Below are 144,179 nucleotides of genomic sequence, written 5' to 3'. Positions count from 1 at the left end.
CCTCATCATCAATCTAGACGGTTGTTAGGTCTTCCCCCACTCACTATGGAGGATCCGCAGAGCTCCACTGAACCAGATTCCCCGTCTTCAGGAAATCAGGCTTCGAGATCTCACACAGAATCAGTTTGGACATCTAACGATTCAAGCTTACCAGAGGATTTCTTCCTCCATAAAATCCTCTGATCACGAATCCATTGGGCCCACTCTTGGTTCACGTTGCATTTGTACCTCCTTTTCCTTCAGTTGGAACACTTCCACCCATCTCGTCGATGACTAATGGGTCATGGGACTTTTTGTACACTTTTGGTCGCCCACCACTTCCCTAGTCGATAGTTAATACCACACCTTTGATGGTGAACCCTGCTATCCCATTTGTCCCGAGTTCAAACCCTATGGTGACATCCTCCACAAGTGGAACCCTGTTTATTCTGGGTTCTACCCCTTTTGTGTCAACCCCTATACCTTTGACAAGTGCTACATATAGCGCTCCTTATAATTCTCAATATAGCACAATTAGCATGGGTCCCTTCAACCAACAATATGATTGGCATCCATTGTATAGTTCTAACCCCTAGATTCAGGTATCTAGGGGCACTCCCAATATGCATATACCGGTCAGGAGCATAACAGTTCCCCCTCCATTTTCAGGCATGCATGGTCAGTCACTGATTGACATGAACCCTCCTTATGTTAGTCAAGGACCTATGGTTAGTTATGTGGCGAGCGGGAACCCGCAAGGAGGTCCCAATCAATCCATTGGTGCACCCTAATCACAACCTCAAATGAGTCAAGGGGGCACTACCTATCTTGGGGTCACTTCTATCCCCCCAACCTAACAATCCCTATGGAAACCCATAATACAATACCATACCCAAAGGTACCTACTATACCATGCAACATGTGTATAATATTAGGAACAACACGATGGGAGGACCGCAAGGATACTCAAGTCATATGTCATCACCTTGGTTCGATTGGGGGGTATCAAACACTTTTCCTTTCTTAGCAATGCTTGATATCTTGACTTGTACAAACTCACAAATGACCCCATCTATCATAACTTACTTTGGTTGTCAATCAAGCATAAAATATCGACAGACATGCCGAAGTTCGAAGGGAAACAAGGGGAGGATCTGGGTACACACATCACCACCTATCATCTATGGTGTGTTTCTAACTCCATGGTGTACGATAGTATCTGGTTGCATCTTTTTCCTTGCACCCTTACTGGCAATGCAACCAAGTGGTACATTGAGTTACCACGCGTGTCAGTCAATACCTTTGACTCTCTAGCGATGGAATTCTTAAAGCACTTCCAGCTACCCATCTACTATGAAACTAGGACAAAACTCTTTACTTCATTACGTCAGGATATCACCACCCACATATCTGATCACATACATGAATGGAGACATAGTTGGAGGTTATTCAAAACTCCCCTCCCAAACTATCTCTTAGCGGATTGGTTCTGCAACTCTCTACTCCCCCAAATCGCTAAGGATGTCACCTTAGGTGGTGCGGTCACAGAAGACCAATCCATTCATTGTGCCCAACACTTGGATATGATATATTCGCAGTCTGGCACTCTATATGATGTAATTCCCAATGCCCCTCGCAACTCCAATGCTCCCGCTACTCAGCAACCCGGAGTGCATGCTGATGGGATTATCGGTGCAACCTCCAGGGCTGTTGTAAAACAACTCAGCAGTCACATTGCCCAGATGTCAGTGGACCCCTCTACCAAATCGACTGCTCTTCCTACCACCGCAATCAATTTTGTGCAGTCTACACAAAAACCTAGTGGTAAGAACAAGAAGAATAAGAAAAATACCGCTCCTTCTGAAGAGCAGTCAACAAAGCAGCAAAACCCAAAGCAGAAGGTTGTTGCACCCTGTGATGATGGAAAGGATAAACCTGCCAAATCCCCTTGCAAAATCTGTGTTGAAGACCACTTGACCTATCGTTGTTTGCATCTTCAAGAATGCACAGATTTAATTTCTAAAAAGAACATTAGCAAGACCCTTGTTGTCCTGAATAATCCTTTCCCCACTCAACAACAGCAACACCTTATTGCAAACCAACTCCAACCCCCGCAAGGGGGCAATGGTGGTTCATAACATCCTTCAGTTGGTGAAGGACCCTCTACTGTTTACACCTCTGAAATGGTAGATCTACAAACCAGAACCAAATCTTATGGATCTCTTGTCACTCATGCAGAGGAACCATCCTCAAGTCAAAACCCACCACCGCCTAACGATCTTCATATCGAAAGGTTGGTTGTTGAGATAGTGATTCACCCCCCTAAAGGGGCACTTTGACGCACAATGCACAATACATCTCCATGTGCTGCCCAAAACTACAGCATTGTAGAAGACTTGGCGCAAGTGCCATCGGCTATGTCAGCACTCGAAGTATTAAAAACATGTCCAGCACAAAGGAAACCTCTGCTTTTGTCCATTGGTGGTATCGACCCTCAAGATTCCATGCTTGCAATTTTCGACATGGAAAAATGTAAACCTCCCCTTTCTCACCATCTTGCATTTCAGGTGAAAATATTTTTGAAAGGTAAAGGAATACATAGAAGTGTCATTGAAGAAGGTGCTTCTACCTACGTAATGTTGAATTCATGTTGGCTCACTTTGGGTTCTCCTAACCTATCCCCGCCATCGAATTCCCTTAAAGATTTTGACGGCCACACTTTCATCCCAAAACATTACCTAGCTAGCTACCCCATCACCTTGTATGGGAAAATGGTAACGATGGACATCAAAGTCGTCAAATAGAAAGCTTGACTATAATCTCTTGTTGGGCCATAGTTGGACTTACACCATGACTACCATTGTGTCTACTATCTTTTGGATCATCCTATTTCGATTAGATGTAAAGGTAGTCACAATGGACCAGCTTTCCTTTTCCACCCCTGATTATTCCCCATTACTAAGAAGCTTTTGTACCCTTAGTGGGTGGTGTACCTGACTCTTACATTAGTATCAGTACTAGTCTACTGAAGGGCTCTTCCCTGATGAGTTGTTTCCCTCTTCTGCCACCAAGAGTTCCACAGACAGTCAATATGGTTTCATCCATTCCTCACAAACCAATTGATCCTTGGATCCTACCGCCCCCTTCAGACATTGACACTTACAAAGAACAAATGTCCCTGTCACCAGCTGAATTGGCCTACTAGGCCATTCAATCTGCATCCGAGTCTCCAGTTGCTTTGGTCATAGCCAACGGTACCACTGCCCCTCCCATAATGGCTCCTTCTTTCAATCCCCTCAATCAAGTCCTACCTATGGACGAATCTATTACAAAGATCATGATTTTAGAAGAGAAACCTTGGGAGGACTCGCACCATCATGTTTCGATATCTGATTCGGACATGATGCCTCTTCAAATCCTGTCACCTGATGCACCTGAAATCATTTCCTCCAAACTTTGGACTTGGAAGGAAACATGGGAAATATTTCAAAGACATTACTCATTGATATTTTCGTCACGACGGGCATCGTGGAAAACATTCAGGTTGGAGTTGATTTCAATCCTGAGGAAATTGCAAGTTTCACCTGCCTTTTTAAGGAACTCCACAATGAATTCACTTGGTCTTATGAGGAAATGCCTAGCATAGATCCATCTATCATCGAGTATGAGATCAAGATATACGACAATGCTAAACCTGTCCACCAAAGGCTTCGACTAGTCAACCCCCACAAAATGGCATCCATCAAGACTGAGGTGGAAAAGTTGTTACGTGCTAGTTTTGTCTATCCCGTTCCCTTAACGGAATGGGTTTGCAATCTGGTTCCTATCAATAAGAAACAAGGAACCATCCATGCATGTGTCAACTGTCAAGATTTGAATGCCACGTGTCCAAAGGATAATTATCCGACATCGTTCATCGACCAAATCATCAACGACTGTGCCAGTTCTGAATCATTTTCATGCATGCATGGATTCCCAAGTTATAACCAAATTGCTATAAAACCTAAAGACCAACACAAAACCACCTTCGTTTGCCCATGGGGAATCTTTTCCTATCAAAAAAATCCCATTCAGTTTAAAGAATGCTGGAGCAACATTTCAAAGGGCCATGGACTACGCATTTCATGATATCAAGCATATCATTCAAGCTTACTTGGATGACCTTCTAGCCCATTCCAAGCAACGAGCGCAGCACCTAGATCATTTAAGAGCTATCTTTCTTAGGTGTCGGATTTATAGCATATGTCTGAATCCACATAAATTCATTTTCTTTGTCGAGTGTGGACATTTACCTGGATTCATTGCCTCCAAGTACGGGATTAGGGTTGATCCCAATAAGGTAAAGGAAATTACTCAATTGCCCAATCCACAATCCATTCTGCAACTCCAAAGTTTGCAAGGAAAAGAAAACTTTTTACAATGGTTCCTCGTAAACTATGCTGAGTTGACGAAAGGCTTTATGTGCCTACTTAAGAAGGGAGTGTCGTATCTGTTGGATGATAAAGCTCAACAATCATTTGATGCCTTGAAAAGGGTTCTTATATCAGCCCCACTCCTTAACGCTCCCAATTATGGGCACGACTTTCTTCTATACCTGACAGCTTCGCCATCCTCTCTAGGAATGGTCTTGGTTCAAACTCATGATGACCGGAGTGAACATGTGATATATTATCTGTCAAAAGGCCTGGCTGGGCCCGAACACAGATATTCACATGTGGAAAAGTTGTCCTTGGCAGTTGTCTTTTCTTTCAACCGCTTCCGACATTACATATTGTTGCGATAGAATACTGTCATTGCCTTGGAGAATCCCATGAGACACATTTTATCTCATCAAGTAATTGGAGGGAAATTTTCAAAATGGATAGTAATCCTCCAACAATTTGATTTGGTTTTCACTGCTGCCAAGGCGAAAAATTCCTTAGTCATCGCCGAACTTTTATCGAATCTTCCCATTGTCGATCCTAACGAGATAACCCAAGATCCTCTTCCAGATGAAGTAGTCTATCTTATCGACACTACTGACCCTTGGTATGGTGACATTATTGTCTACCTCCAAGTGCAACGTTTCCGACTTGAGCTATCATCAGGTGACCGTCGTCGCATCTACCACCAAGCACGAGACTATTTAGTGCTTAACAATACGTTATATCATCAGGGTGCAGATACATTTCTTCGATGTTGCCTCACTCATGAAGAGGAAGAACATGTTTTAAATGACTTCCATGCTGGGGCATGTGGTGGTCATCTTTCTGGCATATCTACTGCTTAGAAAATTTTGCGTGCAAGCTAATACTAGCCAACGTTATTCAAAGATTGTATCAAGGCTATCTGGCAACGCCATCCTTGTCAAGTGTTTACAAAGAAAATGTGCGCTCCTCCGGCCCTACTGCACCCGGTTATCTTCGTCGCCTCCTTTGCCAATGGGGGATAGACTTCATAACTTGCAACCCCATTTCTTCTATTGGACACAACTATATTATTGTACTTGTGGACTATTTCACGAAATGTATCGAAGCCCTTCCCACCTTCCGGGCCAATGGAGAAACCATGGCATTATTCCTGTTTAATCATGTCATTTGTTGCTTCGGTGTGCTCTGCACAATCGTTACAGACCATGGGTCTCATTTTCAGAATTACAAGATTTCTGACTTAACATCGCTGCTAGGTTTTCGCCAGGATCAATCATCCTCCTACTACCCCCAAACTAATGGTCAAGTAGAGGTCATTAATGGCATCTTAAAATCCATGATCCATAGGTTAGTGGGGAATCTTAAAACCCACTAGCATCAAATATTATATCCTGCACTATGGGAATACATAACTTAAGTTAAGAATGCTACAGGCTTCACAGCATTTCTACTGGCTTATGGCCTGTAAACAGTTTTACCAATCGAGTGTCATATTCCTTCCTTACAAATTGTCGTTGAACTCTTTCCCAACGCTACTACTGAACAAGAGTGCCTGTTGTACCTAAATCAACTGGATGAAACTCGTCGAGATGTTGGATTGGAACTTGAGGCCCACAGGTGTTGGGTCAAAACCCAGTACGACAAAAAGGTCAAGCCTCGTTCTTACCAAGAGGGAGATCTTGTTTTACTCTATGATAAGAAAACATGACCTCTTGGGGGTAGGAACACTTCAACCCTTATGGCTCGGTCCATATGTTGTCAAAAAAGCCCTCTCAAAAGGGGCATATGAACTTCAGGACTAGGGAGGAGTTCTTCTTGCTGAGCCCCAAAATGGGCTCTATCTGAAAAAGTATTATGCCTAGTACTGCACTAGGCATGTACTTTGTAATTTTATATATTTATGAGTTTTTCTTTTTTTTTTTATGTGAATATATTTTTGGTATTTATTGAAGTATTTGTCTCATACATCTTTCTTGTAATGCAAATGCCTTCATTACCCTTAGCATATGTAGGATACAGGGATGGTGCTAGTCATCACACACGACACATTGCATCAACTACTTGGGTCATTTACACACCTAAGTCGGAACTATTTTGTTCCAGGGAGTCTTTCTTGGTACTCCCACCAATAATATTGCTGAGTACATGTCTGTAATTTCACTTCTCATTGAAGCATCATTAAGGGACATCTCCAATCTAGTGGTCAGGTTAGATTCTCAGCTTGTTGTTATGCAATTGAAAAATCATTATCACGTTCGTAATCCAATCTTGTTATGTTATTATTTAAGGGTACGACTCTTGGAATGTCGATTTGAAATTATCACATATGAGCACATTCCTAGAGAATTTAATACAGTTGTTGATTCATTGGCAAACTATGTGTTAGATTGGAACTTGTCTCATTCACTATAGATACATGTATGAAATTAAATATTTACACAGTTAAACATTTACAAAAACACTTAAAAAACATTTACATCATAAAATACCAAAATATTTGTAGATATATATATATATATATATATATAGATATATATATAGATATATATATATATATATCTATATATATATATATATATATATATATATATATAGATATATATATATATATATATATATATATATATATATATATATATATATATATATAGATAGATAGATAGATAGATATAGATATAGATATATAGATATATCAAATCCAGTCTTTTACATCAAAATATTCCAAAACTTGGGTGTTTTAAGTACAAAATGGCTACTAAGCCTAGCTATAAACACCTATTGGCTATGCCAAAGCGCCTACTAAAAGAGCCTACTAATCATGAAAGGATAACACTGCTCTAGCTATCCTCCGAGGAGGAACCAGAAACCGCTAAGGTACACCGACTATGTGCCGCTGCATATGAGCGGGGATCTCCCTCATAGGAAGGGGGGCAGACCCATGCTTAGGCTCTCCAGGTTCCTCATAACCTCGCGAAGACTTTTAGCAACACCCCATCCCCCCACATTAAGGAGTAGGCCTCCTCGCCTCCCTTGGCGAGGTTCATCTGTGGGTCATACCGATGCCACATATGTTTCAAGCAAAAAGCTTCATGTCAGTACTTTTTCACCCATAAAATCAACAAAAACATAACATAAATATTCAAAAGCTTAAAAATACTTTAAGTACTCTCAAAAATAATTCTTACCTTGAGGATCGCAGTTGGTCCTGAGAGGCAGCATCAAGTTAGGGTCACCAGTGAAGTCCATTCCCTCATAGGCAAAGTCGTCAATCATCACAATCTGGCCACTAAGCCACTCGAAGAAATCTTCCTCGAACAAGTGTTGGATAGGTCCTCCTCCTGTGCGAGGTCAAGTGATGCCCATCATTCCTGTCTCAGCTCCCTCGAATCAAAGAGACCTAAGCTCATCCTCAGGCACATAACAAGTTCCCTCTCAAGTATGAATGAGACAATGAGAGTGCCATACTCAAAACTCTGTTTGGTTTGAGTCTTGCATGCAGTTAATTATGCCTTCAACTGGAGAAGCACTACTTCACACCAGTTGAACATCTGAGGCTGGACACAGTGAACTGCAAGCAATAATTGGGCCTTCATTGCAATGTGGGGACTCTTTGACCCCACCAAACGCACAATCAACCATAAAATGGCTCTCATATATCTGGACCTAATCCTCTCTATGGGGACTCTGTTGCTGACGAGTCCACTCTCAGGGATACAGTAAGCTTGAACCAGCTCTAGGGTGGATTGAGGATCAGGCCTACCCCTGATCAGGTTTTCTTGTGCTCCTCTGCACGACAAACCAGTCAAAGAGTATATATCATCGCGATCAATGTAAAACTCATGCTCTCCAATCCTGAACACCTACTCATGTTCATCCCAGTGCTAAATAATCCAGCTCAACAGGTCCTCCTGCCCTTTCATCAAGTTCAACTTGGCATACTTCATTAACCCACAATGCCACAATGCAAGTATGCAAGCAAGATCATTTTGCATCATCAATTCTTGTCGATCATGGGCCCGTTCTCTCCATAGACTAGTCATAATGGCTCAAAACTTGCACAAATCAACCCAAAAAATAGTGAAAACGAGGCAAAAATGCATATTAAATCACTGCCTAGGGTTTTAAGGTGCACCAAGCACTAAAACCCCCCCTTTTGAGGTACATGGAGTATTGATGCCCTCCAACAGGTTGTAAAGGGTGTTTAATGCCCCCTATGGGCCTGCTAGGGGGTGTTAGGTGAGTTTTAAGAACTAGGGCTCCCCAGATCTCCAAAAAATCACCCCAAATGCTGGTAAAAAAGGTTGAATAATGTAATATTAAGGTTTTATCTCCTACTTGGGACTGACGGCACATCGAATCATCGCCCAGATCTCCTGCAATCGTTCGTGGAAAATCGGCTCCTCTTTAGCTCCAAAACACTCTCACAACTCTCAAATGATGAAAATGGTGAAAGTAGAGGCTCAAGAACTCCCTTATAGTCACTTTGGAGACATAACTTATCTTAATTGAAGTCATTAAAGTAGAAGTAGTCCATTTCCAATGATAATTATCATGCACCATGACCCCATATTGACAGAAATTGCTCATGTTTTGATGAAAGAATTTTCAGGAATGAACGACAAAAATGACCATGTGCAATTATCTATGAGTGCTTTCTTTTATGGGATGTTTTCTCGCTCTAAAACAGAAAAATCCCTGATTTTTTCATCATTGGGCTAGTTAAACACATACGAAGATAGTCCAAGCAACTCTTTTTCCCTCTTTTTCTAGCTCATTAAATTGAAAAGGATCGATTGAGCATTCTTTTTTGGGACTTTTTTCTTGCTCATAAAACTGAAAAAAACTTGAGTTCCTTCTTTAAACACGTTAAACACTTATGAAGAAGCTCAGAGCATTCTTTTTAGGAACTTTTCTCGCTCGTTAAACTAAAAAAAAAACCCTAAGTTTTCGTCATTGGGCTCGTTAAACATTTACGACGACTGTATCAGTGCTTACTTTTTTGGGACTATTTCTTTCTCTTAAATTGAAAAATCCTTGAGTCTTTCCCTTCTTTGGGCTCATTAAATCTACGAAGAAGGAATGGGCAATTCTTTTACCTCTTTTTCCTTCCTCACTAAACTAAAAAAGATACCCTGAGTTTTCTTCATTTGACTCGTTAAAATTCGATGAAGATATTGAGTTTGTCATCGTGTGACACATTAAAATTTCACAAAGAAAATCAAGTTTACTCCGCCTCCTCATACTCATAAAAAAATGAGTCAAACATCTATTGAGCATAGGTTTCTCTTTATCCGGACTCAGTAGATTAACTCACGGAAAAGGAACCGTTCCAGGTATACTATTAAACTTTTGTCACACTCGGTTAAAAACTATGACAAAGGGACCACCCTGGATTCGTTCTTTACGATATTTTCAGAATCTCTAAATATGAAAATACCACTAAGTTGTCTCGTCTGGACTCATTAAATTACACAGATGAGGTATAGATTCGCTCTTTTTACGATCCTTTTTAGACTCTTAAAATATGAAAAAATTGACGAGTTTGCCTGTCTGGACTCATTAAACTAATCAGATAGGGTATAGAATCATTGTTTTTGCGGTCCTTTGTAGACTCTTAAAACATGAAAATATTGATGAGTTTATCCGTCTAGATTCACTAAACCAATCAGACGGGGAAAGTGGACAATAAAACTGCGTTATGTTCCGTATTTTGAAAGATTTTTTTGGCAGCAGTCGTTCCCTTGAATATGGTACTCCCTTAGATAAACCTTCCTTGTGACGAACTCTCAATATGAATCTTACTATATAATCTGATAATCAACCTATGAGTGACATCAGTTGAAGATCTATTAAACAAAGGTATTACAGACTCATGTGCCGGTGTGTGTGTCCATGTTATTTAAGCAACATATCGATCAGATTGCCAATACACAGACAATTAAATGGAAAGATAGCAGAGCAATACAATAAGAAAATACAAGAACACAAGAAGTTAATAAGGAGGTCACCCTATTCTCTAGGGCTACATCTTCGGTCCAGCTTCAGTGGTAGCCTTTTTTTATTGTATCTTTAAGCAGAGAAATTACAATGCAAGGACTCAATGTGAGTTCTCCTGAAGCAAGTTTGCTTGGCAGGGTGGTTCTTAGATTCCCCAGGCCACTGGAGTGCACAAACTCTATTTGCCTACCAGCTCTGTGGCCTTCTAGTCTACCGTGGAAAGAGCCCAATGTAGTGCTCAGTTTGAACAGATCCTCTATGGGATGGCTTGGATCTTCTCAAGCCTCTAGTGCTCGATGCTGCCTTTGGTCAGCTTGGCCCTCTGTCTTCTTCTACTTTTGCTTTACTATCTTCTTCTCTATGTACCGTCCTCCTCTCGGCGTTCTGGTCTTTCTCTATCTCTCGTCCTCCTCTCAGGATTATCTCTGACTGATTGTCCGACTGTGCATTCTGTCTCCGTTCATGGCTTTTAGCCATTCATTCCCATGCCTATTCGATTCCTCTTCCGCCTCTATCGATTCACCTTCTGCAGCTGCGCTTGGAGTTCCCTATTCGGTGTCATCATCATTGCTCAGGGAGTGGCCACATGTCATCCTCTAAATGGCGCCAGCCTACTTCATTGGTTCATTTCTTCGGTTACATCATGGAGTGAGTCTTTCTCCACCATGGTGGTCAAACGGACCTCAAATCTTTCTAAAACGTGGCTTAATCCTTCATCGATTCTGCTTCCCCCATCAAGTGCGATCTCAGCCATCTAATCTGGGACCTCCAGATCCAATGCCATACACACGTTTCGTGTGGTTGACTTGCTCGACCGTTAGCGCGCAATCAACAATAGTTTTCTCTCACCTCAGCTTGCCACACGTTGATCATTGAGTGGGATCGCTCCAATTTCTCTAAAATTGTTTACTATTTGAGGGCACCCCGATCAATACCGCTGGTTTCCAGAGCACGGTCCCACCTTTTTCATTTTAGCACTTTTTTCCTTTCACCCGCAGTTCTCCGGCTCCCCACGCGTCTGAGTGCTTTGGCTTCCTCCATTTCGTCCTGTTTCGCCCAGCGATGTGCGATTAGCGCTTCAAAAATCACCTCCTTTTCCTGATCTGGGGCTCCCAGGGGCTACTTTGATCTCCCGCGCAGTCTCCATGGACCTCGGTCAGTGCACTTTGACCAAGGTCCTCGTCATTCCACGTTGGCTGCCATTGCCACTGGTTCAAGGTGTTTTTTATCACTGTTTTGGAATTCTTTAAATTTCGTCCCGACCTGATACAGTCATGGTTCTTTGACAATTCTTTATGGATCCAATTCAAATCATGGCCTTCCCACTGAAAAAGCTTTTGGACCACCAAAAGTTGGTTTTCAAGCATCGACTAAGTGAGGGTATTGCTTTGTCACTTGTCCAATCTCAATCCACTTTACACTGCTTGGCTTTGAACCGTTGAGCCCAATTCTAAGGTACTCAACATCCCCCCTACGCATCATCCTCACCTTCCTAACCAGCACTGTGTCTTCCTACAATTCATTAAGATATTCAGGTAGCAGGTCATCAATAAAAGGCAATTGACTCTGCTCTTCAGGGTCCTCAATCATTGAAGGTTCAAATAAAATCATTGAAGGTTCAAACAATCTCAAGCAATCTGCATTTACGACTGAGTAGATGTGCATGTAAGCTGGCAGTTCAAGGCGAAAATCATTTTCACCAATCTTCTCAAGTATCCTAAAGGGTCCATACCTAATAGGCTTTAGCTTTTTACCTTCACCTTGCATCCTGTCCTTGCTGGTATACAGCTAGACTTGGTCTCCAACTTGAAAACTATGCTCCATCCGATGCTTATCATGCCTAGCCTTGTACTTGGCTTGGCTCTTTTCCAGTTGTTCCTGTACTGCCTGGTGGATCTCCTAGATCTATTCAATGAACCTAGTTTCCTTGTCCACATCACTATGTCCATCAACCATGGTATCTTTACCAAAGACAAAATCCAAAGGAGACCTTGGTGTGAAACCAAAGCAGGTCTCAAAAGGAGATCTCTATGTAGAAAAGTGTTTTGCTCTGTTGTAAGCATGTTGCACATAACACAAGTGTTCATCCCAAAGCTTAGGATGTTTGTTGTAATAACCTCTCAGTAACTGGATCACTGTCTTGTTTACTACTTCTATCTGGCCATGTGTTTGTGGATGAAAAGCTGTGCTTTTCTTCAATTTGGTGTCCATCAATTCCCACAGATTCAACCAAAACTTCCCCACAAGTCAGGTGTCTCGATCAGATACAATGGAAGCGGGTAATCCACAATGAACCCATACATGTTCAAAGAACAATTTTGCAATCTATTCAGTTGTAATCTATTTACTACAAGGTATCAAAATACACATTCTGTTGAACCTATCCACAACAACATATAAATAATCATGACCTTTCCTAGATTTAGATAGTCCTCCAACAAAATCCATGGAAACACTTTCCCAAGGGTGATAAGGAATTGGCATTGGAGTGTACAAGCCTAGTTTTCTATTGTTGGGCTTGATTTTAGCACACATAGCACACCCTCTTACATATCTAGAAATTTTCTCATTCATTTTCAGCCCATTTGCAGCTGTGCAACTGTTTTACTTACCCCAAAGTGACCTTATATCAGAGAAGTGTGTGCTTCCCTAATTATCTTTACTCTCTCAGTTTGTGGAATGCAGAGTTTCCCACAATGATATAAGAGTTGGTCCTTCACATGATAGTCCAATTCTTCTACTCTTTTGCCTTAACTCAAAGTTGCATATACATCTTTAAATTCCATATCCTGAGCATATTGTTCTATGTAGCTTTCATGTAGCACAGAATTATGCTTAAGCATGGTAGATGCATTTATAATGGGTCTAGATAACATGTCTGCAACCTTGTTATGTATGCCCTTTTTATATCTGATGACCAAATGAAATTGTTGTAGAAAACCCATCCATCTATAATGTCTTGATTGCTGCAGCTTAGTTTGGGAGTGTAGATGTTGAAGTGGTTGATGATCAGTATGTATTATTGTCTCTTTTCCCTTTAAGTAATGTTTCCACTTTTTCACACTTTGAACTAATGCATACAATTCTTTATCATATGTAGGATAGTTAACTACTATAGGATTAAAAGTCTCAGAATGATAACATATGGGTTTACTGTGTTGTGTCAACACTACTCCCATGGCATAGTCACTGGCATCAGTTTGGATCTCAAATGGTCTTTGTAGATCTGGCAGTGCCAGTACAGGTGTTGAACTAATTCTTTCTTTCAAGATGTCGAAGGCTTTCTGATGTTTTCCTCCCCACTGAAACACCTTATTCAGTCCTGTTAAAGCATGTAAGGGAGCTAAAATTGAGGAAAAGTTAGAAATGAACTTCCTCCAATATTGTGTTGATCCTAAGAAGCTTCTCACTTCTGTAGCAGACCTAGGTTTAGGCCAGTTCACAATGACTGCCACTTTAGAGGGATCTATTTTCAATTCACGTCCCCCTAATATATGACCCAACTAGTTTACAGATGTTTTGCCAAATTCACATTTTGAGAGTTTAACATAAAGTTTTTCTCTTTTCAAAACATCTAATGTCTGCTTAACATGCTTTAAATGTTCTTCCCACGTTTTACTAAAAATTAGAATGTCATCTAAGTACACAATAACAAAATCATCAAGAAAAGGTTTGAGTACATCATTCATTAATCTCATGAAAGTAGCAGGAACATTAGTTAAGCCAAAAGGCATAATTGGCCATTCATACAATCCCTGCTTTGTTTTGAAAGAAGTCTTCCATGCATCTTGCTCTGCATCTCTGACCTGATGGTATCCATTGTGCAAATCCAGCTTGGTGAAATAAATAGCTTCCTTTAATTGATCTAAAAGATCATCTATGCGAGGAAGGGGATAATGATTTTTTATTGTTATCTTATTCAGTGCTCGGTAATCAATGCACATTCTCCACAAGCCATCTTTCTTTCTCACCAAAATGATTGGTGACCCACATGGTGATGTGCTAGGCTTGATGAACCCTTTCTCGAGCAACTCCTGCACCTGCTTCTTTATTTCAGCATTCTCTAAAGCAGACAACCTGTACATCCCAATGTTAGGCAATGGAACATCTTGCTGAAAAATAATATCATGCACTATTCCCTTTTTGGGTGGCAGAGCTTTAGGCTCTTAAAATAAGACATCATACTCTGAAACAGCCTTTTCTATATCAGCTTATTGTTCAGCATTATAGCCCTCAAATAGATTGGTTTTATCAGGTTTCTTTTCTTTTACAACCATCAGTAAGAATTGTTTGCATGAATTTATCATTATTTCCATCTGCCCTGAGTTTATGAGAGTATAATTATTCTTGAGCTTATGAGTTCTTACAAAGTATTCGATTCCATCTTTAACAAGTAGATACTTGTTCTCAGATCTATAGAAAATAGCATTTCTATCATACAAGTAAGGACTTCCTAAAACAATTCCACATATATCCAAAGGAATTATGTCTAACTCAACCTCATCTACAAATGCTGACCCAAAAGAAAACTTGAGTTTTCACTATCTAGTCACTTGTAGTTGTGCTTTATCATTCAACCATCCTAATAGGTATGGTTTCTTGTGAGGTGTAGTTGCTAATCCCAATTTCTTTACAATTTCTTTAGAAATTAGATTTACTTGTGAGCCACTATCAAACAATGTATCAATCTTTTGATTTTTGGAAATAACTCGAATATGGAAAAGCTCATGTCATTTTCTCTCATTTTCTTCATCAATAACAGATTGAGCAGAATTACTAGTAGATGCTTCAGAATTCCTACCTTTTATACCTGTGGCTGCTATAGTTATTTCATCTCCTGAGTCTGATCCCAAATCTTTCTGAATAGCTGCAGCAGTCTTCTTCTTCTTTCCCTCAGACTTCTTAGGTCTCAGCTCTGGATGCAGAATCCAACAATGCTCATCATCATGCCCATCATTTTTATAGTGAGTGCATGAAGCTTTGCTTTTCTGTGCAGTGTTAGCCTTCCTTTCTTTCCACTTCTACTTTCTTTTCTCCTTGCTCTTGCTTACAGTGGGTTGGGATGGTCCCCCAACTTCTAGATTTCCATTCTTTCCTCTACCTTCTAGATGAGTAGCTTGTACAGATACCTCATCTATACTAGTGGGATTAAACATGAGGATGGTATGCCTCATGTAACTGTGTAGACCACCAATGTACTTCAAAAGAGTCTCTGGTGAGTCTAATGAGACACCCAACATCAATTCTCTCTTTCTAAATTCTTGAGTATACCCTTTCACACTTTGCCCTTTCAACTGTCAAAGAGTTTTCCAACTCATCATGGCTTGTTGCATGTAGGCCAATGGATAGAACTACTTTTTGATTGCAGCAACAAATTCACTCCAAACAGAGATGGTCTTACCATGTCTTTTCATATCAGCTTTGGTTCTACCTTCCCACCAAACCAAGGCAGTGCCTCCTAGGCATAAGTTTTCCAACTGAATCTTACTCTTGTCTGAGTCTATGATCTGTACCCTGCAATACACATCAATTTTTCTAATCCAATTTTCCAACTTTTCAGCATTTAACTCTCTATCATATATAGGCAAATCAAACTTCACATCTAACTTGATCAAAGATGCTTTCTTATTATGCACAGGGCTATTAGGAGGTGTGAGAAAGCTTTCCTCTTTCCCTTTTCCTTTGGAGTGGTCATGGAAGTGAGACTCATCTTCTTCTTTATCTTGTTTAGAACCTGAGGAGCCCTCAACCTTATGCTTTCTAAAGTCCCTATACATTTCTTCTACCATAGACTTTATAGTTAGGAAACTTTCTATGAATTGAGGGTTTGGCCCCAAAAAACCTTCCTCTAACATTGTCTTCCGAGGATAGACTCTCCCAATTTCAGGATTAGTTCCCACCAACTCTCCTTCTCCTAATTTGAGCTTTGATCTAGTGAGAATTCATAGCTAAACCAACACAAGCTTGTCTAACCTTACAGCCTAGAGCTCTAATACCACTTGATCTGATAATCACCCTATGAGTGACATTAGTTGAAGATTTATTAAACAAAGGTATTATAGACTCATGTGCTGGTGTGTGTGTCCATGTTATTTAAGCAACATATCGATCAGATTACCAATAAACAGACAATTAAATGGAAAGACAGTAGAGAAATACAATAAGAAAATGCAAGAACATAAGAAGTTAATAAGGAGTTCACCCTATTCTCTAGGGCTACATCTCTGGTCCAACTTCAGTGATGGCCTTGTTTTATTGTGTCTTTAAGTAGAGAAATTACAATGCAGGGACTCAATGTGAGTTCTCCTGAAGCAGGTTTTCTTGGCAGGGTGGTTCTTGGATTCCCCAAGCCACTGGAGTACATAGACTCTATTTGCCTACCAGCTCTGTGGCCTTCTGGTCTACAGTGGAAAGAGCCTAATGTGGTGCTCAGTCCGGACAAATTCTCTATGGGATGGCTTGGATCTTCTCAAGCCTCTGGTGCTCGATGTTGCATTTGTTCGGCTCGGCCCTCTGTCTTCTTCTGCTTTTACTTTATTGTCTTCTTCTTTATGTACCGTCCTCCTCTTGGGGTTCTGGTCTTTCTCTGTCTCTCATCCTCCTCTTGGGATTCTCTCTGACTGACTGTCCGACTATGTATTTTGTCTCTGTTCATGGCTTTTAGCCATTCGTTCCCACGCCTATTCGGTTCCTCTTTCGCCTCTATCGATTCACCGTCTGCAGCTGCGCTTGGAGTTCTCTATTCGGCATCATCATCAACACTCAGGGAGTGGCCACATGTCCTCCTCTAAATGGCGCCAGCCTGCTTCGTTGGTTCATTTCTTTGGTTACATCGTGGAGTGAGTCTTTCTCCACCGTGGTAGTCAAACGGACCTCAAATCTTTTTAAAACATGGCTTAATCCTTCGTCAATTCTGCTTCCCCCATCGGGCGCGATCTCAGCCATCCGATCTGGGACCTCCAGATCCAATGCCATACAAACATTTCACGCAGTTGACTCACTCAACCGTTAGTGCGCGATCAACAGCAGTTTTCTCTCACCTCCGCTTGCCACGCGTCGATCATTGAGTGGGATTGCTCCAATTTCTCCAAAACCGTTTACCGTTTGAGGGTGCCCTGATCAATACCACCCGTTTCCGGAGCACGGGTCTCACCTTTGTCCTTTTAGCACTTTTTCCCTTTCACCCATGGTTCTCCAGCTTCCCATGCGTCCGAGAGCTTGAGCTTCCTCCATTTCGGCCTATTTCACCCAACGATGCACGATTAGCGCTAAGCACTAAGCACTAATCACGCATCAAAGATCACCTCCTTTTCCTAATCCAGGGCTCCCAAGGGCTACTTTGACCTCCCGAGCAGTCTCCATGGGCCTCGGTCAGCGCACTTTGACCGAGGTCCTCGTCGTTCCATGCTAGCTGCCATTGGCACTGGTTCAAGGTGTTTTTGATCACTGTTTTGGAATTATTTAAAGTTTGTCCCGACCTAATATAGTCATGGTTCTTTGATAGTTCTTTATGGATCCAATTCGGATCACCATCCTATGAGTGTAGCCTATATACCCTGATGTTCTCACATCTCTGTATCCTAACACTCTTTGGTGTTCATGAGTCTAGTGCTGCATGGTTAAAACTGTTATCGTGCCTTCTATTGTTTAAGGGAAAACCTTTTTTCTTATGTTTCCTCCATCAACCCATCAAGCATATCCTACCATCATGCCCTCTGTTGCTTTGACCCAATGATCAAAAGATTCCTTAAAAAAAAATCATCCTTGTCCCGTTTCGTGTCGACTGATGTAGGACACCTTATTTCCTACCTTTTGACAGGTCTCTTCCTATCGAATTCAACACTCTATCTAGGAAGAAGACCCAGAAACACTTCAATGCCTTGGTACTTGCAGAAATTAGTGGTAGGTCACCTTGTGTTTGATAAGGGGTTCTCATTATTGGCTCCTGGTTAAAAGATTCTACAAGTGTTCAACGACAAAAACATTTTTCGCACTCTCTAGATTGTACTGTGCATCTTGGAGACCATCACCATTATTGGTGGCCTTCCTCACATCTGTTAACGGTCTCCATTACTGACTAGTAATCAGACGATTTCGCACATGTTCGACATCAATGCATATATTCACATCTATCGATCTATGTTGTTCGGTGAAGTGGAAATCAAGACTTTGGGTAGATGCTTGCATCACTCAGCCTTGTTTCCTCTCCCAAGCTGTGGTTATTTTTTTTTGGAGATAGCTCATCAGAATGATCCTATTATGACACCAGTTCTGCATTGCGCTTATTGGCGGCCAACATCATCATATCTCTTTTATGAGAAAAGCACTCTGTCATAACTATTGAGCATGGGAATGCCTGACTCGGGACATGATTTTAGTTGTTTTATATATATGTGTTGTATCAGGTTTCTCGTATTGCCTAAAGCTCTGATCATCTCTCTCTATTTTCCAAAGAAGAGGACAATTAAATATAAAATATTTTGGCCATCGTCAAAGCCTCTGATCTCACACTTCAAGGGGCATCTATTATACAGGAAAATGACCTCCTCATCAACTTAGAGGACAAAGACATGATGACTGAAGGACTGACCAAGTTCACAGGCCCAGTTGTCAAGCTAACATTGTCTAGACACTAGAAACCTACTTTATAAAGCTTCTCAGCAAGCTTAAGGGTGTGTTAGTGCCTAGGGTAACTCTAGTTGCTACCTCGGGAATAGCGTTAGTGAACCTACATCAAGTTCTATGGGTCAAAGGAGTGAATTGACTGAGAAAATATCCCTATATTCTCTCATATGTCGGCTCATAAAAGCAGGGAAACATTAGAACTCGACCTGTTTGGGGGAATTACTAATTCCTGATGGAGTATGAAAATAGGAAATAGCATTAAAGCAAGAAACATCACTGCTTTTTCCTAATGGAATGCATGAAGGACTTGGCAACCCTAAACCTAGATGCTATATATGCAAGGCTTGGACCATTGTGAAGGAGGTCAAAACATTTGAATAGATTGCCTATTTGACTGTCAAGTAGAGTCTTAGACTAAGGCATCAAAAGAGGTTAAGAAGGGAGAGAGAGAGAGGAGCTGGAGGGGTAAGGGAAGGCTGATGCAACTGATGGTTGTAATCACTCATTTTACATCAATATAGAACTGTAGTTGTGTTGTCCAATCTGTGATGTTGGTAGTATAAACTTGTTTATATGTCAATCTAATATCTTCTAGCATGAGTGGCTTAGTTATATGCAACTAGATATCGTTTATATGTTCATGCATTTTTTTATCAAGGTTTGATGTTGTGATATTATACTTGTCTTTGCTATGTGCAGGTTTTGATCTAGATCCGGCTCAGGGGTCTTCCGCCTAGCTGCATTGCACTCTCCAGCAACACCACACTAAGAATCGAGGTAATAATTCCTTCTTGCTTTGATATTCATTTGTTAAACAATGATATGCATGTATCTTTGTGACAGCTACAGCTAATCTGATTGTCTGTTGAGGATCTTGGGAAGATCCTTGAAGGTTTTCTACTTCTGAATATATTAGAATTTACTTTCTCGCCTTTTGAATTGATTTTCTCCTCAATTTTATAGCCTATTTCCATACATCATTCCTTTCGAAATTCTAGAGTAACATTTATCTTATCCCCACCACATTTTTCTTCAAATTCATTATGATTAAATCCAACCCTTTGGATGAAAGTAATAGACATCCTATATTCATTATCTGTATTATGATCCCATGCCAATAACTTTGCTTCTGTATATGATAAACCAGCATAAATGATACATTTCATTGTTTCAAAACATGGGTATTGGGATATTCCTCCATCAATTGCCTTTGAGCTTCTACAAAGTGGTTCCCCCCCAAGCGCATAATAATTGTATTCAAAACATTTTGACTTATCAAATGCTTCTTTTTTGGGAACTTGAACTGGATCAAAAAGAAGCACATAATTAACCACATGATCATATGGATTGTACCTCATCAATGTCTTCAAGTTGTGAACATGCAAGTGGTGTGGCTTTCTAATTTGATATTTAAATTGTCCTTCACTTGGCTTATAGATTTGTCTCACATTAAGCTGAAATGTACAACCACCCTAAATTAAGTTTGTCTTTGTCAAGTTATTTCGAATGGAATTTTGTTTTGTTTTAATAATGCCATCCTCTAAATCAACTCCTGGTGTAATGATTTCCCTGCTTTATTTTGAATTTTCACTGGGATCTTCACTGTTGGCATTGACTACTTGATAATGTTCAAATTTCATTTTCTTCCTCTTAACATTCTCATCATTAACTAGAACAAAGACATTCCTGAGCATTGTTACTTTTGGTCTTTTATGGCTCTTCTCCTTTCTAACATCAGTTCTAATGTCATCCTTAGTAATGGCAACATATTCTTCAGCGTCAGTTTCAACTTCCTCATCTTCAAAAGTAACCTGTCTACCTTTGTTATATTTATCCACTATAGACATTCTTTCCTGATCCCTTGGATGTAGTTTTGTAGCATCGTGAATTACTATTTTTTGCTTCTTTTTCATATCTTCTTCTGATCCTGAGTAGAAACTGCTAAGAACATTCATAATATCTTGCTCTATGAAATGAATGCCTCCCAACATAATTGAAATATTTTCAATAAAATTCTGTCAAACAAAATATCATATGTCAATAAAAACTAAGTTATAAAAATATAATGATACAGTTACAATAACGCAAAACACAAATATAAATAAAAATACCTACCATATCCTATGCAATGTCATTTATAATTTGTTTACACATCTTTGTAGATTCCTGTATCGTGCCATACAATGGAAATGATAACTGATATTTAATCTTGTCATGTGACTTGGGCGGTTTTGTAAGTACATAAAAAAAATCAGTGTTCAGTATCAAACATATGTCTATGACTTTTCCCAGCACCTCATAAAGTCCATAATCATTAGGGATATCAACATATAGATATATCTGAAGTTTTTTTTCGCCTTCTCTATCTTTCACATTCCATACATTTTTGTAAGCTTCACTTCTTTTGATTTCTTCTAGTATAAAATCGTCTTCTTATCATTTGAGGCACTTGATAGATTTGTATTTATTAGCTTAAGTTTGGTTCATTCAACAGTATTTTTTGAGGATCCACCTTTAATTTTAGCAGTTTTTGGTCAAAAAAGATTCACAAAAATCTTCTTTGATGTCATTTTACTGCAAAAAATATACACATATATATGAATTAGTAAATTCAAAAAAAGACAATCGCTTAAATAAACAAACAAAATGAAACAAAATCTAAAAACAATGAATAATCATAAATCATAAATAGTTTTGTAAAACATAACCTTCTAAAAAAAATTAAAAAAATGCAGCCCCCTCCTGCCCCACCTCGTGACCCAACGGGCCCGTGGGGGTGGGGCAAGAGGGGCTGGTGCAGCCCCATCCCGCCCCACCCCCGCGAACCCAATGGGCCATGGAGGTGGAGCAGAGGGGCTGCACCTACCCCTCCCACCCCACCTCCATGGCCCAATGGGCCCGTGGGGGTACCTGATTCTTAGAATTAGGCCTCCACCCCCACAGGTCCATTGGGCCACGGGGATGGGGTAGGAGGGGCTGCATGCAGTTCCCTCTCACCCCTCCCTCGTGGCCCAATGGGCCTGTGGGGGTGGAGACCCAATTTTAAGAATCAGCCCTCATCCTTGGCAGGTTGGGCCGCAAGGGTGGGTGCTGCCAGCGGGCACGACTGGGCCCACAATGCCCACAACGGACGTGGTGGCTTTTTGCCTACCATGGGGCTGTCGAGTAAGCTTATCTCATCTAAATTTTTAATTTGTAAAAAAAATCTAAATTTCATTAATAAAAAATTAAGTATTATTTTACTGGAATATGTTTTTGTTCAGTTATTTTACATGAAAATAACAACCCAACTGACACATAACTACTAGTAAACCTATTGAATTTTAAAACTTGCACACACCAAAAGGGAAACTAACCTTTCAAATGTGATAATATTTTGTTGAATATGTTATCGATAACAATGTAGGTGCCCCACAAAATCGCTTCAAGTCTTTTAATGAACCTCGAAAATCCTTGATGTGATGTGAGGAATAGAGATAATGAAATTTATGATATAGCCGAAATTACGGAATTGTTTTACTACACGGTTAATGTGGGATTAATTTGTTTTTATAAAAACTTTAACATATAAATTGTGTTATGGAAATATAGTGAACTATCATAAAACAAAGATTACAAAATTGTTTTACCGCGCGATGAATGTGGGATTAATTTGTTTTTATAAAAGCTTTAACATATAAATATTCTATATGGATTCATTATTTAATATAATCAGGTCCTACCATGGAAGGGACATGATGTACAACGCATCAGAATTTGAGAAATTAAGATTATCCAAAGCTAAACTGATATTTCTTATATTATTATAATCCATATATATACTCTCAAATTTAGCTCCTGGATACATCACTAATATCTTCTTAAATCTATTGACACATCCCCTCATGATGGACTCACTTGGTAGTCCGAAATGTTGGGTTCATAAAACTCTATAACAAGTCATTCGTCCTCTATCTAAATTTCTCCTCACCTGTAAGGATTCATTATTTAATAATATCAGGTCCTACCATGGAAGGGAAATAATGGACAGCACATCAGAATTTGAGAAATTAAGATTATCTAGAGCTAAACTAATATTTCTTATATTATTATAATCCATATATATACTCTCAAATTTAGCTCCTAGATGCATCATTAATATCTTCTTAAATCTATTGACGCATTCCCTGATGATGGACTCACTTGGTAGTCGGAAACGTTGGGTTCATAAAATTCTATAACAGGTCATTCCTCCTCTATCTAAATTTCTCCTCACCTGTATGGATTCATTATTTAATAATATCAGGTCCTACCATGGAAGGGACATGATGGACATCCCATCAGAGTTTGAGAAATTAAGACTATCCAGAGCTAAACTGATATTTCTTATATTATTATAATCTGTATATATACTCTCAAATTTAGCTCCTGGATACATCATTAATATCTTCTTAAATCTATTGACGCATCCCCTGTTGACGAACTCACTTCATAGTCTGAAACATTGGGTTCATAAAACTCTATAACAGGTCATTCCTCCTCTATGTAAATTTCTCCTCACCTGTATGGATTCATTATTTAATAATATCAGGTCCTACCATGGAAGGGACATGATGGAAAACGCATCAAAATTTGAGAAATTAAGATTATCGAGAGCTAAACTGATATTTCTTATATTATTATAATCCATATATATACTTTCAAATTTAGCTCCTGGATACATCATTAATATCTTCTTAAATCTATTGACGCATCCCTTGATGATGGACTCACTTGGTAGTTCGAAATGTTGGGTTCATGAAACTCTATAATAGGTCATTTCTCCTCTATCTAAATTTCTCCTCACCTGTATGGGTTTATTATTTAATAATATCAGGTCCTAACCTGAAAGGGACATGATCGACAGTGCACCAGAATTTGAGAAATTAAGATTTTCCAGAGCTAAACTGATATTTCTTATATTATTATAAACCACATATATACTCTCAAATTCATCTCCTGGATACATCATTAATATCTTCTTAAATCTTTTGGCGCATCCCCTCTTGATGGACTCACCTGGTAGTTCGAAACACTGGGTTCATAAAATTCTATAACAGGTCATTCCTCCTCTATATAAATTTCTCCTCACCTGTATGGATTCATTTTTTAATAATATTAGGTCCTACATGGAAGGGACATCATGGACAATGCATCAAAATTTGAGAAATTAAGATTATCCAGAGCTAAACTGATATTTCTTATATTATTATAATCCATATATACACTCTCAAATTTAGCTCCTAGATACATCATTAATATCTTCTTAAATCTATTGACTCATCCCCTGATGATGGACTCACCTGGTAGTCTAAAACATTGGGTTCATAAAACTCTATAACAGGTGATTCCTCCTCTATCTAAATTTCTCCTCACCTGTATGGATTCATTATTTAATAATATCAGGTCCTACCATGCAAGGGACATGATGGACAGTGCATCAGAATTTGAGAAATTAAGATTATCCAGAGCTAAACTAATATTTCTTATATTATTATAATCCATATATATAATCTCAAATTTAGCTCCTGGATACATCATCAATATCTTCTTAAATCTATTTACACATCCCCTGATGATGAACTCACTTGGTAGTCCAAAATGTTGGGTTCAGAAAACTCTATACCAGGCCATTCCTCCTCTATATAAATTTCTCCTCACCTATATGGATTCGTTATTTAATAATACCAGGTCCTACTATTGAAGGGACATGATGGAAAGTGCATCAGAAATTGAGAAACTAAGATTATGCAAAGCTAAACTTATATTTCTTATATTATTATAATCCATATATATACTCTCAAATTTAGCTCCTGGATACATCATTAATATCTTCTTAAATCTATTGATTCATCCCCTAATGATGGACTCACTTGGTAGTCCAAAACGTTGGGTTGATAAAACTCTATAACAGGTCATTCCTCCTCTCTCTAAATTTCTCCTCACTTGTATGGATTCATAATTTAATAATATCAGGTCCTACCATGGAAGGGACATGATGGAAATCGCATTGTAATTTGAAAAATTAAGATTATCCAGAGCTAAACTCATATTTCTTATATTATTATAATCCATATATATACTCTCAAATTTAGCTTCTAGATACATCATTAATATCTTTTTATATCTATTGATGCAGCCCCTAATGATGGACTCACTTGGTAGTCCGAAACGTTGGGTTCATAAAACTCTATAGCAGGTCATTCCTCCTATATCTAAATTTCTCCTCACCTGTATGGATTCATTATTTAATAATCTCAGGTCCTACCATGGAAGGGACATGATGGACAGTGCATCAGAATTTGTAAAATTAAGACTATCCAGAGCTAAACTAATATTTCTTATATTATTATAATCCATATATATACTCTCAAATTTAGCTCCTGGATACATCATTAATATCTTCTTAAATCTATTGACACATCCCCTGATGATGGACTTGCTTGGTAGTCTGATTGTTTGGGTTCATAAATCTCTATAACAGGTCATTCCTCCTCTATCTAAATTTCTCCTCACCTGTATGGATTCATTATTTAATAATATCAGGTCCTACCATGGAAGGGACATGATGGACAGCGCATCCGAATTTGAGAAATTAAGATTATCTAGAGCTAAATTGTTATTTCTTATATTATTATAATCCATATATAATCTCTCAAATTTAGCTCCTGGATACATCATTAATATCTTCTTAAATCTATTGACATATCCCCTAATGATGGACCCACTTAGTACTCGAAAATGTTGGGTTCATAAAACTCTATAACTTGTCATTCCTCCTCTATCTAAATTTCTCCTCACCTATATGGATTCACTAATTAATAATATCAGGTCCTACCATGGAAGGGACATGATGGACATCGCATCAGAATTTGAGAAATTAAGATTATCCAGAGCTAAACTGGTATTTCTTATATTATTATAATCCATATATATACTCTCAAATTTAGCTTCTAGATACATCAATAATATCTTCTTAAATATATTAATGTATCCCCTGATGGTGGACTCACTTGGTAGTCTGAAATGTTAGGTTCATAAAACTCTATTCTAAGCCATTCCTCCTATATCTAAATTTCTCCTCACCTATATGGATTCATTATTTAATAATATCAAGTCCTACCATGGAATGGACATGAAGGACAGCGCATCAAAATTTGAGAAATTAATATTGACCAGAGCTAAACTGATATTTCTTATATTATTATAATCCATATATATACTCTCAAATTTAGCTCCTGGATACATCATTAATATCTTCTTAAATCTATTGACGCATCCCCTGATGATGGAATCACTTGGTAGTCTGAAACGTTGGGTTCATAAAACTCTATAACAAGTCATTCCTCCTCTATCTAAATTTCTCCTTACCTGTATGGATTCATTATTTAATAATATCAGGTCCTACCATGGAAGGGACATGATGGACAGCGCATCAAAATTTGAGAAATTAAGATTATCCAGAGCTAAACTAGTATTTCTTATATTATTATAATCCATATATATACTCTCAAATTTAGCTCCTAGATACATCATTAATATCTTCTTAAATCTATTGACGCATCCCCTGATGATAGACTCACTTGGTAGTCTAAAAAGTTGGGTTCATAAAACTCTATAACAAGTCATTCCTCCACTATCTAAATTTCTCCTCACCTGTATGCATTCATTATTTAATAATATCAAGGCCTACCATGGAAGGGACATGATGGACAGCACATCAAAATTTGAGAAATTAATAGTATCCAGAGCTAAACTGATATTTCTTATATTATTATAATCCATATATATATATATATATATATATATATATATATATATATATATATATATATATATATAGATAGATAGATAGATAGATAGATAGATAGATAGATAGATACTCTCAAATTTATCTCCTGGATACATCATTAATATCTTCTTAAATCTATTGATGCATCCTATGATGATGGACTCACTTGGTAGTCTGAAACGTTGGGTTCATAAAACTCGATAACAGGTCATTCCTTCACTATCTAAATTTCTCCTCACCTGTATGGATTCATTATTTAATAATATCAGATCCTACCATGGAAGGGACATGATGGACAGCACATCAGAATTTGAGAAATTAAGATTATCCAGAGCTAAACTGATATTTCTTATATTACTATAATCCATATATATACTCTCAAATTTAGCTCCTGGATACATCATTAATATCTTCTTAAATCTATTAACACATCCCCTGATGATGGACTCACTTGGTAGTCCGAAACATTGGGTTCATAAAACTCTATAATAAGTCATTCCTCCTTTATCTAAATTTCTCCTCACCTGTATGGATTCATTATTTAATAATATCAGGTCCTACCATGGAAGGGACATGATGAACAATGCATAAGAATTTGAGAAATTAAGATTATCGAGAGATAAACTGATATTTCTTATATTATTATAATCCATATATATACTCTCAAATTTAGCTCCTGGATACATCATTAATATCTTCTTAAATATATTGACGCATCCCCCGATGATGGACTCACTTGGTAGTGTGAAATGTTGGGTTCATAAAACTCTATAATAAATCATTCCTCCTCTATCTAAATTTCTCCTCACCTGTATGGATTCATTATTTAATAATATTAGGTCCTACCATGGAAGGGACATGATGGACAATGCATCAAACTTTGAGAAATTAAGATTATCCAGAGATAAACTGATATTTCTTATATTATTATAATCCATATATATACTCTCAAATTTAGCTCATGGATACATCATTAATATCTTCTTAAATCTATTAACGCATCCCCTGATGATGGACTCACTTGGTAGTCCGAAATGTTGGGTTCATAAAACTATATAAAAAGGCATTCCTCTTCTATATAAATTTCTCCTCACGTGTATTGATTCATTATTTAATAATATCAGGTCCTACCATGGAAGGGACATGATGGAAAACGCATCAGAATTTGAGAAATTAAGATTATCCAGAGCTAAACTGATATTTCTTATATTATTATAATCCATATATACTCTCAAGTTTAGCTCTTGGATACATCATTAATATCTTCTTAAATCTATTGACGCATCCCCTGATGATGGACTCACTTGGTAGTCCAAAACGTTGGGTTCATAAAACTCTATAACAGGTCATTCCTCTTCTATCTAAATTTCTCCTCACGTGTATGGGTTCATTATTTAATAATATTTGGTCCTACCATGGAAGGGACATGATGGGCAATGCATCAAAATTTGAGAAATTAAGATTATCCAGAGCTAAACTGATATTTCTTATATTATTATAATCCATATATATACTCTCAAATTTAGCTCCTGGATACATCATTAATATCTTCTTAAATCTATTAACACATCCCCTGATGATGGACTCACTTAGTAGTTGTTGGGTCGTTAATATATCATTATTATTATCACTTTTGAATGCTTATTCCACCCATTTCTACCATTCTTTATCACGTCATTTATCATGATTTATCATATAATTCCATTTTATAATTATTTATGCTCTTATGGATAAATATTATTTATTCTCCTTTATTTTTAATAAATTGATGATTATGCATGATTTTACCAATGACGGCTTACTAATAAATTGGTTGAAACATTACTCACCATTTTTAGCCTCAAAGATATTTTCCAGATTGAAGATTTGATCATTAAATGTGCCAACTTATAAATTCGTTGGAATAAGAAGTGACAATTTTGTATTGAACGGATTAGGCAAATGGAGAAGAATCTGGAAAATCTGAAACATGGGTTTTGTTTAGAATGGACCAAATTAGTTTTATTTAACGTATTTTTCCCAAATTCGGCCTGTACTAAGAGAAACGGAAGGTTCTCTGAAGACGTTTTTCTCAGATTCGCTGTGTGGCCGTTTTCCAAATTATCTCAGCTGCAATGCGAAATTCGACCTATTCTTGTTGAATGATTGATAGAAGGATATTTCAGATATGATCTTGCTTATCAATTTGTTGAGAAAAATCCAATTTTGTAATAGAAATCACGTTGTAATCATCTCTGTTGTAACTACTCTCTGCTCTCTCTCTATTTAAATGAAAACAGAGATCAGAGAAGGGAATTCAGAAGGAAGGATTTAGAATTTAGGATTCATGATCAATGATGGAATAGATTATGAGAGATTAAGTCAAGGATTATTAGAGATAGGATAGGATATGATAGGAGGAAAGGGGGATTGTTGCATTACCATTGTAATTCTCAAGGCTTTTGTTGTTTTAATGATTTCACAGTTTGATGATGAATAAATAAACGGTTGTTGTTCATTCTCCTTATCTGAAGTAGCCCAGCAGCATCCGCTGGTGGCTAAGAGCCCAGCCTCTGATTGATTAAGCTGTTGTTCTGTATTATATCTTTACGATTTCTGCCATGTGATGGTTTGGTTTCATTTTTATTTATTGTAGTCGCATAGCTTTACTGATTTGTATTGCCTGACTTAATGAATTTCTCTATTTTCTATGCTATAATTGAATCGTGTTGCTATTCACTTCCATCATAACAAGATTATTATTTATTACAACTTAAATTGTTATGCTATTCATTAAAGCTCTTCTGTTCACTTCAGATTTTGTTGTTCATTACAAATTGCTGATTTAGTTTTTTTTCCGAAGAAAGAGAATTCGTAATTTTCATTAAGTCAGAAAATTACATGTTGTAGATGCTGAACGCATATGCTGTAGTATGGGTAAACCACTTACAAAAGCATGACTTCAAGAGAAGTATGCTAAAAAGCCCTCAGAGAGGGTAGCAAGTAAATGGGTGTGTAAACCCCAACAGGAGGATACCCCAACCCATCCCCAAACAAAAATAACAGAAAAAAAACACATAGCTCCTGAGTAATGAGCAGAAAATTCGAAATGGCCGCCATGATAAGGAGGAGAGGCACGAAATGGAGGAGACCTCCTCCACCCCCTCAAACTCTGCTCCTGAAACTGAAGAAACCAAGGGAAGATACCACCCATACAACCTCAGAAACCAGAAGAAAACATCCAGGTACAGCCATGATGAAAGCGGCACGAATCGATGCAGAGACAGACTCCACACCTCAGATCCCTCAACGCTCCATATAAACTGCAGAGGAAAACCAGCAAGCTGCCAAAAAAAGACCCAAATCCTCAGCAAGGGAACCCATCAGGTCCCAACAAAGTAGAGACGGGTCGAAACCGGGGGCAGAGGCGGCTAGGGCAGCCACCTCGCCCCCATGGAGAGTATCTAAAAACCCAACAAAACCCTGACACCCGCGCCGCGGCTCAGCTCAAGAAACGCCCAAGTCCTTCCCCGGTCCATCGCGCTGTCAAGAGCCCAAAGGAAACAGAGTAAATTCGCTCAGAAGAGCCGTCCGAAAAAAAGGACCGCCAAAACCTATAAGGTGCTTCGCAGCCACCCGATAGGTGCGATGGAGGACCCCGGATCACAGCTGATCAGTGCACAAGACAGTGGGCCGTCGAGACAGGTACCACAGAGCCGAAAGGAGGGAGCAGGTGCCGATTGAAGCGCCGCCACAGACGATTCTCCGCGCAAAAACCCCAACAGATAGCAGCACCTGCAGAAGGGTATGTCGACGATGTTGAAACGAGAGCGAAGGAAGGGTCACCAGACCAGGGGCGGCCCGGCCGCCACAACCCAAACGACGGAAGCAATGCAAGAAACCCTATCGCCGTGCAGCTCCGCCTCCTCTGAAGAGTTTTTGTTGTCTGACTCTGCAATTGCTGATTTAGTTACATTTATAGTTGTTTTGTATTTATAATTAATTAGCTTTGTTGTTCAGTTCTATTTAATATTGCTGTTTAATTCTAGTAATTTAGCATTATTGTTCATTTCCATTAATATTTCATTTCTGTTAGATGAAGCCTTGCTGTTCAGTTTTTCAATAGACTTAGTTGTTGTTCTTTTCTGCAATGATTTGATTTCACCTTTTAACTAATATTGCAGCAAGTGTGTTTTAGTAAGCATTTCCAATTGAATTGCCATTTCCAGTTATTTTCTTTAGTGTGGATTGAAAGATCAACAACTGTAAAGGACACTGACTACTGTTGTCTAAGTTCTCAGATTGGAGATCTTGCCTATGATTGATTTTCATTTGCATCAGTTTACAGGGGAGAGAGTTATCATTACTGAGTCCTCGACTGATGATTGTTTGAGTGAATCATTTAGTTCAGAACATTTTAGTTTCTTGTTGTTCCAATTAGATTTTGTTTCCAGCATTCATTTATCTTTGCATTTTGAAGCACTATACTGCAAAACATTACTCTTGAGTAAGTGACCGCCTAAGACTGAGTACACTCTTGAGATAAAAAGTCATCCCTGGGTCGATAATTAATGTGAAGATAATAGGAGTTAAAAAGACACCTTTTATCGCTCAACATTTTGGCACTGTTGCCGGGGAAAGTGTAGCCATTTCTAAAGAGTAGTGTGCATCTGATGAGTGCCTATTAGGAGAGAATTGAGTATTAAAAACGAAATGTAAGAACCTGTGTATGGAGCATGTAAAATCCCTGCTCCCCCACCCACTTTCCAATAGGACTGTTAAAGAACTTAGAGTAGAAATAAATGTTTGAATTTATATGTGAATGACTATATATATATATATATATATATATATATATATATATATATATATATATATATTGAAAGGCAAATCTCATGATTTCACTCAAGTGGTGATGTAAGCACCACCCATTTCGCTAACCGATTGACAGGAACATTTGAAGAAGGAGCCTCAAAGAAACACATGAAAAGCATCTTCTATTATGGTAAGAAATGGCTTACATTTCTACTTTTGAATTCCCTATCAAAGATCTAGGAGGAGTGACACAAATGCACATAATTCCCCCATATTCTCTACCAAATTTTCATGGTTTGACAAATGAAGATCCAGATACATTCTTATTTGAGTTTGAAATACTTTGTAGAGGATATGAATATTGTACTAATGTTCAAAGGTTGAAAGTGTTTCCTCTTAGTCTAAAAGGAGCAGCTCTCCGATGGTTCATGAGCCTAGGTGGGAACTGCATCCAAACATGGGAGGACATGAAGCACATATTCTTGAAAAAATACCAAGACTATTGCAAGTCCGATGAAAATATTTTCAATATGATACAAGGGGAATATGAAAGCTTGGAGGACTATGTAGAGCGATTTCATTACAACCTTCAAAAATCAAAGCATAAGTATTTGGAAAAAGAGATCTTAAAAACACTCCTACTCAAAGGAATCAAAGATGAATTTTTAGAACTCTTAAATTTTATAGAAAAAGGTGATGTTTTTCAGTTATGATATGATGATGTTTGTGAATTGTGCATAAGGTACTCAAGAGGAATCTCCAAGGCTGGTCAGAATTCTAGAGATGTTTTTTCTTTCTTTTCCAAATATGCTACAAGAAAAGGAGATATAAAAGCTGAAATCAGTGTTTTATTTGAAAATTTTAAAGTTGGTTTTATTAGCTCTCTAAGTTCAAAATTGGATGCTTTGCAGGTTCAAAAAAATTAAGAATTTGATGAAGTGTTTTGCCCTCATTACCAAAAGGAGCATCACATAGATAGTTGTTCTTCCTTATCTAGGATGGAAGTATCATTTCAAAGAGATGAGGAAGCTGTAACAAGGTCAAAACCATGGGAACCAAGGCCTACATGTATGGTACAAAACACTTCTTCTCCATTCTTTTACTTGCATAATCCATTATGGAATACTAATGTGTTAGGGCAGCCATGTCAATCTCAATATAACCACCACCAATCTTGTCTACAAATTTGGCATGGTTCATCTTATGATTGCATGATTACTCTCCCTCATCCTGTAGCACAAGCACATCCTCCATATTCTCCACCAACTCTTCCACAACATCTTGTTTGCCTATCAAAATCATCCACTCAACCCAATCATCTACGTCATCAAAATGCTCCATTCTGTACACAATTTCCTGCTCAACTCATTCCACACCCTCACCATAATAAACCAGTACAACATGCTTACAATGTTGAACTGCAAAATTTACGCACCCTTCCCACCCATTCTATCTCACATGCGCCATTAGAAAAAAACTTATATTGAGATTCAGAATGTTTCAAATTCAAAAATTGTAGAAGTTATGGAAGAAAATGAGGTTTCTTCTAGTTTGTATCAACAAGTCGTTTTAAAATCTCAAGAACTTCATTGTATGATGGCTATGGGAAATCAAGAAATTAAAAGATATATTGAAGATTGGTTTCACTCCATCACTTGTTTGCAGCATCACTCCATACTTCAACAATTTTTGACACCATCTTTTCAAGGGAAGTTGGCTTCTCATACCCTAATATTCATTAATATGCATTTTTCAAATTTGGGTATGTGCATACATGAAGCCCTATTTCAAAAATGGTTCCACTGGGAGTACTCTTATACGTAATCATATTCATTTTTCAAATCAAAGTAGGTTAGAGTAAAAAAATAAAATAAATAAGAACATAAATAAATACATTTTGTTTTTACGTAAAACTAGTTGGTTTTTTGTTGCAATATGCTGTGGAAATCAACATCGATGATAAATGTTTTAATTCATTTACGTATGTAGATTATTTATAATGGAAATAACAGTTCTACAAACACTCATATTTATTTTTATCACCAATTTGGAAAAATGCTTGAATATCATATTTTTTTGGCTTGTGGGCTTGACAAATTTCTGAAAACACAGTCGGGACAATCATGTTTTGAGGGACCAAAAGGGAATAATTTTAAAACTTATTTATATTCTAATTATCCTTTTCTATCTACTTTCCAACCCAATTTGAATCACTCAATTTGGATTTGAAACGAAAAAGTTAGAACCAAAACATTGACAGGGTGTCTAGTAGGCAACTCAGGAACACAGATGGGACAATCCATTTTTGGAGGCCTAAATGACTATATTTTTAAATACTGTTTCTATCACAGGTATACCTTGATGTCTAATTTCCAACCCAATTTGAATCACTCAATTTGGATTTGAAACAAAAAAGTTAGAACCAAAACATTGACAGGGTGTCTAGCAGGTAGCTCAGGAATAGAGTTGGGACAGTCAGTTTTTGGAGGACTAAATGACTGAATTTTTAAAACCTATTTTTATGGTAGATTCCCATATGAATCTAGTTTATAGGTCAATTGGAATCAATCATTTTTTATATCATATGAGGAAGTTATGATCAAAATATTGACTGTCTATCGTAAATCATCACTCTTAAAACTCTGTCTTTCCCGCTGTTCCTTAGAGTATTTGACCTATCAATTCTTCTTGTATTCAAAACCTATTTCTATTGGAGATAAATAAATGAATATACTTTCATTTCCAATTTGAATCATTTGAATCCGACATCAAACGAAGAATCTCTGCTTAAAATATCCACTATTGTTCTAAGTGGGGTAATAAAAAATGACTCTATTATGCAGGTTGTTCTAAGTAAAATTAACATATCATATTATTGAATTTTTAAAACCTGTTTCTATTGGAGATATACCTTTGAATTATATCTCATCTGGCTTTGGAATCACTCAATTTGAACAAAAAACAAAGAAGTTGTGATTAAAACACTGCAGGTTAGCATGTTTGGCCACTGCTCTCCCACAAGTGACAAATAAATTTTACTTTGTTATTTTCCCCGTGGATTTCTTATACAAAGTAACTACTTGTTGTTTTTTTACATAATTCTTGGATTAGGGGAGCCCAGTCACCTCTCTTTCTCCATGATTTAATCTTTTATTGCAGGTAGACACTCGTTTTTTGCAGGTCCAGGGAGAAAAAGAAGGTCAATTTATGGATGAGCGATTCTTGAAAGAAATTTTAATTAAACAAAGGAATTTCATCCAAATCATTACCCAATGGATTCATAATAGAAGAAATGAAGAATTGATTTCCATTTGAAGATTCATGTTATGTCTCTACCACCAAAACATATTTCAAAGAGATCATTTTTTTTACATAACATCATAGCTGTTGTAACTTAATTTATTTATTTACATACTATTTTTAAATAAAATGTTGTTTCTTTTCTGATTTCTCTTATATTTTGTGTTTTAGGTGTTGCTTCCTTCAAATTGTAACCCATCCTCAGCATCAATGCCGTGAACAGCTAATTCGTTTTTTGCGTGCTTGCATTTTATGATTGTGCATTTTGTTGTTCTTTTTCAAGGGAATAGCACTTCCGCATTTTGTTGTTCCTCTCCAAAGGAACAACACTTCCGCAGTTTGTTGTTCCTCTCCGAAGAAACAACACTTCCGCAGTTCGCTATTCCTTTCTGAAGGAATATCATTTCTGCATTTTTGTCGTTCCTTTTCAAAGGAACAACATTTTCGCAATTTGTTGTTCCTTTCAAAGGAACAGCACATTTTGGGTGTATTTTTTGTTGTTGTTCCTTTCAAGGAACAACACTTTTCCGCATGTATTTTTGATGTTCCTTTTAAGGGACAACATTTTTTCACATGCATTTTTTTTGTTGTTCCCTACAGGGAACAACACCTTTTCGTGTGTATTTTTGCTTTTTTGTGTGAATTTGTTGTTCCCTACACGGAACAACACTTTTTCGAGTGTTTTTGTTGTTCCTTTAAAGGAACAACACTTTTGATGTTCCTTATCAAAGGAATAGCACTTCCGCATTTTGTTGTTCCTCTCCAAAGGAACAACACTTCCACAATTTGTTGTTCCTCTCCAAAGGAACAACACTTCCGCAGTTTGTTGTTCTTCTCCGAAGGAACAGCATTTCCGCAGTTCATTGTTCCTTTCCGAAGGAACAACATTTCCACATTTTTGTTGTTCTTTTTCAAAGGAATAGCATTTTCGCATTTTTGTTGTTCCTTTCAAAGGAACAGTACATTTTGGGTGTATTTTTTTTGTTGTTCCTTTTAAGGAACAACACTTTCTGCATGTATTTTTGATGTTCATTTTAAGGAACAACACTTTGCTTTTTGGTGTGAATTTGTTGTTCCCTACACGGAACAACAATTTTTCAAGTGTTTTTGTTGTTACTTTAAAGGAACAACACTTTGGGAGTATTTTCAAGAACAACCCTTCCTTCCTCTTATGGGATTATTCCTAGTTCATCTCAAGCAAATTTTACTGATTCCCTTTCATGGCATGAAGTACACTACTTTTATGAGGATAAGAATTATGGATTCTATTGAAGCGAGTTAGTATCATTCACATTATGATCTTTAACAAGACAACTCCTTGATGATAAATTATTTTCAAAAGGGACACAATTATTTATATACTACTTTACTGCATTGTTTTCTACTGTACATGATATTGATTGATCATCTTAATACCATGCTAGTTCCACCCTTTCTGGTTATAATCTTCTCTATCTGTAATAAATGAGATTATGGGTATATTTTTTCTATTGACATGTCCAACTTCTTCCACCATCCCAGCTCTTAAAGAGTACTAAGCCTCCCTCTGTTTATCATAAAAATGTGTAATAACAACAAAATTTTGTTCGCAGATGGACGATAGGGGGTCTCATTATGAGCCAGCCTACCATATTCATAAGGCTGTAACAAAGTGACATTCCCATTATGACCACCACACTAGAGTTTTGATCCATTGGATAGCCAATTATCCTTGGAACAGTAGGTCTCATCACGAGCCGGCCTGATCACTTTTGCTGCATCCCAGTGAATGGCAGTGTGGTTATCTGGTTACCACGCTAGCACACTGATCTCTTCTGTAGAACAACACTGGAACTCTCCATTTCTAAATTGAGGATCATGGCTCATACGGGTTAAAAAGCAACCCTGCCGAGGCTATGGATTCCTACTAGTAGCAGAGGATTTGCTTATGGTATTGAAGTTATATCTTATCGTCAATTATTACTTTAATATCCTTTTCTTATTCTCTTTTTATAGGAGAAGTTATTTCCTTAATTTTTTCCCTATTTTGAACCTTTACGCATGAGAAATTGTTTTCAGATCAGTCACATCATTTTCAGCTAGAATACCATCAGCAAAGCATATTTTTGGCATATTGCTATCCTTTTTCTTTTTTGCATAACTTATCATCAATCCAAAGCGTCCTATCTCTTATTCATAACTATCTTTACACACTCTGCTCTCATTATAACCATAACTCTCACCATCCTATCATTGATATGGGTACTCAGCTTCATTTACTACTGTATTGTTCATTCCCTTGCCTTGCCATCAGCATAACACCTTTCATAGGCTTTATGTTCATGGAATCCCTTTTCCAATTGGAGGGGGAATGTATGCATTATGGATTGCATGCGATATGATTACTGCACTTTGCCATAACTTGTTCATTTGACAAAATGTTAGTATTGCATGTATACAAAAGTTTTTTTGATTGAAATTTTTGCATGCATTTTATCCGTTGTTATTCAAAACTAACACTATGGATTCAATAACATTGTATGAAAAATAGTGATTTGTTTACACGAGAAAAACAAGTATGGGAGGGAAACTCTGTTCGCAACATGACCACACTATTGCAACTAACAGAAGAGGCTTGAGCAACTCGCGAACATGAACAATTGTTCCGACATGATGTGCTTGCCTGGATTCCACCTTTTGCATCACTTTCAACACCAACTCTGCCTACATCAACTTCAACAAATGCCAATCCATATGTCATTCCACATTTTTCTTTTTTGGAGGTAAAATTTGATGTAAACTAGCATAATTTTCTGATTTATTACGAATTTAGGAAAATTTCATGAAAATCCATTAAGCATTATTTTATCATCATTCATTCCACATCTTTACCACTTCTCATTTTTCAGAGACATATCATCTTTCAATTTGGGGGAGTGTTGCTTTCATTCATTTCTTTCTTATGATCATGTCATTCATATTCTTTATCATCCATTGATACTCTTATTCATTCTCAACACCTCCCTTATTCCATGTTATTTTACACCAAACATAGAATTCCACAGATGGTAGCAACCACCTCAACTTTTTTTCTAACATTGCATGAGGGCATGCTAACTCTTCAGTTTGGGGAAGGAATTGCTACGCATGATGGATGTTTTCTACTTTCTTTCTCATTTAAGGCATACAATTTCATTTTTATATAGTGCAGAAATTGATTTCCATATATTTTTAAAACTATGAACTCAATTCTTGTGATTTCTAGAAAACACAGATGTATCATTAAAATACACAAAGCCAGATAATTTCAAGTTAAATTAGTTCATAAAATTTTGGAAATCATGCACTATCACCTGCAGCTATTTTTCTTATATCTCATAATCCGTGCATCAAAACAGTCTAATTTTTGGATCATAAAAACATTAATATAGTAGAAATCTACTTGTAAAATTACAACAAAATTTGCTTTGTAAATTGTGAGAAAATGGTTAATGAAGTTTGTTGTTACTTATATCATATTTTGCTGCAACTTCATAAACACATAACTTGAACGTCAATGTAAAAATTGTTACGCTTTCATCAACATTGCTAAAATTGAATATTCATTATTTGAGGAAGAATTCATTTGTTCCATCCATTTCATGAGTTGGGATGAACAATTTTTTTATTGCTTGGTTAACATATGGGTTTTGTCTTTGGGTTGGATGAGAACATGCAATATATTTAGTTTTTTATTGCATGAGGACATGCAATATATTTAGTTTGGGGGTATGTTGGACTATTAATATATCATTATTATTATCACTTTTGAAAGCTTATTCCACCTATTTCTACCAATCTTTATCATGTCATTTATCATGATTTATCATATAATTCCATTTTATAATTATTTATGCTCTTATGGATAAATATTATTTATTCTCCTTTATTTTTAATAAATTGATGATTATGCATGATTTTACCAATGATGGTTTATTAATAAGTTAGTTGTAACATTACTTACCATTTTTAGCCTCCAAGATATTTTCCATATTGAAGATTTGATCATTAAATGTGTCAACTCAGAAATTCGTTGGAATAAGAAGTGACGATTTTGTATTGAACGGATTGGGTAAATGGAGAAGAATATAGAAAATCTGAAACATGGGTTTTGTTAAGAACGGTCCAAATTATTTTTGTAATAAGCAGTTTTCCCAAATTCAGTATGTACTAAGAGAAACAGAAGGTTCTCTAAAGAGGTTCTTCTTATATTCGTTGTGTGGCCGTTTTCCAAATTATCTCAGCTGCAATGCCAAATTCGACATGTTCCTGTTGAATGATTAATGGGAGGATATTTTAGATATGATCTTGCTTATCAATTTGTTGAGAACAATCCAATTTTGTAATAGAAATCATGTTGTAATCATCTCTGTTGTAACTACTCTCTGCTCTCTCTATTTAAATGAAAACAGAGATCAGGGAAGGGGATTCAGAAGGAAGGATTCAAAATTTAGGATTCATGATTCATGATGGAATAGATTATGAGATATTAAGTCAAGGATTATTAGAGATAGGATAGGATAGGATAGGAGGAAAGGGGGATTGTCGCATCACCATTATAATTCTCAAGGCTTTTGCTGTTGTAATGATTTCACAATTTGATGATGAATAAATAAAAGGGTTGTTGTTCATTTGCCTTATCCGAAGTAGCCTAGTAGCATCCGCTGGCAGCTAAGGGCCCAGCCTCTGGTGGATTAAGCTATTGCTCTGTATTATATCTTTACGATTTCTGTTGTGTTATGATTTGGTTTCAATTATTTTTTTATTGCAGTCGCATTGCTTTATTGTTTCGTATTGGCAGGCTTAATGAATTGCTCTATTTTCTATGTTGTAATTGAATCGTGTTGCTGTTCACTTCCATCATAACAAGATTATTATTCATTACAACTTAAATTGTTATGTTATTCATTAAAGCTCCGCTGTTCACTTCAGATTTTGTCGTTCATTACAGATTGCTAATTCAGTTACATTTATAGTTGAATTAATTAGCTTTTTTGTTCAATTCTATTTAAGATTGTTGTTTACTTCTAGTAATTTAGCATTATTGTTCCTTTCCATTAATATTTCATTTCTGTTAGATGAAGCCTTTCTGTTCAGTTTTTCAATACACTTAGTTGCTGTTCGTTTTTGCAAGGATTTGATTTCACCTTTTAACTGATATTGCAACAAGTGTGTTTTAGTAAGCATTTCCAATTGAATTTCCATTTCCAGTTATTTTCTTTAGTGTGGATTGAAGGATCAACCACTGTAAAGGACACTGACTACCACTGTCTAAGTTCTCAGATTGGAGATCTTGCCTATGATTGATTTTCATTTGCATCAGTTTACAGGGGAGAGAGTTATCATTACTAAGTCCTTGACTGATGATTGTTTGAATGAATGATTTAGTTCAGAACATTTTAGTTTCTTGTTGTTCCAATTAGATTTTGTTTCCAGCGTTCATTTATCTTGCATTTTGAAGCACTATACTGCAAAACATTACTCTTGAGCAAGTGACCACCTCAGACTGAGTACACTCTTGAGATAAAAAAATTGTCCCTGTGTCGATAATTAATGTAAAGATAATTAGGAGTTAAAAAGACACCTTTTATCGCTCAACAATAGTCTGAAACATTGGGTTCATAAAACTCTATAATAGATCATTCTTCCTCTATCTAAATTTCTCCTCACCTTTATGGATTCATTATTTAATCATATAAATCTTGTTATGGCGATATAGTAAATTATGATAAAACGAACAGTACAGAAATGTTTTACTGCATGGTGAATGTGGTATTAATTTTTTTTATATAAAAACTTAACATATAAAGCGTGTTATGATAATATAGAAATTTATTTTAAATGTGTGCTCAAAGATATAATAAAAATTAAAAAAAGAAACATTCAATTGTTTAGTAAACGTTATATATTTTAAGCAAAAAAATAATTTAGGTAAAGGATTTAGTTTACAATTTTAATTTAAATATTTAGTTTAAAATATTAATTTCATAAGAAAATTTTAGTTGAAATTTTTCAATAAATTGTAGAATAAAATTATGGAGGAAAATACATGAAATAAAATTTTTGGAGGGAAAATTTTCGGCGAAAAATTTTAGAGGTAAACTTTGGAGAGAAATTTTCATTCTTTAAGTTATATATTATCATTAGGAAAGAGTGCATTTATATCATTCAACATCTTCTATTTGAAAGGCATGGATTCTTCTAATAGTGAAGTTTTTCTTTGTGAGGCATCAACATCTTCGTCGTGTAACAACTCTATTCATATTGATGAATATAACAGAAATTCTTCCACTATGAATAGAGAGTCAAATCTTCTACTTAGTCCTAATCCTAATGACTATGAGAGTAGCACTGATGAAGAGCAGGATGAAGAATTTTAAATAAATAAAGAGTCACGGTTTCCACTTAGTCTTAATCATATGGACTATGAGAGCAGCAGTGATGAAAAGCATGATGAAGTTTTTCAAATAAATAAAGAATCGCGGTTTCCACTTAGTCTTAATCACATGGACTATGAGAGTAGCAGTGATGAAGAGCATGATGAATAATTTCAAATGAATAGAGAGTCATGGTGTCCACTTAGTCCTAATCCTATGGACTATGAGAGCAGTAGTGATGAAGAGCATGATGAAGAATTTCAAATGAATAGAGAGTCACGATGTCCACTTAGTCCTAATCCTATGGACTGTGAGAGTAGCAGTGATGAAGAGCATGATGAAGAATTTCAAATGAATAGAGAGTTGTGGTTTCCACTTAGTCCTAATCCTATGGATTATGAGAGCAGCAGTGATGAAGAGCATGATGAATAATTTCAAATGAACAGAGAGTCACAGTGTCCACTTAGTCCTAATCCTATGGACTCTGAGAGCAGTAGTGACAAAGGGAAAGATGAAGCACTTAGTCCTAATCCTAAAGACTACGAGAGTATCAGTGACAAAGGGCAAGATGAAGAATTTCCAGTAAGTAAAGAGTCACATTTTCCACATAGTCATAATCCTATGGACTATGAGAGCAGCACTGAAAATGCGCATGATGAAGAATATCCAATAAACATGAAGTCAAATTTTCCATTTAGTCCTAATTCTAAGGACTATGAGGGTAGCACTGAAGAAGGGAAAGATGAAGAATATCCTCCAAGTCAGTATTTAAAAAGCACAAATGATCATAGTGAGGATAATATTCCTCATAATGGTGATGAAAATTCTTATACAGATGATGATCCAATGATGGAGATGTTGCCAACAAACATTGTATCGAGGAGTAGGAGCAGACCTTTTTGTATCAATCCAAGATGTTCTAGTTATACAAGGGGTAGAGTAGAATATTTGACGATAAGAATTTCTATCAGTGCTCTCATTTGAAGTGAATGTTGTCAAAAATATTTATTGAAACATATGAATTTCAAGTTTGCATTGGAGAAAACGAAGAGATATTTGTCAATGAATAAAAGCATGAAAAATTCATATTTATTGGGGTGCATGCAATCTACATTTTCAGGTTATGATTATCATATTGGGTCTTTAATTATCTGTAGAAAGTCTTTCAAAATGTTTCATTCAACAGGTAATTTTCGTCTGTCAAGAATCCAAGAAAATTTGGAAAAGGATCCCACATTTTATTCAGAAGTACGTCATAAACAACAGTTTGGGCCATTATCAAATACTGCAATGTCGTGGATGAAAGACTTCTTTTCAAATAATGGAGAGTATATGCCAAATAGAGAGACAATACATATTCCACATAATTTCTCAAGACAATAAATCTACAACTTATACAAAGAATGTGCAGAAGGTGTTGAAGGACATGGTCGATTTAGTACATATCAATTTTTTGTGAAGATATGGAAGAAAGAATTCAACAATGTCCATATTACTAAGAAGGAAAGGATGGGGATTTGTAGTACATGTGCTTCTCTTAAATAAAAAAGGGATAAATGTGAAGGGGTAGAAAGAGGTAAGCATTCATAACATTAATTTTTAAAATTGTATAGTCATCAACTATGAAAACGTATTTATTAATGACTTTCTTTAATGTTGTGTAGATTCCATTGTCAAAACGCTTTAATAGAATCGTGAACAACAAACAAGTGAAAGGAAAAATTTGTACAAGCATCGAAAGAAGTGTTATGATAATCAAATAAATATTTGGGTTTGATAATTGATGGTATGGACTAGAAGAAAACACTTTTACCACATTTTGTTTGCACACCCAAAAATTTACAGGAGGAAAAAAATTTCAGTATCACTTGGTCGGTTGTATGGTCTTCAATGGGAAAATGTTGCCAAGGGTATACTTCACAGCTCCAAATACTCATAATGAAGAAAATATGACAATAACCATAATTCATGATGTGCTTTCTCATTGGTCTTGTAATCTTCCTGAAGTTTTGTATATACAATTTTATAACACTTGCCGTGAAAACAAAAATCATATTATTTTTGGATATCTAAACATGCTTATTGAATTGAGAATTTTTCCAAAGGTAAAGGTTGGTTTCCTTCTTATTGGAAACACTCATGACCATATTGATCAGATGTTCAGTCATTTTTCAGTCACATTGAAGACGAAGGAAGTTAGGAGCTTACCATCATAATTGAAAGTATTAAGAAATCATACATGCCAGAGCCTATTTTTGATGTGTTGGAAGAAATTGTTGACATGCGAAGGTTTATTCCGGTATCGCATGGTGAGGAGAAATGCATTGAACAACTTAATGACATTAGCTTCCAACATCAATTTCGTATCAAAAAAATTGATGGGAAAACACTAATATGGGGCAAGAAGTATTCAACTACTACAAAATGGGCGTCGCCATCAGGTTTGGCATTTTTGAAGTTCATTCCATATCATCCAATATTTGCATCAAATATATTGTTATTACAACCAGTTGTTGAAGTTCATAATGCACGCAAGCAGAATAAAGATATAAATTATTCTGATTTCCTGGAAGAAATTTAAAAATGTATTAGATATACATATGAGTACTTTGATATTGTTGATTCAGTTTGGTGGGAGTATTTTTTCAATAATCAAAGTGATATCATTTAAAGAACAACAAATGAAGATATACCTTTGAAAACTCCATTTATTTGGCCACAAAATATGTCCAATGAACATGAGGAAAGAAACTTTGTTGAACAACAACAATCTTAAGGCATTATTAATTCTTCATAGGTAGAGGAAAGAGAAACGTATATTGGTTCCAAAAGATCTCATGCACAACGTGAAGCCATGGAAGACCTTTATAGGGGTTTAATATAGGATATTAAAGAGGATTGCATGATCACAGTGCTAGAAGATGGAGATCCCAATGGTTATCCATTCTCGGTTGCTAAGGTTATAAAGGTCTATTGGCTTGTAGGGGCCTAACCTAGGTTCAGAAGTGATTTAGCCAAACAAATCTCGGTACTACTGGCCTTTTCGGAAATATTCCACAAAGTGTAGACTGAGGTCTCACCCGAAGTAGTATGGGAGGGTGATAGAACCAGGTTTCCGCACCCTGGGGATGTCTGATGAGCTCTGGCGGTCTGTGGTTTGACCCTGCGCACACGTCGCTACGTGCATTTATTAGTCCCTCGCAACCTATGATGCTGCCTTCGCGTAGCCCTACTCGGGGCGTGATCCATATTATTACCTCAATTCCTTACTATTAACCTATTACTATCCGATTACTTAACTTATCTATGTTAGTCTAGTGATAATTAACAGTATATCCAGCATTCATATAAGTGCTCGTGATAAAAAAAACAGCATAAATGCATAGAAAATCATACAAACCCAGATACACAGTATTTAGAATCAAAATTCTCTTTATTACTCTTCTTCCTGGGTTACAGACTCAACTTCACCCTACACACTCAGCTGCAGGGGTCCGCGCACTCAGCTGCGGACTCTACTAGGCCTCTGCACACTCAGCTGTAGAGCCTCTTCCTACTACTATGACCCAATACACTTAGAATCTTCCTCTATGCTCGAACCATTCATATTCCTCTCTTGTTATCTCTAATTAGCTATATTTACAACTTAGAGCCTCGCTCTATTTATACACTCCCATGGGCTGTGGACCATGGGTAGGCCGACATGACATTACATTACATTACAACACTTAGGGTGGACAACCCTATCACTCAATATACATTTTGTGCTCTGTACCCTCACTTCACAGAGTCTTACAACATATTTGACCAAAAATTGAGCTTTGAGCCCCAAAACAGGCTGTGGGGGGATTCCATGCCCAACAGGCCCCTAACACAAACATCGTGACTTGCCCTTGAGTCACTCTATCGGCATGGCGATCTTGTCGCGGAGTCCCTCCAACTGGTCCCTCGCTCCTCGAATGTCCGCAGCGCACTATTCTGCGGTTTGTTGGACCTACTGCATGTGCTCTTCTGATGCCTCCTTGTGAGCATCAAATCCTTTCCTTAGCACATATATCCCCTACGTCTGTGCGAGATTTCCCTCGATATCTGCCATAATTTTGAAGGCCTCATCTATCCATGGCTAGACGCATGCTTTGAGAAGTGCATATTTCTGTCTTGCGGCATCCACCTGCTCTTTCAGTGCCCTTGCTCACTGCATCTTTGTGAACCATTGAGTGAGGACGACTGTCAGTGCAGTTCCTTGGACACTATCGTTGTATGTTGGGGTCATCCTACAAGGATGTGAGGATGCGAAAGGCTTGGTCCAACATATTAGTATAGTCCTGCACTTCCCATCCAATTTCTTCCAACCCTGTTTGGATAGTGCTAACGCGCTACTCTCTAACTTCTAGGGGAGTGGAAGGCTATGCCTTTAGCCACAGCTTGGCAATCTAGAGATTCAAATCCAGCTACACTCGCGTTGTTTCCTCATGCACATTTCAGACTCCACTTTCCAAACAGTGGATATGCACTTCTGTTGGAAGGTCTGCGGCGATGGACAACTCTGGGATGCGTCGGTACGCTTCATCAACTGTTTGTACTAACTACTGGTTTTGTGACACCAGTTCGTCACGTTGCAGTCTGAGCTGTTCATTGTTGATATTTTGCTCACTCAGCACCTAGATCGCTCGGCCCTACCTGGGGTAGAGCTCTGCATTTCCCAGAGCGCGCAGTCCCGTACAAAAATATTTTATAGCCCCATGCTTCCTTTCAATTTCCTGGAGTGCTAAGACTGTGTTTCCTATGGCTAGTTAGGTGGTCACACCACCTGTGCAGGCCTTCATTTCATCCTCTAGTGTAGTCCATGAAAAATCTTCATTTTTCCCTGTGACAGTCAGTGTCGTGCGCTCTTATTTATGTAGTGCATTCCCTTGGCTACTGCGTTTGGTGATATGCAGACCTAGCCATGTCAGTAGACTAACTAATTCTTGGTGATAGTCTTCTAAATTGTTCGAATGATTGTGTACACCTTGCCTCACCATCCTTGGTCTGTTGACAAGAAATGCTCTCTTTATTTTATTTTCTAGCCTCTTAACCTCTACATCCATTAAAAATCCTTTCTTCCTTAACCATACCCGGTCTGATTCAAACTCGCAAAGTCTATAGTTTCCCAGTTGAATTTCTTTTTGAAGCCTTATGTGTTCAACCTCGCATAGCTGTGTGATTACTTCGTCCTGGGTTGCACATACTATCACATCTATGGCCACTATTACATGTGGATTCCTCTTTGCATTCTCTTTAGAAATTACAGTCCCTACTCTGTTCCGCACCTTTGGAATCGTTTCCGCGGTCAGGGTTTTGCACATGGTCCTATAGGCGCATCGAACCATTGGTACACGGAGGTCCCAATTAGTGTGTCTCGCCTGGTGAACTATGTTCAGTACTTCACACACCTTATCGAATGCTTCTTCATGGATAATTGATAGCACACGTCACCTTTCCTGCTGCTGTGTTTTTTTTTTATTCTCTATTCTGGGAGTGGTGTGCGCTTGTGCAGGCTATACAGCATATGTCCATACCCATTGGGAAAGGTGGGCATGCAAGTTGTTCTACCCCTGATGACTGGCTCTCATCTTGAGCTAGGGATTTCCAAATCATAGGTGCATCATCCTTATGCATCCATGCCAGTCCTCAAAAATTCCTTGATGTGTACCCCACCATCATGCGGGCATTATGCACAGAGCCCACTTCAGAGCATTGAACCATTGTTGTTCTGGTACTGTGCTTTCAAATTTGTTTAGGAATTCATCCACCGTTGTCAACCCATCATATGTAGGCAGATCCCTTACCTATGTGGTCATGCAGTGCAATCATCTAACCATCATGTTGCAATTAAGAGTTGTTACTTCGTGCAGCCGATTCTACCATTGCTCTATCTCTTCGTTTGAATCCGAAGTGTAGAAGCTTTTGCGCTCCCACGAAATCCTTCCATATGCGGTCGGATTCACCCAATCCTCTTCTCACATGGTTATCTTGTAAATACAATCGAGATCATCATCACTATCATCATCGCGCACCAGTTCAATGTATCGCACTCCTTCGGCTGGATCTAGCGGTACTACTACACGTAGTGACTTTTTTTCAAAGATCATTTTCTGCTTCTTTAGATTTATGACTCCATTCATATCGGTGGCCCAGTCTATTCCTAGTAGCACAGGATAGGGATTACTTCCATCGAAAATCTATATCACTTCAAAATCTACCTACGCGCTCGCACCTTCAATATCTATTGTCACCCCTTGCAATCTTCCCATGGGCAAGATCTTCTGTTGGTTCACCATTCATAACTGAATAGGAGACCATTGTAGCACAGGTCTACCCATGCATTCCCATGTTTGTTTTGGCAGTACATTCATGTCCAATCCAGGATCCAGGATTACCTGATGCATTTCATACTCACTAATTTGCGCAGTCAACCTCATTTCCCTTATTATGCACAATGCATGCTTTCCAAATTTCCGGGCAACGCGAGGTTCTCTTGACCCCACGCACCTAGTGATAAGTTCCTGTAGCCCTTTTACTGCCTTGTTGTCGGGTAGTAGTTTCATACATGTCTCTAGAAAGGTAGTGAGCATTGAAGGATCCATCCCTGGTTCTAGTTGATCCTTACTACCTGAAGTGGAGGCCTCCGTGAAGCTCTTCTTAGCTTCCATGAATGTCTCCTTCGTGCGTTCTAAATCAAATTCAAGTTCCTTTGTAGGAGCCTTGTGAACCCATGCACTTTCTTCTGATTGCTTACCTTTATCATCGCCAGTGGTCATACCGCTCCTAAGCATCATGTTTACATTCAGGTCTTCTTCGCACGGCTCAGACCTCATCATCTGCAAATTCTGAGTCGAAGGGCATTGAAGTACCCCTTTTTCGCACAGTCTCGCTATCAATGTAGGGCAGTCTTCTGCCTCATGATCAAATTGAGTACAATATAAACATGATGTCCTTGTTGGGTTTGTACAATCGTGGGCATAGTGCCCTGGCCCTCCGCAATTGTAACAAATTAGCTATCCGCGACCCCTTCCTGGTCCCATTCCACCTTGACCTCGACCGCGCCCCTGAAATCCAACGCACACCATTCCTGCATTTGGGTCGAGTGCTCATGTTTTGGTCTACACCATGTAGGCATGAGTTCAATCCATCATTAGTTCATAGCTTTTGTAGGTGCGTTCATCATGGCCTATCAACTTGCAAAAATTACAAAACAATTGTTGGGACGTCTGCGTATACTTCTGCAATAGATGACAATTATCCGTAGTGTGTTTTCCTCCTATCTAATAGATCATGCACCATAATGCAGGCGTCGCACTTGGTCCTGCCTGTGCCTCAGGTCTTAACAACATCAGCCCTCCTCCTGTCAAGTAATTCACGAACACTGGACAATGGTCCTTGTCATGCCCCTGGCCTTCACATTTTATGCACCATACCTCCTTGCATGCCTCTAGCCAAGGTGTCCTGTCCTATTTCAAACTCTGCATCTCTAGAGATAGAATTTGTAGTTCCACGTGGATTTGTTGGACCCCTACACCAGGGTCTTATATAGGGGTCTCATGCAATCTCATTGCCATCTCCAAAGCTTCGGCCTGGGTGGAAAGTTTTTGTTGTGACAGCACCGTCCTTAAGTGTAGTGTTAGTGACACTACAAACCATGTGTGGTGTTGTCCATCCATCAACGTCATGTTGGCTTCACGAATGATACCCTTCAGTCTTTGCTCCAGATCCCAGGGGGTCTCACCTGGGAGCATCACGATCTCTTTAAACTCGATGATTGATTGTGTTTCCAACTTTGGCCTGCTAAATTCCCTGTTCAGCACGGTCTAGATTTCTACGATTCCCGCGTTCGGATGGTCATTAGAATGCTTGATGTACCATGTTAATGTGAAATCCTTCAATGCGCTCACCATCATAGCCTTCTTGATATTGTCATCCATGACGCCTTATGCTTCCCATGACGCCCTTACCACGAACCAGAATTGGTCTGAATCTTCATTCCCTACTCCTCTGAATACCGATAGTTTGATCGCACTCGCCATACTGAACTGTGGTGGTGGCGGAGGTGGGGTGGATGGAGATGGAGGTGAGGAGGGTTAGACGGGTGGCAATGTAGGTGGAGGTGGTAAGTGTGGAATTCGCTACCTTATCAGACTAACCACACTTCTTAGAGAAACTTTCGCAAGCTCTTCCTCGCTTTCCTGCAACGGGGAAATTAAGGGACTAGTTTCTAATTCTTTAGTACTTTTGCTTATGTAGATCTTCCCACTTCGCATAGCCCCAAACATTAATTTATTCACATACCCCGCTTTTCACACAATAGCATCTTAATCCAAGTGTTCAAATATTTAATATACTTACCTCATGGTCCCTTGAGGAAACATCGCTCCGCCTCACTGTAGCTAATGGTTGTATCTACTGTCAACTCAATGATAAATCCTTCTATAATTCGGTCAAGCCAATGGTCCATAGCTCGCGCGATATTATCACCTGACGCTTCTAGTTTGCACACTAATTCTGGAGTCCACACGATTGCTTTATCGAGCATACACCTTCCCTAACTATCTGCTAGCTTCACGATCCACTCATACAACTCAGAAGGAAAGGATGCAAAGAAAATTTCATGGATTTCTTGTATACAATTATTGCTCCAACCACTATTCCTTACATACTCACGAATTTATGTTTTCCTACGCTGCGAACTCATGAATCTTCTTGTCCAACCACCCTTCAATTTCTTTCTTTGTTGGATTCCAGTGGCATGACATCAGACATCCCTTATGCAGATCCTAGTCCCGTCAATGGAACCATTTGTTGGCTTGTAGGGGCCTGACCCAGGTTAAGAGGTGATTTAGCCAAACAAATCCTGGTACTACTGGCCCTTTCAGCAACAGTGCACGGAGCACAGACTGAGGTCTCACCCCAAGTAGTATGGGAGGGTAATAGAACCAGGTTTCCGCACCCTGGGGACGTCTAATGAGCTCTAGCAGTTCACGATTTGACCCTGCACACACGTCGCCATATGCATCTATTAGTCCCTCACAACTTGTGATGCTAACTTCCCGCAGCCCTACTCGAGGCGCGATCCATATTATTAGCTCAGTTCCATACTATTAACCTGTTATTATCTGATTACTTAACTTATCTGTGTCAGCCTAGTGATAATTAACAGTATATCCAGCATTCATATAAGTGCGCGTGATAAACAAAACAGCATAAATGCACCTAAAATCATACAAACCCAGATACATAGTATTTAGAATCAAACTTCTCTTTATTACTCTTCTTCTTGGGTTACAGACTCAACTTCACCCTGCGCACTCAACTGCGAACTCTACTAGGCCTCTGCACACTTAGATGCAGAGCCTCTTCCTACTACTATGACTCAATACACTTAGACTCTTCCTCTATGCTCGAACCATTCGTATTCCTCTCTTGTTATCTCTAATTAGCTATGTTTAAAACTTAGAGCCTCACTCTATTTATACAATCCCATGGTCTACAGACCATGGGTAGGCCAACATAACATTACATTACATTACAACACTTAGGGTAGACAACCCTATGACTCAATATATATTTCACACTCCGCGCCCTCACTTCACGGAGTCTTACAACATATTTGACCAAAACTTGGGCTTTGAGCCCCAAAACATGTTGTGGGGGGATTTCATGCCCAACAAGGTCAATAAAAAAAATGAGGATGTTACAGTTGTTGAAGTACATTGGTATGCCACAAATACACACCCATTCAATGGTGTGTACAAGCCAGAGATGGTAGTTGATCAAAAAAATTGTGGAAAGAGAAAAAGAAAGGGTACAAATATAAATTGTCGCAACACGGACCTCTTAAAATTGGAGGAAGTTGACATACCTTTTTATGAATTCAATTTAACGAAGAGAGGAATTCTTCGCTTCAAGACGATAGAGATTCTAAATAAGTTGTTACCGAAAGGAACAATGTTGAGATGGGAGTCTGTTGAAACTAGTCGTAGATCCAGAAGAATTTTGAAACCTGAAATGGTGGGCATGCATGTGGACCCTAATGGGGCACTAGTTGATGAAAGAGAAGAATATGAAACATTTTCATCTGCATCGAGTCATTCATTTAAAGATGTGAATTCTGATGGTGTGCAAGAAAATATGAGTGATTTTGAATAATTGTCTAAGACAATTTATATAACTGATATTTGCATCATATCTTGAAATAAAAATTTTGATTTCCATATGGTGTTAAATGAAGTTATGAGTCATTTGTATGTTTGTTGGATTATATGTTTTAATTATGATGTTTTTAATTGTTTATAATATCTACAATGCAACATTAACTTAGAGATATAATTTATGTTTCATTCAATATACAAGTATTGAAATTTTGATTAATTGCGTCATGTAATTGGTTCATAATGTCATGGTTTAAATGTGTTGAAAACTTAGAGTTTTTTAATTCTATGGTTGAAAATTTTCCAATTTCTTTTGTATCTTTAATGTTATGGTTGAAAACAATTAGAATTTTAGCGATCTTTAGTGTCATGTTATTATATGTTTAACAACATGGATGAAAACTAATGGAATTTTAATGTGTTTTGGATCCCATTATTTTATTTTTATCATCATTACTAAAAAATGTTGAAATTATACCTGGAAAAGAAAAATGTTATTCTACCAAAAACATTAGTGTGCTTTTTTCCTCAAAAATAATTGTTTTTTGCACAAAAAAATTAGTTTTACTGTCATTTTTTAAATATGTTGAAAATTAACCGTAAAAAAAAACATCATTCCAGTGTACACACTTTTCGTTTTTAGCACTATTTTTCATGTTTTTTGGCTAAAGTTCCTGTTTTGAGTTTATAGTTCCCATTTCAAAGTTTACATTGTTATATGCTAAATATGTCTAAGATTAATTTGGTCAATTTAATTCAAAATTTGCTTAGTTACTTCAGTTTGTTGAGATGAGAGAGATTGTTAGTAACTTGAATGATGAAAAATGATGAAATAAAATTTTTGAGTGCAAAAGTGTCAATGTAACAATTTTGATTGATAGAAAATGTGAATAATAAGAATATAGTCAATTACAAACAATCTTAATTGCGATCAACCTGAAAGTATTTTCTTCTACTGTTCCTATTGTCACACCTATTAGTTTTTCCATTTTCTCGTATCGATCATATGAAAAGAGTAGTTGGAATCATAGACCATTCAAATATTTAACTTGAGCTACTGTAATAAACAACATACCTTGTCTATGTTTCTCTCCAATATTAATAGTAGTTCTCCAAAATCAATCATTGTGACTTATGGAGTGTTAAACCCCAAATAATTTTCAATGGTAGTTATTTTCTATTACCGCGTTCGAATGCAAAGTAATTAACAATCTTGAATGATGGAAAATGGGAATAATAAGAATGTAGCCAATTATAAATTGTTTATAGTTTCAAGAATCAAACATTTCAGGTAAGCAAACAGTTTATTTAGGATGAAAATTGAAGTATTATATTTATGGTTGAATTACTTTAACACATAAGTCAATGCACCTCATGAATAATTTTTATGTGATTACACTGAGAGAGAGTGTGTATGTTTTGGGGGTGAGAAGGAGAGACAAGGGGGGACAGAGATATAGATGGGGGGTGGGGGGAAGAGAGGGAAGAAAAGAGAGGAAAAGATAGGGAGGGAGGAAGAGTTATAGATACGGAGAGAGAAATGTTAGAAAGAGAGAAGGGTAAGAGAGAGAGGGAGAGGAAAGGGAGGGAGGGAGAGAGAGATAGATAGATATGGAGAGAGAGTGTGTATGTTTAGGGGTTGTGATAGAGAGATAGAGATAGAGGAGAGATAATGGGAGATATAGATACAAATGGAGGAGGCATAGACGTTCTTACACTAAAATCGATGCACATTATTAATCTAATTACCTTGAAATTAATGTACAACATACATCTAGTTGCATCAAATCAGAAATCAACATCTACACTAAAATCAATGCATCTAGTGCAAACAATCAAATAGGATTAGGAATCAACATCTATATTGAAATCAATGCATCTAGTGCAAGCAATCAAATAGGATTAGAAATCAATATCTACACTGAAACCAATGCATCGAATGCAAGCAATCAAATATGAGTAGAAATCAACATCTATGTTGAAATAAATGCATCTACTGTAAGGTATTAAATAGGATTAGAAATCGACATCTACACTAAAATCAATGCATCTAGTGCAAGCGATCAAATAAGATTAAAAATAAATATCTGCACTGAAACCAATGCATCTTATGCAAGCAATCAAATAGCAGTAGAAATCAACATCGATGCTAAAATCAATTCATCTAGTGTAAGGTATTAAATAGAATTATAAATCAACATCTACACTAAAATCAATGCATATAGTGCATCTGATCAAATAGGATTAGAAATCAACAGCTATATTGAAATCAATACATCTATTTTAGTGTAAATCCAAAATATTGATGACTTACTAGATCTAACTTCTATGTCTGTATTTGTATTTGTGTGACTCTTTATCCTTCCCTCTCTCTCCACCTTATATTATGTGTCTATCTTCCTCCCCCTCTCCTTCTCTCTCTTCCCCTCCCTCTCTCCCTCGTCTCTCTCTGTCTACCTCTCCCTCCCTTTCTTTATTTTTCTCTTCTTCCCTCTCGCCCCCTGCCATCTATATTTATATCTCCCTTTATCTCTCCTTATTTGTCTCTCTATCTCAGCCCCATAAGCACATGTCACACACACTCTCTCTCTCTCCCCATATTTCTCTATCTATCTATCTATCTCTCCGTCTTCCTTTCCCTCTCTCTCCCCCCTCTCTCTATCACTATCCCCTCCATCTATATCTCTATCTCCCATCTATCTCTCTTCCTCCCTCCATCTCTTTGTCTCTCTCTTTTACCCTCTCCCTCTCCCCATCTATATCTCTATCTCCCCTTGTCTCTCTTTCTCACCCCCAAAACATACACTCTCTCTCTCCATATCTATTAATCTCTCCCTCCTTCCCTCTTCCTCTCCCTCTCTCTCTCTTCGCCTTCTCTCTCTCTCTCTCTCTCTCTCTCTCTCTCTCTCTCTCTCTCTCTCTCCACTCCCTCACTAACTCTCCATCTCTCCCTTGCCACTCCCTCTCCACCTTTCTCTCTTTATGTCTTTCTTCCCCTTCCAATTCCATCTCTCTCTCCCCCTCTCTCTCCTCTCTCTCAAGTCCTCTATCTCCCCTTCTCTCCCACCTCCCTCCATCTCTCTCCCCATCATACACACTCTCTCTCTCCACCCTCCAACTCTATCACTATCTCCCTCCCTCTCTCCTTCTCTCTCTCCCCCTCTCTCCCCCCTCCATATCTCTGTATCCCTATCTCTCTCTTCCCCTTATTTCCCTATATTTATCCTCTCCTATTCTCTCTCTTCCCTCGTCTCTTATCTCCTTCATTCCACCTTCATATCTCCCTTGTCACTCCCTTTCTCTCTCCACCTCTATCTCTCAATGTATTTTTTCTTCACTCCCTCTCTTTCCCCATCCAAATCCATCTCTCTCCCTTATTCTCTCCCCCTCCTCTCTCTCTCTTCCTTTCTCTCTCTCAGTGTATCTCACACCACTATGTCTCTTGCCCCCACTCTATCTCTATTCCCCCTTCCATCTCACTCTCTTTCTTAAATATGATCTCATTGTATTGTAATTAAGAAATTATCGAAAAAACAAAACAAAAATAAGAAACAAAAAACAAAATTGGTTGTAAAATATTAAACCTGTATTTTGGATCAATCATGTTAAAGAAAATACAATAATAAAAAACTTAAAAGAATCATGCATTATCTTTCCTCTATCATTGTTAATCACTTTTCTTTCTCACTTCACTTGGATCCTTGGTTAAGATGCATCTATCCTGGTTCTTTATAATATTATTTATATTATATAAATTTCACATGTGTATATATAAAAGTATTATCATTTTTTAATTTATTAAAACCTCCACTTAATATCTATGGGAATATTGTTAGTAGGTGTGAGGATGGAGGGTTTACATATACCTCAAAATTAATTATAACCTTTTTCTCTTAGATTTAATTGAACAATGTTATAAAATTAAATTAAAATAAAGTATTTGTAAAATATTTTGATTTTGAAATAAGTTATGGTTTTTGGACATGTGGTATTGATAAGCCATGGTATTGGCCCATAGTATTGTAACAGAATAATTAAAAGCCTAGATCCATAACATAATAATCAAAAGTCTAGATGGCCCATGGTATTGTAAGAAGACCTACTTAGAAGTTAATAATATCTATGGTAAATATTCATGATTAAAAATCTTGTCACATTGTAAATATTAAGCTTTTATCCATTTATTAATTAAATTTATAGATGGAACCCATCTATATTAATTATTATAAATATATTGATTAAAATTGAGCTGACATTACAAAATGTTTACTTAGGGAGACTCTTGGCCGAAAAAGAGAGTTGGGTGAGGGGAAATATTACAGAAAATATCATATTACAATATTATATGTTACCCAATATTTCTAACCACCCCCACCTAATAACTAGTGGCCAGGGGAGGGGAGAAATACTAATTAAAATGTAATATTATTAAATTTTACCTAATATTCCACATCACACCCCACCTGTTGATGGTGCTAGACCTGCCAACATTCAGGGGATCACCCCGGTATGAAGTCTCAACTAGACCTCACATTGTTTGGTGTGGGAGTCCCATCCAGTATGATGGCCCGATTGCCATTATCTTAAGGATTTGCCTCAACTCTTGCTTATCAGCACACGACAGTGGTTCGCTTTGTCTTCGAGAAGTGAGGTTCGCATGCCTGGTGAGTGTAAGTGTACTTATGTTAATGGTTCTTTCACTATGAGGGAAAGAAGGTGAAGGTGAGTTCCAGGTTGAAGGGGATCAATTCCAACTCAGCTAGGAACACACAACACAAAGGACATACATAGCTTCCGGTGGAGCAGTCCACTCGGATGCGTTTGTCACAACATACAAGGTAAGATAACATGTACAGCACTCATGGAACATTTCGAACGAGTGCAACGGTTGTTACAACAAGGTTCATTTGAAAGGTCTGTTTGATGTCTGGGACACAGACGGGACAACATTAATAGCATATACAACACATTTCCATTAATAGATTATGCAGTACAACAAATGAATCAGTTCAGATGTAGAACATATGTTAAAGAAACATGCATTACAAGTGTTAAAGATTAGTCTTACAGCAAATACAATACATGCGTGAAAACGTGTTGGCCTATTAACATGCTTCTAAATTAAGCAAAAGTTCCAAGACACATCGTTACACCGTACATCACTAACCCCATCAACGGGGTATTTCAGCCACTACTTACTTCTGAAAGAAAATATTACAGACTCTCTTGGCTACGTGGGAGGAGCTGAGGTGAAAAGTCCTTTCATGTACAAATGAGGGGAGTATTTATAGCCAAGGGTGAAACTGACCCTTGTGGTTGTTTGACTACCATCATGACCGTCCGACTTCCATGACTTTTCGACTTACATGACTCTATGTTCAACAAGTGGGTCTCTTTGACTTCCACACTACATCACATTGATTGACAACAAGCCCATAGTGGAGATGTGGGCAACATGACTCATGACTTGACTCGACATGACTTAACATGACAATGCTGGTACATTTGTGTTGCTACTGGAGTGCATGTCGAGCTATAGTGTCGCTGAGTGATGGATGTCTTCATGGTGTATCATAGCTTCACCTCCGTGTGGCGAAGTGCGTGGAGTCTTCGATGGTTCCTGGTTTTCTTGATGAAGCTTTAGCATGTTGTTCCTTGCTTTCATGCTGGAAGGCTTGACAGGCTCACTTGTTCATGAAGGTGCATGTTTGTCGCATTCATCCACTTCGCATGCTTCTTTCATTCATCTGTTGGTGAACCTAACCATCTGCATGTGCTCCCTTCATTCATCCCGTTCATCGTCTTGACATGTTTGTTGGTGTACCTATACCTACAATCACTCATGACGAGACGACATCAAATACGAAACCTCCTAGTCTACCATTACACATGATCATTCGAATGCAAGTAATCAAGAGAGGTAGCAGGGCTATGATGCGGGATGATAGCTCTGGGCAACTGCTGATGAAAACTACACAAGAGTCACTAAGAGATGGAGACAGACAATCTGAGTCGACAGTGACTGTCTAAAAGGTTTGGCTCAGTTGGGAGGCAAAATTGCGCAAATTTTGGGAGGGACAGTCTGGGCTGCAGGAGAGCAAGGCAGGCATGCTCTATGCATTTTCCAAAACAAACAGTCAGCAGGGGCTGGACAGCCAAATTTGCACAATTTTCCAAAGGAAAGGGTTGGCCTGCATGAAGGGTCAATAGGTAGGGATTCCATAGTTTTTCTGGGGAAATGGCCGGGAGACTGGCAGCCAGAACTACGCAATTCCTAGAGGGAACTGCCAGTTGGCTGCTAGGTCACTAGAAGCCAGAACTAGAAATTCCCAGAGGGAACTTCTAGTTGGCTACCGAGGTCACTAGCAGCCAAAACTGCACAATTTCTAGAGGGAACTGGCAGTTGGATGCTCAGTCACTAGCAGCAGAAACTGCGCAATTCTTGGCGGGAACAGGGAGTCTGCTGCTAGGAGCTACTGGCTAGGAAAACTCCACTGAGGCCAGGAGGCCGGCTTGCTGATCATCTCTGTGCAATTTCTAAGTTGAGTTGACTGATGGGTAGTGGAAATCCCGCTCATGAGCACTACGCAATTTCTGAGATGAATAGTCGGTTTACTGTTTGGATGACTGACTGGGAAAACTACATAATTTTCTAAAGGAGACAGGGATGGGCACTTGGTGTCTATCTAGCCTGTCTGCATAATTTCCTTAGTTAGTTGAATGGGTGAGGTCAATGGCCTATGCGTAAATTTTGAGGGGAGTCAGTCTTGGGCTGACTACCGAGTCCCACTGTCTGGGTGGCCAGCATGAGAATTGATTGAGTTTTTTGCGGGCAACACAGCTTGAAAGGACTAGCTTGGTACTTCTGTGTTGTTCTGTTTGACAGTCGATCGAGTCAAAGGTAAGGTGATGGTCTAGTTGTTAGTGAGGAGGTCAACAGAACTTCAACAAAAATGACTAAGTGTGTGAATAGTCGAAAGATGCATAGGTGATCATACAAACACACATTCGCATGACTTGACGACGAAACGACCAAACCATCCAGATACACATGTTCAACATGACTGATCGATGGTGCAAGCGACAAGCATGACACTCATGATTGATTTTTCATGATTGAGATGACGCTTGCAAGATAGTGAATGTGACTCCGTGTGTGAGTGCGACGGATGCTTTCATGGAGAACACAACAGACACATATGAAGCAAAGACTTTGAGCATAACCAGAACACGGTCTCAAGCATGACTTAGACATCAGCATGCAGAGACTTGGATGCAATGAACAAGCAAGGAAAATTTAAAGACTCACATGAGCTCATGGGGTAAACCCAAGTGTGTGAAATCATCAAGTGAAACTCATCAGGGGAGGCTCTGAAATTGGTGTAGGCTAAAATTTTGTATGGTAGTTGTAGCTGCTACAACACTTGGCGACACATGGGTAGAACTCCAATGTCTTTGTTTTGGTTCATTACTAGCACAGAGCCTTGGTATTTCGGGGAGTATTGAATTGTTGTGCAGGTTACTTCAGTTTCCCCACTTACCCCATGGTCATATATGGTTCACCCTTTGCCAACTCAGTCAAACACAATCAAAAGTTTAGCCTAGATCTCAGTGTTTCGAATCTAGGAAGGGTCTTTTAGTTCGTGAGTTGAAGATTTTCAGCGTATAATTTTTCATCTCTGGTGTTGCTCCACTGCCAACAGGCCTGGATAGTACCCCGGCGGAGTCATGCAGGAACACACACATTGCTCCATTTCCAGTGAGCTTGATCAGTACCTCGGTGGAGTTGCATGCTTTACCTCTCTGTGTAGGAAGCCTTTCTCTTCTTTTGCCTTTGTATTTTTTTTTAGGATAACTATGCATAGGCACTTATTTATTTTTGGGGTGGAAGAGGGATCTCGACTTATTGAGAGAAGAAGAGGTTGTTCCTTCAGAGAAGCATGTAAGACCTCTAACATAGGTTTTATCATTTAGATTTTTCCCCTTCTCTGTTTCTACTAGTTGGATTAGCTTAAACACGCAAAGCAGAAAGCTGAGTACAGGCACAGGGCTTCCCAATGTGGACACAAGTTCACGGTTGGACCAAAACTACCCTTACAAACAATTCGTATTTTCCGTCAGGACTTCATTGGCCGAAGGTTGTAACCAAGCATAGAGAAAATGGACACAAGACGGGCCAAGTGCTGCAGTGTCACAAGTCTCTTCAAATTTCAGCCACATACTCTATTCAAAAGCCAGAACATAGTAGTTGGCAGCACTTATTTCCGGAAACAAAAATAGTAATATATCAAACAAACAAAATGAACGTGAACAAAAATAGTAAGCAGAATCAAACAAAGCGAAAGCAAAGATAATAAGCAAAACAAACCAAATGAAACAAAAAGTAGCAAGCAGACTATGTACATGGCATGGGCGCAGCCTGACCTATTGAAACTAGTGTTTGAGGACTTGGTCGTTGACAAGAAGATTATCAATCCTCCTGTCAATTGTTTGCAAATGATACGTTTGTGAGCCAAGTTTCTCGTGGACCAGTGCAGGTCCACCTGGCTCTGCTACCGAAACCTGGTAGCATTCCAGAAGACCTACAAGTGAAAAAAACACCACTGTTTTAGGTACTGTGTGCAACATGGGCTTGGATGATGGCACGGGGTGGTTGCTTCTATTCCAAGAAGGGTTTAAGTTTCTAAAGTCAATGCGTAAGTGGATCTTCTCAGATTTCTTATGTGCAAGATGATGAGCCCCAGAAATGGGTAATTATATGGGCTCATTTTGCCTCTTAATTCGACTTAATCCACCATTCTCATTAGTTTATTGCATTTTTTTTATTATATTTATGTTAATAGAGTGAATTGGGTTAGTCATTATGCCAAGAAGTCTAATGCGTGCTTTATGCAGATTTTTGGTCAATTTTGAGACAAAATCAAAGGTTTAATGAGCATTTGGTAGCCAAATGCGAGGGAGAACAAGGGAGAGGATTTGTAAGAGGGTGTCCCCTTCATTTATAGACCCTTACCTCGAATTCTCCATCAGAAACTTGGAGTACAAAGGCCCACATTGATGATTCCAAGGGGCAGTCGAGCAAGTCAAGTAGGATTGTTGTTATCTTCAGTTCTAAGAAGCCGAGTTCCTTAATTTTAGGAGGACTATTGGGAGTCCCCATTTGTATAATTAAGAAGGCTTAGGGCCTCAATTTTTTTGAGTTAGATGTTAGCCATTTCATAGTATATTTTCACACTTTTGTGCAGCTTTGTACTCAGCTCATTTTTGAGCTCTTTTTGAAGACAGTTTTATGATGTGGCTGCTATTTTTTTGATAAATGAAGATGAACCAAGTTTTGAATCAGCATTGATCTTTTCTAGAGGGCTGAAGCTCTTGGATTAGGGCCCAACCCAATTTCCCAGCACCTCCTTTATGTATTTATATGCTTTTGCTTGCATTCGTGAGATAATTTAGGTTGTTTAGGTTAATCTTGCTTTGTTAAATTAGGTTTCTTTTGATGGTTAGAATAGTTATTTTTGCTTCAAGTTGCTTGAGTAAGTTGCTGTAGTGACAGAAAAAAATCCAAAAAGGCTACCAGTAGGTCTTGATCTCCTCTCTCCCTCCTTGGGACCATGATTTGAGATTAAGGCACTATTGCTGCTACAAAAAACATTGTTTTTGCTTTTCCAATGCAATTACTAGTGTGATATTTCGAGTTGGAGAAGCTGATATTAGTTTGGATTCACATGCTTAGATAATTTCATGTTCATTTACCATGATTTTCTCGCATAATCTTCTGTTCATAAAATTTTGTTCAGCATTTTTCTGGTTTTAGGTCAGAATTTAGGTCAAAATAGACAAAACTCTATTTATGGTTCTTGCTTTGGTCAGTTTTGAGAAGTAAGTGTGCAGCTCTCTTGTAGAACATTCCAGCTTATCATTCCTCCATAATGTAGCCTATACCAGTTCATCTTTCAAGATTCACCCACTCATTCGCCACATTTCGCCAATCTGCCCTAATTTCTATGTTTTTCCTCAAAGTTGCTTTCTTGCCCTTTGAACAAATCTAACCATCTCCTTCATTCCTGATCTTCATTGACAAAGTTCTAGACCCCTCAACACCTTCATCCAGCCTTCATTTCCCTTTTCCCATCATTTTTCCACCTTCAAACCTCCAAAAACCACTTTCGGCCTCCTCCTGTAGAATTTCCTGTGAGTGATTTTTCGAAGTCTGATTGCAATGGAAGTCTTTAGAAGGGTACTAGGGACTTCTTAGGACCTCTCCACACCTTCCTCAACATCTAAAAAAGCCAACTCCATCTTCTTTTTCCACCAACCCTCTGCACAGTCACAACCAGTCAAATCACAAGCATAATAATTTCACATAAAAATACTCAAAAATACAAAAAGATGATTTCTTCTCATTTCTCTTCAGAAGTAGCTTGAATAAATGCAATTTGCCTTTTCAATAGTCAATTGCACCCATTTCAGTAGTTTCCATCTCTTTTCTTGCAAAATTAGGGTTTACTAGGGTTTGCTAGGTTTTGCATTTCATTTCAGTTTTCCTTCGCTTTCTGCAAGTAGAATGGCCCCTGTAGAGTTAGTTCCCTTTCATCACAATTAAAGCTTCTTCTGAGAACTCATAGAAGTTAGCTTAAGCTCCTAGCAAACTTGCGCCACCTGATCAAGTGACAGTGTGCAATAAGAGCTAGTACTTGTGCATACAGCACCGTCGCTTCCAAGTTAGTTACGAACTACCAAGCTGATAAAAGTAAAGAAGGAAGCCCCGGGAGTTGCAGCATTATTGTTACAATACTAGAGCTCACCACTCTTTTTGGCACTGTTGCCGGGAAAGCGTTAGAGTACTTTGTGATTACTTCTTTCTTCTATTTTTTACTACAACACTCTGCTAAGTAGTTTATTTCATTTCAAATTCTACAATTTTCATTTCAGCAAGCATAGATTAGACATTTCCTGTTTTCATTTCAATTCTGCAATTTTCATTTCAGCAAATGTAGATTAGTCATTTCCTGTTTTCATTTCAATTCTGCAATTTCCATTTCAGCAAATTTAGATTAGTCATTTCCTGCTTTCATTTCAATTCTACAATTTCCATTCCAGAAAAGTAGATTAGTCATTTCCTTGTTTTCATTTCAATTCTGCAATTTCATTTTAGCTAGTTGCAATTTGTTGTTCAATCAATTTCAATTTTGCAGGTACAAGCAGAAGAAAAAAAAAACAAAAAACAAAAACAAAAGTCAACCAAAAAAATTTCCTTTCATGCCTCGTAGGAATAGAGATAATTCAGGAAAAAATTTGCCCAACACCCCCACTACTTCACACGGCCAACCTTATCTCTTCTTCGATGGCTATGATCAAGAATGACCCTTAGGTGGACAGCAAGACAAATTTAAAAACCTATAGGGGAGAAGAAGAAAACATTCCTCTAGAGCACATGGCTAAAAACAGAAATGTTGGGAGCAGTACCTTGTCTTCCAACTCATTGCTTAGAGGTGAATTTGAAAATCTACTGGAACATTTCAAGAGCGAGATGAGGTAGATGCTTGCCATGCATATCAAAAGAAAACAAGAGGAATCAGAGAGGGCTTTAGCCATTTTTTTCCCTGGATGCACCAAGAGGCATCCTAGGAATGAATGTCGATTGAAATCTATGGAGGTTTGCTCAATCTGTGAAGAAAATCATTCTACAGACAAGTGCCCTTTCTTACCCAGATTTAAAGCTATGTACCAAGGGGCTGAAGTAGTTACTGAATAGACCTATTACATAGACCAAAGGAGGCCGCATGGACCTAGACCATACCCGCAGGGGATGCAAGGGACATTTCAAGCATACTACAACCCCAACCAAGTCACATTCATACCTTCTTGGGGTCCCCTTGCTCATCCTTCCTGGTCCACACCCCCTCCTTAGTCATATCCCCCTCAATATCATGCTCAACCAACTACTCATTCATTTCACTCCTATCCTCAGCCATAACCTCAGTGGAATACACCTCATCAGGGGTGGAGGCCCCAGTACAACACTCCTCCCGCTCTTTTGCCTCCACCACCTGCTCAACCACAACCATCGCCTCCTGCTCCACCAAGGCAACCCCAAATGCCTACTCAACCGAACCCGAACCCAAATAATAGACAGGATCAGCAAGTATATAGTGGGGAACCACCATTTCCAAACCTGCACATTGGAGTAGCTCAACCTAATTATAATGCTGAGGCACAACATTTCCAAACAAATCCTCTTGAGCTTAATGATATTCACCATAGCTCAGGAAGAGTATTGCAAAATAGAGCTTATATTGATATCATTGAAGGACCACATTCAGCAGAAGAAGATGAAAAAGAGAAGGTCAAAGAACCATTGGTTGCACTTGATGAAGAGAAGACATCAAAATAAGAGATCGAGAGAGCTCCCTCATGATTACCATCAAATCATCCATGTATTCAAGAGAAAGATCAGCAAAAAGAGGAAGATGTGAAGGTCATGATAGAAGAAGACATGAAGAATGATCTAGATCAGCAAAAGGACCAAGGACATCATAGCTATATTGAGATATGGTTCCAGACGATCACTAAGTTGCAGCAATACTCTCTTCCTCAACTATGCTTGATCCCTTCAAAGTCAAATCATTTGGTCTCTGAAATCTGGATACCTATCAAAGCATGCATTTCAAGCCTCCACATCATTTTGTCTATCATCTCGATGTGCACATGGCTCCATTGGAAGTATTCTTATACTTGAAAATGATTTTTTTCTCAAGTAGGGTAGGGTAGAAAAAAAAAGGAAAAAGAAAAAATGAAAAATAAGAGAAAAAATAAAAATCTAAGGTGAAAACCTCCTCGGAGGCGCCTCAGATTGGCTCATTGATTGAAAACCTCCATGAGGTGATCAATGGGTTGGAAAGAAGAGAAAATAAAAAGAGAATAAGATCCCTGAGTGAAAACCTCCCTTGGAGGTGCCCAGGGTAGGAAATTAGGGTGAAAACCTCCTTGAGGCGCCCTAGTTGTTTTCAAAAAAAAAGAGAAAAAGAAAAATGAATTCCCAGTTGTATTGTAGGTCTACAGGAGAACTTCATAAAGTAGTAGCAAGTGCCAAGAAAGCTCTGAAACCAATAACAGCACCTATCTGACCTTTCCTAACCCTTCTCCATCATTTTTGACATTCTTTCCACCTCACTATGCTTCTTTTCTAAAAATTGTGTTTTCTACAGGAGACTCCTGTAGAAATTACAGAGCTAGAAATGGATTTTAAAAGAAGTTTGGGGAACATGGAAGCTTCATAAAGGGTTTATAAATCCCCCTGCAATATTCAAACCTCTCTTCCATCATTTCCAAGTCTGCATTACAGCCCAAGCTCATTTTTTCTTACTGTCCAGAAAAATGCAGAATGCTCTGATACAAAAATATAGAGAGCAGAAATTTGTTTTTTCCCTAACTTGAAAACCATGCATCCATTTAAAAAAATATTTCATGGGGAGTTGTATAGGGATGATGGCAACATGCCCAAGCAATTTCAGCCAATTCCAGTGCACAGTTTCCAAGAAATCAGCCTCCATCACCTTCAGCCATTTTTGCATTTTCTCCATATCCGTGCATCCATTTAAAAACATGTTTCATGGGGAGATGCATATGGGTGATAGTACCCTACCCAAGCAATTTCAGCCAATTCCAGTGCACGATTTCCAAGAAATTGACCTCCGTCACCTTTAGCTATTTTTATATTTTCTTGAAATCCATGCATCCATTGAACACAATTTTTATATGGGAGGTGCATAATGATGATGGAAACATGCTCAAAAAATTTCAGGTCAATCCAGTCTACCTTTTGGGATGTATGGACAAAACAAGTCATTGTCTTGCAAAAATCTAGCATCAGCAGCTTGAGGGTGCAAATCTGAAGGTTGAAGCAGACTCCTACAATTTATATCTAGCCAGAGGATACCTGCACAAGAAAAATAGCCACATATCAGCAACCAGACAAGCATGCATCCACAGAAACAAAGGCATGCAGTAGAAGGAAAGGCCACAGCACCTCACGACAAATGCATTCGACTTCCAGGTAAGTGTCTAAACCCATTCCTCTATTGCATCGTATGATTTGAAAACTGCATGGACAAATGAGATGGTTACAATTAAGCGAAATTGGCGGCCATCTAACTGGCCACCTTTGTTCAGTTCAAACAGTAGTTCAAAAGATGCAGTCAGCACGTGTGGTCTGTTAGTTTTGGGAAGTGTTAATAAATTTTACTGCATAACATAAATAATTACTAAGAGCAATAAATATAAAAATAACCAGCAACAACCATAAACACACAAACACAAATGTTTATCCGGGAAAACCCCAAATCCGGGGAAAAACCCAACCTAATAAGATCTCATTAGCATTGACCAAAACCCTGGTCAATCCGACCAAGTGAGCCTTCACCGCTCACCTCCAGGTCTTGCATTACAATGAAGTCCTTGTAGCCTTTTATAAGCTCCATTACATATAATACCACAGGCAAAATACTATGGGTGCACAATACAATGTGCCCCAAAACCATCACTGTTTAACCTGGTCAACTTTGACTCTATCCCAAGTCAAGTTTACCTAACAATTCCCCCCTTAAACTTGACTTGGGGTTTCTTGACTAACTCCAGCCAAACCTGCTAAGTGAGACAGTCCCGCTCACTCTAGCTCTTACCCCCCTCAGAGTTTTTACCCTAGGTATTGTTAACCTGACATCCCCTATCACCTAGTTCTAGCCCAAACTTTACCAGTGATTACCCAGGGGTACACATGCCTTACCAGGTCTTACAGTAGTATGCCCATTTACATGCAATAATTTTGATTTCATTAAAAAAAAAAAAATTGTTTATCGCTGCTGCGATTCTAATCCATCCTCTCTCAATTTGATTTGTTCAAAAACTTCTATCAAACCGCTCCAACTGCGAGCCCGACGAGAACCTCGTAGATTCCAGCACCAGTGGCCTCACATAGCAGAAAACGAACAATTTTCGAAGCCGCATGAATCGCGAATAATTCGTCAGCATGTTCCAAACCGGTAAATATAGCAAATGCACTGCGATCCCTGGCAGTTACGGCACTATCTTCCGCGCATTCTCCTCAAGGTTCTTCCGCGTACTATTGTTCCACCATTATTTTCAGACCCAGATCTGTAAAAACGCTGCATTGATCTCATCAGGAGAAGGCTGCATTGATCTCATGAGGCACTATAAACCCTTGGCATCAAAGAATACCTTTGAAGCCAATATCTGGCTCTGATACCAGTTGTTAAGAAATTTTACTGCATAACATAAATAATTACTGAGAGCAATAAATATAAAAATAACCAACAACAACCATAAACACACAAACACAAATGTTTATCTGGGAAAACCCCAAATCCGGGGAAAAACCCAACCTAATAAGATCTCATTAGCATTGACCAAAACCCTGGCCAATCCGACCAAGTGAGCCTTCACCACTCACCTCCAGGTCTTGCATTACAATGAAGTCCTTGCAGCTTTTTATAAGCTCCATTACATATAATACCACAGACAGAATACTATGGGTGCGCAATACAATGTGCCCCAAAACCATCACTGTTTAACCTGGTCAACATTGACTCTATCCCAAGTCAAGTTTACCTAACAGGAAGAAAAAAACTAAGAACCGGTAGTGGTGGCAGTGTATAACAGGAATGATGGAAGTAATGGCGGGCAGGCAACATGAAAAACCATTATGACACTAGAGTAGGACCAACGGTCTGGATGGGGATAACGTACCCATCCTGCCACCTCACCTCGTCACCGTAGATCATGCCATTAGCTTAAGTACAGTGCGGTCTAAGCCTCCACCACCTTTTGTTTCATTTGAGTCGACGAGTTCTTGACTGTAGCACTCACCTACCACCTTCAGAATAGTGAACCAGTCGTTTTCTGCTAGTTTTTCAAAACCCTCCTGCTTATCGGGTTCTACAGGAATGGCAAACATAGTCTACAGGAGCAGGAACACCGTCTACAGGAGGTTTTCTACAGGAAGGCAGAGAGCAGCTCTGCAAAGGAAAAATTCAGAAATTTTGTCAAATTCGAGCTTGAAAAGAGGTAGGCTCGGGAACCCACTCTGCATGTGATATATCTATACAAGGTGGTGGATTAGAAGCAAAGTATTGGGTTGAAAAAAGAAAGGAAAGAGAGCTCAAAAGTCTGCCTGTGTTTCCTGGATTCCATACAGTCTTTCAATTTTCTTCTCTGCACTCAAAAATCTTTTTTCCCCTTTCCTGTATGCTCCTGTAAAGAAAAGAGATGCAACCATAGAAACCAAGCTTGTGGGAAAAAACGAATTTGCAAGTCTGTCTACTCTGTGAAAAAAAATTGTTTTTTATATTCTCTGTTCTGTCAAAATATTGATTTCTTCCAAAATCCAAGAAGTAAATTCAAGTTGAAAACTAGATTGAAGGGAGGGAAAAATTGCAAATTTATGTTGTGAAAAAAACACGAGAAATTCCCTCTCTGGTTTCAGAAAGATAAACCTCAGCTATTCCTCTGATTTCGGTCTTGAAGTTTGTTGCCTTCCTGCTCACCTAAACATTTCCAGCAGTCACAAAACACCATGCCAAGAAGTTTTATGAGAAAGGAGCCTTTGAACTCCAGCAAATTGCATGAACACCCAGAAGTGGTAGCACTTTTCACCAGGGCAACTTGGATTCCTTTCTTTGAGAAAATTCATGGATATGATGAGGAGGTGACAGAGGAATTTTTAATGTCCTTAAGACCACATTCAAAAACCTATGCTACAGTCAGTTTCAGGGGTTTGACCATAGAGCTTACACCAAAATTCAGTAGAGTCACAGATCTTCCACTTGGGCTCCCCTAGGGCAAAGAAGAAAAACCATTAGGATAGGTTGCTAAAAAGACATTTTTTCAGCCTAAGGAACATCCTGTAGAGGATGAGAATGGGATCAGAAAGACAAGTTTACCTCATCCATGGGATGAGGTCAGCTACCAGATCATGAAATATATCTTTTGTGAAGAAAGGTTCAATATAGTTTATGGTTATCACTTCAGATTATTTCATGAATTAAGATATGGAATGGACTTACCTGTAGCTATAAAACCCAGTCTGCCATATTTTCTCCTCCAGTGTTTGATAGAGTGTGGCACTAAGTTGAATGCAGTGGTTCCAGACCAACTGGCCCATCATGGGATCATCAAATTGTTGGTAGAGGATGCCCTACACACATACACCATCCCTATAGCCTAGGAAATTTTCAAGAACATGTCCAGAGAAGATGACATCAAAACTCTTACTGATGATCTTAGCCCATCTAGCAGTGACGACGAGGAGCAGACAGAACAACGTGGAAAGGAAATTCATGAGGAAGCACAAAATATTCAAATAAAAGAAGAAAAAGAGGAAAAACAGAAAGAATAAGAGAAACCGGACAAAACAACATTTGAACCTAAGGCGGAAAAGAAAATAGCATCAAAAGCATAGAAGAGGAAGAGGACAAAAGATGAGAAGTAAGAACCTGAAACAGAGAAGAAAAAGACCAGAGCAGAGAGGAGGAAACCCAGAGCAGGAAAGAAAAAAACTAAACTAGAGAAGAAAAAGACTAAATCAAAGAAGGTAGAAACTAAACAATATGAGAAGAAAACCAAAACAGAGCTTGAGGAAGCAAAGCTAACAGAGGCAGACAAGACAAAAGAAGAGGAAAAAGAGGAAGAAGAAAGAAAACAGTGGGAGGAGGTGGATATAAAGGCAGGATTCCATGATAAAGATGAGGATATCACATCAGAAGCATGGGATGTTAGGGAATCCATCAGATCCATCAAGGATGAAGAGATAGATTAGTTGCTCAAAGGATGAGCAACACCTTCAGTAGGGAGGTGATGATGAGCCCCAGAAATGGGTAATTATATGGGCTCATTCTTGCCTCTTAATTCGACTTAATCCACCATTCTCATAAGTTTATTGCATGTTTTTGATTATATTTATGCTAATAGAGTGAATTGGGTTAGTCATTATGCCAAGAAGTCTAATGTGTGCTTTATGCAAATTTTTGGTCAATTTTGAGACAAAATCAAAGGTTTAATGAGCATTTGGCAGCCAAATTCGAGGAAGAAAAAGGGAGAGGATTTATAGGAGGGTGTCCCCTTCATTTATGAATGCTTACCTCAAATTATCCATCAAAAACTTGGAGTACAAAGCCCACATTGATGATTCCAAGGGGCAGCCGAGCAAGTCAAATAGGACTGTTGTTATCTTCAGTTCTAAGAAGCCGAGTTCCTTAATTTTAGGAGGACTGTTGGGACTCCTCATTTGTATAAATAAGAAGGCTTAGGGCCTCATTTTTTTTGAGTTAGATGTTGGCCATTTCATAGTATATTTTCGCACTTTTGTGCAGCTTTGTAGTCAGCTCATTTTCAAGCTCTTTTTGAAGACAGTTTTATGATGTGACTACTAATTTTTTTATAAATAAATATGAACCAAGTTTTGAACCAGCACTAATCTTTTCTAGAGGGCTGAATTTCTTGGGTTAGTTCCCAACCCAAACTACCCAGCACCTCCTTTATGTATTTACATGCTTTTTCTTGCATTCATGAGATAATTTCTATTGTTTAGGTTAATCTTGCTTTGTTAAATTAGGTTGCTTTTGATGGTTAGAATAGTTGTTTTTGCTTCAAGTTGTTTGAGTAAGTTGCTGCAGTGACAGAAAAAGATCCAAAAAGGCTACCAGCAGGTCTTGATCTCCTTTCTCCCTCCTTGGGACCATGATTTGAGATCAAGGCACTATTGCTGCCACCAAAAACATTGTTTTTTATTTTCCAATGCAATTGCTAGTGTGATATTTCAAGTTGGAGACGCTGATATTAGTTTGGATTCACATGCTTAGATCATTTCATGTTCATTTACCATGTTTTTCTCGCATAATATTCTATTCATAAAGTTTTGTTCAGCATTTTTCTGGTTTTAGGTCAGAATTTAGGTTAAAATAGACAAAACTCTGTTTTTCAGTTCTTGCTTTGGTCAGTTTTGAGAAGTAAGTGTGAAAATATCTTGTAGAACATTTCAACTTATCATTTCTCCATAACATAGCCTATACCAGTTTATCTTTCAAGATTCCCCCACTCATTCGCCACATTTCGCCAATCTGCCCTAATTTCTGCGTTTTTCCACAAAGTTGCTTTCTTTCCCTTTGAACAAATCCAACCATCTCCTTCATTTCTTATGTTCATTAACAAAGTTCTAGACCCCTCAACATCTTCATCCAACCTTCATTTCCCTTTTTCCATTATTTATCCACCTTCAAACCTCCAAAAACCACTTTCGGCCTCCTCCTGTAGATCCCCTGCAGCCTCTTGTAAAATTTCCTGTGAGTGATTTTTTGAAGTCTGATCACAATGGAAGTCTTCAAGGGGTACTATGGGGCTTCTTAGGCCCTCTCCACACATTCCTCACCATCTGTAAAAGCCAACTTCATCTTCTTTCGCCACCAACCCTCTGCATAGTCACAACTAATCAAATCACAAGCATAATAATTTCACATAAAAATACTCAAAAGTACAAAAAGATGATTTCTTCTCATTTCTCTTCAGAAGTAGCTTGAATAGATACAATTTTCCTTTTCAGTAGTCAATGGCACCTATTTCAGTAGTTTCCATCTCTTTTCTTTCAAAATTAGGGTTTACTAGGGTTTTCTAGAGTTTGCATTTCATTTCAATTTTCCTTCACTTTCTGCAAGTAGAATGGCCCCTGTAGAGTTAGTTTCCTTTCATCATAGTTAAAGCTTCTTCTGAGAACTCATAGAAGCTAGCTTAATCTCCTAGCAAACTTGCGCCAGCTGATCAAATGACAACCTGTAGTAAGAGCTAGTACTTGTGCATACATCACCGTCGCTTCCATGTTTGTTACGAACTACCATGTTGATATAAGTAAAGAAGGAAGCTCCAAGAGTTACAGCATTATTGCTGAAATACTGGAGCTCACCACAAGATTTAAATTAGAAAACCAAGTATGATGATGAACTTTGAAAGTAATCCAAACACTCAAAATGTTAGTCAATCTTTTCAGGAAAAGGCGGACAAACAACATGCATGTGTTACCCGTTCTTTGTTGCAATGGCTTGACACCTCCTTTTCCTGGAATCTCATGTTGGATTTCTCGCGTTCAATGGGTACTCAGGTCATCATTTACTCATGCAGACCCATCTCAGTATTGTTCGATCAAGTGGTCAACAATTGGTTGTTGTTGCAGTGTGTAACTTGTACCGAGATTGGCCATCTTTAGATCATGGTGGGTTCCCAGGTTGCTCTGTTCGTTCATGGTGGTTTTTCCACAAAGTTGATTTCTTGCCCTTTGAACAAATCCAACCATCTCCTTCATTTCTTATCTTCATTAACAAAGTTATAGACCCCTCAACACCTTCATCCAACCTTCATTTACCTTTTTCCATCATTTTTCCACCTTCAAACCTCCAAAAACCACTTTCGGCCTCCTCCTGTAGATCCCCTGCAGCCTCCTATAAAATTTCCTATGAGTGATTTTTTGAAGTCTGATCACAATGGAAGTATTCAAGGGGTACTATGTGCTTCTTAGGCCCTCTCCACACCTTTCTCACCATTTGTAAAAGCCAACTTCATCTTCTTTCGCCACCAACCCTTTGCACAGTCACAACCAATCAAATCACAAGAATAATAATTTCACATAAAAATACTCAAAAGTACAAAAAGATGATTTCTTCTCATTTCTCTTCAAAAGTAGCTTGAATAAATACAATTTTCCTTTTCAGTAGTCAATGGCACCCATTTCAGTAGTTTCCATCTCTTTTCTTACAAAATTGGGGTTTACTAGGGTTTTCTAGGGTTTGCATTTCATTTCAATTTTCCTTCACTTTCTACAAGTAGAATGGCCCCTGTAGAGTTAGTTTCATTTCATCACAGTTAAAGCTTCTTTTGAGAACTCATAGAAGCTGGCTTAATCTCCTAGTGAACTTGTGCTAGCCGATCAAATGACAGCATGCAGTAAGAGCTAGTACTTGTGCATACAGCACCGTCGCTTCCAAGTTTGTTACAAACTACCGTGTTGATAAAAGTAAAGAAGGAAGCCCCAGGAGTTGCAGCATTATTGCTGAAATACTGGAGCTCACCACAGGATTTAAATTAGAAAACCAAGTATGATGATGAACTTTGCAAGTAATCCAAACACTCAAAATGTTAGTCAATCTTTTCGGAAAAAGGCGGACAAACAACATGCATGTGTTACCCGTTCTTTGTTACAATGGCTTGTCACCTCCTTTACTTGGAATATCATGTTGGATTTCTCGCGTGCAATGGGTACTTAGGTCATCATTTACTCGTGCAAACCCATCTCAGTATTGTTCGATCAAGTGGTCAACAATTGGTTGTCGTTGCAGTGTGTAACTTGTACCGAGATTGGCCATCTTCAGATCATGGTGGGTTCCTAGGTTGCTCTGTTCGTTCATGGTGTTGGCCCTTCATGTGTTCAGCACGAGTGCTTCATCATCATAGTTTGCGACTTCAAACTTCAAAAAACTTGAAATCATGAATGGTTCATTGTTTTGGATGACTCAAATACACTTGGTCCTTGAGCCATCATGTGTTCCTGATTTGTCAAGACTCATGGCCCACAGCTTGTTTGTACATGGTCCGTTTGGGGTGCTGGTACTACTGCTACTACTGATGTTTCTACTACTACTACTATCGAAAAACAAACTGTACATGTTTCATTATCATGAGTTGGGGGAGGAAGGAGTCCTAACTGCTTATCTAATGAGGTTGGGGTTGGCCGTGCAAGATAACACTCTAATGTCCTTTCCAGGAAGAAGTTTCCAAACATGAGTTTTGTGAAGTCCAAAGGTTCGTTCTCGCTGTTAAGGGGAGTGACATTGTGTTTCATATACCTCTCCAATAACACCTGGATTTGGCTGCATCTGTCCTTGTACAAAAGCCACATGTGAGACCAGTCTATAGCAAAATATCCATCTAGCTTGCTGGACCAGTCTCTGCTGAGTAGCAAGCAGGGAAAATTTTAAGAACCCCCCCTAAATTTATAAATATAATAAATGGGCGAATCTCCATGGTATATAGGAAAAATGGAAGGCGATTTTATCAATAATATAATATGTATATATAATTTTTTGGCGAATCTCTCACCAGGCATGGCGAATATTTTACTCAATTATAAAATCTTGTAAGATCTTGGCGAGTCTTTCACTAAATAATAAAACTTTGTAAAGTCCTAGTGAATCTTAGCATAGGCTACATGCTGGTTTAATTCCCCCATTTAAATAGGCTACATTCCAGGTGAATACCATGGGTCAATACCATGTACCATTTTGGTGAATACCATGGGTCAATACCATGTGCCATTTTTATTTTTATTAATTCTAATATTAGGGTTAATAATGGTTTTTTGCATGGTATTAATAATAATCTAGTCCATGGTATTTGTCCCATAGTATTTTGGCCATAGGTTTCACCTAAATATAACCCATTTTTTGAGTGTTCGTAAATATAAGGTGACTTATGGAGTAAATATAAAAAAATGTTCTATTTGTTTACCATACCTCTCGTTTATTTATATTTTTATTAATTTACCATACCTCTTTTACAAATATGGTATTTGGCCCATAGGATTCACTTAAATAAAACCTATTCTTGAAAATGGGCGAATGCATTCACTTAAATAAAACCTATTCTTGAAAATGGGCGAATGGAAGGTTGTAAGTCCTAATTTCAAGGGCTAAATTTACCTATTTTACCCTCTCCCTTAAAATAAGGTGGGCTATTTGAGGTGATTTGTAAAAATGTACTATGATACAAAATATTCGCCCACTAAAAATTTAAAACCCCTTAATTTCACCAAAGGGCGAACATTCGCCCCTAAAATTATCCTTGGTAGCAAGCCATATGCTTCTGGTATGTCCACAACAACTATGTTGATGCATTGGTGGAATCGCCTGTCATGGGATAGTCGGATGATCACGTCTCGTAGTTCACCAATGGCTGGTATTGATGTTCTATCGAGTTGGATGATTCTGGCATGTGTGTCGCTCCGTCGTGCATTGATCTTCTTAGCAATGGAGAGCGGCATGACATTAGCTGCCGTGCTAGAATCAACCAAGCAGTTATGGACATTGCAGTTGAAAACTTTGAATGAAAGCAGGAATGGGGGGCAACCTGAGTTTGCTTCTTCCATTTGGAGTGTATTGAGCACAGTGGATAGTGATCCAGGAGGTGTTCTTGCTCCCTTACTGGTGGAGGCCATGTTGTCTATTGTTGTTTGTCCCAATGCACGTAGTAGGATATTTCACTGACTCTAGACTTTGGCTAGCTCAAACAAACTAATGTTCGCTCGAGTTTTCTTCATGTCATTGACTATGTTGTAATCCAAAGGTGGTAGACTCACCGAGGTGTCTAGGGTGGAACGGATGTCCGTGTTGTCCGGCAAAGTGTTCTGCAACTTGTTGCCTATGGATGTACTCTTATCCGTCATTGTCTTCCCAGACTTTCTTTGTGCTTGTTTCTTTGAGGCAGCAAGTGGGTCAGCCTTCTTTATCAGCTATCTCACCTTCTCTTGTATCTCCTCAAATGTAGGGGGAGCCCCTTTACTGCTAAGATGGTAACGATCATTTTTCTTTTGGGGTTTCTTCTTGCTGTTCATCTTTGATACAACTTGCGAGCACTGGTATGCATTCACCACATGCCCAGAACTTGGTGCTTCATCAAGTGTAACCTCTTTATTATCATTATTATCTTACAGCTTCTCTTGTATGTCGCCCTCCGCATCGAGTGTATGATTACAGATAGAGGTAACAACTCGCTTCCAATCTGAACAAGAGTTCTCGGGGTGAAATTCTTCATGGAAGGAGTAGAACTTAGGATCAGTGCATTGATCGAGTTGGAACATAGGCTTTTATGCAAATTTGGAACCGAACCAATTGTTGCATGATGAGTAGGTTGATGAACTGCTTTCCTATCTCTTTCTGGGCGAATGACTACTCATGAATGTTTCTGTCTTCCGTTGCTTGAGTTTGGACACTTCAGTGGTCAAGTTCTTGACAAGGTGAGTGAGGGTCTCAATATCAGTTGCTTCCTTGTCTCTGCCCTTGCTCGTCGTTGCTTGGGGCTTTCTGCTCACATCCTTGGAGTCTTTCGTTGATTCGTCATCCTTGATGACTCCAATGGCACGCAAGTCTTTCTCAACAGAAATAGCCTCTTCGCATCTTTCTAAAAGTGTTGGCTTCACAGCTCACTTGACGAACTGCGCAATGGTGGTTGGCAGTGCAGACGTGTAATAGTCAACAGTGACGGAGTCATGAGGTTTAGTGCCTGCTACAAACTTGTTCAAAATACGCATAAACCTATGATTAAAATATTTTACTTTCTCTTTTCTCTCCATCCTAAGGCTTCCCAATTCTTTGAGTAGCATGGTTGGGGTCTTATCGTCAGTAAACTTTTCAAAGAACATACGTTTGAAAGAACCCTAGTTCTGTATGGAGTTGGGTGGAAGGCTGTGATACCAAGCAGTTGGGCAGCCGTCCAAGGTACATGGAAACAATATATATGCTACGTCGTCATAACGTAACTCAAGGGTATGCAGTTGTAGGTATAAGTTGTCTAAATGGTCTTCTGCCTTCACCGCACTGTCAGGGTTGAACTTGATGTTCATTCTCTCTATTGGCTTCGACATCTTATGCAGAATAGCCGAGAGAGCCAATGGTCCCTGAGTCATCCATTCAAGATTTGGGTCAGCCATCTCTTCGTCCTCTTCATCTTCTTCCTCTCCTTCAGAATATTATGGTTTTGGATCTAAGTATGTCGGTTTGTCTCTGCCTCCACTTCCTCCGCTACCTTCCCCTCTATCTCCTATACCAGAGTTTGATCCCAAGACCACAAGAGTGCCTTATTCGTCTTCAAAGAAGATTGGAGGTTCCTCTCCGTCTTCAATAGCTTCTTCCAAACCTTCAAGAGTAGCAAGGACTGCTTCTTCCACCGATGATACAACCCCTGTGGGAGTGGTTTTGGCTTCTTAGATGTGTGTGGAAGATATTGTATGCCTAGGATCAGTCTGACTGCTTTTGCGAACTAGCGAGCGATGGGACGGACGAAGCGAAGGTGTTGATATGAAATCTCATGTTCAATTATGGGAGGTGAGGAGTAACCAACTGTTGAGTCATGAGAGAGGGAATGTGAGTTACTTCCTTGACCAGATGGTTGATGAGTGAGTGTGAGGAGAATTTTAGCCACATACAATTGGTTTCCCTCCTTCTAGCACTAGCAATGTTGATAGTGTTGGACCCGCCAACATTCAGGGGATCACCCTGGTATGAAGTCCCAACCAGGCCTCACACCGTTTGGTGTGGGATTCCCATCTAGTATGATGGCCTGGTTGCCATTATCTTAATGATTTGCCTCAACTCTTGCTTATCATCACAGTAGAGTGGTTTTCTTTGTCTTCAAGAAGTGAGGTTTGCGTGCCTGGTGAGTGTAAGTGTACTTGTGTCAATGGTTCTTTCACTATGAGGGGAAGAACATGAAGGTGAGTTTCAGGTTGAAATGGATTAGTCCCAACTCAACTAGGAACACACAACACAAATATACATAGCTTCCAGTGGAGAAGTCCACTCGGATGCGGCAGTCACAACATACAAGGTAAGATAAACCGTACAACACTCACAAAACAGTCTGAACGAGTGCAACGGTTGTTATAGCAAGGTTCATGTGAAAGGTCTGTCTGATGTCCGGCAGAGCAGTCGACACGGACGGGACAACATTAACAGCATATACAACACATTTCCATTAATAGATTATGATTACAACAAATGAATCGGTTCAGATGTAGAACACGGGTCAAAGAAACATGCATTACAAGTGTTAAAGATCAGTCTTACAACAAATACAATACATGTGTGAAAACGTGTTGGCATGTTAACAGGCTTATGAATTAAGTGAAAGTTCCAAGACATATCGTTACACCATACATCACTAACCTCGTCAGCGAGGCATTGGAGCCACTACTTACTCCTCAAAGAAAAGATTACAGACTCTCTTGGCTATGTGGGAGGAGCTAAGGTGAAAAGTCCTTTCACGTACAAATGAGGGGAGTATTTATAGCCAAGGGTGAAACTGACCCTTGTGGTTGTTTGACTACCCCCATGACCATCCGACTTCCATGACTTTTTGACTTACATGACTCTATGTTCAACAAGTGGGTCTCTTGGACTTCCACATTACATCACATTGATTGACAACAAGCCCATAGTGGAGATGTGAGCAACATGACTCATGACTTGACTCGACATGGCTTAACATGACAATGCTGGTACATTCGTGCAGCCGCTGGAGTACATGTCGAGCTACTATGCTACTGAGTGATTAATGTCTTCATGGTGTACCATAGCTTCACCTCCACATGGCGAAGTGCATGGATTCTTCGATGGTCCTTGGTTTTCTTGATGAAGCTTTAACATGGTGTTCCTTGCTTTCATGCTGGACGGCTTGACAAGCTCACTTTTTCGTGAAGGTGCATGTTTATCGCATTCGTTTGCTTCACATGCTTCGTTTTTTCGTCCGTTGGTAAACCTTTCCATCTGCATGTGCTGCCTTCGTTCATCCCGTTCGTCGTCTTGACATGTTTGTTGGTGTACCTGTACCTGCAGTCACTCATGAAGAGACAACATCAAATCCAAAACCTCTTAGTCTACCATGACACATAATCATTCGAATGCAAGTGACTGGGAGAGGCAGTAGGGTTGTGATGCGGGATGATGGCTCCAGGAAACTGCTAATGAAAACTGCACAAGAGTCACTGAGAGATGGAGACAGAGAATCTAATTCGATAGTGACTGTCTGCAAGGTCTGGCTCAGTTGGGAGGAAAAATTGTGCAAATTGGAGGGACATTTTAGGCTGCAAGAGGGCAAGGTAGGCATGCTCTGTGCATTTTCCGAAACAAACTGCCAGTAGGGGCTAGACAGCCATATTTGCGCAATTTTCCAGAGGAACGAACCAAGTTGCATGAAGGGTCAGCAGGTAGGGATTGTGCAATTTTTCTAGGGAACTGCCCGGGAGATTGGCAAACAAAACTGTGCAATTCCTAAAGGGAACTACCAGTTGGTTGTTGGGTCACTGGTAGCCAGAACTGTGCAATTCTCAAAGGGAAATACGATTTGGCTGCTGGGGTCACTAGCATCCAAAACTATGTAATTCCCAGAGGGAACTGGCAGTCGGCTGCTCAGTCACTAGAAACAGAAACTACGTAATTCCTGAAGGGAACAGGCAATCTGCTGCTAGGAGCTACTAGCTGGGAAAACTACACTGAGGCTAGGAGGTCGGCCTGATGATCATCTCTATGCAATTTCTGAGCTGAGCTGACTTATGGGCAGTGGAAGGCCTGCTCATGAGCACTGTGCAATTTCTGAGATGAACAGTTAGTCGACTATCCGGATGACTAACTGGAAAACTATGCAATTTTCTGAAGGAGACAGGGACGGGCACTTGGTGTCTGTCTGACCTGTCTACGCAATTTCCTCAATCAGTTGAATGGGTGAGGTCAATGGCCTCTACGCAAATTTTGAGGGGATTTAATCCAGGGCTGACTACTAGGTCCGACTGTCCAGGTGGCCAGAATGATAGTTGATTGAGTTGCTTGCAGGCAGCGCAACTTGAAAGGACTAGCTTGGTGCTTCTGCATTGTTCTAGTTGACAGTCAATCAAGTTGAAAGTAGGCTGATGGTCTGGCTGTCATTGAGGATTCTGATCGTCAGAATTTCAGCAAAAATGACTAAGTGTGTGAACAATCGAAAGATGCATAGGTGATCATACAAACACACACTCGCATGACTTGACGACGAAATGACCAAACCATCCAGATACACATGTTCAACATGAATGACCGATGGTGCAAGCGACAAGCGTGACACTCGTGACTAATCATTCATGATCGAGACGACGCTTGCATGACAGTGAATGTGACTTCATGTGTGAGTGCGACAGATGCTTTCATGGCAAACTCAACAAACACATACGAAGCAAAGACTTTGAGCATAACTGGAACACGGTTACAAGCATGACTTGGACATCAGCATGCAGAGACTTGGATGCAATGAACAAGCAAATCGAATGTAAAGACTCACATGAGCTCACAGAGTGAACCCGAGTGTGTGCAATCATCAAGTGAAACTCTTCAGGGGAGGCTATGAAATTGGTACAGACCAAAATTTTGGAGGGTGGTTGTAGCTGCTACAACACCACCCTAAATATTACATTCTACTCAATATTTCCCCCCACTCCTACTAATTTTGTAGTTGAGTTTGTTTACTTTTAAATTACAAACATAAAGAAAAATTACAATAACAAGTGGACCCGTTGAGGGGAAATATTAGGTAAAATGTAATATTATAGTATTATATTTTATCCAATATAACTTAGTAAAAAGTGGATGGAGGTAGGCAAAAACATTAGATAAAATGTAATAATTACATTTTTCCTAGTATTCCCCCACCTACAAATGCCCAATGCCAACATATCCATAAAAAAGTTTTTCCTTTACAAGAATGCCATCATTTTCTACAACTAATTATGTATCTAAATATAACATCAAACTAACATGAATCTAGGCTAGTTTAATCCCCCCTTAAATAGATTATATTCAGGAATTCCACGAGTCAATACCATGGATTTTTAAACCCATGGGTCAATACCATGAGTCAATTTTATTCTTTTTATTATTTAATTTTTATAGGGTTCTTTTTTTCTTTTCTTTTTTTGTTATTTTAATTTTATTTTCACAAAGTTACAATGTTTACATTACATTAAATTACACATCCTAACATATTTTAATTTTATTTTGACCTAGTCAAAATATTAACATTATATTACTTTACATCACACATTTCTAGCATACTATATACATTAGATCTCGACTCAATGTAGAAATTACATTTATCCCTCATGCTAAAAGGTAATTTATTTTTTTTAAATTATTTTTTCTCATTATATAAAGTTTGATGTAAAATAAAAGTAAAAAATTCAAGTATTTAAAAATCACTGACATTGATTTTTAAAGTAACATTATTAATTTTTGTTTAAGTAATGTTACACACAACATCTCTTGCATATACATATATTAAAGTAATGTTAGGCACAACATCTCTTGCGTATACATATATTAGCCGATACATACATTTTTTTAGTTTAAGGTTAAGTGACAACATCTCCGTCATATATTGAACTGTAAAGTGCCTCTCAACGCAATTAAATTTTAAAAATAATTATACGTAATAAACATTCCATTATTTAAATTATTAAAAAAAATATAAATTTTAAAATAATTCATTGCTATAAAAAAAAATCACATAGTGAAAAAATTATAACTTGAAAATAGCATTTCAAAAGGTTCATCTTTGAATAAAAAGTGGCGTAGCCATGAACCATAGAATTTTGATTCTGTTTCCTTAAGCATCACCATCCCACAATATGATATTGTTTTCTTATTTTTATAATAATTTAAATATAATTTTAAATTTCGCCTAATAGCCCCACCGGCCCCATCCTCACCGATCATTTCGTGGAGTATGTTGGAAATTGGGAAGAAAAAAGGAAACAAATCCCAAATATCCATGTAATTTTCAAAGATTCCTCCCACACATGCAAATTAATTATATATTCGTTGATTCTAATAATAGTAAACAATTATCGCGTCGCTGCCTTTTCACGGCACAAGCAACCGTTCGTGACTACCAACTCAAATCGTTCGGTTCGTCTCGTCTCATGTGGGGGCAGAAAATGCCCGATGTTTAATGTTTAATTTATGTTGCATCCATCATCCTTGATTCTACTTTTCACCAATAATATCTGATTTGGCTCTACATTTTCGGGAAAGTCAATCCTAGAACCTCACAACCATTCTAGTGGGGCAGGCAGGTTATGTTGAAAATGGAATTAACTTTACTATTCAGTTACATGTTTTTATGTGAATAGAGTTAACAAGTAATTGTAATTGTTCTTGTAATTGAATAAAGGAAAATTTAAGTATTTGCCCTTTCTGACAATGAAGTATTAATGACTGAATAAAGGAAAATGGAAGGATTTGCCATTTGTGACCATGAAGTATTGTTTGGAAAAATGTGTCACATGAATATGAGGTGATGGGATATGGTTAATGTTTAAATTAATTTTGAGTGTGAAACATTGTGTTACGATAAAAGTAATTTTGAGTACAATATACTATAATATATTAAAAAAAAATTGTCTTCTGGTTGGTTTCTTAAAAAAATATTTGGCTTATGCCTATCACAATAAAAGAATTTTTGGTTTCACATGTATCACACTTTTAAGTTTTGGTGTGACATGTTGATTCATTAACACTTTGATGTATGTGCACTATGAAACTTTGCATTATATGCTTTATGTATCTAAAGTTATGGTGCAATGTGCTACACATGAATTAAACTTTCTTTGTTCATGACATTTCTCATGGCTATAAACTTTATTTGGTAGTGAGATATAAAAGTTTTGTTGCATGTGACATAGTGCATTGCATATAAGTTTTCTTTTGTGCGATGTCATGACATATTGAATTACTCAAAAAGTTCCTCTCTCATGACATATGACATCATATCAAATTATTTTTATGTACAAATTGCACTTTCGTAAACTTTCCTTCATTGCGGCCAAGGGAAAAAATTCTAAAGGAACCCTTGCAACATATTGCATCTCCTCAAACATTCTATCTCTACAACATAGTGCACCACACCAAAGTTTTGCTTCATACAATAGATAAAGGACATAACATTTGTTAAGGGGGTGCATAAGGACAGGTATTTTTAATGCACCTAAAATGCTTTTGGCTACGACATATTGCATTGATCCGAACCTTTCTTTGTTATGACATATCATAGAGTATAAAGTTTTATTCCTTTGCAATAGATTGTATCTTCTCAAACTTTCTATCCCTATGACACATTGCACCACACCATAGTGCATTGCTTGAATATCACAATCCAAATGATATCCTATATTTTGATTTGGGTTAGAACTCCTCCCTTTGAAAATCTTTGTTTTTGCATCTTCCAAGAAATTGCTTACTTGCACGTTATCAAACATAAACTTTATTTGGCTACAAAATATTGCATAGTTCCAAATTTTAGTTTATTGCAACATACCACAATGTGTCAAAGTTCATTTCCATCATCATGACACAACATCTAAAGTACCTAAAACACCTTTGGTCATGAAAATCACATCACTCCAAGCTTTACTTTGTTGTGACATATTACATCACATCATGGATGCTTTCTTTGCAACACTTTGAACTTTCTCAAACCTTCCTTCAATGTGAGATAGTGTATATTACACTTAAAATTCCTTCAAGAGCAATATATCACTTGGCTACGAACTTTCCTTTGTCACAACCTATTGGATTGATTGTGTGGACAAGATAGCCTCCCCAGAGATACATTAAGATATGAGTTGGTTTATGTCGTCTAGTTGATTTATTTAACATGGTATGTTTGCAAGTTGGTTGAATGTTTGATGAATTTCCTTTGTTGTGACATATTGCATCGCGTTGAAGCTTCTTTCTCTATGGCAAACATAATTTTCATAGAATTTCCTTAATTGTGACATAATTCATATCATTCCTATATTGGATTTGGTTACGACATATCACAATGCCTAAAACTTTCATTTGTCACAACATATCACTTCATGGGAACGTTTTCTTATGTGAAACACATTGCACTTTTCCAAACTTTTATACATCATAAGAAAGGGAAAATTTATAAAATGTAATCCATAAAGTGGTTTTAATAATGAGAGAAAACATTAATCTTTTAAACTAAATGCATAAACACTTTCTCATCCAACAACCACCAAGATTCGTGTAGTTTTTTATATAACCATAGTCATTGCATTTTGGAAAAATTGCAAAGAGCCTAAGGGGAACCGTGAGCAATATTAATATTGATGATCCAACAAGTTAATTGAGTGTACTTCTTCAATTTGGCTTTGAAATATTAAAGAGTGTGAAGGAGCTCTTGTTGTCAATGTATTTAAGAAACATCATTTTCAAAAAGAGGTTCCTAACATGATTTTTGTATTTTGTGTCTTGTCCTACATATAGTGATGCTCTACTTAGCAGTGTTACATTGTTAAAGATGAAGTTTTCATGGGAAGTTTGGATATAATTAGAAAAAGGAAGTGTGCATCCTTCCAAAGTCTAGAGTAGGTAATAAACCAAAGTTCCAAGTGTGTGAATGAGGACCAAGATTTTGAAAAATATTGTTTTAAATATAAAATAAAATCAATATGTCATTGCACTTAAAAAGTGAAAATTCAAACGACTTGAAAAAAGAAAAAATGAATTATGCTTAGGCTCATTGCTCTTATATGTGTTAGGTTTAGAACCATTTAATTTCATTTCTCACATCCATAATTTTAATCTCCTTTTGGTTAAACATGTTTAGGTGTGCCAAAGATTAACTTTTTTAACTAAAAGTGATAATGGTTGACTATGATGGTTGAATTTGTTTGAGTAGAGATCATAATAATTAACTATGGCTATATGTAGGTTGATTTTTGTTAACATTGGTCACCAATCACCAACTATGGTTGATGATGGTCGATTATAGTAAACCACGTTGAAAGGGTTAATAATGGTTAACTATTATGGTCCATTACAATTCTTAATAGTTAAGTATGGTTCATTGTAGATTGAGTATGATTATTTGTGGTTGATTATAATTGATTATGGGCATAATTTGTTGGAGCCAAGTTTAGTGACCTAAAGGAGTTGTGCTCACTGATAGAGGCAGATTGAGGAGTTGCAGATTGGAAGAAAAAGGACCATCATATGTGCTGAGGATACAGGGACTGAAAGGAGCTATGGAGCATGTTACATCAACATGTAGGTTAGTTGTATCTTGTTCAAGGAAGTTTTTTTTTATCATAGTTGTTGATACATAGCCCTAATTGTCTTATATCACAGAAGATTGTATGAGGGCCATTACCCCTGGGATGGGAGCCCTAGACTGTTCTATTAAATATTGTTAATATAATGAATTTGGGTTGAAAAAGTGAAAAATTATTTATTTTGGACTAGTTGATTTACTGTTGTGTTTATTTCACTACGCAAAGTAATTTTTTGTGGCATTTGAGTGTATTTGTGTCACAGATTCTAAGACTCAAATCAAAATCTTGAGTATCGTGGAAATTCAACACTATACATAAGCAATTTACACGTATCTATGTGTTTAAAGATAGTTGTCAACTCAAGGAGGGACTTCAACTCTCCACCCAACCATAGGCCAGCTACACTACAACTTTCTTTTAATCGAACACCCCTAAGGAGAATCCAAGGTCTGAGGGAATGCTTTCTTCAGGAATTCACCCAATTCCTAGTTGGGATATTTCTCAATTCGGCGACTCTAAATCCACAATCTGGGTAGTTTATCAGTTATATTTTCGAAGAAATCACTACAGGATCTTGTAGTCCATTATCTACATGGTTTATCATCTTCAAAGAAAGCACCACAGTGGCTCATCTCATAGTACTGAGGGGTCTATCAACCTTACATCAAGCACATGAATGGTTCATTAGCCAATATAGCAAGCACTAAGTGCTTTATTAGCTTGTCTGGAAAGCACTTAATGGTTTATCATCTTACTTAGTAAGCACTTTTTCTTCAGTCCTTCTTTGAGCTTGGACACACATTGTCTAGTGGCCTCAACACATCAGTATAAGGGAAAAAAACATACCACTTTTAGAGCACAAGAATTAGTTTCACCTCCATAATTACTCTTGTGCTCCATGTTTAGCGTCACACACTTCTTTCTCTATTGTCCTCCTTTTTCCTCCTACTCCATTTTCCTTCTTACTTCTTTCCTTTCCTTGAATCCATTCATATCCTTCGATATTGCAGAACTTCCCTTCCCTTATGATGTGGAATTAAGAAGATGTGAACACTTTCCCCCTACTTAATCACATCTTTCCATCAGTTATGTGGTGGTTTGATCTATTATGCCACTAGCTACCATCTCCCACTTCGTCGCTCTCCATCATACTTGGAACCATGTGTCCCTCCCTTTAGGACATCATTTCATTTTTTTATTATTTTCAAGAACACAAGATAATACTTAAATCATTTATAGGAATTTTCCTATCCAATTATGGATTCCACATTGGCCTTTATAGTTATCATTACATATACAAAAACAGAGGGTAGAAAGGAAAGGTTATTACAAACCCCACCCCCTTAAAGGAATATCATCCTTGGTGCTTATATAATTAGAAGGAAAAAGAACAAAATTTATCTTTATAACCATAGCTCTTACATCCACTTAATCATAAAACAAAAATGGGTATAGTATCTTGGTTTGTTATGTCATATCACAAGTTGCTTCATCTAGTCCAAAGTGATTCCATTGCACCTTGACCTGCTCTATTACTCGATTCCAGGGTGCAATCTGTCTCTAGTCCAAGATGCACAATGGTTCTAGTTGGAACTATCGCTCATGTTCCTCCTATATCACAAAGAAATCAACAATATGAATAGTGTCATGTACATACTTCTTAAGACATGTGAAAATCATCATGTGCTTTCACTATGGATGGTAAGGCTAATCTATAAGCCATTGGCCCCACTCGTTCCAAAATTTGAAATGGTCCACAAAATTTGGGTGCCAACCTAGCACAAGACCCCACTTTCAGTGACATATTCCTTGGTATGATGGAGAGATATACATGCTCTCCCACTTGGAATTCTTCAGCATTATTTGATGATATGCATAACTTTTTTTCCTATCTTGGGTTGCTTTCAATTTTTGCCTAATCCTATTATTTCTTGCTCCATTTATTTCAACATCTCAAGTTCAAGAACCACTCTATTCATTATTTCATCCTAGATAGTAGGACTCTTACATTTTTGGCCATACAATTCATCAAAATGACTCATCTTCAATGACTATTGATACCCGTTATTATATGCAAACCCCACTAATTGTAGGAATTCTTCCCACTTTTTTGGCATATGCATGACATATATTCTTAGCATCTCTTCTAAAATATTGTTCACTCCTCCCATTTGACCATCTATTTAAGGATGATATTTAGTACTAAAGTCTAGCTAGGTTTGAAAACTAGCAAAAAATAACTTCCAAAAATTGGAAGTGAACTTGGAATCTTGATCTGAGATTATTTTCTTAGGTATGCCATGCAATCTGTGTTAAATTTTCAGATTGTTCTATGATGTTTCAATTTCTTTAGCCCAATTAAATTATTCAATTAGAAATCTTTCCAATAACAATTAATATTTCCAATCATCAACAATATTCATAAATATGTTTCTAGCATCAATATAGATCATAGACAACTTTTCTTGTTTGTTGTCAACTACGGTCAGCTACGGTCAATTGTCAAATTTTTTCCCTACTTTCCAATCGTAGGGAGGAGGAGGTATGCAAGCAACTAAGAGCTTCCGGTTGCTCCCTTGATTATGCAATCTAGTGACTGCAGCCAAAGATTTCTTTGTCAAGCAAGCGATTGCAACCCAAAACCCTAGAAACATGTGTGAACTTCAGTCCTGTAATTTCGAACCTTTGCGAACTTCTTTCAACAACCCAGCCTCATACCTATGTGAACGAATAAATGAAAGAGAGAAGAATAAGATTCTTGGTGATGTCCAAATGAGCTTGAGATCACTTGTATTTATAGGCTTCTTAGGGTGACCAATTTCCTACTAGGGTTGACCTGTCCAAATGTGCATGTGTGGGATTTTCTTCATAAGTTCACTTTCCCTTATCCGATTTAAGTGCTTCAATAGTCTAAATTGGTCCTCTCAGAAAGAGGAGTCTAGTCCCATGGTGTTAATTTGTCACTGAGCTTCCAAAATTAACATTGCCTCTCAACTAGGGAGAAATTTCCAACTTCATCATTTCATGTGTATCTTGTTGTCATATCATGTCCCATCTCTACTCAACTCTATGTGCTGAAACATTCTTGAATATAAAGAAGAAGAATTATCAGGGAGCATTGGCTACCACCCTCTCTAATGTTGTATAAAAAATCTCAATTTCAAACAATATCAGGGAGAACATCTCCACCTGAAACCATATCCAAGAGCACATCTCAACCTAGAATCTCATGGGGGAGCTAAAATTCTACAACCCCATATCATGAAATAGGTGATATATGGGAGGACATCTCAACCCATCCTATTTACCACTGATATTCCCAAAAATGACCCTCAAGATTCATGTGGTAGAACACCTGCAACATAATAAGCTTGGGTTGTACAACCCCAAGTACACTCTCAACCCATTGGCTAGATGGGAAGCGGTAATCCCAACAAGACTAGCTTGTGGCTATGCATTAGGGGAATTCTGAGGTCTGAAATGGGCCTCCTAAGAAAAATGTATAACCAAAAAAACCTTTATAATAACCAATAGGATTCAAGATGATGATGTCAACCATGGGGGATGATTCACCATTTTTGGAATAAAAAAGTAAAAAGATTAAAAAATAATAAAGTAATAAAACTACTTTTTCAACTAGTATTTTCAATTTATCTCCCTAAGATTTTACTCAAATTTCAAGTGGGAGTACTCATTGGATGAAAATTGTAATTCTTCATCCAAGGAGTACCCATGTTGCATACTTTCAATTGACCTTGCTACGTGAAAAATGAGAAATGCATGAAGAAACGTGATTGCAATCACGTTTTTCATGTATTTCTCATTTTTCATGTAGTAGGGTCCATCTAAAGTATAAAACATGGGTACTCCTTGGATGAGGAATCAAATTTTACATCCAACTAGTGTTTCCACTTGAAATTTGAGTAAACCCATAGGGAGATAAGTTGAAAATACGAACTAATTTTTTTTTTCTTTTTTCCCTCTAAAATTTGATGATGTAATCTAATCTTATTTTATTATTTCCACTATTATTTTAAAATTTCCTTAGGAGACCCATTTTAGACCTCACAATTCCCTTAATGACGCCAACTGGGGTATACTCTGCAAAGACCAAGATAGGGGAGATACATCTCCAACCCTATGGGTAACAAATAGGGGAGCAACATATACAACCCTATTGTCTAGATATCCCTCAACCCCAATAGCCCTCCATCTCAATTCCTCACCCTGGGAGCTCAAACAAGGCGAAAGAGTTGGCTCAATGTTCTCGATCGGTGATGCCCTTTATCAAGAGCGGTCACATCCATCAATCCAAGTTGCCCTTTGAAGACCAATAACTTCCCTTTCTATAAAACTTTGGTGAGAATATCTGCAATCTTCTCATATGTCGATATGTGATGGAATCTAATGGCTCCTCTCTGCACCATGTTTCGAATGAAGTGATATTGAATCTCTATGTGCTTGGACTTGTAATGAAATATGGGATTCTCTACTAGACGGATCCCACTCTTTTTATCACAATATATCAATATAGTTTCTAGGACCTACTCAAATAGCTCTCCAAAGAACTTCCTCAACCAAATTGCTTCGCATCTAGCCATGCTAGCGGCAATGTACTCTATCGCGGCGGTGCTCAATGCTACAGAATCCTGCTTCCTTCTCATCCAAGATATCATGGCATATCCAAGGGTAAAACAACATCCATATGTACTCTTCATGTCAAAAACATTTCTTGCCTAGTCAGCATCGGTGTATCCATGAAGTCAAATATCTTTGAAAGAATATCTCAAACGAAGTTTAATTGTCCCATGAAAATGTATCAAAATGTGTTTAGAAGCGATCCAATGTGCATGGAGAGGCTCAGTCATGAATTGATTCAACATATTCACTGCATAGCATATGTCTAGATGAGTGTTCACTAGGAACATCATAGCCCCAATCAAATGTCTATACTTGGATGGATTCGCCAAATCGGGTCTTGAAGCCTCTCCACATAACTTATTGAAGTTAATTTCCATCAGTGTAGGTAGGGACTTGCATTATTTCATTCCAAATCTCTCCAAAAACTTCACAAAATATTTTCCTTGTGAAAGGAAAATATCACCGGGCCGTTGCCACACCTCGAGGCCTAGAAAGCAATGCCTGAGTCCAAGGTCCTTCATCTCGAATTCAGAGGCTATCTCCCTCTTACACTCAATCATTAGGGGCTCACTACCTGTCAAGAATAGATCATCAACATATAAAACCAAAATCAATGGCATACCCTGGACTACTTTGAAGTAGAGGTTAGGATTGGCATTGCTTCTTGTGAATCTCAACTTCACCAAATAACTGTCTATGTGAGTGTACCATGATCTTGAGGATTGCTTCAAACCGTACAGTACCTTCTTCAACCTACAAACATGTGTCTTTGGATCCTCTACTTCAAATCCTTGTGGTTTCTCAACATACACTTCTTCCTACAACATGCCATGGAGAAATGTTTTCTTTATGTCCATTCAATGAAGAGTCCATCCTTGACTCATGGAAAGGGAAAATATCAAATAAATGGTTGTGTATCAAGCCACAAGTGCAAATATGTCGTCATAATATTCTCCCTCTTTCTGGGAGAATCCTTGGGCCACGAACCTTGCTTTAAATTTCTCAATGCTACCATCAACTCCATGTTTAATCTTGAATAACCACTTTGAAGTCACCATGGATTTTCCCTTTTGTCTTAGCACAATATCCCACACACCATTTTTCATGATTGATTCATTTTCTTCGGCCATAGCATCCTTCCAAACTTGTTCTTTCACGAATTATTCAAAGGTGGGATGTTCAACTTGAATCATAGTGCCCATGGTTGTAACATATCCCTGGTATTTGCATGGCTTCTTCCTTTCTCAAAATGATCTTCGAACGAGAACTAGTCCCTCAACATCCTGTAATGTGTCATGGAGCCAAAGTGGCCTCTTTCTAGTAGGAGGATCAAGTGGAGGAGGATCTAAGGGATCCAAAGGCTCCAAGGGATCATCAATAATATCTGACTCGGATTCAGGCACAAAAGGACCATCTAAAATATCCATATCATCATTCTTCTCAAGAGGAGGAGGTGGAGGAAGGTCCCTTGCTTTCCCAAGGGCATCATCTTCATCGAATGTTACATCCTTGTTAATTTCAACCTTCCTTTGACCAGGAATATATATTCTGAATTCCTTAGAATTTTCACAATATCCAACAAATGCACCTTTTCTTCCTGTGGCTTCCATCTTGTTTCTTTTTTCCTTCGGCACATGAAAGTATATGGGGCATCCAAAGATATGGAGATGGCCAACCTCAAGCCTGACACTTGTGAATACTTATTCGGGGGTCTCGTTTTCCAATTCTTGATGAGGAACCCTATTTTGAACATATAAGACAACATTTGTTGCTTCTCCCTAAAGAAACTTCGACAAATTTTGATCATGGAGAATGGCACATGCAGCTTCTATAACAGAGTTTTTCTTTCTTTCAGCCACTCCATTTCGTTCAGGAGTATAGGGCACAATTGTCTTTTTCTCGATACCTTCCTTCTTCCAAAAATCAATGAACTCCTTTGATATGTACTCTGCACCATTATCAGACTTGAATATTTTGATTTTCTTCCATGTTTGATTTTAGACCAAAGCTTTTAACTCATTGAACATTTCAAAGGCTTCATCCTTGTTCTTCAAAAAATATATCCATGACTTTCTTGAGAAGTCATCAATGAAGGTGAAGTAGTAGATATGGCCACCAATAGAATGCATGGCATTAGACCACATATGTCAGAATGAATGAGATGGAGGATGTCATTTATTCTTGTTCTTACTAGATGGGAATGGTCCCCATGTCTTCTTTCCACTGGGAAAACCTAGAAATACTCCATCATGTTGGGCTTGAACCTTGGGAATCCTTGAGACCAATTTCTCCAATTTTGTAGGAGAATCATAGTATATATGGGCCAATATTCAGTGCAATAGTTTGCTTAGATGATTATTATCATGGACCAATGATAGAAGAGGTCTTCCAGTGACCCCGTAGAGTCCTTCAAATCTCGATCCCAATGTGAATTCATCTCTCATAGGTGATCCAACAGGCTAAGTAAGAACCTTTCCCTTGATGAAGGAAACCCTCATCCCTTTGTCTTCCAAAGTGGATATTGATACCAAATTATTCTTCAAACCTGACTTGTACATTACATCATGGAGAAAAATAGATTCCTTGAAATCCAAATGAAATTTGACAAACCCAAAACCTTTAACAGGATGAGTGGAGTTGTCTCCAAGAATAATTTTCAAATTTGACTCCCTTTCTACCAAATTAGAGAGAACTTCCTTATACCCAAAGAAATGATGAGTGGCCCCACTATCAACCAACCAACTATCCCATGAATCTGGAGGAGAAGAACTAGTGAGGGCAAAAATAAGAATATATTCAGATTGATTTGCAACATTACTTTCATACCTGGGGAATCTTGATTTCTTTTGGGGACAACGATCTTCTTGATGATCACCTGGAGCATCTCTTCTTCTTCTTTCATCTCTTCCATTCCAATGATTCCTTCGGTCATCTCTTCTTCTTCGGTCATCAAACTTGTTATTGTTTCTTCTAGTGTTGTAGTGTGGACCATTTTTCTTCTCAGGGAAATCTCGAGCATAATGACCCTTCTTGTGAAAATTATAGCATTGAATGTTAGATGATTTTCTATCATTTATTATCGTTTCATCTTGAGGTGGAGGCTTTCTTGAATTTGATGGACCTCCTTTTCCTTTCTTCTTCTTTTTTTGAGTGACAAATGCAGTGGGCTCTCACTCTTCATGCTTTTGAATCCTTCCTCTTAATATCATCTTAGATTCTTCTTGAGTGAGCTTTCCAACAATTTCATCAAAGGATGGGAGGGTAATATTTTTTCTTATAGTAGTAATGAAGGTTTCCCAAATAGGAGGGAGACCTATTAGGGTCACAAACACCAATTCCTTGTCAGACATAGATTCCCCAACTCTTTGCAATTGATCTCTAAGATGAGATATCCTCATAATGTAGGATCTCGTAGAATCCCCTTTATTCATCTTTGTGTCTTTGAGTTGATATTTCAAGGAGATGATTCCATTCAAATTGTTGACGTAACACATGCAAGTTATCTTATCATACATGTCCTTAGACTTTCTGAAATTTCCAACATATGCAAGTAAATTATCTTGTAAGCCATCAACTATAATTTTCTTTTCTTTTAACTCACGTTTCTTGTGCTTATTCTTGATAGCAGCGGAAGAATTCTCCATAGGCTCAATTAATTTTCCTTAAATGTAATCCAAAACATCATTGTTATTAACTATGAACTCCAACCTAACTTTCCATGCAACAAAATTAGATGAGTCATCCAAATCCTCATTTTCCTTGAAGAAGGAAGACATCTTAACTTGACTAGATTGGCTCCTTCAAATCCCCAAAGATGATTGCTTCAATTATTGTCTTCTTTTGGGCGTGTCCTTCACCTTAGCTCTAATACCATGTTGAAATTTCAAACTGTTCTATGTTGTTTCAATTACTTTAGCCCAATTCAATTCTTCAATTAGCAAAATTTCCAATAACAATTAATCTTTCCAATCATCAACAGTAAGTGAAGATAGAACAATAAATGAAATGAAAAAGAATACAATCAACACATCGACAAGAGGCACCAGGTTTGGTTAAAGACCAAGAAAAAAACCCCACTAGGGGGAAAACCCTTTGAAACTATTCTTATATTAGATTGTTATAAAATTTTCAACAAAGAGTACAATGAGCCCAATACAATATCATCCGAAAAAATTATCCCAAAAATATTCAAAAATATGTTTCTAGCATCAATATAGATCAGATACAACTTTTCTATATGTGGGCAACTACGGTTAGTTGCGGTCAACTGACATTTTTCCCTACTTTCCAGTTGCATGGAGGAGGAGGTATACGAGTGACAGAGAGCTTCTAGTCTCTCCCTTGAGCCTACAAGCCAGCGACTGTAGCCTAATATTTCCTTTGTCAAGCCAACGACTGCAACCCAAAACCCTAAAACCATCTGTGAGATTCAAACCCTGTAATTTCGAATCTTTTCGAACTTGTTTCTACAACCCATCCTCAAACCTGTGTGAACCAATCAATGAAGAAGAGAAGAATAATATACTTGGTGATTTCCAAATGAGCTTGAGGTCACTTGTACTTATAATATTCCGAGGGTGACCAATTTCCTATTAGGGTCGACTTGTCCAAATGTGCATGTGTGTGATTTTATTCATAAGTTAACTTTCCCTTATCCGATTTGAGTTCTTCAATAGTAAAAAATTGTCCTCTTGAAAAGAGGAATCTAGTCCCATGGTTGAAATTTGCCACTGAGCTACCAAAATTAAAAATATGAATGTTTCTGTCATGAATATATGAGCTATATCAATGGCTTTTTCAATGGATTTAACAGTTATGAAGTGAGCTATCATACTCAAATTGTCCACTACCAACATAATGGCATCATTTTGTTTGGTTTTTTTTTTATATTTCCATAATGAATTCCATGGATATCACTTCCCAATTCCACTTAGGAATCATGATTGGTTGTAGCAATCCTGTTGAGTGCCTACATTCTTCTTTGACTTGTTGGCATTCCAAGAACCTGGAAATGTACTCAACATCTTCCTTGTTCAAACCAGGACAATAATACATTTTCTTTATGGCCTTTATCATTTTATGACAACTAATATGACCTAAGTAAAGTATTTTATGAAACTCATCAGTGATGAGCTTCCTTAAGTTAGCTACATAAGGTGCATACCATCTATCTTTGAGCAATAACATACCATCATCAGTTAGCTTCTAGCTCTTTCTCATTGATCCCTATGGATCATGCTACAAACATTCCTTCACATGTTAGAAATTCTTATCATGTAGCAATTCCTCTTTTATCCTTTCTTTGACATCAATTTCACAAGTGCTCATGGCCACTTGAAAACTTCTACTAAGTGTATCTTCTACATTGTTTTGCTTGGCTTTAATGTGATTTATCTCAAAATCAAATTCAATGAACAAATACAACCACCTAACTTTCTTAGAATTTAGCTTCGGATATCCAAGCAAGTATCTCGGCTCTCTATGGTCTAACATAAATGCAAACTTTCACAACTAGACTTATTTTTATCTTTACTATTCTATTAATTTACTATATTATCCTATCCTACTTGAAACAAGAGCATTCTCATTCAAGTATTAGAATATTTCCACTAAATCCATGTGTGCAACAAGATTAAAAAACATAAGTCTCATGCTCATATATGAAGAGTATGCTTTAAATATAACAAAGCATGAGAGAAGAACAACTTTGAATATTGTAGTGTCAAGAATTGATGAAGAAGAGGGCGGTACTTTTGCTTAATGATTGTCTAGAACCAATGTTCAATGTAGTCATTTTGTTCTTAGCTCTGTTTCTCATTTGGTCCACCCTATATGCCCTCCTCCATCATGCCATGAAGATATTTTTTTGTTTAATGGTTGATCTATTGAATTCATGATGGATTTGATGATAGGAATGTCAAGAACTCTTTCATCTCATGTTCCAATGGTTTCTCTCCATCAACTTTGGCCCATGCTTATTTTCCTTCTTAGAAAATTGACAAAGATGATCATGAAATACTTCTAGATCTGCTTGTGGTTCATGGAAATATTAATCCTATATTTCTTCCCGAAGTACATTTATGTTCTCAATTGTTGCAAAAAATTTATCTTTTTAAGATGCAAATAATTTCCCAATTGCTGCTAGGAGTTGAGAAAATATTTGGAGTAACATTCTTCTTCAGGTTCTTGAACATTATTAAATGTCACTTTTCTAGTTGTTAATCCCTATCTAGCACTTGGATTAGTGGATGCAGGGGTCTTACAACACCCAAAATTTATTGAAACCTTAACTTCTAAATAATGAATTAAAACTAATTGCAGAATTAAAGCACGCCATGCTTTCATTAAAACACACTTAATCCAACATGAGAGGCTTTAGAGAACCTACTAAACTAGATGCATCATGCTAGAACCATTTATGGAAGGTGTCTTTTCATCTTATGGTTTATCAACACCCAAGTCACGAGCATTAGCAAAAAATAAGATAAGAACTAAGCTAGCAATGCTCTAATCCCTTTTAGCACCTCCCTAGAAATGACACCAAAAATATTGAGAAAAATATATGTTTTATAATTCCAACATTTAATTATTGAATAGGTATTTGTGAACTTGAATATGGAAGAAAAGTATATGAAGGATTAAATCCTAATATGATCTATTCCAATGTCGAAAACGATTATTATAAATTGAAAATTAAATGACAAGTTCATAAGAGAAAAGGTAAACACATTGAAACTAAAGAACGTCTAACAATCCTTGTCTTAAATCCCTTGGCACAACCCCGGAATATAATATTTCACTCCACAAGATAGTGTTTATGCATTCAATAGCAAATTGGATAAAAAATAACAAAGGATTCTAGTTGTGGTGGTTAGTTTCTCAAAATCAAATACTAAAATTAAAGGCAAGGCATTAAATAATAAAGAAATGTGAAAGAAATAAAGACAACCTAATCAACATAAACTAAGAAAACACAATAAAGAGGAAGATCATTACATAGGATTGAGGGATCCTTTCTCAACTTCAATAATTTTTCTAAGAACACTCAAATCAATCTGAGATTATACACCAAATAATAGTAACAACAAGCATTCATTGAAGGAAAATCATCTATGTTTACAAGAAGGGCAACACACTAGCTTTTCGCCTCCATGAATCTCCTAATCAACTACCATTTCCATTCTTATTACAAGATGAACGATCAAAAACAATTCTCAACTCTATTCCAAGTCTATATATTTTTGCGAAAATAGCATTGGGGTGGATCAAAACCAATCCCCCAATCTCAGATCTGCCTAACTATGAGATACATTTAAGATAGTAAAAGGATAATACTCAAGACAAATTAGATCTCTTACTTTCCAAAAATACAAATACATATCAACAAATAATTTATGTACTTTAAAAATGGTTGAGATTCATTCCTCTTGATATCTTAGCACTTGACTTGGCATTGTCCTCAAATATGGGCATTGTTTGCAAATATGGGTGAATTTGTGCATTATATGCAGATTGAATTTAAAGAACCAAGAATATCTCTCGAGACATATTGAATTTTGGAAAATGATCCAATATTTAGCTAATTTTCCATACTAGGAACAAAACCCATGTTATGGAATCTTCATATTTGCTTTCATCACCTCAAGAATCGTGTCCAAAGTTGACTATTTGGAAACTTTGACATGTAACATTATTTTTTCGCCGGAGCTTCACTCATGTAACCTAGGTGCGATCTAACTAGCCTAGAATTATTTTAACACCTCTTCCTTCAAAAACCATGTGGTGGAATTTCTTTTAGAAAGGTGAAGATGTGTTAACCATGATCAAGTACTGGAATTAAATTGTTGGTATTGGAAGTGGGCTAAAGAATTCATCATTAGTAAAAACAACTTAAAATTCATTTAATCTATGAGAAACTTAGGAATTAATGATTATAAGAAATTTTTACCTCGAAATTTGTGTCAAAGAATTTTGGGTTCGGAAGGATAGAAATGTCGATAAGAGGGGTCAATTATGTAGTTATGAGTCACGTAATATGTGTAGGATAAAAGGTCAAATGAAGCTTTCAAAAAGGTGACCAAATGGGAACCCAACAGTCTCCTTATATAACAAGGATGAGACTATTTCATTGAAACTTAAGGTATTTGCTTTACTACTTATGGAAACAACCAGACTATATCACGAGTCTTGTAAAGAAAACAACAAACTGATTCACTTATCTTCATCTAAAATCTTAATATAAATAGATAATAACTAACTTTGTAGAGTATTGAAGGCATTCAGATGCTCTACCATTGATTCTCTATCCTTTAACCTCAAGTTGTACAACATTTTTTACAGGAATAATTTTTTTACGAGGGACTTGGATTGGTACAAAGCCCCAGCTTGTTCCATGAATCCTTTGTTGTATCTTCCCCTAAAACATTCAATGATACTGAATCTAAGAAACACAATTGTGTTGTGCTCCTTTTCTTTCAATCCAACTTGGTCCATTTTTCTATTGACATCTCCATTGGTGCGAAACCTAGATAAAAAAAAAAAAAAATCATTGATCTTTTTCCACCAACAATTCTTTCATTTTGAGATTCCAAAGCTCAAAACTCTATCCATTAAAATTCTTGATCTCTATCTTTGAATTGTTTTCCATTTCTTTTCACTACAAGAATCACTTTCGCAGATCTCCCACTATAACATGGTTTATCACAAACTTGAGCCAAGCCCCTTAGCCACAAAGGCATCCCCTTGAAGCCAAACATGGCTTACTAGATGTAGGTTTTAACCATGTACACTTAATTATTGCAAATAGATTTTTAATAAAACAAAAAATATGCACTAGAAAACACACACATTAACATAGATATTTTATCCTAGAAACCCAAGCTGGGAAACCACTAAGATTTTTTTAATGTATTCTCCTTATAATATTACAATACAATATATATCATGCAACATACTTAAATTGTTAATCCATTTACTATGAATTAGAATAAAACTATAGTTCCTTAATTGAAACTACAAAACCATAGTTAAAACCACCATGGACCACAAAACTATTGAAGGTCAAAACCATGTGCCAAAAATTGACGGAAAAAAACACCCAAAAAATTCCAAGGGCATTTTCCCCAAACCCGCACGTAGAGGAGGTCCCACCCTATGGTTCACCATACAATTCATGGGGATGGTCATGCAAAGAATATAATACTAACCAACACAAACAAGACTAGAATATATCATAAAACTATGGGTTTACTCCATGTACATTTCTTTAGATAAGTCAACATGAATGAAGGAATTCTTAACATCCATTTTATGAATTTTCCATCCAAAACAACTAGAAAAAGAAAGGATCAATTGAACAAAACTCATCATTGAAACATGGGAAAAGGTTTTGGTATAGTCTATATCTTCTTATAATGAGAATCCGCTTACAACCAAATGAGCCTTATGACCCTTAACAACACCTTCAAAAGTGAATTTGGCCTTATATGCCCCTCAACACTTTATGAAATTATTCCCCTGAGGTTAAGGAACTAAGTTCCAAGTGTGCTTCTTCAAAAGATAATCTATCTTACATAATGTGTTCCCATTCATGGTTTCCTTATGCATTAGCATAGGATTTTTGGCCACAAATTTCATGAACGCGAGCCATCTATGTAATATTTGCATACGATTTTTGACAGTCAATATGTCAACCTAAGAAAACACTACCAAAATTTGGTCCAGTAGCTTCAATTGTTTTAGGATCCTATCCAGGTTAACACGGTGATGGGGAAAAAGTATATGCTTTAGAAAATTGATCATGAGAAGTTACAATTTCAATCAAAGATGATCATTGATTAGTACTTAGAAACAATAGTTGATGGAGTGGTCAAAATACTAAAAAAAGAGCAGTCAATCTATTATCTTCAATAGTATCAAAATGGATCATTGTAAAACATACCAAAATAATTGAGCAACTTAATGCCAAAATACTTCTCAGGAAAGATTCCATTTCTCCTGATAATTATTTGTTGTTTGATAAGGTCAAATAATTGATAAGATTTTGACTCTTTAGAGTAACCCGTCATGATTCAAACATGATTATTTGCATCCATTTTTTTTACGATCATCGAAGATATGTGCCCAAGAAATAGATCTAAAAACTCTAAGGTGACAATTTGAGGGCTTCTTACCACACCAACATTTGACTGGAGTAATAGAACATATAGCTCTAGTCATAACAAGATTTAGGAGATAATTGGCACAATGAGGAGCTTCAACCAAAAACTTCATTGGTAAATCTTTGGTTTGTATGAGACATCGATCCATTTCAACTAAGGTACAATTTTTATGCTCTACCACACAATTATGTTGTGGAGTATATGGGATCAACTTCTGCCAAAAAATACATGACGAAACAAGTTATTTCTCAGATTTTCAATTCACCTCATTTATTATCAGCTCACATACATTTAATAGGTCGATTATGATTGATTTTAATCTACTGACCTAAATTCCTTGAATCTTTTAAAGACATGAATCTTATTCTTCGAAGAATAAACCTAAGTAAAACTTGAAGATTCATCAATAAAATTCAAAATATACTTTACACCTACCAATGAAGGATTATTAATGTCGCAAACATTACTATGGACAAGATCCAATGGTTTTTTCATATATCGTGCTTTCCCGTAGTCAAAAAGTGCATGTTGATGCTTTCCTAGTACACATCCCTTATAGACTCAATCAAGTGGAAGGACCTTTGGTAGACCAACAACCATGTTCTATGTTGTCATTATCTTTATAATTATAAAATTTACATGTCCAAAAGTTCATGCTAGAGTCTACTCTAATAATCAGCCTATGCAATGAGAGTAGTTGATTCAGTATCCAGTCAAGACAAGTCATGGAATTTATATGGTCCATCTTTTGAGTTGAGAACTCCTTTGTCAACAGCTAACTTGTATTTCTTCAAATCTTTAACAATGAGCAATCCGTCCAAGTTCAATAATTTTACTAGTATGTGTAAGTTAAGAAATTGATAATAGATGCAAGCTTAAACTAGGCACATGATAGACATTCACAATTCTACCATGTTGACAAGATACATCACTGCGACTAGCAATGTTGAGAGAAAAATCATCTACTAAGTAAATCTTTTCTCAGCATCCATATTTAAAGTAAAGAAACATCCTTAACCATATGAAAAGTGCAACAAGAATCAACTACACAATCATTCTACATGGTACAAGTGTGCAATGCTTGAGTTTTCATTGAGAAGTGAAATTGTCAACCAATCGACCGGTTGATCATTTAGTTGCCATCTTTTCTTCAAGCATCTCAACATTCTGCTCCAACTTGCTACTCTTCTTTCAATAGGTTTTCTCCGCATGTCTTGTCTTCCCACCATAGTGACACGTCCTCTTCTTTTGATTCTTCTTGGTTGATTCAAATCCATCGTGCTTTCCTTTATGTTTCTATTCAAAACAATTCCACTGATTTCGATTCTCCTTATACATTAGCTTTCTCTTCCCTTTGAGTAGGTGATCCTAGTGTTTACTACCAAACATCCCTTCATTAAGAAACCTCTATTGGTTGAGAAATAATCACAAAATGTATCGAGTGTGTAATCCTTATAATATTCCTTGCATGATCTCTAATTGGTGTGGAATGAGGAACATAACACATCATAAGGGGTTCTCAAATTCATTAAGACCAGGTCAATGATTTTTCCATATTTCTTTAGAAAATTCTTGCCACAATAATCTAATTTCAATTATAGCTTTTTAACAAGAGCCAGATAGTCCTTAATCCTTCCAAAGGAATGGGGATTAGGAGAGATCAACTCTTCCTCTAACTATATGACATAAATTTAGTCAACTTTGTCAAATAGTGACTTTATCTTCTTCCAAACCTCATGAGGACAATTGATCATGCTCATTGGAAAATGAATTTATTGAGCAATATATGTCATATGACATTAGCGGCCTCATATTTCTTTACATCAATAAAAAACTTCATTTGGTCATCCTCTGGATCTGGAATAGCGATCTCTGTATACTGCGAAAGCCCTTACCTCTTCAAGGGCTTCCATATCCAGTGCCCAAATAACATAATTTTGTCCATCCAAAATATCAAGATCGATCTTGGAAGTCATCTACAAATTTCTAATAAATTTCATCTACTAAAAAAATTAAATTTTAGTTAACAAATCAATCAACGTTGTAAGCTCTGACTCATCACGATTTGAAGACAACAAAGCTAATTCAAAACCAATATCTTTGATACCATGTTGGAAATTGAAAAACCCTAAAAAGGAAGAAAAAATCACAGAGTCTAAAAAAATAACAAAAAAGAAATAATACTAAAATATAATGAGTGGTGTTTGAAGACACCATTGTAACACTTAAACACGATACATTATGATTTGAAAATCACAATGCATAATAATAAAACAATATTTCATAATTATCCCTAATATCATTTATTTATAAGATCCAAATTTAACCAACTTCCTTAAATTGTGGAAGATTCAATGCACTCATTAGTGTGGCTCCTTCCAATGACGGTGGCCAGTTCCAATCATTTTCATTAAAGTCTGCGCTATTTTGTCAGCTAATTGACTATCTTACTCTACCCATAGGTTACTCGACTACCCAAGTTGACCCATCACAATGGTGTTGAGGTGTTGGGAGTGGAAAGGAGATAATTCTCTTAGGCACTTTGATCATAAACCACATACCACCATTGGGACGAATGGCGTTCCCACAGTTCTCTTAGGCACTTTGATCGTTGTCCAAAACCATTCTATCCATGGCCCGTAAACCACTATCCTTTGTCTAGGCGGTTTACCATTCTATTCGTATGTTTTTTACAGAAGATGTCAACTCATATGGAATACATATATTTTTATTCGTGGCATAAGTATATGGGTGCCATCCACCGTGGATCCTCGAATATCCACACAATACCCCACATGTCTCATGCACCCACCATACCAATCCAACTAGCCAATTTGAAACCATATTTATAATTCTCACATTGAGAACATTATACCCATGATTATCGACGTATGTATAATTACATATAAATCATTATATAAACGTAATTTTATGTAATAGAACTCTTTGCATATAGAGCTGACTTGGATTTTTCTTTTTTTTGAACGGAAAGAATAGATAGATTTGTTGTTTATCATTAACGAAAAATATAGTCATCATGAGACAAGATCATTGCCTGAATGGAGAAAAGTTTATTTTTTTGATGTGACACATTCATGATTTAATTTACTATAAACATAATTGTCCAAGTTTATATTAAGTTAATCAAGATTTTAATCTAAGCAAGGTTTTAAATTTAACCAAATAATATTTTTTGATGTGAAACATTTGTCATTTAATTTACTATAGATTTAATCAATATAAGAATTAATAAATAATTAATTAATTAAACCAAACTCTTTCACCAGAAGAAAAGATCTCTAGCCTTAAACAAATGAATTCCAATTATATATGGAGAACAAATGCCTTTTTTAGTCTTTTTTTCGCGGGGACTGTAGCATTCGCCTCGCGGTCAAAGTGCATTGACTTTGCGTTATTTTGTTTTTTTTTTTGCAATTTTAACCAAAGTTTCGGGAAAATGATGAACATTTCTATTTTCCATAAATTCAAATATATTTTTCGAATTTTCTAGAAATCTTATTTCGATTTTTTGATTGGCTCACTGAGTTCTAATTGGACATAATTCCCTTGGTGGAGAGCATTTTATATTTGGTATTTGTCATTTCCTGATAATTCATTTAAAAAAAAAAACTAAATCTCTTAGTGGCCATTCCATTGGTGAGTGCTCTAACATTGACACGATTATGCCTGACACGGCTATTGCTCTGCCTAATGTTGTAGGTCCCTTACATGAGTGGGGGGAACATTGATACATTGTGCACTAAAAATCATATCATGTTTGCAGAGAAGGCAAGTCGATTGCGATTTATTTGGAAATATATTATTTCATTACATAAAGTTGAGGTTTCATTATTAAATTGCAACGTTTTACCAATTAAAATATATTTAAAAACATTTAACTAATTTTTCAAATTGTTATGTGTTTTTGTTCTCTTAATCATTAAATCGCAATGTTTTACCAACTAAAATGTATTTAAAAACATGTCAATATTTTCTCAAATTGTTATGTGTTTCACTATCATACACAATGGTTCATTATGACACCTCTTGTGTGGAGCTTTGCTTATACGGAGTTTTCCGTGTGCTCAACCCTATTCGCATCAAAATCACATTAAACACACATTAAATATTTATGCCTCGGTAGGGAAAGTTTTGGGAAATTTTTGAATATTTCTATTTTCCATAAATTCAAAAATAGTTTTCTAATTTTCAGTTGGCTCAACGACTTCTTATTGGACATAATTCCCCTGGTGGAGAGCGCTTTACTTTTGGTATGATTCTTAAATGCATTGCGAATTAGACTTTGTTTAAGAATTATTTTAAACCTTTGTCATAAAACTTCAACATTTAAAAGGTTGTTTTGTCATCTAATTAAATATTTTGGACGACCAAGTGTCATTATCATGGCCAGAGATCTTGTGACAGGTTTTAGAACCAAATAATAAGGCAATGATGAATATTATTTCGTTCCTTACGCAAAATTAATATTATGAAATGATATAGAATTGCGTGAAGCTATGTGGAACGCGAGAATTAAAGTGTGAAGTATGAAGTTCAATGTGCGAGATTTTTCTTGTGTGTGGAGCTTTCATTGTGTGGAAAGATCTACACAAGCAAAGATTTGCACATTGCTTGTCCATACAAGCAAAGCTAAATAAGGGGATCTGGTCAAATACACTCTATAGATGTCAAATTGAAATCATTATGTTAGAAAGTTGAGTATAGTGGAGCTTTACATGTAAAGTAGTGTGAGGAGCTTTGCTTGTGAGAATGGGGATGCATAGGGAGATTTAATTAATTTAACTATGAACAAATTTCAAATTAATATTATTATGTTTCATTGTGAAGAGCTTTTACTGTGCGGAGGATGAAATATGTGTGGGAGAGCAGTTTTGTAAAGCTCTGATTTTATAGAGTTATGAATCTTTGCAGAAGACGGGGTATGTGCGGGATAACATAATAATTAATATTATTATGTTTCATTGTGAAAAGATTTTACTGTGTAGAGGAAGAGGTATGTGTGGGAGAACCAGGTTGCATTTGGGGTATTTATTCGACAGGGATGAAATTAGGACATGATATTTGCATGAGAACAGGGGGTGCATAGTGAAATTAATGTATGTTATTATTATTATTATGTTTCATTGTGCGGAGAGGGAACTGTATTGCGCATTGAAAACATAGTTGTTGCCTCTACTGCTAACGAGAGCAGTTGTGTAGAGTTGTGATTTTATAGAGCTATGAATTTTTGTATATTGAAGGATGTAAAGATGAATATTATTATGTTTCATTGTGCAAAGCTTTGACTGCACAGAGGATAGGGCATGTGTGGGAGAATGGCATATACATAGGGAACATTATTTGCTACAGATGAAACTAATGTTAAACTATTAATTTTAATCTGTTATTATTATGTTTCATTGTGCAAAGATTGCTTACGTGAGGTTATCCTTGTGTGGAGCTTTTACTATGCGGGGAAAGGAGAATGTGTAAGAGAACAGGGGTGTAGATGGAACTTTATTCTGCAAAGACAATTAATTTTAAACTATTTTGCATTTAAAACTTTTGTAGATTTATCTAATAAGGTTCGTAATTTTCATGTCCTTAAGGTCATGGTTCGATGCAATAAAAGATGTGCGGAAGTCGAGGTTTGTGTAAGAAGGTTGGGGTTTGTGCTAGTAACCATTAGCATGTTGATATTGTCAAAATTCGATAGAAACAAAATGGATGTACGGATTTTACAAGACATTTCTTCGATTAGTGCTCTCACAGTGAGAACAAGGCAATAGGTGCTAGTGGGGTTATCTTGTATTGTTTCATTTTGAGCTATTTTCCATTGGAATTTTTTGCAGATTTAATCATGCGGGAGAAGAGTTGAATGTGTGGGGGATGGCATATGTGCATGAGAAAAGGGATACAAAGGAAACTTTATACTACAAACATGAAATTAATTTAAATAGAAACCACACACGCTAAGAAATTCAATAACGATGAGCAAAACTCTACATGAAAAACATTAAATAAGAAACATCACTATTTCATTTTAAATAAGATATAAACTATTAATCATTAATAAGTTTCAAATTCGTAAAACTTACACACATTCAATCAATGTGATGGATCATTGACCAAATTATTGATTTTGTCGATTATAATGTTATGTGTTGAGAATATAGGAATATGTTATCACCATTAACAAGAAGTTGATCAAAGTATTCATTTTGTCATCCAACAAGATTTCTGGTGTGTTCCTAGTGCATCATTTGCACATATTGTAGAATAGAACATTATAATCGAATAGGGCCTCTTGATATTCTCAGGGCTTCTATTCGGAGGCACCTAGTGCGATTAGATCATAGTACACTTGTAAACAATATAGGATCTTCTTCATTGTACGCCTTTTGCGACTACCATTCCGTTAACTTTTCTCTGTATTAATAGCTTAGCTTTATCTATTCCTGACGCGATTGTTGCGCTACTTTGCTTATCGCAATTTCATATTGTTCTATTTTGTTAATATATAGATTCTTTTGTTGGGTTCGTTTCATTAGCTAATGTTTTATAACTCGTAGCATTTGTCATTTTTGGTAGTCGATCATTACATTGTCTTTATCATTAGTCCTCGTAGTTTGAGATTGATACACTTTTGTGTGAAGTATGCATGAAATCTTTTTCAATTTAGTTTGAAAAGGATAACATACGTATGCAGCTTCTGAAATTGATACCAATTTTTGCTAGTGCAATTCCTTTTCGGTCATATCATCCTAATACACAATGAGTCGAAATGGTCATTCACATATTATGTTTTTGTTATCAGCATTGGATTTAGAAATAACATCGACTTCTTTCTTTCAATTCAATTGTCAGTACTATAGCAATTATGGTAATTCCTTCCTGTTCAAAGATGGTTTCCATTAGCTTGCTTATTGTCACTCTGGTTGTTCCCTAATATTTTAACCAAAGGAAACTATTGTATGCCCTCAATATTACATGGAAGAGATTGGGACAATTAAAAATCTAGATAACATTTTATCTAGATACTGATCTATCTAGGCATGTGTCGTAAATTTGTCATCACTTTTCCTTTCTTATTAACATATCGGCTCATCGTTCTGCAGTCTCAACACTTCGGTTACCCTTTCTACTTGTGCTATACAGTGAAAATGAAAATTAAACATATTAGCTATACATGTCTCTTCTACACTTTTGTTCTCCCACACATACCCCGTCTTCTGTACATTCTTCATTACACATAAGGAAAAAAAAAAATCTCAGCTCTGTATTAGCTAAGAGCATAATCTTTGATCAATTAATTAGTTTTGTGAATTTGTTATTCCACACGGTTATATCTGCAAAAGTTGTAAATGGAAAAGAGCTTAATAATTAACTAAATAAACGCTCTCCCTAGCGTGTGAAGGACTTGCACCTCCATACAACTATTAACAAATGTTTGTGTTGAGAGATTTCACTCTACAAAGAAAAACCATGATCATTCAAGCATCGAATATTTTTCAAATTCATGATTTATTGCAAAATACATCCTTGATTTTCAATTGGGCTTGAACGACATCTCCAATCTATATTAGCTTTCGTTGCTTTATGTTAAACATTTTATGCTTTTCATACAATATTTAGAGATGTCATTCATACCCAATTGAAAGTCGAAGGTGTGTTCATCTATCCATCGGTCGAAGTGATCTGTGCACTATATTAAATTGGTGGAAACTTAAGGTGTCATAAGGCTACTCTGTTGCTAAAAAGAGCAAGAATGGCTCAACCAGGCAAAAATCTAAGGGATTCAGAGGGGGGAAGACCCATTTAGGTTGTATCATGTAGGAGCTTGATGGAAAGGGAAAACTATAATCGTTGAAGCATTCACTGTCTTTCATATCTATGATGTCTTGTGAAATACATAGTCGATTTCTAGTTGGGCTTGAACAACATCTCAAAATTCAAGAAACATCATACTGCATTGCTTTATGTTCAATATTTCCTAATTTTTGTGCAATATTTAGAGATGACATTAAAGCATAGTTGAAAGTCTAAGATGCGATTTTATGGAACACCAACTTTAGGGATAAAATCTCACTTAAAGAAACAAAAGTTGAAACAATACTTGCATTTTCTAGATGCATTATATAAAGAGAAGTTTGCTAGACATTTATGTTCTGTAGCTTAATCAACAATGTTCTCAATGTCGTCTAACTGTATATTTCTTGTTTCTGTGTATAATGACCATGTGTAACTGTTTTGCATGTGAGACATTTTAGACAGGACAGATCATGTACACATATCTACGTTAAATCACATAAATGTGTCAAATTAAATAAGTATAAAGTGTGATACATTGTACGGAGTGATTGATATTAAGTGGCTTCATTCATTTAAAAGTTAGTATTATGCAGAAGGAAAGTGTGCCAGAGAACTGTGTAGGGGGAAAGTGAATGTGGAGGTGTGGAACTTTGCCACAGAAAGATTATGTTTATTATTGTGTATACTTCTTCTTCAACACAAATCATAAATCAAAAGGTCTAATTTTTATGAAGGTTTTGTGGCATAATGTTAATAAGTAACATGTTGGTTCATTGGCCAAGTGTTTGCATTATTTTTTGGCATGCATATTGGAATAGTTCATAGTTCTAGAGGGGCTCATTACGAATGGTTTTCCTCATAGTCGTCGGAATCGATAGTCTATTATGAGAACTCTGTGTTTTTCTCATTAACGTAAGAATCATAAATCAAAAGGTCTAAGTTTTATGAAACTCTTGTGATGTAATTTTAACAAGAAAAGTGTCGGTAGTTGAATTGGTCAGGTGTTTATCATGCATTCTTTTTTGACATGCATATTGGAATAGTTCATAGTTTTGGGGGGATCATTACGAATGGTTTTCCTCATACTTGTTGGAACTGATACTCTGTTTTGAGAACTATGCGTTTGTAATAGCCTTGAGTTAAAATTTCATGTAATAATGTTAATAAAGGAAAAATAAGACCAAGGACATGTGATACGTATTCCAAGTTGATTATTGGGAAAAAATTCTTAGTGGGTGTTCATTTTGGTTTGTTATGGCTAAGGAAATTGGAAAATGAAAAGAGGAATTAATTGGCATTTATTTATGAAAATAAAGGAAAATAAGAGGAAATGGAGATGAAAGGTCATAAATTTGCATGAGAGGAAAATTGAAGGAAAAATAGAGGAAAATGAAGAAAATATAGGCCCCAATGATAAAAAGGATTCTAAGGATAAGTTCACAACTTTTTGTCAACTTGGCTTTGGAATTGGTTTTAGAAAGAGAAGAGCACCAATAGGATAAAGAAAGAAAGAAAACAAAGAAAGGACAAGGGAAGGAAAATTACAAGCAAAGAAGGTGGGATCAAGAAACTTCAGCAGGAAGACTTGCAGGTAATGGGTTGCATGTGTGATTTCCTAACTGGTTTATGAATACATGGTACATGCATGTATGTATATAGTTCTCTTGTTGTCATTGGCATGGATTTTTTAGGTGTGACAGTGGTTTCAACCTTGCCTTTCCATTTCCGAATAGTCATGGTGTGATGGGGTTCTTTTATTTGGTTGAGATTTGGATTTCTAGATGGTTTTGGAACTGGGTGAGGTGGTCTCGGGAATATTACCAAGGGTTGTGGGTGGAGGTGGTTAAATCTCCTGGAAATCCTCAACAGTTGGATGGAGATGGGAAAATTCTGCAAGGTAATGGTGAAGAATTTCTAAGACATCCAAGCTTGTTTTGGGCTTAGTGATCTCTTGACTGGTTTTGGTAGGATCGCAGTAGCTTGAGGGTGGAGGAGGTTTGATCTTCAAGAAGCCCTGGTTGTTTATGTTTTGGTTTTCTTATGTGATCTCTTGATTAATTTTGGCAAGATCGCGGGAGAATGAGGGTGGAGGTGGTTTAATCTCCGGGAAGCCCTGGTTGTTTATGTCTTGAGTCCCACATTCATGCTTGGAATATGGCATGGGGGTGATTGGCTAAAAGAAAGTTTTGGTTCAACTCAATCTATGGTCGGGTGGTACGTGGAAGTCCCTGACTTGGTTGGATTTTTCATATGTTAATAAGATCTCTTTTCCTATTGTATTTCATGAGTACTTGTGCTTGTTATTATGTGGCTTGATGGTTGTTCTATCATGGTTATTATTTTGGTTATATGTTGGTTATGAACATGGTTCCATAACAGGTTCTAGCTATGGCTCTTGATATGTTTGATTAGTTGATGAATGGTTACTGAATGCATGATCTAACAAATGTTATTGAAGCTATTATGAGAGGGCATTAGGCCTTCTTGATGATTCTCATATAAGTATTAGACCCCTAAGTTCAAGTATGCATTCATGACCTGTATATTAAATGTTCTCATTATGTTTGACGAAATGACTATCATGGTTAGGCCTAGTTAGGTAAATTCTCTATTCAAGTCTTGTATTAATGGCTTTGTCTTGATGTTATTTATCATTCTGGAAAGTCTCATTGAGTTATGGGAAGTGGTATGGAGGCTAGCCTGAAATAGTGGCTCTAAATCCAGGACCACACCCCCTAAATATAAGGATTTTGGTCACAACCGCACCCCAATAGGCTTATGCATGTAGTTGGAAGCAATCAATTGTATGGAGGAATTATCATGCATTTGGTTTGGAGCCCAGGTCACTGAAAAAACATTCCAACTTAGGGTTTGGGCACTAGAAGTGGTTGTTTAGCTCTTGGGTGTCTTGTAGCTCCTAAGGAAGGTCAATAAAGTTTTAGTTTGTCGACTCCACTTCCTTGACAATACTTAGGAGGTTGGTTCATGTCATATTAGCCCTTAGATCATGTTTACCCTAGTAGGCCAGTGAAACTGGGTAAATGTGGGAGGGGTGGTTACAGTGTTTTGCTCATTAGTGTGAGAATTGTGCACATTATATGTTTTCGAAAAAAAATATATTTTACGATGTCTGTATCAGGTTCATTGTGTTTCATATTTTTTTTATTCTATATCTCGTTCATATACAAGATTTTTACAAGAATTGGTTATAGCTATATTGTTTTTCTCGTTTTCCTGTACATTTTTAATGTTGTGCTTATCATAGAGAAATAACTCATAGTAAATTTAATTTTTTTTAAGATTAATTGCTAAAGCATCAATGAACAAGTGTGTTTTAAGAATCATTTATAAATCATCAATGGAGAAACATTTTTTTACTATAGAAAGAAAGGGTATAGATGTAATACTAAGGAATCATAACCTATTTTGTCTAAAGAATTTTATATGTGTTGTGGGAGATTTCCTATTTGATACTATGCGAATATTGCATTTTAGATACACGTCAACAGAGTTTCATGAAGGAACAATAGAACATTTCAGGAATTTTTTACATGAAGGGAAAATCGAAGCCATATTATCTTACAAACATGAATTGAATATAGATGCATTAATGCAAATGCATGGTATAAATAACCTAGATGTTTACTTGGAAAGGATGACAAAACTAGCTTCAAATACTATCACTAGGGAAGAAAGAGGACTTTAAGGGGACAAATTTTGTATACATTGGTTGTCAAAGTCGCTAAAACTTCCCATAAGACTTTGGTCAAAGACAACAATGAAAAAATATTTGCATTTTAATTCAAATTTGTGTTAATAAAGTTATGACATATTGTTTCATGATGAAAATTCAATTGTCAGACATTTTGAACCACTTTTGTGTAAGAAAAAATGTTCAATAGGAATTGATAATGAATATATAATAAATATAACAATGTAAGAATAAGTAGAACATGGATGGATGCAGATAGAAAAAAAACATGGGTAGACATATGTTTAAGACATTTTTCAAATTTAGGAGTATCCACAGTGAAAGTTGTTTTGAAACAATATGCCAATTTATGGAGAATGAATATGATGTTCCTTGGTTACTGTGCATAATTACACAAAATTTATGTAATGAAATCATGCATAATGATTTGTTTGCATTAAACTGCATAGAAAAATACATGAATGCACATGCAATTATGCAATTCCCTGGAATAATAGATTGGCAAGGATACATTATACAATTAGCAATGCCATACGAAAAAGCGAAGATAGACAGTGGCATTTTTATTTATGACTGGATACAATATATCTTGAACATAATTATATGCATATGTTATGCAACCAGTTCATAGAAAAGACAGATCAACGACTTAAAAATTATCCTCTTCAAGGGGGAAACCTCCTTTACATTACATAAATGAACAATTCTTGGATGATAAAAATGACAAGACCTCCTTTGTATATATAGTAGTCTAAGTGGGTCACAATATAATCAAAGCCTACATAAAAATAATAATGTAAGGGAACAACAATAACAATAGTGGGCTTCTATGGGGCACAACAATAACAATATGCGGGCTAAATGGGCACAAAAATAACAATAAGGGGCCTACACTAGTATTATAGGGACCTAACATGCCCCTCTCCTTCAAAAAAGTGTTGTCCTCAATGCTTGAGTAGTTTTGGATGCTTCTATATAAAATTATCATCCTCCCATGTGGAATCTTCAACGAGTAAGTTCTTCCACTCAATTAGATACTCAAAAATTGATCACTTCCATAGTTGTCAAGTTCTCGTTTCCGTGACTGCTTCAGGCCCAAATATGATTTTTCCTTCTTCGTCAAGTTTTGGAAACATTGTTTGAAGTAGAATCTTATCACTGATAACATTCTTTAAGCATGAAACATGGAAAACTAGTTGTACTTGGGAAGATGCAGGCAGCTCCAATTTGTATGCCATAGTACCAATATTTTTGCAACACCTTATAAGGAAGGTAGTACTTGGGTGATAATTTATTATCCTTCTTAGCTTGCTTGAGATACATTTGTTTGTATGGTTGTAGCGGTAAGAATACCCAATCACCTATATCAAAACTTCTTTCATTGCTATGCTGATCTGCCTATTATTTCATTCGATTTTTCTCCAGAGCGAGGCTATCCTTTAAGAGTTGGAGAACTTGTTGTTGATGCTCGATGTGATCTTCCACTTCTTGAACCTTATAATTTTCTCTTAAAGATGATGTGATGGATGGTGGATGATATCCATAAAGTGCCATAAATGGGGTCATTTTTGCTACAGTAAGGAAGTGTTATACCACCATTTAGCTAGAGGTAACCACTTGACCCATTGTGTTTGTTTATCAGATACAAAGAAACACAGATATCCTTCCAAACATTTATTCACTATCTTAGTTTTCCCATTAGATTGAGGATGATAAGATGAGATATGAGCTAATTGAGTACCAAGACATGAAACTATTTCCGTCCAAAAATTTCCAATGAAAATGGGATCTCTGGCACTTATTATAATCTTTGGGTTTCCATGAAGCTTTTGAATTGTTTCCATAAATGCAGTAGCAACTGTACTGGATTTAAAAGGATGAGATAATGCACAAAAGTGTGCATACTTGGTAATTCTAATAACTACCACCATGATGACACTCTTTCCTTCATACTTGGGTAAACCTGTGATAAAATCCATTGAGACCTCCTCCTAACGCTAACTTGAAATGGCTAAAGGTTGTAACAGACCCGAGGTCTGAATTGTCTCAACTTCATTTTCTTGGAAAACCAAACATTCTACCACAAACTTTTGAATATCATATTTAAGGCCATCTCAAAAAAAAATCCTTCTTAACCCTAAGGTAAGTTTTTAAAAATGTTGAGTGACCTCCTAAGGGAGAGGTGTGCAATTCTAAAAGAATATTTTTTTTGAGTTGGTAATTTTTACAAATATATAAGTGATATTTGTACCATATTGAACCATTTTTCCCACTAAATTTATTAGATATACTAGGATCTTGCTGCAACTTTTGAATGAGTGTCCACACCTCTTCATCATTCTTCCATTCATCCCTTTCTTTGGTTATCCACTCAGGTTGGATAATAGGAATGGAACAAAGCAATACTTCCACGTCCTCATTCTTTCTTGAGAGTGCATCTGCAATAACATTTTGCTTCCCTTTTTTGTAGATGATTTCAAAGTCATAACCCAACATCTTTGTCACCCATTTTTGCTACTCTTCTGAAAATAATATTTGTTCCAAAAATTATTTAAGACTATTGTGATTTGTTTTTACCTTGAAGTGTCTTCCCATTAGGTAAGGTTTCGATTGCTTTAGCGCATATAGTATTATTGCCAACATTTCCTTCTCATAAATAGGTTTGTGTAAATACTTTCCTTTGGTTGGATGACTTTCAAAAGAAATGGGTATATCTTCTTGCATTAAAACAACACTAATTCCATTTCCTAAGGCATCACATTCCACAATAAAGGTTTTTCTGAAGTATAGCATAGATAAGACTGGTGCTTGGCCCATTGCCTCTTTAAGATTTTCAAAGGCCTTAGTTGCTTCTAGAGTCTAAGAAAATGCATTTTCTTCAGTAATGATGTTATAGGTGTCACTATTCTCCCATAACTCTTAACAAACTTGTGATAATGTTGGCTTGATGGGCCCTGACCTCGGTTCAGCGTTAACCAGCCAAGAAAATCCCTAGACTATTGGCCCTTTCGGCATCAATCCGCAGAGTGCAGACTGAAGTCTCACCCAAAGCATTATGGTGGGATGTAGGAACCAAGTTTCCGCACCCTGAGATAGTCGTGATGTCGATTTTATACCCTCACTCCTGTCTTCGCGTAGATCGATAAGCCCTAGGGCTTATCGATGTACTTCCTCTTCCATCTTTCAGAACCTTCATGAAGGTATCCAATTGCTCTTCACATAACCCTAGATGATGATTCAAGCAATTACATGCCTCTGTAACTAGGTTACTGACTGGTTCTCCAAATTGTCTTAGGTATTAGCCAACTTTCCCATACAATTAAGATTATCCTCATGTAAACATATATTATTACTTGCATTCATGTAACAGATGAAAACATATATTTTCACGCATCAACTTAAAATTATATCTAAAACTCAGCATTCAACATAGCATATTCGTAATATTTATAACAGCAGTAAAATAATGCTTACACAAATGGAAAGTACATAATAAGTTCATAACACGTCTCTTTATTGAGGATTCAGATTTTCAATACAGACACTAACCACCCTGTGCACACAGTTGCAGGGGTCCGCACACTCAACTGCAGACTTCTACCCTAGGCCTCTGTGCACTTAGCTATAGAGCCTCTTCCTCCACTAAGACTCTCGCTCTTAGCTCTCACAAACCTATTACATCAATGGCTCATGACTACTGAACTGCCTTAGACTCTCTAAGACTCTCCTTTTTATACAATCCCATGGTCTGCGGACCAAGGGCAGATCTCCAAAACCGACACAACCTATCTAGACTAAGGGCGGAAAACCCTTTTTGACTTTAGATATCTTCGCGCTCCGCGACCACAAAATGTGGAGACTTTACATTCTTTATACAAAATTCGGGCCTTCTGCCCAAAACTTGGGTTTGTAACCCCAAAATTGACCCCCAAGGGACCTGTTCCCAACAAGCCCCCAACACAAACATGGTGACTCGGCCTCGAGTCACTCGACTGGCGCGGAGATCTTTTCACGAAGACCTCCCAGCTTGACTTGGAAAACTGCTACCTCGGTGGCACACTGTGTTGCTGCCTGCTTCATCTCTTCGACCAACTGCTCTGTTGCTGGCCCTACGCTATCAGCCTGTAACTTTTGCTACGTCTCCTGCAGACTAGCCAACTTGCCTTTGATGGTGGTCATGATCACGTAGGCCTCGTCCAACCGAGACTTCAAGCGAGCCTTCAGCACAGATTCCTTGTCCTCCTGTAGCTCCGTTAGTCTCTGCGTGGTGGTGACAGTGCGCGCTGTCACTTTAACCTCGTCATAGTGCTGTTGTAGTTCTCGCACTTCTGTCTCCAGCCTCTGCACATTGGGGTCTTCTTACAGGCTGGTGAGTAGCTCGAGTGACTGCTAAAAAAGGGTCGTGCAGTCCATCACTGCACTCGCTACTACTGTGATCACATCTGTCATGGCAGTTGCGCACTACTCCTGACTTCCGGCAGATTCGAAGGCTGGGTCTTCAACTGTAACTCTGGAACTTTGAGTTTCAACTCTAGCTGAACCGTTGCTAACTCTGTGCATGTGTCGCGCACTCCCACAATGAGTTTTTGAACCCACACATCTACTGGCTCAGCCTCCGGAATGGCCAGCTCTGGGATAGTTCGGCACACCTCATCCATAACCTTGATTATTCGTTGATTCTTATCTATCAGGTCCGTCACAAGCTTAATGCGGAGTCTCTTTGCACAACCAACTAATCGTTGTTGACCTTTTTCTCACTGATCACCTGTAAAGCGCATTATTCATGGGCCCGAAGTTATGCAATTACTCCATCCTGCAAAAGATGAAGCGCCTCGCTAGGAAGCATGGCCAAGTTAAGTCCCACTCCCTTGAGGGCGCTGACAGCGATCTTGTCATCTTTGATCTCCATCATCAATGCTCCATTTGGCAGCACTATGGCTCGGGGATCCCGTGTGCACAGCATCCCTGCGGCTTCTGAGGTGCCAAAGGCCAAACTGGTGGCCACCGCACTGGTCTGAGTCTGTGACACATGGATCTGCAGCTCCCACAGACTCGTTTGAATGGCCCCCAATGCCTGCTGCTGCTACTGTTCGAACTTTTGCAACAGTTCCGCGGTGGCATCCCATACTGCATCCCCTATATTTTTCAGATCCCCCTCTATCAGGGTGATTAGATCCAGAGACGTCTTGCTAGCCTTGGAATTCTTCCACGGCCCTACCTTTTCTAGTCCTCTAGTGTGCTTGATATGGAATGGAGTCATCTCTTGGGTCCGCTCCTCCCTATTCCATTTGTTCATCCTCTTCTTCCTCTATCTATGGTGAAGGCGACTTCTGACCTCCGTTAGAGCCGCACTCCTCTTCTCCTGCCTGCCCACTCGACTGCTGCGCGGCAATATGCTCTGCCTTAGCCTTGTCATCGGCCTCCTTTTTCCTCTTTGTAGCCAGCTGTTCCATCTTCAGCTTGGCCTCTTCCTTCTTGCATTGTACGATGGACTTGCTCGATCCCACAGTCAAGTCCGAGGTAGTGCGCCACTTTGTCGGCCAGTAATTAAGGACCAAGTCGATCGTGTCATTTGTTGCCAAATAGGGAAAGTCATGCCACTTCTACTCAAGGTCCTTTCGTGATCGTATTGAGACGTGGTGGAAATCAGTCTTGAATTCCACGTACTCCTGCAATCTGTCAAAATTGGTAGGCGATAACTGCGACTTGTGGTTGATTTCCATATGAACGTTCATCTCCATTAAGGTCCAAAAGATCTTGGTGTCTTTTACCCTCTGAGGATCCTTAGTCACCCACAGCGAAGCGTACTTCGCTGCCTCTGGTAGGTCCGTCGCGACCAGAGAAAACTGATTGTCTTCGAGTAGCTCCCATGCTACCAGCACTATGAACAGCAAGAGCCATGCATAGTGAAATGTCTTGTTGAGACCCTACGCCTCGCAATAGTTTGCAAGGAACTCACTGCAAAGGTAGCCCACCCAATTAAATTGAACTCCCTCCATGCATTAGGTTGCCAAATCTATGACTAGTGCCAGCACTTCGTCTGCGCAACACTTCCGCATGACCTTCCCTACTAAGATTTGCGCTGCCACTTTGACTGTAGGGTCACAAATGCTCGAAATGGCATAACTGCATGGCTTTTTTACCAACTTAAACTTTTCCTTCATGGCCTCCACGAGGGCATGCTCGCCAGCCTTCTCGCCAAATGCCATTGCTGGATTTTCCCCAATGTATGGCAGCCACGTGATCCTATGGATCAGCATATCAGTGATGGGTGTTATCTCCTCCAGCCACAAACACCCATCGTGTACCAAGCACGACAGCTGCTTGATTACCACCATTGTGATGGGCGCACGGTTGTAATGCAACACCCATAGAAGGTTGAGCAGTCATGCCTTATCCATGCCTCTCAGCCACTTCCGCGCTCCAATGCGGTTACTCCAGTGGTTTTGTGGAACACGCAGTGCATGAGTTGGTTTGTTGCTAGATGAGGAAACCACTTTGTGTCTGCTAAATCCCAGTCTTCTAATTTCAAAAGGGGGACACGCCCCAAGTGTGGTCCTTCGAACACAATTTGGTCTGGCAAGAGGGGTGTGTGTAGGGTGACCTTACTTTCATCAATGTCTTTGGGCACCTTGGTCTTGCCCCTGTATGGAGGAACATATTCAGGCAGCTTAGTGATGGGGTCAAACCCCTCAATTTCAACATCCTCTGTTTCCACCCCAACATCCTCATCATCCATTGGGATATCCTCAATCTCTTCTTCTTTCGGCTCCAGGCTAATTGTCTTTCCCTTTTCCTATGCTATAGGCTTATCCTTTTGTGGGTGTTTTCTAGGGGATGCGCACACCAGCTGCAGTGTCACGACCTGCTTTCCCTTCTTGTTCTTGGGACCCTCCTTGGTCGGGGTAGGCCTTGATCTAGGTGATTGTGGCGACTTTGGTACTTCAGCTGGGATCTCTATAGGTGCAACCTCCGAGACAGCTCCTTATGTTGCCATAGCGACCTCTGGAACAACTCCCTTAGTTGTCATTTCTTCAACGTCCATGGCTGCTATTCTTAGAATAATAACATGGATGATTTTGCGGACAATTTTTGGAAATCGATCGAACATTGGGCAATCACGTAGCTCTTCGAAAAATGCACGGTTCATGCACAGTACACAACACAACTCACAATTTCTCAATATGAAAAGTGTTTTCCATTGGGCGGCCATATGTAATTTATAGGCCATTTTGAATTCAAATCTGGCCATTCCCCCTAAAATCGGTTCATTAATGCTAGATTGGCATCATATTTTCAAAGATCTGGTCCATAAATTCCGACTTAAATGTCGCCCCCCCACCCCATTTGGCCATTTTTTCATTGTCAAATCATGAACAATGACTTTAATGGTCACTTTTTGGCTGCTCTGCATGGTTGCTCCCCTGGTGGTGCAGCTCTCTACGTGTTGTGTTGGACTATGTGACATCCACTTATTTCATGCATTTCTCTCGTCGCATAGCTCACCACCTGGGTAGTGTAGTTTATAGTCCCGTGCCTCCTTTCAGCTGCCTGGAGTGCTAAGACTGTGCTTCCCTCATATAGTCACCTAGCTGGATCACCAGTGTATGGCTTCAATTGGCTACCATTCACATCCCTGGGAAGGGTTCTCCATTCAATTTAACCAGCTGAACTACTCCACCATCAGTAATCTCCTTAATGACATACAACCCTAACCAGTGCATCCCAAATTTCCCTGTAAATTTATCAAATTTGCTATCATATAACAAGACCATATCATTTACCGTGAAGGTGCACAGTTTGATGTGCCGATCATGCCATGCCTTTTTACGCTCCTTTTGAACTTGTTGATGAAATCTAGCTAGAAATCGGTGATCCTCAAGCTCTACTAGATGCGCGAGTCTCTCTTCCAGGGCTCCGCGGCCCGCCATTCCTATGAGTGCCACTATGCACAGACTAGGTACAATGTATTCCATTGGCATCACAGCTTCTATGCCATACACGAGTATGAAAGGCGTTTTCCTAATCAGCTTCTTGCAAGTTGTTCTATAGGCCCATAGCACCATGGGTACATGCACATCCTAGTCATTTATTTGTGCATTGCAGACCTTCGTCAGTGTGCTTTCTAGTATCTTATTGAATGCTTCCACCATCCCATTAGCCTGTGGATGATACAGCATAATTCTCTAATGATACACCTGAAATTCTTCGGTCAATGCGCTGACTGTTTCGTTAAGAAAGTGCGTATTGTGGTCGCTCATCAAGATATTTGGGCATCCAAATATTGTCAACACGTATTCAAAAATAAACTTTGTTGTTTTCATACCTGTATAGTCCTTCACAGGCTACACCTTCGCCCACTTGGTCAAGTACTCAGTCGCGGTGATAATGTATCGTGCACCTATCTTCTTTCCTTGAGGCTGAATTGGACCCATAAAGTCAATCACCCATTTCTCGAATGGTTGTAATGTCACCTGCGGCATCAAAGGTAGTTCATCCCTCCGCGATGGCCTGCCAGTCCTTTGACATGCATCACATGCCCTACAATATGCTTTCGCATCCTTATGCAGGGTTAGCCACCACAACCCAACACACAAAACCTTCTGCGCTCTTGCTTTCCCTGCATAATGTCCTCCTGCAGCTCCTCTATGAGCCTCTGTGAGAATGTTGCTCCATTCAAAGTTAGGAACATAACATCGCAATATTTTGTCTGACCCCATTTTGTACAAGTGTCCTGCAATGACGAAGAAGTATGCCGCGCGCACCACGAACTCCTTCTTCTGCTGGCTTGTATACCCTTTTAGAGCAGTTCTCGTCATTAGGAAATCTATGATATCCTCAAAGTGATTGTCCTCCAAATTAGTAGGTTCCTCTACAGTTTCAATGAGTGACAGATGATCAGGTCTCACGTTTAGTCATCCTGGCTTCACAATAACTTCAAAGTCATACTCCTGGAACAACAACAACCATCTACAGATATTCCTCCCCAACACAGGCTTATTGACCAGGTATTTCAATGCAGAATGATCTGTATACATCTTAAAATGTCCACCTAGCAAATAGTGCCTAAACCTTTGGAGCACGTACACCATGGCTAGTCCTTTATGCTCTGTAGTGGAATAGTTCTTCTCAGCCTTGGATAGCTTCCTTCTCGCGAATGATATAGGATGGTACAATTCTCCCTCACCAGCCTATATCAGCATGACCCCTAGTGCAATACATGAGGCGTCCACGTGCACATGAAATTCCTTCTTCCCATCCGGGAAGACTAGGATTGGCGCGATGACCATTTTCTCTTTCAGCACGTCCAAGCTCTTCTAGCATTCATCATTCCAACAGAACATAGCATCCATTTTCAACGATTTCTCCATAGGCGCGGTGATCTGGGCATATCTCTTGATGAAATTCCTATAGTATCAGGTGTGCCCTAGAGTTGCACTTAGCTGTTTCACATTACTTTGCGCCTCCAAGTTGATTATCGCCATGATCTTCACGGGGTCTACCATCAATCCTTGTTTGCATACCACATGACCTAGCAGGATCTCGAAAGGGACACAAAACAAACACTTCTTTAGCTTGAGCATGATTTGGTATCTCCACCATGTATCTAACATCAAGCGCAGACTTTCCACATGACGCTTGACCAATCCAAACACTGTCCAATCGTCAAAGTATACCTCCAGAAACTTATGAATGAAGTATTTGAATGTCACAATGATTACGCGCAAAAAGATTGTTGGCGCATTTTTCAGCCCAAAAGGCATTACGGTGTACTGAAAACATCCCCATTCAATCATGAAGGTTGTCTTGCTTCTATCCTCAGGCGTGATTTTTATCTGATGGTACCCAGAGAACCCATCACTGAAAAAGTATACTTCTTGGCTGCAAATATTATCCAAGACCTCGTTAGTGAACAGGGTTGGGAAAGGATCATGCACGCAAGCATCATTCAGCTTCTGGAGATCCACGCATATCCTTATTTCTTCTTTCTATTTCTTTTCCTGAACCATTATCGGGCTTACCCAATCAGATTCTTCCACTGGTTCAATAATTCCTGCCGTGAGCATCTTAGCTAACTCAGCGCAGACCCTTTCCTTATACTTTGGATTAAGGCGGTAAGGTCTTTGTTTTACAGGTTTCGCATCCAGTTTCAAGGTGATCTTCATGACACCCAGGTCTCTTATTATCCCTTTTAAATAAAAAAACATCATGGGGAACAAATCCTGATATTTGCGGAGGAGATTAGCGACCTTGTCTACTGTTGCATCATCCTAATAGTCCCCAATCTTTGCAAATTTTGGTTCCGCCTCTGTGCCAATGTTCACTTGCCTAGTTTTTAGCAGCGTGGTTATGTCTGGATCCTCTATCTGCAGACCTTCAACCTTGCGGTGACCCTCAATTTCTAGAATATTAATCTTTCTGGGATCCTTCTTCAGCTATCATGTTGTAGCATTCCAGAGCGTGACTCAGCTGGGTAGTCCAATCAGGTTGGACCAAGTCCAAAGGATCTTGTGGTATCCTAAAGATCACTACTTTAACCTCCTATAGCGCCGTGTTAATATACTCAAACCCATCCTCAAAGTTGAACGTCATTATAAACCCCTGGTACAAGATGTCCCATTCTTTAGTGCCATGGCAGAGCTCTGTTTCCAAGTACCAATTCATTGGTATGACATCCAGGGTATGACAAAACAGATGCACCCATTCAGGTTGGGGCTCCACTCCATAAGCCTTAGTCCATTTTTCCAGGTGATCACGCAGATCATCCCTTCCATCATACTTATCTGTCATCCGCACTTTTGGCTACCCAAAACGTATTCTCATCATCCTCCTATAGTCCCGCCAATCACAGAAATTATCCTTGTGCGTACCCCACCATCTTGCAGGCGTAGTGCGTAGTACCTAGTCCAACGCCTGGAAGCGATGTTTCTCCATCACTTCTCTCTCAAATATATCCAAAAAGCGATCAACATCAGTTAGCCCATCATAGGGAGGCAGATCCCTAATTTCTAATGACATGCAATGTAATGACTTGGTCATCATATTACAACACAGCGTAGGTACTTCATGCAGCCGGTTTTGCCATTGTTCTAATTCTTCATTCGAATCTGACTTGTAGGAGCTCTTGCAGTCCCATGCAATACGTCCGTCCACTATTAGATTTACCCAATCCTGGTCTCGTGTCATTATCTTGTAAATTTGGTCCAAATCACCATCATTTTCACAATCTCGAACTAGTTTTGTATAGCGTGGTCCTTTCGCAGGATCCAACAGCACCACTATGCAGAATGACTTATTTTCAAATATCGTCTATCACTTCTTTAGGTTGATTACCCCATTCATGTCAGTGGCCCAATTGATTCCAAGGAGTGCAAGGTAGGGATTTCTATCATCCACAATCTCTATTACTTCAAAATCCTCTAGTGCAAACACGCCCTCGATGTCAACTGTTACCCCTTGCAGCCTCCCCATCGTGATAATTTTTTGTTGCTTCGCCATCCTTAACTGGATTGGAGACCACTGGAGTGCAGGTCTCCCCATTCTTTCCCACATCTATTTTGGCAAAACATTCGCATCGGACCCCATATCTAGGATAACTTGGTCCATTTCGTATTCCCCTATTTGCGTGGTGAGTCTCATATCACACCCAGTCCTTGCCTTATTCTTGCCAAACTTCCTAACTACGCGTGGTTTGCCAGTAGCACCATCCTTGCTAGCACACCGATTGATTAGTTCCTGCAGTCCCTTCACTGCCTTACTATCACAGAGCAGTTTCATGCAGGTCTCCAAGAATGTGGTAATCATGGATGGGTCCATTTCTTCAACTGGTTTTTCCTAACTTCCCGAGGTAGTGGCCTCAGCGAAGCTTTTCTTCACTTCCATAAATGTTTCTTTTGTGTGCTCCAAATCAAATCCAGTCTCTTTTTATGGTGCTTGCTAGACCCATTCGCCTTATGCAACCTGCTTGCCTTTATCCTCCCCTGTCGTAGTTTTGCTTCGCAGCATAATGTTTACCTTAGGGTCTTCCTCGTGAGGCTCAACCCTCATCATTTGGAGGTTTTGCGTCAGCTGCGGAGGCTGCGCCCCCTTCTCGCGAATCTTAGCCAACAATATTGGTCAATCCTTAGTTGCATGGTCAAACTGAGTACAGTAGTGGCATGACAATCATGTCGGATTCGGACAGTCCCTTACGTAGTGTCCTGGGCCTCCACAATTGTAACAAATCAGCTATCCTCGGCCTCTACCAGGCCCTCCTCCACCTCGGCCTTAGTCGCGCCCCTGATACTCACCTCGCGTTCCCCCAATGCCTTGGTATGTAGGCCGCGTTTCTTCCTACACCCTATATGCAGGTGTCCTGTCCATCATTAATTCATAACTATGACAATTGCTCTCATCATGACCTACCGATTGATATAAATTGTAAAAGAGCTATTGTGGTGTTTGTACGAATTTCTATAGCAAATGGCAATTGTTGATCGCATGTTTCCCAGCCACCTGGCATATAGCACACCATAGCGTGGGCCCTGTACTTGGCCCTGCTGCAGCCTCTGGCCATAGAGGCATTGGTCCCCCTGCTACAACATAGTTTGCGAAGACTGGGCAGTGATCCTTGTCATGCCCCTGACCTTTGCATTTTAGGCACCAAACTTCTTCACGTGCCTTTGGCCGCGCTGTTCTGTCCTTCTTCAGACTTTGCATTTCAAGACAAAGGTTTTGCAACTATGCATGAATATGCTAAACCCTTATATTAGCATCCTACATTGGTGTCTCATGCAGTCTCATCACGATTTCCAAAGCTTCTGCCTAGGTCCCAATCTTCTGTTGTGATAGCGTAACCCTTAGGTGGGGCAGGAGCAAGGCCATGAACCATTCATGGTGCTGCCCATCAGTTAGGTTCATGTTGGCTTCAAGGATCGTACACTTCAATCTTTGATCCAAATCTTAGGGTGTCTACCTTGGCTTCATCATGATCTCCTTGAATCCTAAAATTGACTATGCTTGAGACTTAGGTCTACTGAATTCTCTATTCAGCATGGCCTGGATGTCTGCCAACGTGGACGTTGGGTTATCAGTATTGTACTTAATGTATCATGTTAGTGCGCGGTCCTGCAAAGCACTAACCAACGTGGCTTTCTTCATCTGGTCATCTGTGATACCCTGAGCTTCCCATACAGCCTTCACGACGAACCAAAACTGGTCCGGATCTTCATTTCCTATGCCCTTGAATACAGGTAGCTTTACGGAGTTCACCATGTTGAACAATGGTGGAGGTGGGGGTGGTGTGGGTGATGGGGTGAGAGGTGGGGGTGAGGATGGAGGCGGTGTGGATGGATGGGATGAGGATGGAGGTGGTGTAGGTATTCGCAGGAACCCTTGTCTTATTAGATGAAAACGATCAGTGGAGAAGGCTGCATTGCTCCTTCATCATCACTCAAAGGAGGCTCGATCAGTGGACTATACTTAGGACCTTTTCTTCCTCCATCCCTGAAAGACTTTCCACTTCGCGTAGCTCCAAACATCAAGGTAGTTGCATGACCCGCTGTTCACACAAGAGCATCTTAATCCAAGTACTTAGTGACTTCAAATACTTACCTCGCATTCCTTTAAATAAGCGAAACTCTACTTCACTGTAATCGACAGAGGTATTGACTGCAAACTCTGTCACAAATCCTCCTATGATGCAATCGAGCCAATGGTCAACAGCGCGTGCGATCTTATCTTTAGAATCTTCCAATCTTCTTACTAACTTCGGTGTTCAAATAATCGGATTTTTAAGCCTCCACCTTCCTTGGTCGTCTGCCAACTTCATGATCCAATTGTATAACTCAACTAGAAAGGAACAAAAGAAGATTTCGTGTATTTTTGTGTACAGGTATTTGTCCAACCATTGTTCTTTCGTCAATCTTGGATTATTTTTTTCTTGCACCGTGAATTCGTGGATCTTTCTATCCAACCAATTTTCGATCTCTTTTTTAGTTGGATTCCAATGATACGACATCACACATCTCATTATGCAGATCCCGGTCCCAGCAACAGAACCATTTGTTGGCTTAATGGGACCTTACCCATGTTTAGTGTTAAACAGCCAACCAAATCCCTACACTACTGGCCCTTTTAGCATCAATCCATGGAGCACAGGCTGAAGTCTCACCCGAAGCAGTATGGGGGGATGCAAGAACTAAGTTTCTGCACCCTGAGATAGTTGTGATGCCAATTTTATAACCTCACTCCTGTCTTCGCGTAGATCGATAAGCCCTTAGGGCTTATCGATGTACTTCCTCTTCCATCTTTCAGAACCTTCGCGAAGGTATCCGATTGCTCTTTGTGCAACCCCAGATGATGATTCATGCACTTACACGCCTCTGTAGCTAGGTTACTGACTGATTCTCCAAATTGTCTTAGGTATTAGCCAAATTTACCATACAATTAAGATTATCCTCGTGTAAACATATATTATTACTTGCGTTCATATAACAGATGAAAACATATATTTTCGCGCATCAACTTAACATTATATTTGAAACTCAGCATTCAAAATAGCATAATCACAATATTTATAACAACAGTAAAATAACGCTTACATAGATGGAAATTACGCAGTAAGTTCAGAACATGTATATTTATTAATGATTCATATTTTTAATACAGACTCTAACCACCCTACGCACATAGCTACAGCAGTCCGTGCACTCAGCTGTGGAATTCTACCCTAGGCCTATGTGCACTCAACTGCAAAGCCTCTTCCTCCACTAAGACTATCGCTATTATCTCTCACAAACCTATTACATCAATGACTCATCACTACTAAACTGCCTTAGACTCTCTAAGACTCTCCTTTTTATACAATCCCATGGTCTACGGACCAAGGAAAGATCTCCAAAACTGACACAACTTATCTAGACTAAGGGAGGAAAACCCTTTTTGACTTTAGATATCTTCGCACTCCGCAACCACAAAATGTGGAGACTTTACATTCTTTATACAAAATTCGGGCCTTTTGCCCCAAAACTTGGGTTTGTAACCCCAAAATTGACTCCCAGGGGACATGTTCCCAACAGATAATACCCTATCAACCCAAGAAATCCTTGGCTGTGGGGATTTTCCATTCCTTAATGGACTTAATTTTATTAGGATCTACCTTAACACCCTCATGAGATACAATATGACCCAAATATTCCTCCTCCTGTACTCCAAAGAAACATTTGGAGGGTTTTGCATATAATTGTTTATCCTCCAATAGTTTTAGCACCCCATCAACATGTTGAACATGATCCTTCCTAGACTTGTTTTAGATTAGTATATCATCAAAAAATACTTACACAAATTTTCTAAGGAAGGGTTTGAAAATGGAATTCATCAAACCTTGAAATGTGGAAGGTGAATTAGTAAAGCCAAAAGGCATGACCAAAAATTCATAATGACCCTCATGAGTTCTGAATGTTGTTTTCATAATGTCTTCAGTCTTCATTCTAATTTGATGATATCTTGAATGAAGATCCATCTTGGTGAAGTAAATTTCTCCATGTAATTCATCCAACAATTCATCAATGATAGAAATGGTAAATTTATCTTTAATATTGAGCTTATTGATCTCCCTATTATCCGGATACATATGCCATGATCCATCCTTCTTGTGCACCAAGTGAGAGGCCTTTGGGAGTCTCAAACACCTTGGAATGATTCTCCGAGACTTTTTGGAGATTTGAAGAAATAGATGATTTTGATGTTTGAACCTCTAGTGAGCATAATTGTGCAATTAAGCCCCATTGTTATTTTTTAAGAAGATTTGTCATGCCATTAGAGTTGATTATATTTCCTAGTTTCCCTGCAATGCCCCTTAACCCAACTTCCCTTCCTTCCAAAAAAAATTCAAAAAAATTTCTTGAAAATTGAAAGCTATCATCCCCAAAGATTGTAACCATTGTACTTCTAGTATGACATCAACACCACCCATTGGAATGGAAAGAACTGGACTATTCATATTGTCTCAAATATCCATAGAAAAGAGACTTCGTTTGCGATGTGCAAATCATTGACCAAGTTTTTCAAGAACAATAGTGACCACAAGAAGTTGAAACTCAAGGACAAGCTTCAAGGTATCAATATGCAAAAGAACAACACAATTCCGCAATACCTGAGCAGGTTTACACAGTGTCATGATGAACTTGGCGAGGTCAATGTGAATGTCTCTAAAGAAGACTTGATAGCTCTAGCCCTTTTGGTCCTTCCCAAGAGTTGGCATAGCTATCAAGATTTGGTAAATGGTAGAGAGAAAATACCAAGTTTGGGAGTGGTTATGGTTTGATCTAGTGCAGGAAGAAATAAGGTGGAACACCAAAGATGAGACATCATCCAAGGGAAAGGATGAGGAGAACTATGCCTTGGCTAGAAAGGAAAAGAAATGGAAGGGGAATAAATCCCAATCCAATGCATATTCGAGTCAAGGGGGAAAGAAGAAATACTTGTCCAGAATCGAGTGCTTTCACTATCATGAATTAGGGCACTATGCAACGAAATGTCCACACAAGAAGGAAAGCAAGAAGACTGCAGGAGGAGCAGTGGGTGAAGCCTTGGCTTCACAATTTAAAATTGATTTTACCCTCATTTCATGCATGGAAAGAACAATGATGGGTAGTATGTGGTATCTCAACAGCGATGCCCGATTCCACATGACAGTCAACAAAGAATTTTTTAGTGACTTAGAAGAGAAGGATCTCTAGATGCACATCAATATGGGAGATGATGGAAGGTATAGCACGATTGTATTGGTACATTTACTTTTCAGAGGGAGTCTGGCTCCCCTCTCAAGCTCAAGGATTTGATGTTTGTGTCGTGTCTGAAGGAGAATCTAGTTTTCGTATTTGCGTTGGAAGATTGTGGTTGTGATGTGATATTCAGCAAAGGGAAGGCTTTATTGAGACACATCGCCATGGGACAAGTGAAGCATATCAGGGTTCGAGTGAAGAACCTCTATAAATTATATGTCGAAGACTGTGCAGCATTGAGCACAAAAGCAGAGAAAGTGCAGAGTTGAGACGTCAACGAATTATGGCATAGAATACTTGGGCATTTGCATCATGGCACTTTGAAGATCATGCAACGGATTTTTACAGGCCTCCCTAAAGGAGAACTAGAGTAGAGGGATACATGCAAAGGGTGTATGTTGGGGAAGTACACAAAATCCACCTTCAATGATCGAGACAATAGGGTGCATGTTGTCCTTGAAAGGACCCAATCTGATATCTATGGACATTTCTCGATAAACTCCACTGCTAAGAATAGGTATTATGTTATATTTGTAGACGATTTCTCATGAAAGTGTTGGATCTACTTCTCGCAGAAGAAAGGCCAGACATTCTCCAAGTTTTTTGAGTTTAAATTACTTGTTGAGAAATAAACTGGCAGGAAAGTGAAGGCTCTCAGGAGCGATGACAATTGTGAGTACGTGTCGAATGAGTTTAAAATTTTATGTGCAAAGGAAGGCATTCGACGAGAGTTGTCAGCACCCCATAACCCACAACAGAATGGGGTGGCCGAGAGGAAGAACATGAGTGTTTTTTGAGAAACAAGGGTGATGTTGCATGATCAAATCTTACCTCTACACTTGTGGGCTGAAGTATGCAACACAATGGTCTATTTGTGGAACAAGAGTCCTCACGGGGTTCTTGGCATGACTACACCAGAGGAATATTTTTCAGTGAAGAAACTAGATTTGTCACCCTTCAAGATCTTTGGATCATCAATTTATTGTCATGTTTCCAAGGAAACAAGGAAAAAGCTAGCTCTGATAGTAGAGTTGGGAATATTTGTGGGGTACACAGACACACCTCACAACTATCATGTGTACTTTCCATCTCTTAGGATGAAAATTATCAGAAGGGATGTGAAATTTGATGAGGAAAATGCAATGAGGTGTTCTCTTGAGAGGGAGCTTTAGTTGCAGCCTGATTATGAGCTTTTGGCTCCAAAGGAAGAACTTCAGGAAGTTGTAGAGTATCCAAAAGTAGAGGAGAAGAGAGTGGAGACATCCACTCAAGCAAAGACATCCAAAGAAGGAAGGAAACGAACCGAGGAAGTTGACAGATTATTGCAGGATGCTAGAGAGAATGTGGGAGAACCCGCATCACATTGTAGGTAGAGGATCTCACTCGATTGGTACACTAGATACATGGCTCTTATGAGTGAGCTAGTAGAGACAGAGCCATCCTCATTTGAGGAAGTTGTAGAGAAACCAATATGGGTTGATGCTATGGTAGAGGAATATGATTCCATTGTCAAAAATAATGTTTGGAAAGTGGTCCCAAGACCAATAGAAAAATCAATGGTTGGTTCAAGATGGATTTACAAGGTAAATCATGTAGCATATGGTAGCATAAAGAAACACAAGGCCAGATTTGTGGCCAAGGGGTTCTCTCAGGTGGAGGGAATTGACTATGAGTGTTACGTCCCTATAATACTAGTGTATTCCCCTATTATTATTGTCATTGTATCCCCTTATTCTTATTGTTGTGCCCATTTTGTCCCCATATTGTTATTATTGTGCCCTATAGAAGCCCACTATTGTTATCGTTGTGCCCTTACATTATTATTGTTATGTCGGCTCTGATGATATTGTGACCCCTCAGACTCCTATATATAGAAAGGAGCCCTTGCCATTTCTATCATTCAAGAATTTTTCATTTGTGTAATGTAAATGAGGTTTCCCCCTCAAAGAGACTACTTTTTAAGTCGTTGGTATATCTCTTTCTTCTATTTTGTGAGCTTATTACATAACAATTGATATCAGAGCTTTGGATTTTAGGGGTTTCGCTGCTTCAAAAGGCCATCGTGGAATTGTCGCTATAACTTTTTTTATACGAAGTTTCAAAATCTTAGATTAAAACCCATTTGTGAAAAAATCGTGATGAACCTCATGACGAAATTTCAGATCTTGTCTCGCTATATTTGCAGAGAAATGAACTAAGGAAGGTAGGGTTTTTTCAAACTCCTGAATTCTATCTCAAACAAGCCACCTTGGGAAAATCGTCATAACTTTCTCTCTGAGCATAAGATTCAAATTTCGTAAAAAGGGGAAAAAGGAAGGACTTTAGTTTTGTGGATATCATTTTTAGAGCCTAAGGTCAAAATAGTGACACGTGGCACATCATACAAGTTCACTCTACTGAACCCATCTATAATTAGGTCATCCCGAGAGATTAGGAATAACTATTTCTTGGAGAATCCAATCGTGATTAGACTTGTGGGGTTGGAAAGAAGACTCGGAGGGATAGCATAGGCCAAAATTTCAGAACTCAGAAATCTAAAATTACAGAGTTACAGGGGTTTCAATATCAAGCTCATACAAAGTGGAAAAAAAAGTGTGTAGTTTTTTCTTAAATTTGCATAAGTTTTGTTTGAGAAAGTAGTTTGAAGTGATTCAAAGGGAATTGTGAAGAATAATTATCATTAATTGATGACCCAAAGAAATAAAATGGAAACACCTAGTAAGCAACCTGAAATATCTACTATGACACATGAAGAAGAGGAAGAAATGCAACATGATATATCAAAATTATGAGACCAAGTGCAACAAATTTCACTCTCACAAAAAGTAACTGAAACCAAGATGGATGGTTTAAATAATGACATGGAAAATAATATGGATGGTATAGAAATATAGAAGCAAAACTTAAAGGCAACATGGAATATTTGAAGATAGATTTGACAAAGTTGCTACAAGAAATTCTTACTAATGGCGAAAGGGTAGTAAAGGAAACTCATGATGAGAACAAAATAAATGTTAGTCATGATTTCATAAACTCTAACATTGGATTGAAGACCCACCATGTTCCAAAGATCGATATGAGGAAGTTTCATGGAAAGGATCCCGTAACATGGATACTACAAATGGAGCAATATTTTGATCTCTATAATGTGCAAAACACACACAATGTACACATTGCGGCTTTATATTTGGAACCCAATAAGTTTGTATGGTATCGATGGCTTTGCTCTCATAAACAAATTTTCACTTGGGAAATTTTTATGGAAGAAATGATAGCACATTATGAGGATACAAAAAGAAACACTTTTTTTAGCCAATTGATAAATCTCAAACAAAAGGGTTCAATGGTGGAGCACATTGAGGACTTCCAAAAATTGAATATAAGGGTAAAAGATATTCTAGAGGAGCATAGGATTGATGTGTTCATAGGGACTTTAAAGGATAAAATCCAACATGAGGTTCACCTTTGGGAACCTGATTCATTGGAGAAGGCATTCAGGTTGGCAAGAAAAATTGAAAGAAAAATTATGGCAACAAGGAAGCCTAACACTCACAACTATAAATATGGAAGTGTTGTTGTGCCTAGCCTTCCACAACCTACAAGGTTGACACCACAACAATTGCAAGAAAAAAGAGTAAAAGAGATTTGTTATAGTTATGATAGAAAATACACTAAAGGTCATAAGTGTGTGGAGAAGAAATTATTTTACATAGATTGTGAAGAGGAGGAAGAAAATGAACAAGATGTATAATTTCCCACTGTAGATCACCTGATAATGCAATATACTAAAGAAAAATACTTGATCTACTTCTATAAACAAACTTGCAGAAGCTCAATCGATTATGAGCAAGATCAAATAGAACACATATAACAGAGAATGAGAAAGCAATTACACATGAACACAGAAGAATACTCTGGGGAAAGCCTCAACTAAAAACCACGATCTGTGTAATATCATACAAGTGGAAATATGTCCGATTACACAAATCTTTAGCTCACAAGCTATCCATCTCTCAGTACAATCCCTCAATACAGCTAACAGACTGAATAGACACAACATATGTCTTCCTTCAATCCTCCAAGCCTCCTATTTCCTTGCATAGTTTCTCCTGGGGTCCAATGATGTCACCTGTGTGAATTGGCCTCTCACACAACTCACCAAACTCAAAAGTAATTGTGCAATCTCCAAGGAATGAATTCCTTCTGCATGCAAGAGATATCCTCAATGGAATATTCCTGCAATTGATAGTACATTGTCCCATCATCTGATCTCAACTGGGTCTCTGACTGAACTGACATGCATGAGTTATTTATGAGAGAATATTTAGTTATCTGAAGTGCAGCAGTTACATGCATGCATGCATTAACTAACTGAACTCACAATCAGTTCAACAAACTATTTGAACTAATCTAACTAGACTTAACTCAGTTAACTGAGCTAACTAATTACAACTCAAAGTACAACTCATCCTAATCTCCTTAATCAAGGGATAACTTCCTCAATCAAAGGGGAAACTATTGCATGTCTTCACATAGACTTCATGTTTGATTTTCTACAACTAATTAATTAATTAATTATTCTACAAATAGCTACTAAGATCAAATTCGAATTTTAATTCTCAATTTTAGTTTAGAGACTAACTAAAATTGGAATGTATCCCGAAATGCTATTTATAGTAGTTCTATTTTTAGCACTTCTATTTTTAGCATTTCTTGTTGCTATTTTCAACACTCCCTCTCAACAAGAAATGGATTATCAGTCACCCCAATACTGTGTCTATGGAACTCGAACTTGCATTTTGACAATGCCTTAGTCAAAATATCTGCATCTTGTTCCTCAGTCGAAACATACAACAACAACATGATCCTCTTCACCACATAGTCTCGAAGATGATGATACCGAATATCGATGTGGTTAGACCTGTCATGAAATACTAGATTCTCAGAAAGTTTGATACAACTCTGATTATCACAATAGATCACAGTTGGATCCATCCTCTAACCAAACAATCCCATTAGAATCTTCTGCATTGAAATGGCCTCGCATACTACCTGACTGGCATCCATGTATTTAGCCTCTGTTGAGCTAAGTGCAACTGACCTCTGTTTCTTGTTGTACTAGGAAACTACAGTTGAACCAAGGTTGAAGATTCCTCTAGAAGTGCTCTTCCGGTCTGATGGACTCCCTGCCCAATCTGCATCTGTGAAGCCCTGAAGCTTCACTCCCTCTGTCTGTCTGTACCACAATCCATACTGAGATGTGCCTCTGAGGTATCTCAGCACATGCTTCGTTGCCTTCCAAAATAGCTTGGTAGGCTGAACCATAGCTTGACTCAGCTGGTTCACCACAAAGCACAAGTTTGGTCGTGTGTTCACTAGATACATCAATGAACCCACAAGTTGTCGATAAACAGTAGCAGCTACTACCTCACCTGAAGTAGCATCCTCCTTCCTCTAGTTACCAGCTAGAGGAGTCTTCATGGGCTTGCACTTCTCCATGTGGAATCGCCTAAGTATCTCATTGGCATACTTTACTTGAGACACAAACACTTCCCCATCCTTCTGCCACACTTCCATGCCTAGAAAGTAGTGCATAAGACCCATGTCTTTCATCTCGAACTCTCTTGCAAGGTCCTTGCAAGACTTGATCAACTGATCATCACCTGTCAAAATCAGATCATCCACATAAAGAACAATGATCAATGGCTTACCTTCTACCATGATGTGGTAAAGGTTCACATCTGCTTCACTCTTGGTGAAGCCCAACCTAGTGAAATAGCTATTGATCTTGGTGTACCAAGCACGAGGTGCTAGCTTCAGCCTATACAAAGCCCTCTTGAGTTGGCACACATGCGACTCTCGATCGAAGGTCTCAAAACCTTCCAGTTGCTCAATGTACACCTCTTCCTCAATCTTCCCATTGAGGAATGCAGTCTTCACATCCATCTAATGGATCTTCCAACCCATCTAAGCTGATAGTTCCAACATCAATCTGATAGATGAGTACCTTGCTACAGGAGCAAAAGACTCATCATAGTCGATCCCTTTGACCTGTAAGAAACCACGGGCAACAAACCTTGCCTTATGTTTCTCAACACTACCATCAGTTGCCTGCTTTACCTTGTAAAGCCATCGGGAACTCACCACTGGCTTGTCCTGAGGTCTTGGAGCAACATCCCAAAAACAGTTTCGAATGATGGAGTCGTACTCCTCCACCATAGCATCAACCGAGACTGGTTGCTGCACTGCTTCCTCGAATGAGGAAGGTTCGGACTCTACACACTCCCCAACTAGGGCCATGTAACCAATGTACCACTCTTGTGACCTCCTCTGTCTACGCTGAGAAGATGGCCATCCCACATTCTCTCATGCATCCATCATCAACCTGTCAACTTCCCTTGAGCGTTTCTGCCCGTATCTAGAAGACTCAGCATGAGTGGATGTCTCTACTCCTAGATCCTCTGCATGTGGTTGCTCCACATCAGTATGAGGCTCCTCATCCTTAGGAGCTTAAAGTTCCTCCTCTGCATGCAACTTGAGCTCCCTCTCAAGTGATACTTGCATGGCTTTCTGCTCATCGAACTTCAGATCTTTGCGTACCACTTTCCTCTAACTAGTAGGCAGAAACACCCGATAGTTGTGGGGTGTATTAGTGTACCCCACAAGTATCCCTAACTCAACTGTTGGATCTAGCTTCTTCCAGGCATCTTTGGTCACATGGCAATAAACCGATGATCCAAAGATCCTGAAGTGACTCACATCTGGTCGCTTCCCGGAAAAGGCTTCCATTGGTGTCTTCATCCCCAGTATACGGTGCGGGCTTCTGTTCTGCAAGTATATTGCTATATTGCATGCCACAACCCACAAATGAAGTGGTAGGCTTTAGTCATGCAACATCACTCGAGCTGCTCCCAAAATCGATCTATTCTTCCTTTCGGCCACCCCATTCTGCTATGGGTTATGGGGTGCCGTCAACTCCCGTTTAATTCCTTCTGCTGCACAGAAGTCCTTAAACTGTTGGGAGACATACTCTTCACCATTGTTGCTACGCAAGGCCCTTATTTTCTTTCCAGATTCTTTCTCTGCCAAGGCTTTAAAATAACAAAACCTTGATAAGGTTTGATCCTTCTTCTGCATAAAGTAGATCCAACATCTACGAGAAAAATCATCAATAAAAATAACACAGTACCGTTGTTTAGCAGTGGAGGATATAGAGAATGGTCCACACACATTTGTGTGAACTCACTCCAGGATTGCTCCAACTCTACTGTCTCGATCCTAAAAGGAAGATTTCGCATACTTACCCAAGGTACAACCTTTTCATGTATCCGTCTACTCCAGTTTTCCCTTGGGAAGTCCAGTAGAAATCTGATGCATGATCTTCAAGGCCCCATGGTGCAAGTGGCCCAATCTTCTATGCCATATCTCGTCAACATCTTGGCTTTGCACCAACTCTGCTTTGGAACTCAATGTAGCACAATCATCTACCTCCAGCTTGTAGAGATTCTTAACTCGAATCCCAATCCTCTTGGTCTATCCAGTGCTGATATGCCTCAGGAATACCTTTCCTTTACTAAAGACTACATCATAGCCTTTGTCTTCCAACATAGCGACAGACACAAGATTCTTCTTCAGACCCGGTACATACTTTACATCAGTCAGGGTGAGAGGAGCTCCATGATCCCTTTGAAACACAACCGTACCTTCACCTGAAACATGGTACTTTCCATCATCACCCATCTCGATCTGCATCTAGAGATCCCTCTCCTCCAAGATACTGAAAAGATTCTTGTCGCCGGTCATGTCGAATGAAGCTCCACTGTCCAGGTGCCAAAAAAATCCCACCATGGATGAAACCATGCATGCGATGAGAGAGAAATCCAATTCGAACTGTGAGGCTAGTGCCTCACCATCTGATCCCTTCTAGGATCCCTTCTTGGATTTCTTCTGTGGACAATTCGTAGCATAATAGCCCACCTCATGACAATGAAAGCATCTCACTTTCGATTTGTCAAACTTCTTCCCACCATGGGAAGAACTGGATTTGGAATGGGAAACCTTCCCTTTCCCTTTCCTCGCCTTACTTGCTAAGGCTAGATTTTCTTCATCATCTTTCTTTGATGAAGATCCATCTCTGGTGCTTCTTCTTATCTCCTCCTGCATCAGATTTGACCAAAGTCATTCCCAATCTGACAATTTCTCTCTTCCATTTACCGAGTCTTGGTAGCTATGCCATCTCTTAGGAAGACCGAGGAGAGCAAGACTCACCATGTCATCATCGACTGTCGTGACCCCTACACTTCCAAGCTTATCCCTGTAGGTGGTGAGCTTGTTCAGATATGTAGAGATTGTGTCGCCCTTTTCACACTTGATTTTCCAAAGTTTGTCTTTCAGTGCCAGCTTCCTCTGATCATTGTTGTTCTGATATAGATATTTCAATGTTTTCCACATTGAAAACGACATCTCCTTCCCATCGAGACTCGAGACTATGTGGTCTCGAACTCCCTCCAGAAGGATTCTCCTCGCTCTAGCCACACATTTCTTCCATTCCGCCAATTCTTGGGCATTAGCTGCTACTGGCTTGGGGACTTCTTGATCAATGAATTCCTTTAGACCATTGTCCTCTAATACACTTCCATGCAATCCTTCCAGGCTATATAATTCGAGCTTCCATCAAGGGCATACTTGAGTCTTAAACCATTGAACGCCATTGGTGAAATTTGAGATGTGATAAGAATTCGAATTCTATAATCAGGAACTTCAAACTTGGAACGTAACCCTTCTTTGTATATTGTTCTTCACTTTGATCACCTTTGCTCCGATACCATGTAGAATTTCCCACTGTAGATCAACTGATAATGCAATATACCAAAGCAAAATACTTGATCTACTTCTACAAACAAACTTGCGAAAGCTTAATTGATTATGAGCAAGATCAAATAGAACACATATAACAGAGAATGAGAAAGCAATCACACATGAACACAGAAGAATACTCTAGGGAAAGGCTCAGCTAAAAACTATAGAAATTTTGAATAATTTAACACATATTCAACAGAGATTATCCTGATCATGTACTATTGCGGAATACATACACAATACATAAGCTCCTCTACGTTGATCATCAATATAGCAGCATCAATAACAATAAAACATCAAGAGCATTCACACATTAACACAGTATGTATCCCGGGGAAAGCATCTCGCTAAAAACCCCAACTATCTGTATATTAATGATTGAGTCATGTAACATTACACAGCATAATACTTCTCACAAGTATCTCCACCTCTGTTACACACAATACAGCTCAGATCTGATCTCCAAATCTCTTCCACTGCTTGCCTGCCTCCACTGCTCAATACCTGCTCAAGAATTGATGATAATGGCTCACCAAACTCGTTTTTCACCTGAAAAATAGTCACTCACTCTTTGTTGGACGTGAGCACAAGCTATAATGTGTGCAAATACGTGAGCAAACTCATTGGCATACTCAATCCCTTGATTGTGCAAGATCTGGTGCACAACTATAGTCACAACTGATAGCAATCTGATTCTCTACCACCTGTCCCTGTTGAACTGAACATGCACTGACATGCAACTGAGTTAACTGATGTATTCATTAGTTGTATTATGAGTTAATAACTTGTGAATTAATTAATAACTAATTCACCCAACTCATCTCTAGTCTATTTTTCAGTTAGACTAAATACAACCAGTTTAACAAAGCTAAACTGAACACAACTCCATCAACTCCACAATCAACTCCACCAAACTCAACTGATTGAGTTCTAACTGAAGTCATGCATGCAACAACTCAACTGACTCATAAGAAAAGCGTATTTCCTTCTGACAGCTGCATGTGCCACCTCTGTAGCTTAAACTGAAGTGCTCCAAGAGAATAAGATTAAGTTTATAGTCCAAATATTATTGTGAGATAATAATATTTGACTTTTCTATTTTTGACAACCAGTCTAAAAATAAACTTTGATCACTCACACTGTGATCACTCACGCTTTCATCAAAAATAGAAGTCCATCTATTTTTTCCCAACTTGATCAATCATCCATAAACAGCAACCTGCAATCCATAGACATGATCCATATGTCTAAAAATAGACTTGCGCCAAAAATAGACATGATCCGAGAGTTTAATGCAACTCTGGTTATCACAGTAAATCACAGTAGGATCCAAATGAGAACCGAACAAACCAACTAGGATCTTCCTCATCCATATAGCCTCGCATGCAGCCAAACTTGCTGCCATATACTCGGCCTCCGCTGAACTGAGTGCCGCTGATCTCTGTTTCCTGTTGTACCAAGAAACTGATGTCGATCCAATACTGAAGACCCCTCCTGATGTGCTCTTTCTGTCTGTTGGGCTCCCTGCCCAATCTGCATCCGTGAAGCCACATAGCTTCACCTCATCCTCCTGTCTGTACCACAAACCATATCCTGATGTGCCTCTCAAGTAGCGCAATACATGCTTGCCCGCCTTCCAGAAGAGCTTGGTAGGCTTAACCATAGCTTGTGAAAGCTGGTTAACTTCATAGCATATATCAGGTCGTGTATTGACCAAATACATCAGTGACCCCACCAACTGTCGATAAACAGTGGCATCCACTTCTTCTCCCGAAGTGGCATCCTCCTTCCTCCAACCTCCAAGAAGAGGAGTATCAACAGGCTTGCAGCCATGCATGTTGAACTTCTCCAGTATCTCCCGAGCATACTTGCCCTGACAAACAAACAGTCCACCACTGCGCTGCCATATTTCCAATCCCAGGAAATAGTGAAGGAGGCCCAAATCCTTCATCTCAAACTCTGTAGCAAGATCCTTCTTGCATGACAGTATCAACAGCTCATCACCCGTTAGAATCAAATCATCAACATACAGTACAATGATAAGAAACTTACCCTCCACCACAATCTGGTATAGGTTCGGATCCGCCTCGCTTTGGAGAATCCAAGTCCTATGAAATAGCTGTCTATCCGTGTGTACCAAGCACATGGTGCTTGCTTCAACCCATACAATACTCTCTTGATCCTGCACACATGCGACTCGCTGCTGAAGACTTCAAAGCCTTTGGGTTGCTCAATGTACACCTCCTCCTCAATGACTCCGTTGAGGAACGCAGTCTTCACATCCATCTGATGAATGTGCCATCCCATCTGCGCTGAGAGAGCAAGAATCGTCCGTATGGAAGAATACCTTGCGACAGGTGCAAAGGTCTCCTCATAATCGATCCCCTCAATCTGTGAAAAGCCTCGGGCAACAAATCTTGCCTTGTACTTCTCCACACTCCCGTCAGCTGCCTGCTTAACTTTGTAGATCCATCTCGAACCCACCATTGATTTCCCTTCCGGTCTAGGAACAATCTCCCATGCACTGTTTCTGACAATAGAATCATACTCTTCCACCATGGCGTCTACCCATGCGGGATCCTCCACAGCTTCCTCGAAAGAGGATGGCTCAGTCACAACACACTTGCTCATAAGAGCCATGTATCCAGTGTACCGATCAGGTGACTGTCTCTGCCTGTGTTGGGCTGTAGGTGGTCCTACAACTTTCTCTGCATCTTGAGCCAGTCGCTCAGCTTCTGTCAAGCGCTTTCGCCCTCTGATGGTTGGCGCTGCATGAGTGGTCTCTTCCACTCCATGAACCTCGTCCTGTGGCTGATCCACGTCCTAAAGCTCATCCTTAGGAACTAATAGCTCCTCATCTACATGCAAGTGTAGCTCCCTCTCAAGCGAACACTTCATGGCTTTCTCCTCCTGAAATTTTATATCCCGTCGCACAACAGTTTTACCACTGTCTGGAAAATACACACGATAGTTGTGAGGCGTATCAGTGTACCCCAAAAATATCCCAACCTCTGCGGTCGGCTCCAACTTCTTCCTGGCATCCTTCGTCACATGCATGTAAACGTTAGCACCAAAAATCCTCAAATGAGAAAGATCAGGCTTCTTACCAGAATAAGCCTCCTCGGGTGTACTCATGCCAAGTATCCTATGAGGACAACAGTTCTGCACATAAACTGTTGTATTGCATGCTTCCACCCACAAGTGAAGGGGTAGGCCCTGATCATGCAACATTGCCCGTGCAGCACCCACAATCGTTCTATTCTTCCGCTTAGCTACCTCGTTCTGCTGTGGGTTATGGGGAGCTATGAGCTCTCTATGAATCCCTTCTGTCTTGCAGAAATCCTTGAACTCGTCCGAGATGTATTCACCACCATTATCGCTCCTAAGAGCCTTCACCTTCTTCCCCGACTCCTTCTCGACCAGTGCTTTGAATTCACAGAACTTTGAATATGTCTTGCTCTTCTTCTGCATGAAGAAGATCCAGCACTTACGAGAGAAATCATCAACAAAAATCACATAATACCTATGTTTTGCTGTCGAAGCAACTGAGAAAGGTCCACACACGTCTGTGTGAATTCTCTCAAGGAACGTTGTGGCGCGACTATCCTTCTCGTGAAAGGTGGCTTTCACAAACTTCCCCAAAGTACACCCCTTGCACTGATCTGACTGCGCAAGTGTGCCTTTAGGAAGCCCTGTAGTGATCTGCTGCAGTATCTTCAAGGCTCCATGGTGAAGGTGACCCAATCTCCTGTGCCACAACTCGCCATCATCCCGGCTCACCAATCCTTCTGCCCTGCCCGCCATTGCTGCGCATCCATCTACATGCAACTGATAAAGGTTCCTCACTCGAACCCCTATCTTCTGGGTCTCACCAGTTGTCTTGCTGTGCAGGAAGGCCTTTCCCTCGCTGAAAACAACATCATACCCCTTGTCTTCTAACATCGCCACTGAGATGAGATTCTTCTTCAATCCTGGAACATGCATGACTTCCTTCAATACAAAGGGTTTACCAGACTCCCTCTCAAAGGAAATGGTACCGATACCGGTTGCACTGTATCTACCATCATCGCCCATCTCGATGTGCACTCCAAGATCTTTGTCCTCCAGATCAGAGAACAAATTTCTATCTCCCGTCATGTGAAAAGACGCACCACTGTCCAAGAACCACACTGATCCCATCACACTTGAAACCAAGCATGCAATCAATGAAAAATCAAGCTCAAACTGTGAGGCTAGAGCCTCTCCTGCTGAAGATCCAGCATCCTGCTTGTTCTTCTTCTTCTGCGGACAATTAGTGGCATAGTGTCCGTGCTGGTGATAGTGAAAACACTTCACCTTGGACATATCCTGCTTCTTGCCTTTCGCACAAGACTGAGAAGCTTTCTTGCTCTTCCCTTTCTTTGCTTTGGCAGCCAAAGCACAATTCTCTTCATCAGCTCCCTTTGACGAAGATCCGTCCCTGGTACTCCGCCTGATCTCCTCCTGCACAAGATCTGACCATAGTCTTTCCCATCTTGGCAACTTCTCCCGACCATTGACAGAGTCCTGATAGGAATGCCAACTCTTCCGAAGACCAAGGAGAGCCAAGCTCACCAAGTCCTCATCATCGACAGTAACCCCCACACTTCCCAGCTCATCTCGACACTGAGTGAACTTCGTGAGATACTTGGGAATACTGTCACCCTTCTCGCATTTGATGTTTCTGAGTTTATCTTTGAGCGCCAGCTTCCTCTGATCGCTCTTGCTTTGGAATAATTCTGTTAATGATTTCCACATCAAATATGGAGTAGCCTTTCCATGGAGGCTGGACACAATGTGATCCTTCACGCCCTTCAACAGAATCCTTCGACATTTTGCAGTCTTCTTTTGCCAAACTTCCGCCTCAGCAGCATCAGTAGGCTTTGGGATATCCGTATCTATGAACTCCTTCAACCCGTTATCATCCAATACTGCCTCCATCCTGTCCTTCCATGCAATATAGTTTGAGCTGCCCTCAAGAGCATACTCCAATCGCAATCCGTTGAAAGACATTGCTGCACTGTCACCAAGAAAACACTGCTGCAAATTCGAATTCCACCAGCAACCAACTCAACCGCCTCGGATCTAAGATTCGTGAGAACACAATATTTCTCATACAGAGATTGACTGTATGGGCATTCACCAGATATCTTACCTTCCAAAGGAAGGATGAATCCAGAGGCTACCTGGCCCGATTACAGACTCTGCCTGAAGAAATAGAATGTAAACACTTCCTGAATAGTAGATCTGATGATCAACTGCTCTGATACCATGTAGAAATTTTGAATAATTTAACACATATTCAACAGAGATTATCCTGATCATGTACTATTGCGGAATACATACACAATACATAAGCTCCTCTGCGTTGATCATCAATATAGCAGCATCAATAACAATAAAACATCAAGAGCATTCACACATTAACACAGTATGTATCCCGGGGAAAGCATCTCGCTAAAAACCCCAACTATCTATATATTAATGATTGAGTCATGTAACATTACACAACATAATACTTCTCACAAGTATCTCCACCTCTGTTACACACAATACAGCTCAGATCTGATCTCCAAATCTCTTCCACTGCTTGCCTACCTCCACTGCTCAATACCTGCTCAAGAATTGATGAGAATGGCTCACCAAACTCGTTTTTCACCTGCAAAATAGTCACTCACTCTTTTTTGGACGTGAGCACAAGCTATAATGTGTGCAAATACGTGAGCAAACTCATTGGCATACTCAATCCCTTGATTGTGCAAGATCTGGTGCACAACTATAGTCACAACTGATAGCAATCTGATTCTCTACCACCTGTCCCTGTTGAACTGAACATGCACTGACATGCAACTGAGTTAACTGATGTATTCATTAGTTGTATTATGAGTTAATAACTTGTGAATTAATTAATAACTAATTCACCCAACTCATCTCTAGTCTATTTGTCAGTTAGACTAAATACAACCAGTTTAACAAAGCTAAACTGAACACAACTCCATCAACTCCACAATCAACTCCACCAAACTCAACTGATTGAGTTCTAACTGAAGTCATGCATGCAACAACTCAACTGACTCATAAGAAAAGCGTATTTCCTTCTGACAGCTGCATGTGCCACCTCTGTAGCTTAAACTGAAGTGCTCCAAGACAATAAGATTAAGTTTATAGTCCAAATATTATTGTGAGATAATAATATTTGACTTTTCTATTTTTGACAGCCAGTCTAAAAATAGACTTTGATCACTCACACTGTGATCACTCACACTTTCATCAAAAATAGAAGTCCATCTATTTTTTCCCAACTTGATCAATCATCCATAAACAACAACCTGCAATCCATAGACATGATCCATATGTCTAAAAATAGACATAGTCTAAAAATAGACTTGCGCCAAAAATAGCCTGCGGGCCCACTTAGTGAAGGCGACTCTTTTCACTAAGCTCCATCATCTTGTTGCAATCTCAACACTCCCTCTCCACAAGATATGGATTATCAGCAACCCCTATCCTGCCTCGGTGGTACTCGAATTTGCTCCTGGTGAGAGCCTTCATCAGAATATCAGCATCCTGATCCTCCGTTGGAATGTACGAAAGTAACATGATCCTTCGCTGCACACAATCTCTGATATGATGGTACCTGATGTCAATATGTTTAGATCTATCATGAAATACAAGATTAGCCGAGAGTTTAATGCAACTCTGGTTATCACAGTAAATCACAGTAGGATCCAAATGAGAACCGAACAAACCAACTAGGATCTTCCTCATCCATATAGCCTCGCATGCAGCCAAACTTGCTGCCATATACTCGGCCTCCGCTGAACTGAGTGCCACTGATCTCTGTTTCCTGCTGTACCAAGAAAATGATGTCGATCCAATACTAAAGACCCCTCCTGATGTGCTCTTTCTGTCTGTTGGGCTCCCTGCCCAATCTGCATCCGTGAAGCCACATAGCTTCACCTCATCCTCCTGTCTGTACCACAAAGCATATCCCGATGTGCCTCTCAAGTAGCGCAATACATGCTTGCCCACCTTCCAGAAGAGCTTGGTAGGCTTAACCATAGCTTGTGAAAGCTGGTTAACTGCATAGCATATATCAGGTCGTGTATTGACCAAATACATCAGCGACCCCACCAACTGTCGATAAATAGTGGCATCCACTTCTTCTCCCGAAGTGGCATCCTCCTTCCTCCAACCTCCAAGAAGAGGAGTATCAACAGGCTTGCAGCCATGCATGTTGAACTTCTCCAGTATCTCCCGAGCATACTTGCCCTGATAAACAAACAATCCACCACTGCGCTGCCATATTTCCAATCCCAGGAAATAGTGAAGGAGGCCCAAATCCTTCATCTCAAACTCTGTAGCAAGATCCTTCTTGCATGACAGTATCAACAGCTCATCACCCGTTAGAATCAAATCATCAACATACAGTACAATGATAAGCAACTTACCCTCCACCACAATCTGGTATAGGTTCGGATCCGCCTCGCTCTTGGAGAATCCAAGTCCTGTGAAATAGTTGTCTATTCGTGTGTACCAAGCACATGGTGCTTGCTTCAACCCATACAATACTCTCTTGAGCCTGCACACATGCGACTCGCTGCTGAAGACTTCAAAGCCTTTGGGTTGCTCAATGTACACCTCCTCCTCAATGACTCCGTTGAGGAACGCAGTCTTCACATCCATCTGATGAATGTGCCATCCCATCTGCGCTGAGAGAACAAGAATCGTCCGTATGGAAGAATACCTTGCGACAGGTGCAAAGGTCTCCTCATAATCGATCCCCTCAATCTGTGAAAAG

This window comes from Pinus tabuliformis, chromosome 6, assembly GCF_031772625.1.
Source record: "Pinus tabuliformis cultivar Carrire ecotype Pingquan chromosome 6, CPIR1, whole genome shotgun sequence".
NCBI lineage: Eukaryota > Viridiplantae > Streptophyta > Pinopsida > Pinales > Pinaceae > Pinus > Pinus tabuliformis.
This window is presented reverse-complemented; position numbering follows the sequence as displayed.